The sequence below is a fragment of the Lepidochelys kempii genome, chromosome 4 (assembly GCF_965140265.1).
Source record: "Lepidochelys kempii isolate rLepKem1 chromosome 4, rLepKem1.hap2, whole genome shotgun sequence".
NCBI classification, from domain to species: domain Eukaryota; kingdom Metazoa; phylum Chordata; order Testudines; family Cheloniidae; genus Lepidochelys; species Lepidochelys kempii.
This window is the reverse complement of record NC_133259.1, coordinates 97,335,185-97,479,363: the sequence shown is the minus strand read 5'-3', so window position 1 is coordinate 97,479,363 and position 144,179 is coordinate 97,335,185. Positions and strand designations below refer to the sequence as shown.

Genomic DNA, 144,179 nt, shown 5'->3' with positions numbered 1-144,179 from the left:
ACACTTCTGGGAGATAAAGAAACACTGTCCCCATTTTACAGATGATGAAATGAGACACAGACTAAGTGATTTGCTTGACGTCACACAGGAAGTGTGTGGCCAAGTAAGGAATTAAGCACAGGTCTCTCTCAAGTCCCAGGCTAGTGCTCTAACCATGGGATCATCTTCCATCTCCTTTGGTATTTACCAGTGGTCGATATAAAATGCTTCAGAGAAAGGTACAAGAAGCTTGGTAATAGAATAATCTGCTTGTTTCAGAAGTTTCTTCCTAATCCCTATTTGTTAGTGATTGTCTTAAATCCTGAAATAAAGGGTTTTGCACCCATTATACAATTTTTATCCTGCCTAATGTAACTCAACATTCTCATTATCCATACAAATGTTTAATTCTTTTTTTTTTTTAAATCCTACTGATATCATTAATGCCAAGAGATCTTGTGGCAGTGAGTTCTACAAGTTAATTATAATTTTTAAAACATTTCCTTTTAGCAGTTTTAAATTTGTTGCTTTGGTTTGAAATTTATTGTATCATCATCACAGAACTCCAAAGGTCACCATTGTCTGTAGCCTTAATGTCATCCTTGACCTTGAAATCTCCTGCTCTTTTTCTGACTACCAGTCTGTTTATGATACCTCTGCAACATTTCCTTTCTCAAATCAAAGCAATCTAGACTCTGGTATGCACAGAACTCTGCTGTGCATATGTGCAAAGAAGCATAGATAAGAACATACACAAGTAAAGCCTGGGCACACCCCTGGACTAGCCAGCCACACCCTTTTGTGGCCATGCTATGTCCCCGCCTAGTACATCTGCACAGTTTTTAGTCAATGTTTTGCAATAAACTGAGGTCCCCAAAGAGACTAAGGCAATTAAGTGCCAAATCCACTATTGGGATTTTGTCCATTTTAGTAGGCAGTCTTTTGTTGTCCCTGATTAGCAGTGTGATAATGTCCACATACTCTAAAGTTCTCATTTCAGCCGTAGAAACTCTGGGTATGTCTTCACGAGCAATGTTGAAGTGCTGCCGCAGCTTTAACCTGGCTGTATTGTCACCAGCATGGCTCCCAGTGGCTCCATGGCTGCCACTTTACAGTGTCGAAACTTGCAGCGCTCGGGGGGGTATTTTTTCACCCCCTGAGCGAGAAAGTTGCAGCACTGTAAAGTGGCAGTGTGGACAAGGCCTCTATTCCTCATACTCAATCTTTCCTGTAAAGTTCTGTCTCATTGTCTTTATGGCTTCCATAGAAATCTGGTTCATGGTTCCTACACATGCCTATCTCAATAGTGGTATACTTCATCCAGTCAACTAAATGCACCAATAACAACTATGGGGTGAAACCAGATTATCTCTATACTCTTGAATGAACTCACAGAGAAAAAATGATAAAAGACAAAAACACCATATCACCTGTGGGTGAATACTTTAAAAAAAAATATTACTCTTATATCTGACCTCTCGGTCCTTGTCCTCACAGGAAATCTGCACAACATCTTCAAAAGACAGGCCTTGGAACTTAAAGTAATAACTTTGCTAGACACTAAAAATCATGGTTTTAATAAAGACACTGGATTTATGGCTTATTACAGCAATCTGTAAACCATTAACCCCCCTGTTTTCTCCTATTACTGCGAAGGTATCAGAAGGCCACTTCACCTTGAATGGTTTCTTCCAATATGTGTTAATTAGTTATACTAAACAATCTGTTCCACCTTGTACTTAGGCCACGTCTACACTAACACTTATGGCAGTAAAACTTTTGCCGCTCAAGGGTGTGGAAAAAAAAACACCTGAGCCATATACGTTTTGCCAGCGTATGTACTCGTGTGCACAGCACTGCCAGCGGAAGACACTTTCCTGGCAACATAGCTGGTCCAATAAAAGATAATCTCACCCACCTTGTCTCTATAACAGGACTCTGCATACACTCTAACCATGAGCTAAGCCAACTGTCACTCAAATCAATTTTTTAATGTCCAGCTGTCATGATGCAATACTTCTAGCACTCCTAGTGTTCACTCAGGTAGATGAGCTGCGTCTACACCAGTGGTTCTCACCCAGGGATATGCAAAGGTCCTCCAGGAGGTACATCAACTCATCTAGATATTTGCCTACTTTTACAGCAGGCTGCATAAAAAACATGAGTGAAGTCAGTACAATCTAAACTTTCATACAGACTATTATTAGTTTATAGTGCTCAATATACTATACACTAATATGTAAGTATTATATTTATATAATATATTTATATTCCAATTGATTTATTTTATAATTATATGATAAAAATGAGAAAGTAAGCAATTTTTCAGTAACAGTGTGGCTGTGACACTTTTGTATTATTTGATTTTTTGATTATCTGATTTTGTAAGCAAGTAGTTTTTAAGTGAGGTGAAACTTGGGGTATGCAAGACAAAGCAGACTCCTGAAAGGTGTACGGTACTCTGGAAAGGTTGAGAACAACTGGTCTACACTATGGGGTTATACTGGCATAGCTATGGTGCTGTAGCTATGCGGGTATATTCCCCATTATGTAGACATAGTATAACAACGAATGGCCAAAGTGGAAACGTGAGAACTGTCTACAAGCTGAAATTTGTTCCCATAAGATAGTCTATGAATATTTATTCATAATTAATCATTTGGTAGAAATCAGGATCAGTTGACAAATGATTTGCAAGCAGAAAAAAAAAGGTGTCTGAATTAATTAGATAATTTATTTGCATACAGGACATAATTCCAATTGCTCTCAAAACTACTAAACACATTTTCAAAAATTAAAAATAATAGAAAAAGGCCTAAAATCACATTGTAACATAAAAACCAAAACTGCAGCAGGGTATAGTGTCTCATATGGAATGGAAACACACATTAGGCGGGAATCTATATTTACAAACTGATTTGAGGGTGGTTGCACAAGAGAGGTTCAGTTTGCATCTCCCAGCACATTTTTATTTGACTGCGGTTTTCTCCCAGACATAAACCCTGCTACAGCTGGCTTTGAAGTCTTGTGCACACCTGTATAGATTACAAAAAAGGAAAGGCAAGTCCTTCCACACCCAAACACTAAATTCACAATGCAACATGACAAGTAAGATATGCCCTCTAGCACTCTGTTTTAAAGTCAGACTGATGACTGGCAATTTTCTGATTAACCCTTTCTCTGGAGTCAGTATCCAATTCCCAGACCTGTGACTTAAGAAAACAAATTTTTACTTAATAAATTGGCTGGGGTTTTTAAAATAAACTAACAATAGAAGTCTGATTCATCTGCGATTGAACTCAGTGTAAAGTCTCCCATTCACATCAATGGGATTTGGAATGGAACCTACTGCTCTTTCAGGAAGAGGAATTACACTGGGGCCCCAATCTGATCTGTGTGGACACACCTGTGGACCTGTGTGGAGCCCCATGGACTTCAAATTGCAGGACCAAAGCCTAAGGAACCTTTTAGCAGTTGATTTTGGTCCATGAGTGTCATTACCCTATAAGAGTCAGCTTTCATTTTTCCATTCCACCTCCTACCTGGAATGCCTCCCCAAGTCTGATAGGACGAGCCAATTATTCTCTTTTCATCCAAATCCCTCTATAAGACTTAGTTCTTCCACAATGCCCACAAGAAGCAAGTCATTTGTAACAACTGTTTTAAAAAATACTTTTCACAGAACCATCTACAAGTGCACATCCCTAAACTGAGCAACATCCATCTTACTGCTGTAACTCTCTTCCTTTCTCATGCCATTTCTTTCTTAATGGCTGTTATCCACCCTCTCAGTTAATATCATATCAGAAATGAGATTGTAATTGATTCCATTACAGTCTGGTGTAAATCAGCATAGTTCTATTGGAGCTGGCCCTATATCATATCATGACCTCCACATCTATGTTGAACAAAAGGTTTGCGAAGATGGAACTCATGTGGCACTCATGTAGTTTCCCTCAGGACAGAAGAGCAGCTGCCCAACACAACACTCTGGGAACTCTCCAAGGGGAGTGAATAAATCTTTAAGGAATCCTGTTCTCATCTGCCAGAACTCACAGTGAGGTCTCATCTCCTCGTGACCAGTAGTAACAATGGTCACCTATCCAACAGTATTTTCATGAAAGTCTGACCCACCTATCATCCAGGGAAGAGCATTTAACTGTTAGTGGTAGTAGTTTACTCATGTGAGTTAGGGAAGGTTATCTCAAGCATCAGAGAAAATCAACACTGGGAAAAAAACTAAGTATCTGGGCATTACAAACTTGTGATGAGAGAGCCTTAATGTGTGGTCAGATAAGTTTTGGACCCAACTGAACTTTTCAAATTTGGAGATTCCATGTATTTACTTTGGGGAAAAAAACTTAACCTGTTTTATTTTTACCTCTTTCTTTCAGTGTGGCCCCACCTCCTGGTGGCAATCACATGATGGAGGGGCTTGATTCTGTTTTACAGGAATTAGGGGCTAGCTGCTAAATAAAAAGTGCTCACCGCATCTGCATACAGTGGGACCTTGTCCAGCTAGCAGGAAGGAAAAGGGTTGTTGCCCCTTTAAGGGATCCCTTTGCAATCGGTAGCAGGGGGAAAGAAGTGGAAAATTTACTTGGATGGAGTGGGGAGGAGCAGGAAACAGCTAGAACAGCTCATAGGGGCACTGTCCTTCTACTTGACTGAAAGGGGTTGGTATTTATATCCCACACAGTCCCAGAGAAGGCCTGTCTCACTAGGGTCATGCTGAAGGGGCCAGGGCGATTGAGACTATTGGATGATGGCATTCAACTGCATACAGGACATACATGAGACCCCAGGTAAAGAATCAGAACTCATTTTCCTGTGCTTCCTATTTCAGAATCATGCAAATGGGCCAAGCGAACAGTGGTGGATTGGCGGGCACATTGTTGTACAGTATCCTGGGCACATAGCCGGGCTTCCAGAGCATCTGGAGGTTTACAGCTGGGCCTAGGTGGTGAGGCAGTTATAAGCTGGCATGGAAGGAGAGGCACGCTGTGCGACCAGCTGTTTCCCCTCGGACCCTCTTCAGCAGCCTGAGAGCAGGCAGATGCGATTATTGTTCACCTTGTTGAAAATGGTTTGGGAAAATGTAAGAGATTGACTTGATGACCAAAGCTAAGAGGGATTTAGGGCAGATCCAGAATTTTTCCCGGGGGTGATGATTATCTTGTCTGACATGTTGCAGCACAGGGTGTGGTGGGGAGCCACGAAGACTCCATGGGTTGATAAGACCAGGAGGTAAGTGAATAGGGAGATGGCTAAATTTATATGTAACCAAGGGGATTTGGTAATTCCTCATTGGGACATATATTATTGGGCACCCGAGTTATTCACAGAGGATGGGGAGCACATATATTTTTGTCCGGTATTAAGGAAGAAATCAGTATATATCTGGGAATGTGGTAGAGGATGCAGGGAGGCAGTCAAGCTAAATTGCTGGTGCCTCCCTGTGGCAGATGTCCAGTCCAGGTACTTGTTATAGAAGGAATACAGTTAACAAATAAAAAGGACTGGGACAAGATTTAAAGGAAATCATGCCTTACAGGAACTCAGGTGATTTCAGCCTCCTACAGCAGGGAACCAATCCCCTTCCTTTTCTAGCCCCCTTAATCCTCCTGTGAGGGGAAGGTGGTGCGATCCCAGCAATGGGATGACTGGAACCAGGTTGGGAAAGGGGCGGGGCCAGGTTGACATCAGCACTCCCAATTATGTGGAAATGATTAAGGAAATGATGATGACCTGCACTGTACAATTTATTGCTGGGTACTCCCAGATATTTTAAATGAATAAAGCGGTGGCCTAATTAAACCACGTCCGCTGCCTCCTGTCTTTCTTCTGGGCTAGCTGAGTACCTGATGAAAAATGAAGTCAAATCCATCTCTGAAATTAGGCCACTTATTTAGATGCCTAAATATGATTAAAGGTGATTAACTTAAGCACCCAAGTTAGAACATCTTGGAGTAGATTCTCTGTTGTCCCCAAAAGGGGAAAAATGCTCTGGAGAAGAGGAAAAAAAAGAGGAGGAAAGAAGAAAGAATGGACACCACATGGGGTATTTAAAAGAGGAAAAGACACAGAAAGAGGAGTTGACATTCATCTGCCACTGCAGATACAAAGGAGGAGAGAAACTGTACCATCCACCCAAACAATACTGGAGGGTGATAGCAAACCAAGCCTCTCCCCAGATAACAGATAAGGAAGAGGCAGAGTTTGCTGGTGGAAGACATAGGTGTATAAATGGGCATTGTAGTGTATGGTGGTGGCCTCATAACCATCTGGATTTCATAATGTTTATCGGTAGAGATCCCAGACTTTGGGTTCTGCTCATCACAGGTTTTATGTTTGCTACATGTATGTAGCAAAGCTGACTGTGGGGTTTTCAGGCTCTTGTTTGCTTTTGCATCGCTTCTAAGAGTCATCAAGCTTTAATGCACTAGAGAGAAGAGCTTTAGGGTTAAGTGGATTTTAAGTCTTCTAAAAGAGGGTGAATTTGTATGCACTGCCTCTCAATTATAACTAAGATAATTATATATAAATAATGTAAAATACACTAGAATGCACAATAAAGGTCCTCTGGCAGCTCAGACCCTCAGTTTATTTGAATTGTCTGTGGGAAATATTTTAAATGTTACTAATACCTGATTTTAAAATTCTTATTTTCTCTTTCCTTTTCTGCTTCCTTGTTCTCTCACCTTAACTTATCTCCTTGAACAAAACTTCAATAACATCCATTTTAAAATTTCCTGAGCAAAGGAATACAGTTACTGGTTGCTTATTGTATATTAGATATAATAAGTTCAACAGTAAAACAGCTGAATACACAGCTACTGATTTTGTTACCTTAAACAGTAGCACTGGGAGTGCCAACCCACTATAAAAAAAATTATTGCCTTTGTTTGAAAGGACAGGGTCGTTAATTCTCCTCTGAAAAGTGACTGTAAAAATGGCACCTTGGAGTGCCATGTTTATTGTCACTCAGTGACTCCATATCACATTAGCTCAGTTTGAAAGGACAGATAAACCCTTACATAGTGCAGGGGAATTTGAACTTTTGGCAGGAGGCACGATGAGCCCTCACCTGAGCTAACCTTTAAGGGCAAGGTGATTATACTGCAATAGAGATATGTCTCATTGATCCTGTGAAAGAGTGACATATAATTAGACTGAAGTGTAATTACTATGCCCTTGAAGCCTACTGCGAAAGCTGAGTTCCTCCTGCCAAAAAGTTCAAGTTCTCCTGCACTATGTCACAAACTGAATTGATCTAGGGTCATTGGGACATAACAAACAAGCAACTTTTATACAGTAATGTTTTCAAAGTAGAAGCACACTTTGATTACTCTGTGTTGATTGTCAGCCTTCAAATCCTCCCTTCACCACACTCTTGTCCAACTGCCAAACCCCAACTGCCTCAGAACCTTCCAGATCAAAAATATCATCCCCTCTGCTCTAACAACTGTTTTCATGTCATTGCTTTAAAACAGGATCTCACACGTCATTTCAGAGCACCTTTGAAAATGAATTCATTAATGCCCTCCTTTGCCCATTTATCCCACAAACATCTCTACAGCTATTTTTCATGCTGCACCTTGCCAAGCCACTAGTTGCTACTCATTCAAATCCCTCCTGGAAACTCACTTCTGCCAGGATTCCCTCAATGTTAGTATTCATTCTCATGTCTTTCCTTACTTTACATATATCACATTAATAGATCTTCCTTCCTGCTAGTATTAATGTCCTCTTATAAGCCTGTCTTATTGTAGTGCTGAAAAGTAGGTAGCAACTGTCTTGGGAGGCACTAATAGAGTTAATACTGTAGTTCTTACTATTTATTATTTTTATTCATCTATTTGTATTACGGGAGTGCTTAGAAGCCCCCACTGAGATCAGGACCCTATTGTACTAGGCTCTGTATACAGTAAAAGAGAGCTCCTGCCTTGTAAAGCTTAAACTCTACAGACCAGACAGACAAAGAAAGAATTATCATTCCCAATTTACAGATGGGAAAGAATTAAAGGGCCTAATCCTACAACCATTGAAATCAGTGGCAAAACTTCCATTGACATAAATGGCACAGGGCCAGGACCTCAATGAATTGCCCAAAGTCACACAGGAAGTCTATGACAGAGCTGGGAATGCTACTGTGATGCTGGCAGGTCAGGTGTCAGCTCATGCCGAGGTCCCCATGTCTCAATGGGACACCGATGGATGCATAGTTGGAATCTATCTGGTTCACTTGTGGGTTAATATTGATAGAATAGGTATTAGAATTATAAGAAAGTGTATAGTGTTTGGATGCTTGTGAATTGCTGCATGCATTAATCTTACTTGTAATATCTGTGTTCCAAAGTGTAATGTAATATTTGAGCAGTTGTATTGTAAGCTTCTGCAACTGTATATTATAAAAGGACTAAAGACTCTTAATGTTCTGCTCTCTGCCTCATGAAGATGAGTCAGGCAATTGGACTCCTCCCATCTGCTAAATTTGCAGCTCAGAGCATAGGCAGGAAGGGATTAAAAACCCCAAACCAAAGGAACTAAACATCTCTATGCTGCTCGTATTCATGCAGGGGGAGTGAGGGGAAGGGTGTTTCTAGGCATAAGCAAGAGATCCCCAGCTGCTCAGCCTGGGTTAGCCCTAAAGGTCAAATAGAGCTTGCTGATAAAAGAAGCCTATACTACCTTTTGAAACCTAAGACTGTAACTCATTCAGGTGTCTGGTTGCTTGCTTTAACCTTGCAAATAACTCTTTAATTTCCTTTTCCTATTTAATACATCTTCATATAGTTCACTATTGGATTGGCTGCAAGCATCTTTGGTGAAGACCTAAAGTACAATTGACATGGAGTAAGTAACTGATCCTTTAGGATCAGGCATAACATGAATATTGCTGTGATTCTTGGTGTAAGGGGCCATCTATCACAGAGATACACTTGCAAGACAAGACAGACTGGCATACCTAAGGGGACGGTCTGTGACTCCATGTTAAAGCTGTTAAAGTGCCTAGAGGTTTACACTTGGTGCGTTGGTTAGTGAAATCTAAGTTTAGAACTCACAACCAATTTGGGGTTTGTGCCCTGGTTTTTAACTGTCTGCCCTGAGGTTGGTACTCACGCTCTTGAACCACCATTGGGAGCATTACAAGAGCACACATGTCTCCTGAGCTCCAGTTCAGTGCCTTAATCAAAAGACCATTCTTCCTGTCTAGACACAAAAGTAGTGCTGACTCATCTTGGTCTCTCCCAGGTTATCAGTTACAAAGGACCTGATTTTCCTCTCACTAGTACAAGTGTAAATTCACCATCATCATCAAGGCAAATCCCAAAAGGATATAGCCTCCTTGCAGACAGGTGCCACCTGGATTGATCTCTAGCTAGGTCCTTAAAATGGTCTGGCTGAATGTCAGTATAGGTTCAGCATTAGCATCTTATCATGCCACTAGAACTTTTGGTGACTATACGATTGCTAGCCTTGTAGCAGCTTTTCTCAATGAATTTGCTTAGTAATTCGTTGGTCTTCCATCCTGATAGCATGTCTGTACTTAGAAAGCCGCCAAAACAAAACGAGTGCTGATGGAGACAATTGCTGGGTTTGGCTACAAATATCCTCATTGCTGATTTTATCCTGCCATTTAATATGGAGCAACTGATGACGACAAAGAGAACTGAAAATGTCAATCCACCATGCTTCAACATTCCTTGGCACCCATGCTGCACTGCTGTAAAGCTGGTCTACCAGTGGTTCTATAGATCACAGCTTTGTGGTAAATTCAATGTCACAGCATCTTCACAGAGGCTGCTGAAGGCCCTGGAACATGGCAGCAGAGCTGTTGCTATATGAGCAGCCTATGTAATTTAGGTGTAACTAAATTGAAGTCAATGGAATTACACTGGTGTAGGATTGGTGTAAATAAGAAGAGATTCAGGCTCAAACCATTTACCTCTGTTGCAACCACATGGCACCAATTGGGGCATTGGTGGTACCTCTGAGTCCCGCGGGGTGGATGCACATAGTATGCTGGAGAGCAGCTGCCCCTGAGGTCAAAGAGGATGCAAATTTTAAATTGCCAAATCAATAATATTATCCAGGTGTAATCACAGTAGCTAAACATGAATTAATTTAAGAAAATCTTAGAGCCTATGTTATGCAGGAGGTCAGACAGGTTATCACAGTGGTCCGTTCTGGCCTTACAATCTGGGAGTTTTCTACAGATGATTTAACCAGTGATTACCGGCAAATTATGATGCTCTTAATGATAGAGACAAAAATGACTGTAACAGCCACACCAGCAGCAGGGGAGTTGCCTCTGTACACTTTTCAAGTAACAAACAGATTGGTTGTTTCGTTTAAAGAACCTGGGCCTGTTGTCATTATTCAGAGGATTGTGCATGTTTATGCAAGTCCAACAATAAATAGATTAATCAGAAATGTAACACTAGTTACATAAAGCAGTTATATTGATAATGTATATAAATATACACACAGGCACACAGACTCATAAAATAGGGCTGGCTTTTGGTTACTCCATGCAGAGGCAGAAGAGGAAGAGACGCCACTCCCTAATTATTTGCATGTGGGACAGCCAGAATGCTGATGCTTGCATTCCCTGAATACAACAAGGAGAGGGGTGTGTATTAGCATCGCCAGAGGCACTCCACAGGAAGTACCTATGGGATACAGGTGTGGCTGGGGCCTTACCCCTCCTGCATACCAGCTGGCAGCTTCAGACTGGTACTGGAGGGAACACCTGCAGCACCTCTGAAAAGAGTTAAAAGCTGTATCCAAGCACACTCCTCCCGGTATCCCCTGAGAGATATTCTTCCTGCCTCAGCATTTCATAGGCAGAATGCTTCTGGCAGCTGCTGCATGTGAAGCGACCCCTGCCTGACTGACGGGGGGGGGGGGGGGGGGATGAGGGCAGCCGGCTTCAGCAGTGTTACTGAGCATGCTCAGTACAAGCCAAGGAGCAAATCTGGGGGGTGGGGGCAACCCTGTCTACCCCCCTCACTTTCGCGTCCCTACAAGGCTGCATCCATGACAGCCCCTCAAATCATTGTAACCCATGTACTGTTACTGGTGTGTCACAGAGAAACCTGGAAGAGAAACCTATGCCAGAAAACTAAGGAAATGAGCATTAGGCTGGAGAGGAACAGTTAAGGAACTATTATCACTTTACCCCTGGTGGAGTTCCCAGAGCAGGGCCGTCCTTAGGCGCACGCAGCTGCGTAGGGCACCATGAAATTTGGGGCACCAAATTGCCCCAAATTTCATGGTGCCCTAGGCAGCTGCGTGCTGCAGACGCGGCGGCGGGAGCAGCAGCAGCAGCAGCTGCGACAGCCAGCCCTGTCCCTCGGCCGGCCCCTCCGCGGGCTGCGCCCACGGCAAGGGGCAGGGCCGCCCCTAGGGGGGTGTGGGGCCGCCGGTCAACTCCCTGCGCCCTGCCTCTTACCCTCCGCCCTGCTCCGCCCCCGGCCCGCCCCCATCCCACCTCTTCCCGCAGCGACCCCGCACCCGCCGGCAGGGGTGGAAGCGGAGCAGCCCGGCCCCAGCCCGCTCGACTCTCCCAGCCGCGGCCGCTTCCCTGCCCGTGGCCGGTGAGTGCGGGGAGGTTGGGGAAAGGATCGGCAGGAAGCAGAGCAACGCGGCCCCAGCAGAGTCGCTCGGGAGGCTGGGGAAACGTTCCCCCCCGCCCCGAGCGACACTGCTGGGGCCAGTTTCCCCCCCGTCCCGGACTCACCGGCAGCGGTGGGAAGCGGAGCGCCGTGGCTGGGAGCTGGCGGAGTAGAGCTGGCTGGGGCCGGGCTGCTCCACTTTCCGCCGGTGCGGGGGGGATCCCTTCCACCAAACCCCCTCCCCCGAGCGACACGGCTGGGGCTGGGGCGAGGGAAGTGGAGCGGGCTGGTCCCGACCCCCCGCTAATCCCTCTGGCCACTCTGGGCCTATGGGGCTCCCAAAAGTGCCCCCCCCTCAGCTGCCTCCCAGACCCTGGAGGGGGGGCCTGGGGCTCCACACAGTCCCCCACGGGGGCTGTGTAGGGCACCCAAATCGCTAGGGACAGCCCTGTCCCGGAGCTCTATAAATTTCTGGAGATATCACAGATATTGCCACAATACCCGTGAAGAAAGGCAGAATCAAAAGGCAACTATATGTACTTTGCTTCTGCAGTGCAGTTACCAATCACAGTGCAATGAACAATGAGTTCAAGAGTTTAGCAGGCTTGGACATGGAGTGGCCATATATTTATAATAATGACAACATCTACTGTTCCATTACAGAGAATTTTTTAAAAAGTTTGGAAGAATATAAATTGTCATGCTTCATGGTATAAGAAAGCCTGTGAAGAAATTTGTTTTATGGGCAGGTTATCCTGTAATTGTCCACTTTGAAGATCTTGCACCTTTCTCTGAACCATTTGGTGCTGACTAATGTTGGAGAGAGAGGATAGTGAAGTAGATGAGCTCCTGCCTTGAGCCTGCGTGACAATTCCTATGTGCCACATTTTTGGCTGGGGATGGAGAATTAGAAATTAGGTATCTGATTCTGATTTCACTTACTAACATTTTATAAAGGCATAACTCTATTGACTTAAATGGCATTATTACTGATTTACACTATTGCACATGAGATCAGAATAAAGTCTTAGATGTCATAGGAACCAACTTTCCCCGGCACCAGTGGGTGCTCGCGCCTTCCCCACCCGCATTCCAACCCCTTCCTCAAAGTCCTCACCCCAAGTCCACCCCTCCCTGCCCCTATTGGACCCCTTCCCCAAATCCCCATCCCAGCCCCACCTCTTCCCTGAGTGTGCTGCATTCCCCCTCCCCTCCCTTCCCCTCCCTCCCAACACTTGCCATGCAAAACAGCTGTTTCGCGGTGGAAGCACTGGGAGCTAGGGGGAGAAGTGGAGCCTGGCACGCTCAGGGGAGGAGGTGGAGGAGGAGCAGAGGCAGAGGTGAGCTGGGGCGAGGCAGGGAGCTGCCAGTGGGTGCAGAGCACCCACCAATTTTTCCCCATGAGTGTTCCAGCCCCGGAGCACCCATGGAGTCGGTGCCTATGCTAGATGTGGTCCCCTACATGAAATGAGTTTGGTTATCTCAGGGCAGTTCCCAGTGAAGAAGTGTTTATTTCACAAATACCATTCCAACACGCTCGGCAATCGGCATTCATTGGCAACGTTGAAGGCAGTGTCAGCCAGGAGGCAAGGGTTTAAATGATCATTTAATATAACCTACTTTCTTTCCCTGCAAGTGGTCAACCAGGTCAGCACTGAGACACATTTGTGTGGCATCAGGGGGATGCTATCTATAATTCTGTGGCTAAACAAGATTTCAGCCTCTTGTCTGGCACCTTTCATTACCTTAAATTCACACATTTTTTTAAAGAACATGGTTGATGTAGGAAATCCAGCCAGGTCAGTATTAAATCCAGGTGCATTAATCTGTAAGGCCTTGTCTACACTGCAGAGTTTTGGTGACAAAAGTAATGTCGACACTCAAAAAGAGCTATAATAAAAATCAGTATTGCATGTTCACACTACCTCCTTCTATCAGCAGAGCACATCCACCCTTGGGGCCCTAGCATCGGCAGTGTGAGCAGTGCACTGTGGGTGGGTACCTATCCCACAGTCCAGCTCGACACCTTCTGCTGCTAGGTCTTCTGGGAAAGCTGAGCGGATTGTGCCACATCTTGGGACCAGGCTCAATGTCCCATGATGCATTGCTTTCTGTCCCAGCAGTCTACGGGCTTCCAGCTTTCTTTTGTGGCATTTTTCAATGGCCCTCATTTTCTGTACACCCCAGCATCTTTGTGAGAAGGGATGGATCCCGCACTGCTCTCCTATGCTCTGATAATTGTCAAGAAGACATCGCGGATGGCAGTGCAGTTAATCACAAAGTTCCTAACTGAAAAAGACTCCCCGTTGCCTAACATGCTGTATGATATGGATAGGAGCAACTTCAGATTGCTTTTGGCATTCACAGAACAGCTGCATAGGGTAGACCGTTGCTTCTGGGGTTGAGAAACAAGCACTGAATGGTGGGATCGTATCATCATGCAGGTATGGGATGTTGAAAAGTGGCTACAGAACTTTTGGATGTGGAAAGCCACCTTCCTGGAACTGTGTGCAGAGCTTGCCCCACCACTATGGTGCAAGGAGACCAGAATGAGAGCTGTCCTATCGGTAGAGAAGTGCGTGGCAAGTGCTTTGTGAAAGCTGGCAACTCCAGACTGCTACCATGATTCAATTTGGACTCGGAAAGTTGACCACTGGGGCTGCATTAATGCAAGTGTGCAGGGCAATTAATTGCATCCTGCTATGAAGGACTGTGACTCTGGGAAATGTGTGTGAAATAGTGGACAGCTTTGCAGAAATGGGTTTCCCTAACTGTGGAGGGGCAATAGATGGTACACATATTCCAATTTTGCCACCAGATCACCTTGCGACAGAGTACATCAATATGAAGGGGTATTTCTCCATGGTATTGATGGTGCTTGTAGATCACCATGGGTGTTTCTCTGATATCAACACAGGGTAGTCCGAGAAGGTGCATGACTTCAGGAACAGTGGACTGCATAGAAAGCTGCAAGCCAGGACTTTCTTTCCAGACCAGAAGATTACAGTGGGGGATGTTGAAATGCCTATAGTGATCCTGGGAAACCTGGCATATCCCTTACAGTCAAGGCTATTAAACCTTACACGGGAAACCTGGACAGCAGTAAGGAATGGTTCAACAACAGAATGAGTAGGTGCCGGATGTAGAATGTGCCTTTGGCAGATTAAAGGCACGCTGGTGATGCCTTTATGGCAGGTTAGACCTCAATGAGGATAATATTCCCATGGTCATAGCCGCATGTTGTACATTGCATAATCTTTGTGAAGCTAAGGGTGAAAGGTTTGCTCAGGGGTGGAGTGTTGAGGCAGACCATTTGGCTGCTGATTTTGAGCAGCCAGATATTAGAGCTATCAGAGGAGCCTGGAGGGGGGCAATTTGAATCAGGGAGGCTTTGAGGCAACACTTTGAAAATGAGAACCAGTAATGTATATCTCTGTGATTGGTGCTGCAATGTTACATTACATGTAGTTTTGTTAGGAAGCAATGGTGACAACTGGGGCCTTACATTCCAGTAAGCACATGATTAAACTGCCTGTGTATGTATTGGTAGTGCCGCTATCTGAATTTGTAGGAAACAAATAAAGATGAGTTACCATTCAAAAACTTTGTTTTTATTGCACAAGAAACAACACCTCCACACAACACACACAAACATGCTTGGTGGGAAAGGAGGTACCAGGGAAGTACAGACTTTCACAGCTGTGTATAGGTCCAGCTGTCATTTTGAAAGTTGTCCGAGGGGGTGTAGTAAAGGGGAAACCGAGAAGTCCTGGAAAGTGGAAAGGACTGTGTGGGAATGGAAAAGAGTTGGGAGGCCATGGAAAAGAGTTCTGAATGTGCTGCGGGGGGGGCGGGCACGCATCTGCTCAGTCTGCAGCATTATTAAGGACTTCAGCATCTGCGTTTGCTCCTCCATGACTTTAATCATCCTCTCAGTAGCATCCTTAACAAAGTCCTGATTTTCTTTTCTGTCCTGCCTTTTGGCTTCCCTCCACTCCTTGCATTCCCTTTTCTCTGCATTGGAGAAGTTCAGTACCTCCTGGAACACATCTTCTTTACTCTGTCTTTGGCACTTTCTTATCTGGCAGAGACGCTAGGCTGGTGTCCCTCAAGGCTAAATCTGCCGAAGCAGGAGGAACAATGCACAGAAGCATGATTGTTAAGTTCATGCACAGCGCTGAAACATTTCAGTAAAATACACCTCTGGTAACATAGCAATCACTTTCTCACTGACCCTTGGCAAGCACACATCTCAGTGAACACTCAAAGCATGGTGAGTGTTAGCTGGGGGGGAGGACCCTCTACACAGGGAAAAGAGCACTCACTCTGCAAGGGTTGCAGTACAGCCGACTAGGGAAAAAATTCTAAAATTCTCCCACACTTTTCCATAGGTGGGGGTTATTCTAGCAGATATCTCACTGCTAAGGGTAAACAGGGAAGCGAGGGTACATCTACTACACACTTGTGGCTTCCGCCCTGGTCCCTATGCTGTTTGCCTGTGTGACACTTTGGTCCCTGCACAAGTGATTGCCGAATGGCACAGGAAAGTTTCCTACAATGGGGGAAGAAATAAAGCAGCTCTGCCAAGGAACCTTCGGCAAAGGATTACCGAGTACCTCTGGGAAACTTTCCTGGAGATCTCTCTGGAGGATTCCCGTGAGATCTCGGTGTGCATCAACACCCTGTTCCGCTGTACTGATTAGCTACACAGGGAATGTCCAACACACAGAAATACAGCCAGCCTTGTACATTTCTATACCCTGAACCCACCTCCACACTACACAAACCACAGCCACTAACCAGGCATCTCCTCTCCTGCTTCTTGCTCACCGAAGCGCAACTGCTGAGACTGACTAGACACCTCCCAAGTGGTGAACAGTTCCTGGCTGCCTGCCCCACCAGGTGACCCTGCCAGGAGCTCCACATCGTCATCTAACTCCACCTCTTCATCAATGACTTCATCCTCTGGGTTAGGTCCTCTTTCCGCTTCCTCCAGGCCCACCAAAGTATCCATGGGGCTCTTGGCAATGGAGGTGGGGTCGCCACTGAGGATAGCATCCAGCTCCTTATAGAACCAGCAGGTCTCAGGTGCAGCACAGGGGCGATGGTTTGCCTCCCTCACCTTATGGTACGCCTGCTTTAGCTCCTTTATCTTCGCTCTGCACTGCAGTGTGTCTCAATCATAGCCCTTTTTGCACAAGCCTTGAGATATGTGCCTGTAAGTATCACAATTCCTATGGCTCAAGCACAGCTGGGACTGCACAGACTCCTCTCCCCATATACTGAACAGATCCAGCAGCTCCGCAGTTGTCCAAGTGAGAGAGCGTCTGCTGCGATAACCTGCTGTGGTCACCTGGGAAGATGCAATGAGACGTCTCCACGCTGAGCAAACAGGGCTTCTAATGGGGAGCAGTGGATTATTGTTTACCTGGCTGCAGGACAGGGGAGTTCAAACTGCTGACCAGATGAATATTGTGGGACACCACCTGGAGGCCAATTAAAGCAACAAAATCAAGCATGGTGTCTACACTGGCACTTTGTCAACAAAAATTTTGTGCAAAAAGCCTTATGTCTCTTGTTGGGGTGGTTTTATTTTGTTGCCAAAACGCCATTTTTGTCACCAAAAGTCGCATCACAGTGTGTGTGCATTCACTGTTTTGTCGACAAAAGCTGCCTTTTGCCAATAAAACTTTGTAGTGTAGACAAGGCCTAAACATTGCCTCCCTCAGTAGGAATAGTACAGAAGACAACTAGTCAATTGGGTAAATTTATTTAAAGGTCCACATCTCTCTCATTGATGTCCATGGGAGTTTCTCCATATCTGGGTACAGTATCAGACCCTATGTTATGGTTGGCTATAGAACATGCTTTACCAGAAGGTGGAGTCAGCCCTGCCTCCAACTTTCCCTCCAGCAAGAAATCCAACCTGGGATTAAATCATCCCTTCCTGTCAAACTCTGACGCTGGGCTGGAAGCCAAGGGTAGGTGTGGTATTAGTCAGATTTACATTTCCAAAAATATCATTTGTACAAAAAGAAAAGGAGGACTTGTGGCATCTTAGAGACTAACCAATTTATTTGAGCATAAGCTTTTGTGAGCTACAGCTTATGCTCAAATAAATTGGTTAGTCTCTAAGGTGCCACAAGTCCTCCTTTTCTTTTTGCGAATACAGACTAACACAGCTGTTACTCTGAAACCTGTCATTTGTACAAAGACTCCCGGGCACAGTTATAGATTTACATGAAATACAAATATCAAAAAGACATTTAATAAACAGAAATAGAACCTTTACATTTAGACCCAAATAACAAAAGCTAGTAACAGCTCAAAAAGTCTTGTAACAAAACATGTCACATGTTTTCACATCAGATTTACTTTAGTTCTTATTTTGTTATTTACCATTCCTTGTGATTTTCGTAACATTGACATTTTGGATTAAGTTACATTTTAAAAAAATTAACTGAGTAAAATTTCAACACGCAGGATGGGTGAGAAGGCAGGCCACTTCTTGACAAGTGCTGAGCACTTGTGTGGTGTTTAGATGTTGCTTGTAATTATTAGAATTGGGAGCATTGGCTGTTGGGGGTCTGAAAGGACAGGAAACAGGAAGGATGGGGGAGGAGTTGAGAGGCTGGGAGAAAGCTACAGAGGGTGCAGCAACAGCTTGGTAAAGAGGTTTCCACTTTGAAAATAAAGTCCTGTTGAAGCTTGTTAGTACTTTGCCTGGTTGATACAACATTTTGGCAATAAGGATGGGATCTTCTGCCTCTGAACCCACTTGCACCCTTTCTGCAAAGCCCAGATAAGCCTCCAATTGCTTTTACTACCTGGATCCATATGTTGGAGACTTATCTGCTTGCAATCAGTGCTACAGAGATTTCTGAAGTAAGAAAGCGTGCTCTGCTAATCCACTGCCTTGGAGCAGAAGGGCAGTGTATATTTTACACTTTTCCCCTTGCAGATGATCAATATGAGACGGCACTCACTGCATTAAAGAATTTTTTTGTGCCAAAAGTGAATGTAGTAGCTAATCACTATAGATTTTGCTGGCGTGAGCAGAAACCAGGGGAAACTATAATGCAGTATATTGCTTCCCTGAGGAGTCTGATTGTAACTTGTGACTTTGGGAATATGGCAGATGAGATTATTAGAGACCAGCTCATTGAGAAAACAACCATGCTTCATGTAAGAGAACGCTTACTTCTAGAACCACAATTTACACTAGAAAAAACAATAACCATTGCTACTCAGATTGAGTCAGCTACAGCTGAAGCCAAAATAATGAGCATGGATACAGGAGGCACAGTCCAGGCTGTGACTCCTTTGCAGAAAAGTTCACTACCGCTGCAGACACACAATTGCAAGAGGAAAACTAATGAAAAACCACCGAATCAGCAAATTCAAAATTCAGTAAAAGCATGTTTTTGCTGTGGATCCCCACAACACCTTGCAAGTTACACACGATGTCCAGCAAAAGTAGCTCAGTGCAATCATTGCAAAAAGATTGGGCATTTTGCTAATGTATGTCGCAGTAGCCAGTTCAATCAACAGGTGCATGCAGTTACAATATCAGATGTTACTGTGCTGAGCATGGACAAAATCACTACTGCACATATTCCAGAACAGATAAAGTGCACTGTAAATGTTTCCGCCATACCCTCAGGCAAACCACACTCTATTCAGCTAATGTTGGACACTGGCTCAGCAATATCTATACTACCTGATTCCATCTATCTGCATTACTTTAAAGATGTGTCTCTTACTGAACCCAAGCTTCACTTGGTGTGCTATTTCAAAAACCATATTCCAGTACATGGCTGCCTGCCAGTAACAGTTACTTTTGGTGATTGCTGTGTAACTGCAGAGTTCTACATTGTCCACAAAGACACTCCTATCCTTGGCAGAGATTTATTGGCTGCTTTAAATCTCAGGGTAGTTAATGGACAAATTGATCTTCCTCAGCAAAGCACTCTTACGGTACACACCCCAGTTTCAGCTGGGACCCAACACTAGGTTGAGGGAAAACTCGGCTGTGCTTATGGGTTTCTGCATAAAGTTAAAATGCGGAATAATGTGGTGCCTGTATGACAAAAATCACGTTGCTTACCATTTTCAGTCAGGGAAGCTGTTTCAGAGGAACTTAGAAAACTTGTTCAAAAGGACATTATTGAAGAGATGGACTCCTCGGAATGGGTTTCACCTATAGTAGTGACGCAGAAGAAGAGTGGAGGCATTCCCCTTTGTGTGGACGTAAGGGAGCCAAATAAAGCTATTGTGATTGACAGCCATCCTCTTCCTCACACAGAAGTATTTGCAGAACTCCATGGAGCAAAGATGTTTTCTACTCTTGATTTGCAGAGCGCATACCACCAGGTTATGTTGCATGAAGATAGCAGAGACCTCGCAGCATTTATTACACATGAGGGACTACTTTGTTTTAAACGTGTTCCATACGATCTTGCATCTGCCCCAAGTGCCTTTCAAAAAATGATGTTATTGATTCTGAAGAATCAACATGGAGTTCAGTGCTATCTGGATGATATTATCGTGTTTGGAAATACTGCTGAGGAGCATGACAATAACCTGCAGTCTGTACTAAACTGCATCAGCAAAACAGGCCTCCAGCTCAATAGGTCCAAATGCAAATTTAGACTAACTGAAATCTCCTTTCTGGGGCATACAATTTCACAGGCTGGACTAAAACCTGATCCAGATCATATCCTGGCAATTTCAAATGCTCCTCCTCCAACAGATTTGTAAACCTTACGTTCCTTCTTGGGTCTTACCTCCTGGTATTATGCTTCTGTCATTGAACCATTACGGGAATTACTACGGAGAAGTTCAACCTTAGTGTGGACAACGCACGCACAAGCTAGTTTCAAAACGGTGAAAGACTTGATTGTACATAGTCCAGTACTTGCACTATTCACTCCTGCATTGCCCACAATTGTAACTACTGATGCTTCTGATTATGGACTTGGGGCTGTTCTCACACAACTGCATGATGACAACACAGAGAGGACTGTTGCATTTGCTTCAAGGACACTAAGTAATGCTGAGAGAAAATATTCTACAATTGAAAAAGAAGCACTTGCTTGTGTCTGGGCTACTGAAAAATGGAGAACTTACCTGTGGGGCCGCACGTTCAAGTTGTGCACAGACCACAGCCCTTTGACGACATTGCTCACCACGAAAGGACTGGGAAGAGCAGGATATCTTATTGCTCGATGGTCTGCAAGACTACACTCTTTCAATTATGAACTGGAATATAAGCCTGAAAACCAAAACGTGGTCGCTGATTGCCTTTCTCGCCTGCCTTTGCCTTCAGCAGATGGTCCACCGGAGGATGAAGGTGTAGTGGTTGTGCTTATTACAAGAACTCTCATTGCAGTTACAAGAGAACAATTTCAAGCTGCTTGTTCAGCATGTCCAATTCAACAAAAACTATGGGAATTTCTGACAAAGAGATGGCCCAGTCACCCTAAAAACCTTGACCCAGTTTTGCTGCCTTATTTTAGAGTTCGGGATGAACTTTCTTTGTTTGATGGCTGTGTGCTACGAGGTACATACTGGCTCCTTGTGCCAGAAGAATTACAGTCAAAACTCATACACCTGGCACACAATACTTATCAAGGAATTGTCCGAACCAAACAACGACTACAGGATCTGTATTGGTGGCCAGGGATGGACTCTCAAACTGAAGCACTCATAAAATCCTGTGTCAGTTGGCAAATGCATGATAAGACAGCAGTGACATGTACCCCTCCATTACAGCCTGTTCCTCTTCCTGAATCTGCATGGGAAAAAGTGGTGATTGACATTGTAGGACCCTTTGATACTGCTCCAGTTGACTGCCGTTATGCCATCACTTCAATAGACTATTTCAGTAAATGGCCTGAGGTAGCGTTTACATTGCAAATCTCTTCTGCTACAGTAATTAAGCTCGTCTCTTCAGTTTTGAGCAGGGAAGGTAACCCCAAAGAACTGGTTTCAGATAATGGTAGTCAATTTACTTCCCTGGAGTTTGAAACTTTTCTAGCACAGAGGAGCATTTTACACAGAAGGTCATCCCTATATTACCCTCAAGCCAATGGGGAAATCGAATGGTTTAACAGAAGTTTGAAAGAGAGTTTGCAAATGGCTAAACTGGAAGGGTGATTGTGGATACCCTTCACTACTGATTTCTTGCAAGCATACTGGGCTACACGACATGCCACAATGCAAAGATCACCCGCAGAGTTACTGCATGGGAAACAGATGAATACTAAACTGAACATTGCTGGATTGTTAAAGGCACGACCTGATGCCCCAAACGAGGATGATGTGAGAAAAACAGTTGAACAGAACCAAGCAACGTCTAAGGCTTTCACAGACAAGCAGCAGGGTGCTAAGGAACCAAAGTTTGAGTGTGGTTCCTTTGTTAGAATACGAAAACCTGGAATTTTACGCAAAGGGGACCATAAATTCACAGCTCCTCTTAAAATCATAGAGAAGAAGGGACCTTACACCTATCGACTTTCTGATGGGCGGGTATGGAATGCTTCTTATCTTGCACCTGCCTATGCACCAAGAGGAGATTATGCCAACACCCAGTCTGCATTGTATGACTTCACCGTAGTACCAACAGAACAAGACATTGCCCTGGAACCGGTGCTCGAGAGATGGCCTGTCAGACCCAGACAACCACCTGTCTGGACTAGAGACTATGTTATGTAGTATCTACAGTGTTTTCAGTGTAATATTTCTGCCAACAATATAGTGTCTTGTTTCATATTTGTTCCTGTGGTTAGAACAATAATGTTTATTTTAATTGGGAGAGCTTCTTAAGAGAGGAGGGAATGTGGTTTTTAGATGTTGCTTGTAATTATTAGAATTGGGAGCACTGGCTGTTGGGAGTCTGAAAGGACAGGAAACAGGAAGGATGGGGGAGGAGTTGAGAGGCTGGGAGAAAGCTACAGAGGGTGCAGCAGCAGCTTGGTAAAGAGGTTTCCACTTTGAAAATAAAGTCCTGTTGAAGCTTGTTAGTACCTTGCGTGGTTGATACAACAACTTGCAATGCGCATTATGTTAAATGGGAGATCATAAGCCTCAATCCAGAAAAACAGGTAAGCACATGCTAAATTTTACACACGTGAGTAGTCCTATTGCCTTAGTGATAGCTCCTTTTAGGATTGATTCATAGGTGATTAGATGCTGCTGTCAACAGAGAGTATTTTATACAACTAGGGATGTCAGAGAGCAAGATTAAAGTCACAGAAACATTTGAAGGAAATTTCAATAGGATGCAACGGATTACAAGCAGTTGACACTCCAGTGAATCTTGTTGGAGATCTGACTTGAACTAATTAACAGCAAGAAACCAAGAGTACACTAGGACAAAATCACAAAATGATCTGAGAAGGAATGGAACCTTTCTATTATTTAGCCAACCCAAATACAAAAGTAATCAGGAAACTGAGGCGGATGGAATGCCGTCCTAAACTGCATCAGTTAATAGCATCAAAAGGGTGGAAAACTGTGGAAAGTAAAATCATAAAAGACAGGAGAGCTGAATTCAGAATTTTGTCAATTTTCAAAAGAGCCGTGCTCCTGTCCAGTCAGCTCAGCATCAGTCAAATGTGTTAGCAAATTTGGATTGGTTTGGCTATGTGGTGAAAAAGTAAATAACTTGGTCTTAATATATCAGCATCTGAGGACATAGACAGAAGAGTGCTAGGCCACTTGATGACTGTGTTCTTCTGGTTTACATACAGAATTGCAAGCTTTTCATGTTGGGCAATAAGTGTGTGACGCTTTATGTTGGCATATGTAAGACACTCACACAGTATGTGTTATGGGTTTATTGGGATGTTTTTTGGGGGGGGGCTTGCACATTTTATCAGTGTTTTTTCTTTGTGTTTTGTTTTTCAAGGCTGGCAAAAAGTTACAATGACATTGCTGGCTGTGCGTTTATCCCACCTGGCCACTTTGTGGTGTGTTGCCTCAGGGATTGAGGGCATTCAGTATCTCACAGAATCAGGCCCTAAGTGGAGCATTCAGTACATACACATGGGCTTACCTCAGTTTTCTTTTGAAGTTGGCCTTTATAGTCTGTACTACCGGTACCTAAACACTAAATGACTTAAAGAGAATATGTGGTACTTTTTGTGTCACAAGGATGAGAAGCCAGGATTTACTATTAATGCTAGAATTTGGCTAATATACAATTGCAGCCAGGATGTTGGGCCCCAATTTTGCAAGCTGCTCCACATGAGCTGAACTTGCATAGAAAATAAAGGTGAAATCATGGCCCCAGTGAAGCAATGGCAAAACTCCCATCGACTTAAAGGGGCCAGGATTTCATGCTAAGATTCCATTTGCGTGTAAGGACCTCTCTGCATGGAACAGTTTGCAGTGGCAAAACCTTAGTAGCTACATATGGCATCCTACCACGCTCCTCCTCACCTGCAATACCAATCTAGCCACCCCCTTTGCTTCCTTTTCCCACTCCCACCTCCATGTGCACCTATGCATGGCATATCCTCCTTAACACTGTCTTCCAGGCCCCAGATCACTAACAAAAATACCAGTTGAACAATCCAGATGTGTACATACCTTAAGCACACAATCATATGATTGTAACCCTTGTCCTATTTCATTACATTTATTTACTACCCTCACTTGTTTTCACATCTAATGTTCATCAGTATCCTCCTTGGACAGGAAAGACATCTCTCTACATGAAGCTGTGAAGGACCCAACATGATTTTGGTCACTCAGACAATAAATAAAGGAGAAAATTCTGCTGCTGAAGGAAACTGGAACTCTTGCATGTTCACTGATCTAGTTTTTCGCATGTGTTAAATTTAAGAAAAATCAAAACATCCTATCTACTTTTTCTTGAGATAGTCTAAGAAAACCATCATTTTGCCCAACAAGGTCTACAGGTAAAAAAAATTGTTTTGATTTATTTTATTTTGCATATGTGAAAATCCATTTACATAGATGGAAATGCATAACAGGATCCAAACGAAGATGGGAAACCGAGCCTCTAGAAGACATCACAAGTAACTGGGGAGGTTGGGGTGGGGGGCAGACTAGAATTATCATTCCCTATGGCAATAAATGGACTGCATTGTGATAAACAGGTTCTAAAACAATCCAGAAGAGGTTTGGGCAAACAAGTACAGAATGCCAGATTGTTTGGATGTGGTCAACAATCTCAAAAATAAATAACAGTTGCAATCTCAGGAGTAGTAGCAGCAACCATATATTCCTGGTCAACCAGAGTATCTATGAAAGTATTAACAGACTTGTATGAATTCAAACAAATCAGGAATAGAGGGGTTTTTAATAGTTATTTTATTTGTCAGCAATAGGCATTTTCAAGCAATGTTTGAGGTGCAGACTGACACAATTATTGGAGCAAAATCCTGGTTTAAAAATGGCATCATAGAACAATTATTATTTGACTATATAGAACATAGTGGTTCCATCCCAAAAGAGCAGAACAGGGGTAACTGGTCACAGAATGTGGTGTCATCTCTCTATTGCTGGGTGACTTAAAAGATTTTTCAGAGCTTCTTATTGCAAGTCGCATTGTACTTTACCATACCAAAAAATATCTACTACAGTTGCCATTTCATCCCATTGAACTTACTTTTTTCTTTTAAAGAGATACGAGTTTGTGAGCCCTGTATAGGATCAAAACACATCCCTCTCCTATTATTAATAAACAAATGAACAACAAGACAAAGTAAAGTCCAGCCCAAGTCTTTTCCCCATGCTTGGTTGTTCCTAGGGTTCCTACTTCCTAGCTCAGGCCTGCCCAGATCACCCCATAGATATTCTCTGCCTCAGATCCAATGTCCTTCCATCAGGCCAGCCCAACTCCAAAGCCTGTTATTTCTCTTTTCCTTCCCTTCAACCAAAGAGCCTTCCTTCCTTCCAAACTTGATTTTGCTGGCAGTTGCCATGGAATGGGGCCAGCTTTTTTCCCCATCTGTAGGAGAAAGTATTGAAAATATAGTTGCCTTGTATTCTTCACATCCTGTAAACACTTCATATGTCTATATATAGCACTGAACACAAAACTAATTACATAAGAGATCTTTATTACCTTTTCCACAAAGCAACTAAATATTTTCTTACTCCAGTTTCAGTTGGTTTAAAGAAGTTAACTATATTGTTAATTGAATCATAGAATCATAGAATATCAGGGTTGGAAGGGACCCCAGAAGGTCATCTAGTCCAACCCCCTGCTCGAAGCAGGACCAATTCCCAGTTAAATCATCCCAGCCAGGGCTTTGTCAAGCCTGACCTAAAAACCTCTAAGGAAGGAGATTCTACCACCTCCCTAGGTAACGCATTTCAGTGTTTCACCACCCTCATAGTGAAAAAGTTTTTCCTAATATCCAATCTAAACCTCCCCCACTGCAACTTGAGACCATTACTCCTCGTTCTGTCATCTGCTACCATTGAGAACAGTCTAGAGCCATCCTCTTTGGAACCCCCTTTCAGGTAGTTGAAAGCAGCTATCAAATCCCCCCTCATTCTTCTCTTCTGCAGACTAAACAATCCCAGCTCCCTCAGCCTCTCCTCATAACTCATGTGTTCTAGACCCCTAATCATTTTTGTTGCCCTTCGCTGGACTCTCTCCAATTTATCCACATCCTTTTTGTAGTGTGGGGCCCAAAACTGGACACAGTACTCCAGATGAGGCCTCACCAATGTCGAACAGAGGGGAACGATCACGTCCCTCGATCTGCTCGCTATGCCCCTACTCATACATCCCAAAATGCCATTGGCCTTCTTGGCAACAAGGGCACACTGCTGACTCATATCCAGCTTCTCGTCCACTGTCACCCCTAGGTCCTTTTCCGCAGAACTGCTGCCTAGCCATTCGGCCCCTAGTATGTAGCGGTGCATTGGATTCTTCCGTCCTAAGTGCAGGACCCTGCACTTATCCTTATTGAACCTCATCAGATTTCTTTTGGCCCAATCCTCCAATTTGTCTAGGTCCTGCTGTATCCTATCCCTCCCCTCCAGCGTATCTACCACTCCTCCCAGTTTAGTATCATCCGCAAATTTGCTGAGAGTGCAATCTACACCATCCTCCAGATCATTTATGAAGATATTGAACAAAACCGGCCCCAGGACCGACCCCTGGGGCACTCCACTTGACACCGGCTGCCAACTAGACATGGAGCCATTGATCACTACCCATTGAGCCCGACAATCTAGCCAGCTTTCTACCCACCTTATAGTGCATTCATCCAGCCCATACTTCCTTAACTTGCTGACAAGAATACTGTGGGAGACCGTGTCAAAATCTTTGCTAAAGTCAAGAAACAATACATCCACTGCTTTCCCTTCATCCACAGAACCAGTAATCTCATCATAAAAGGCGATTAGATTAGTCAGGCATGACCTTCCCTTGGTGAATCCATGCTGGCTGTTCCTGATCACTTTCCTCTCATGCAAGTGCTTCAGGATTGATTCTTTGAGGACCTGCTCCATGATTTTTCCAGGGACTGAGGTGAGGCTGACTGGCCTGTAGTTCCCAGGATCCTCCTTCTTCCCTTTTTTAAAGATTGGCACTACATTAGCCTTTTTCCAGTCATCCGGGACTTCCCCCGTTCACCACGAGTTTTCAAAGATAATGGCCAATGGCTCTGCAATCACAGCCGCCCATTTTATTAGTTCTTTGTGCTACCTGCCAACCTTTCACTTTTCTTATTTTGATCATTGATAAAAAAAACTCTCTCTTTTTTTATAGCTAGCATAGAAAAGTGTAACATGTAAGGCTGTTATCCTGAAAAGACTTACACATGTGCTTAACTTAACATACTGTGAGTAGTTCCACTGACTTCATTGGGACTACTCACAGGGCTCACAGTTTAGCACATGCTCAAGTCTTCGCAGGATTCATACTGCAAGTTCTCAGCACAGACAGAATAGATTAAAATATATGGTGCTTGTCAATAGATACAATATTTTTGTATGACTATAATATCTGCCCTGTATCTATATACAGTACTAATACAAAACATAACAAACCTGCATAGTTATGCCAGTTCTCAAAGCAATGGCTATTGCTGAAATGCATTTCTACTTCACTGAAGTATTTCCTATTGCATTATTATTCAATAGGATATTGGCAGCATTAAAGGTGTTTTGATGTCACACCTAGCAATCAGTTCAGGAGCTTAGTAGCTGAGCAACAACTCCATTTATATTATGGACACGATAAATATAAGTGAGAACTTTTCAAACAGAAATGTTTAGTTATTAAGGGAGTAAAAATTGTTACACTACAGTAGTTTGCTGCTCATTCTCCTCAGTTACTGTACCAAGGTCAGGCTTCCCCAGAATATGTAGAGTCAGACAACAATTCAGCAAAGCATTAAGGGCTCAATTCTGCTTACTGTGAGGTCAATGGCAAAAGTCCCACTGACTTTAATTGTGTAGGATCAGACTTTTTCAATGGGAGTGTGCTGAGGTGTCTGCCACACACAAGCCCTGGCGGGGTTAAGGTCGTTAGCTGGGTCAAGTAACTCCCCACGCTTCACCTGGAGGAGGAGCCAGGAAGCAGTGATTAATTAAACGAGGCTCAGTTGGACAGGAACAGAAGGAGCTAAGCCCCAGAGCAGACAGGAGGAGGCTACCCTAGCAACGAGTGGACCCTGTGACAGGGAGTTAGGTGCCTACATACCTTTGAGGATCTGGGCTTATGTACTTTGCTGAATCAGGGCCTAAAACTCCATGTTGCAAATGGAAGACCTGCATCGCTACAGTACATGCTTGCTCTTCTGGGAAGAAATAAACTGCCATAGCTCCATTAGCTACAACAATTTACACCAGCTGAGAGTCTGCCTCAAGGTTGCTCTTTGTTCAGTGATGCTTAGGACAGCCTTTCCTAGCTTCTAACACACATGCCTTTAATTTAAAAAAAATCCATCTTACTCACTGCACCTAGTCTTGTGGGATCCTGATGCATTAAAAATGGAAAGTTGCTTTATAGCCTGATCCAAAGGAAAGACCCCCCTTGCCTTCAATGGGAATTGGATCAGGACCCTACAGAGTAGTGGGTAGCGCAGTGCAGATGATTTACTTACATCTTTACAAGGAAAAAAAAACAAAGCTGTCAGGATTTTATTGGCATCTCTGCATGAAGAACCAAACACATCAGCTGGAGAGAGCCCCTTAATGATTTACTGCCTGTGAAGTCTTCAGAAAGAGCATTAACTTACAATGATTACTTGCTTACTGCCACCATGTGCTAACTACAGTTGCTGAATTTATGGGAGATACTTATCTTCGCTAGTAGAGAGCAAGTCAAGGAAGTAGCACAATTGCGACAAGACCTCTGGGATGTTGCATGGCTTTGAAATAGAATGGTGTAAAATGTTTTGGCAACAAAAATGGATAGCTTGTTTGACAGTGTAGGGAATCTGTCTATGTACAGTTTATGAACTCTGTTTGATATTGGGGACTCTTTATGTTTGTCTGTGTCAGACTGCAAACTCCATTTGGATTGCAAGTCTTGGCTTTGCCTTCCTGTTGCCTTTTTACTTTTATCTTGGACTAAAATTGTATGGTGGTGCAAGGCTAACCTTTAAGGTAATTAAACTTTGATAATTGTCCACTTAAATGAAGCACAAGGAAATGGCTACAACCAAGGGCTAGCCTGTTATTCATGTCTGAACGGTAGGGGAGTGGTAACAAGCAGCGGATCACTTGGTGGGCAACTTTGATCTCCTGTCAAGATTGATTGGGGGGGGTCACCTGACAAAGGGGGCTGGAGCTTACAAAAGAAAAAGGCTCTCACCAGCTAGGGAGAGGGAAACAAGTCTTCACTCTACTCAGTTCCATGTTCCAGAGGAGAAGCCATGGGCTGGGGGAGTGGAAGGATCGTGATTTCCTTAGAGGTTTCTTCCTTGAGCCCAAAGAATGCTAAAGAGTGATTAAGAAACTAAGGCAAGGTAATGTGTACAGGTGTGTCTATTATTTAGTCTAGATCTGTATATTTCCTGTGCTAGCTAAAGAAAAGAGTGATGGGGGGAACCCTTACAAAGCCTGTGTGTCTGTTTGCTTCCAGTGTCACATTTGAGTGAAAAAGGAATGGTAAATCTAGAGCATCCACGAGGTTAGCGATCTGGAAAAGGGTATGCTTACACTGCTAGGGGGTTGACATTGGTGGTGGGGGCCTAGGACAGCTGCCTTTCAACCCCCATTTCTGTGAAGGAATAACAGACAGAGCACTTGTGCCAGGGAAGCCAAGGAGAGACACAGTGCTGCTGCCTACTCAGACTAAGGGAAGCTTAAGAACATACTGGTCCAGCATGCAATGCCCAAATATAATAGTCTGGTGTTACGAATTATACCTGACAGGTCACGCACACAAACTGTTACGAATTATACCTGACAGGTCACGCACACAAACTGTTACGAATTATTCCTGACAGGTCACGCACACAAACTGTTACAAATTATACCCGATAGGTCACGCACAGGAACTGCTGCGAATTATACCAGATAGGTCACGCACAGTTCAAGTCTAGGCTGAGGCACACGAACAAAGTCCACAACTGCAGAGTTCCCAAAGATACTAAGTTTATTACGCTCGAGCGTGGTGCCCCCCCCTGCTAGTCAGGAGGGGACCCCGAATGCAGGTTATACAGAGATTATATACCTTTTAGCAAAGCACGTTGCCCTCGTGCATCGGAAACCTTAGCCAATAGACAAACCCTTCCCTTATCTACCACCTATCCCTGCTAGGTACATTCCCCTTGCTAAACCATTACTGCAACTACACAACATGGTCCTAAAGCAATGCACCAGTAGCCTTTCTTATCAGGATGGGAGGCTCACATCAAGTCCAGGAAGCAGGGAGTTAGGAACAGACAAATAACAGAAACCAGGAGTTGAGACAGGCTGGAAACAAGGGGGAGGGTTTTCACAGGAATGCAGTATCTAAGGAACACTCCTCCTGGTGCACGATGTGCTTGCTTTTAGACAGCCCCAAACCAAAATGGAGTCACATGTGCTAACTTTTCCTTAACACTGGTGAGTGTTCAGGCAGGGGAGCTCTACCAGTGCTACGTGTGACACATTAGAACAGAGAAATGCCTTGCATCGGCAGCACATATTCTAAAATTTGGAACGATACAGAGAAGATTAGCATGGCCCCTGCACAAGGATGACATGCAAATTCATGAAGCGTTCAATAACCGGCAGGTACAGCCAAGTGCATATTTTAAAACTCACAGCACTGGTTAAAAAGGCTCATACCAATCTCACACGCAAAAGCAAACACCAAACGCAAAATGTTTTACGGGTCCTTTCCAAATGATCAGTCATACAACAATAGGGAGGCATGTGGACAAAGTACTGGCAGCACCTTGCTTGAAACACAAAAGCAGTTCACTCCAGTTTAGTTTAGGATTTAGACTATTTTACTGTATCTTTAGAGATGGGCCTAATTGAAAACTTCAGATATAGATCTGAGCTTCCCCAAGCTACGTAGGTGTTTGGATTTGGGGTGTGGGCCTGTCGCTCCTGCCAAACATTCTGAATTGCAGCGCCATCAAGCATTTTCCTATCTCAGAGACTCTTCAGTGCTGCTGAAGCCACATGCACAGATCAAAGATGAAACTTTGGAGCTCAATCAGTTCTATTTAACTGACTGAAACGCAATAGAATGCAAGTGCCAAAATCTCATCCCTTCCTTATCTCAAAATCTCATGAGGTAATTAAAAAATTGGCCGTGTTATTCATCAAATTTTGAAAGCTATTATTTGGTATTCAAGAGAGTATCAAAAAGTTCTACTTGTCACATCTAGTTAAAACGTCATCTAATTAGCTGGACAACCCAATTACTACAAATCCAGTGTGTTTATCTGCTCCATTTTTATGAGCCAACAGAACATTTGTTCACTGTGTTTATTCTATTTGTGAACATATTTTATATTTGTGAACACATTTTATGCACATGAATCCAGATTGTGAACCTTCATTTGCATTGAATGGTGCCTTATTTTGTAAGTAGTCCCACTTATTTCAGTAGAAATACTTGCATAATAAGGTAAAATGCAAAAGACAGAAAAACACCAACCTCACATTTGCAATTTTCTGTTCCAGTCTCATAGCTACTTGGGGAAATATTTGTATCATCTGTGACAATATGAGGGGTTTGTAGATGAAGCCAATGGAATTGTTCCACTAAAATATCGTAGGTTGACAAATTTGCCAGCAAGAAGATATTTTTAGTTTCTATATTTCATATAGCAGCCACAGAAGAGAAATCTTTTCCTTAGCTGCTGCTGCATTGTTTTGGGGTTTTTGTTTTGTTTTGTTGTTGAAAGGCTGCTTGGCTTTAAAATCAAGTCCCAGAGCCATGTTGGGTAATAAAATCATTTGGGCATAATTAAAATTATGCCATGGGTTTAAAATTTGTGATAAAATTCCTTCTATGTCTTGCTAATCTTTGTAAAATCTGTATATAATTTTCCACCTAGCCACCCCAACAGGCTTTCCTATCTCAAATGTTATTCTGTCTTTTGGTCTTTGCCACCCATCCATCACTGGCTCTGAATCCAAGTTATCACCCCCAATTGTCAGAAGACACTGATTTTCATATCAGCAAACATCAGAACACATCACTTGCTGTTGCCTGACATATGAAAACCTACATAAGCTGATCCTCTTCAGCATCTCCATCTTTCCACTTTGCTTTCAGTTAGAGTCCTGAACATGGAGCCATTCTCAAAGACGCTGTTCTTTTGCTTTCATCTGGGAAGTTTGATACTGACAGGGCTGCTTTTGGAGGACACTACTGGTTGCTTCTCTCTTCTCTGCTGTATAGACTGTATCTCTGATATTCGTGTCCTTTGCCCTGGATATCTTTCACAAACCGTGTTTAATAATGTCTGATAAACACAAAGATGGTGAATACCCACCATGTGCATATCTTGCAAATGGCTCACTTAATAAATCATTCCTTTTGGCACTGGGAATGTTATTCTTTATTTACTGAGCAGACTGTGAAATACTTGCAGTAGGCCCAACCCTAAACATCTTATTTCTTACTTTGTATTATTTTTCTAATACATGAGGGTCAAGAGACCCAAAATGTAACCATTGTCTTTGCAAAATACTGACATGAAAAAATGTCAACATTCAGATGCAAGAAAAATTAGCTTTACTTCTGAGGGATGACTGGGAAATTATCAGAAAGTTACAGCATGGACTTTGTAAGTAGCCTGCTTCGGCTGGGTAATTGGTTACATATTATTATTATTTATATAGGGCCCTATCCTACAAGGAGTTCAGCCCACTCTGGGGGATGCTGACTTCCTCGGCTCCTACAGAAATCAGAATCTGACTTACAGTGCTGTAAATGAACATCATGATTTACAAGAATAACAAGACCAGGCCCCTGCCCCAAAGAGCTTACAAAGACAAACATCAAAACACCAGACAACACTTCTGACTGGCTATATCAGTGTTGAAAAGAATCAAGGATGAAAATGGACTTTAAAGGAAAGATGAGAGGGGAGTATTGTCCAGTGGTAGGGCATGAGCCTGGAAGTTGGGTTAAATTCTCTGCTTCATCACAGATGTTCTATATTATTGTAGGCAAGTCTTTTAGTCTCTGTGGGATAATACTTTTCTACCTCATAGGGGTTTTGTGAGGATTAGTACATTAAAGAGTGTGAGGCACTCAGTGCAGTAATGGGGACTGTATAAGCACCAGAGACAGAAGGGAGTGGTTTGGTGGAGAGGGAGTATTTGTGGCAGAGGAGAAATGGGAGCTGTTTCTAAATAAGCCTGAAGAGCAGCATGATACAAAGAATGGGAGAAGCAAAAGGGGCTTGCCAAGCCCAAGCACTTATAAATCAGCAGGTAGGCCCCAAAAATTTATGAGCTTGGCTTCCAAACCATGAGATTTCAAAAAAATATGCTTTTGGTTCTTTTTATTTGCCTCCTGGTTTGGGACTCTTTAGGGTTCATGTTCAAGCTTTCTTCCACAAGAGATGAAAACTTACTTTTGAAAAATGAAAATAACATAATCAAATCTCCAGGACCTAGGTCTGTAAGAAACACACCAAATATCTTGAGGCTAGCAATAAAATCATGAGAGTTGGCAACCTCCACAGCGATCAGAGAGTCTTGGAAGGAGGGTAGGGAGGAAAAGGAAGATTAGACAAAATCAGCAGCAGAAGTTGGAAGAGAAAACAGGGCAAAACTATACAGGGCTTTGAAGGTAAGAGTGAGAAGCTTTAACTTGAAGCAGGAAGACATGGCACAACTAAAGTGGTAACTTCAGCAATTTTTCCTGAGAGGAAATGCTACACTCATCAGTTTGCATTCTTCCCCAAAGGTATTGCTGCAATGCTTGAATCTATACTTTAGTTAGGAACTCAAAACTCTAATTTATAAGGAACATGGTATGGGTAAATGTTTAATTAAAATGACTTAACCAAAAGTTGTGTTTTATACCATATTTACCTAATGTTTTTACACAGTGATATGTTGATGAAACTGTAAGATATATTACAACTATAAAAGGAATAGAAAAGTAAAAATTGAATATTCAGATATAATAGAATTTGGGGTATCTACTCATCACTGAGGGTGCAATCAATAGAATAAACATAATTAAATTAATCACAGGGTTTCTGTTTAAACATGATATAATACAGATAAGGAAGTTCTAGGAGGAATGTGAATTGCTGAGTATATCATGTCCTCCCAGGAGATATTGCTATAAGAATGCTTTCTTATCTGTGCCATGTCATCGTGTCTCCAAGTTTAAGCTTCCCTGTCCCACCTGCAAGAAGGACCGGAGGGTTACTTAAATAAAGTACAGACTTGAGAATTTGTATAAATGTTAGAGATCAAAGTCCTGTAGAAGAATTACACTAAGCAAAAATAAAAGTGGCCATTCTTCAACAAAAAAATTTCAAAAACAGACTTCAGTGAGAAATTGCAGAGCTGGAATTAATTTGCAAACTTGACACCATCAAATTAGGCCTAAATAAAGACTGGGAGTGGATGGGTCACTACAAAAAGTAATTTTCCCTCTGTTGATATTCACACCTTCTTGTCAACTGCTGGGAATGGGCCACATCCACCCTGATTGAACTGGCCTCCTTAGCACTACAAAAAGTAATTTTCCCTGTTTTGATATTCACCCCTTCTTGTCAACTTTTGGGAATGGGCCACATCCACTCTGATTGAATTGGCCTCATTAGCACTGACCCCACACATGGTAAGGCAACTCCCATCTTGTCATGTGCTGTATATTTATACCTGCCTACTGTATTTTTCACTCCATGCATCTGATGAAGTGGGTTATAGCCCACGAAAGCTTATGCTCAAATAAATTTGTTAGTCTCTAAGGTGCCACAAGGACTCCTCATTGTTTTTGCTGATACAGACTAACACAGCTACCCCTCTGAAAAATAAAGGTGGTTCTCTTGTCAGTATTTACTAAGGTTAAAGGGGTGAGTTTATGATAGGATGTTAAACTTATCAGGCTAATAAATCAAATCACAACAAATCAGATCATCATAATGTGGAAAACTTTGTCTAATTCATGACTATTCTGGAGTGGTGATTTTGGTTCCCAGTATGGAACTGTGAAGTCCTTAATGAATGTCCTTATCAATTTGTCAAGCAAACATTATATAAATCAGGGGCTAGATCCACAAAGGAATTGGAGTGCCTAACTCCCACTTTAGACACCAAAGTCCAAAATTTAGATCTTCCAAATCCCTGTGCAGCGCCCTAGAAGTGCTTGAACTCTGTAGGTACCTAAGTTTCCACTGATAAAATCCCCAACGCACCTAAATTTCTGTGACTAGCCTTGCCTCAGTTCTGACACACAGGTGCCTGGCTCATGCCTAAGCTCCAGCATGGTCGTCAAACAACGTGTTGTTCGGCTTATCACATCGGCAGAGCCCATTCTGGTAGGCATTTTCAGAGGCTGCCTACTAGATCAGGCTGCACACAAAACAACAGTGCAAGAAGAGGTGATGTGCAGCCCAGACATAGACGACTCGTGCCTCCCCATATGGGGGAGGAGGTGCACAATCTAAAGAGGAGGAACGTGACTGCGCCTCTCCCCACCCCCTGCCTGTTCAACTCCTCGACAGCCATAATAGGGAAAGAGACCAAGCGAGCCAGAAACATGCCCTGGGGAAGAGGGTGCTCCCACTCGCTTGGCCTCTGTCCCTGACCGTTAGGGCAGCAGTGGCTGGGAAGCAGTGGTGGCCCGCTCTCCGCCTGGACCCTGCTGCCAGGGACAGGGGCTGAGCGACCCAGAGCCCCTCGCTCCCTCCACATGCTTGGCCCCTGTCCGCCGTAGCCGAGACCAGGTAGGTAGCGGGCCACCACTGCCTCCCAGCCAGACTCTCAGACAGAAGCGGCTCTGTCCCACTCCCTGTTTTGTTGCCAGGGAGAGCAGGGAACATCCCAGGGGGGAGGCGCAGGGAGAGAAAGATATAGTCCCTCTCCCTTCTTGCCCCAAGCAGGCCAATCTGGGGGGGCACTTGTCCCTCCATGCCCCCCCATGCATCACCTGCGCCAGGAGGTAAGGTAATCCCCTAGGATATGGGAGACCCAGGTTTGAATTCTGCCTGAAATACAGTAAGGCTTTACACTCGTGTCTCCTAACTCCCATCAAAATGCCCTAACCACTCGGGGGGGGCAGGGGGGCCTCTCAATCCTTCCCATTGAAGTTGTTCCCCTTCGTACAAATAGTACAACGGTCATTGGGCCCAAGAGACCGGATATATAGCCTGGCTGTTAGGGCACTCACCAGCAATGTAGGCAACCCACATTCAAGTCTCTGCTCCACTGGCTACTTAAGTAAGGGAGTGGAGAGAAAGTTAATATGGTGCTTATCTTTCATTAAGTCTTAGTTGTTACCAATAGAAGTTCTCCTCAATGATCATCCAATTCACCCAGCTCTCCATCTCTTCTCCATGTCTTTTCAGCCTATGGGAATTCTTGGCTTTGGGGTGCAATTCCCCCTCGTTACAGCTCCTTCTGGGATACACTCTGTGAAAATCAGTAGAGGACCCTTGTTTATGATGTCAGCGGCAACAAGTCCAAGGAGGTGACACTTGCATGTTATCTGGAATGTACATTTATTTTCATGTCAGCTCACGTTCTTTTCCCAACACTCATATCTCTGCCTGTGAGGAGTCTTTGCCATATTCACTAGTACCATTCTGTGCTGCAAATGCCAAGGGAGCAATGAGGGGAAAATGCACCCTCCCCGACCTTGGCCCCTGACTGGGGCTGGAAATTTGGCCCAGCCACCCCTCCATCATGGCAGAGGGATGATGGGGCCAAATTTGACAGGTGCGGCAACCCCATGAGCCTGCTTCCCCGGCCCCCTCCCCACCATGGCACTCCTTCCAGCACCCATGGGCACCAAACACCCCCAGCCCCTGTGGAGAAGCTGAATACAAGGCACTGGGACACAGCCAGAGGATGGGGTCTGGAGCTCCCAGAACTCTACTGGTGATCTTCAGTCTGACTGCCTCTCTGGGTAAGAGCTTGGGGCTGGGTGTGGGGCAGTGAGACTGCGGGGTGAGGATGGGATGGAGAGACCATGGGGCTGGCCTGGACTGGGTTTGGAGCAATGTGGGGGGAATACCAGCGGCTGAGTGTGGAATAGCAGGAGGGCAGTGTGTAGAGCTGGGTGAAGGGTGGGGAGCATGGGGCTGGGTTCAGAGGCACTGTGAGAGTGCTCAGGACTGGGTATGGAGGAACAGCTCGGGGAGAGATTGGGATTGGGTCCAGGGTCAGTGTATGGGGAGTGGGTGGGGGAGGGTGCAGGGAGAGAATGCTGAGGAGAGAGTTTGGGGCTGGATGCAGGGCAGGGGAGGGAGAGCTGTGGGGAAATTTTGGTTGCATCCTTGAAAAACATACAGATCTCTCATAACCAATGCTGTTTTCTGAGTGAATACAAACACAACATAGCTTTCCTTTGCAATGTGAAAAATCTGATGTTCCCTACAATTCTGCTTTGAATTGTACAAGAAATTTCAGGACCCACAGATCTGTCTCCACTTTGTTTAAATGATATGACGTTAGCAGCAGTTGTGGTGTTATCCTGGGCTTTCAGGTGGGTGGGGACTGGGAGGGGTTGGCTGGGTTGGGGTTTTGAGGTTGTTGGAGTTTTTTGCTTTTGCTTATAACTTGCCCGCTTGTTTACTTGTATTTCAACATCAGGAGAATCTATCAGTTATGTTGTTTGTGACAAAACTCATTGGCACCTTGCATTCTTATTTCTCTCCCTGCTTTCAGATTTCTTTGTTCTGTAAATCAATTATAAACAGGTTTGACATTTTTTTAAAATCACATATTTTATTCATTTAGCTTTATCCCTCCATTAAAAAAAGTGCCTATTATTTCCTCTAAGTACTCCTTAACAAATTTTAAATATACCGATGAATGAATTAAACAATGAATTAGACCCACTCCTGTAATCCTACAATCATTAATCATCAGATTCACAACAGCCAACAAAAAAAAGGCATAACAAAAACATATTTAGAAAGTTTGAAATCTCCTGTTCAAGCCATATGTTACCCTTGCAGCTAAAGAAAACCATTTGGCAATATTCCTTATTTTATTGTATATTGAATTAGATATTTTAATATTTTGTATGTCTTATTATTTAAGGACCTATGTCAATGTATTACCAATGTATTAGATAATATTTCAGTAGCTTAGATAGTTATTCTACATAGTATATCCATGATTTTATATTGTTTTACTATTAAGACATAACACCACTAAATTCTTTGATTAACCTTATTAATACCATAGCAAATATGCTAAGGGCTGTTATAAAGAGCAATTGTTGTCCATGTCCAGTGAAGATAGGACAAGAAGAAATGGGCTTAATCTGCAGCAAGCAAGATTTAGGTTAGATACTAGAAAGAACTTTCTAGCTATAAGATAGTTAAATACTTGCATAGATTACCAAGGGAGGTTGTGGAATCCCCACCCTTGGAGGTTTTAAGAACAGTTTAGACAAACACTTGTTATGGATCGTCTAGGCATTCTTGGTCCTGCCTCAGCATGAGGGGATGCACTAGAAACTAGATGACCTCTCAAGGCTCTTCCAGCCTTATATGTCTATGATTCTATGAATATTCATATTTTGGGGAGCTGCCTGCTGTGAAAAGTTGTATGATAGGTCTTAAAAGCCAGAGCACCTTGGAAGTATGAGTGGCATGATGAGTAAGCATTGTGCATGCCACTAGAATAAAGAGACATGCTAAGAAAACACAGAGTAATAACTAGACATGAGAATAACAAGGTGTGCCTGACTCAACCCAGCCGACTAAGGTGACACTTCAAGCCTTTGGATGTTTCTATGTTTTTATCATACCCCAAAGTGCCTTCTCCTGAAGGTGGAGCAGTACACCTGCAAAATTACATTATACAGTGGGCCAGTCCACAGGGGATTATTACTATTATTTGCCATGCCTGTAAGCACTACTGTTTTTAAAAGAAGGGTTGTTTCAAGAAATAACACTCAGAATGGAACCCAAGCTACTTCAGCAGACCTGTACGTTCAGCTTATGGAACTGACTCAGCATATCTCCAACAATAAAGGATAGAAAACCCCATAGCGGTGAAGACTGAGGAAAGCAGAGGCTAACAAGTCTAAGGTTTTGATCTCTCTAAGGATCAGAACCTCTGCTCATCAAACTACTCCTCATAACCAGATCAATACTAGCCTGAATTATCTGGTCTGTGTATACTAGACCCTTTGCTTGGGGGGGTCGTCTAACCTGTACTCATACTTCTTCATAAAGCTGTGCTAAATTTATAATTCACGAACAATCAGTCTTGGTTTATTTCTGCTAGTGCCACACCTTCTCTCTCCATTATTTTCCTGCTTATCCCATTCCCAGTCTTGCACTGGCTCTATGTCCTTTGTGTGCTATTTGGATGAATACTAGCTGAATGTAATTTACATAGAAGAGATTATATACACAATGTCTCCGTTACACAAAACTCAAGGTTACCTAGTGGTAGAGAATCAAAGGCCAAAGTGAGTTTTTTGTTTCTTTGACAGTAGTGTGGAGAAAATAGCTGCTAAGTGCCATTTTGGTGGAGGATGGGGTTCCATTTAATAAAAAGCCAAACCTCTCTTCTTTTTACATTCTCCATGTTACTATTATATACACAGTATCCTGTTGTTATGTAGCTACTGAAATATTGTTCAAACAGAACTAAAGTGGGGCCAGGTCTTACATAGCTGAGCTGTGGGAGGAGGTGCCTTCTCCAATCTTGTGCAGTTTGTGTAAAGGCTGGCTAGAATTGCAGCCTCTGTACTCAGAACTGCTATTGAGAAGGTCCCCACTGAGAACAAGTTGAACATAAGAAGTCAGGGAGTAGGAGGCAGAGATCCATAGATGTTTTAAGGCCAAAAGACATCATTATGTTCATCTTGTCTGACCTCCTGCATAACACAGCCCACAGCAGAGATGAACCATGCCTGCCAATGGGGGGTAGTGGGGGCAAAGTGAGGGCAGCCAATTTTAGCAGTGTCACTGAGCATGCTCAGTACAAGCCCAGCAGTAAATGTGTGTGTGTAATTGCAGTAATTATAGTCTTTCATAACATGGCTTTATTACAATAGTCATATACATGTGATGGACAGAATGTTTGTTCCCTTCTGAAATGCAGACTATTTATATGGGTAATACAAACAATAATACCATCATGGATTATAAACTATAATTGGTTTTCATACATTGAAAGAACATTGCCAGTGACTTGGACCCAAAACTTTACCTCTCTAAAGCCAGGCCTGTAGTATGAGGATTTGCCTTCCTTCAAGTCCCCATATACTATTCCTGAATGAGACTCAAATTTATTTACTGTAAAAAGATAATTAAAACACCATTATTTGTGTTCTCTTATAGATAAAACATTATTGGAGTTATTGGGGGTTTCCAGTTTCCTCTGGGAACCAAAGAAGTGGTGACAACCCAAATAAGCTTTAACTACTAAAGGTTTTGGGGTTTTTTTGCATAAAAATACATGAAAGGCATCTTCTGGGCATCTTTCTGAACATTTTTGAGTAGATTTCTTAATGTAATTTTTCTTCTCTCCAGAGCAAAGATAAAGTTGTCAGTCTAAGGAAAATAAAATATTTTCTGATTGGGATGGTAAAGTGAAAATATTCATTGCTGTCACTCAAATGTTTGTCACCTTTCTTCATTAAACGGTCTGCACTTACAGTCCAGTCCAACTCCCACAGAACTCAGTGGAAAGGCTCCCCCTGTCTTCAGTGGGAATTGGATCAGGCCGAACTGCTAAAAAAAATTCTGTCAAACCTGGTTTTAAGTGGAAAACTGGGTTGTTGACTAAATTAAAATTTTCCTGAAAAGTGTCTGCTTTGTGGAAAACATTGACTTTTTCCAAATAAATTAAGCTTCATATTTTCTGGCTTTCAGCCCAAAACTTTTTATGTTGTTGAGGAAAAGTCAACATTTTCCCACAGACAATTGCAATGAGGGTTTTTTTTCACTGAGATCTTCCACAGGAAAAAACATTTTATGACCATATCTACATATGTCCTTATTTATGAATGTGGAACCTTATTTGTATACAGCTCCCTCCCCAGCACATTATGTCACACAATGCCACAGTTTTAGGTACATATGTCCCTATCCCCCGAGTCCAGCTGGGAATCTAGCAACACATCAGATAAGATCTATGGCAGCCCATAGAGTGGAGACAACAATAGCTCAGTCTGATGGCAAATTGAGCCAGATTGCAGAGCATAATGCCAGGAGCATCTGAGTGCCATGTGAAGGGGAATTAAAAAGGAGCTGTAGCTAGGGGAGTTCAAAGGCAGTATCACACACTGAGTTGTAGGGGGTGCAACTTATTGGTCACAGCAGGAGTCTTTCCCACTGGTCAGAGCAGAACCAGAGGCATGGTAAGGAGACAAGCAAACAATTGAGCCAGGAGTCAGAACAGAACCAAAAGGCAGAGCCAGAGTCATGGTCAGGAGACAAGCCAGTGGTTGGAGCCAAGAGTTCAGAGGTAGGAAGGGACTAGGGCTGAAGCAGAGTAGGCAAGGGCTGGAGCAAGGCCAATGCAGGAAGCAGGTCTGGCACAGCTGCAAATATAGAATGCATTGAGCAGCTGTTGTGTTGCACTTGCGACAGGGCCAAAATGGTGATCTGTTGGCTCTTGTGACCAATCAGGGAGCACAGTCACTTAGTGATGGTTTATTGGGCCCAGCTGAGCTCATTGGGTTGCTAGGCAACTGAGCTGAGCGGCAGCTGTGTTCCTGAGAGGCAGAGCTACAGCAGAGAGTGCAGGGGGTAAATTGTGGTCTTCTAGAACTCCTGTCTCCCATTGTAGGCCCACAGCAACCCAAAGCTTCCTCTCCCCTTTTCCAAATAGGGAGATGCAGATTTCAGGAGGAACTTTCAGGTGGCTGAAATGGAAAGCCCTAGAGTCTTGGCTCTCCTTTCCCAAACAGCCAGCCCCAGTGAGAGATAAGGGTGTATAGGGTCAGCTGAGGCCCTTCAGAAACACTACCCTCTCCGGCAGTCCCAGACAAATTTACCTATAACGTTATTGGGAATCACCAGGTGGTGCAACTGCAGATTGTCTTGTTTGTTCTATGTACTTGAATGCATGGAACATGCATCTTATGGAATTCCTTTTGCTGCTGAAGAATTGGCACCCAGATATTTGTGCAGGGGTTTATGCATGTGTAGTTTGTTTGACTATAGTGTCTGAAGACATATTGCCATGTGTTCCTTGCAATGATCCTTCTTCTGTCCCAAGCTATCTTAGCAGCTAAACTGCATGATCAAGGGTATTTTCCTCTCTTTGTCTTAGACAGAAATTGAATTTACTTAAAACAGATCACAACTTTTTCTTTGAAAATTACACTTGTGTGACAATGTCCATTTTGAGTGGAGCACAAGTTGGAGATATACATATCTTAAATGAACTAAACTGTACCATAGAATCTCTATGTATAGTAATTCCATGTTCAAATAATAAGAATATAGCATTAGGGATATACTACTGACCACCTGACCAGGATGGTGATAGTGACTGTGAAATGCTCAGGGAGATTAGAATGGCTATAAAATTGAAAAACTCAATAATAATGGGGGATTTCAACAATCCCCTTATTGACTGGGTACATGTCACCTCTGGACAGGATGCACAGAGAAAGTTTCTTGACACCTTAAGTGACTGCTGCTTGGAGCAGCTGGTTCTGGAACCCACAAGAGGTGAGGCAATTCTTGATTTAGTCCTAAGTGGAGCACAGGATCTGGTCCAAGAGGTGAATATAGCTGGACCTCTTGGTAATAGTGACCATAATATAATTAAATTTAACATCCCTGTTGTGGGAAAAACACCACAGCATCCCAACACAGTAGTATTTAATTTCAGAAAGGGAACTACACAAAAATGAGGAAGTTAGTGAAACAGAAATTAAAAGGTACAGCGCCAAAAATGAAATCCCTGCAAGCTGCATGGAAACTTTTTTAGAGACACCATAATAGAAGTTCAACGCAAATGTGTACCCAAATTTAAAAACATAGTAAGAGAACCAAAAATGTGCTACCATGGCTAAACAACAAAGCAAAAGAAGCAGATTACCACCACTACCACCGCCTAGGGAGGTGGTAGAATCTCCTTCCTTAGAGGTTTTTAAGGTCAGGCTTGACAAAGCCCTGGCTGGGATGATTTAACTGGGAATTGGTCCTGCTTCGAGCAGGGGGTTGGACTAGATGACCTTCTGGGGTCCCTTCCAACCCTGATATTCTATGATTCTATGATTCTATGAAACTGGAATCATGCTTGCAGATAGAGGCAAAAAGGCATCCTTTAAAAAGTGGAAGTTAAATCCTAGTGAGGAAAATATAAAGGAGCATAAACTCTGGCAAGTGATTTGTAAAAATATAATTAGGAAGGCCAAAAAAGAATATGAAGTACAGCTAGCCAAAGACTCAAAAAGTAATAGCAAAATTTTTTTTTTAAGTACATCAGAAGCGGGAAGCCTGCTAAACAACCACTGAGGCCACTGGACAATAGAGATGCTAAAGGAGCACTCAAGGACAATAAGGCCATTATGGAGAAACTAAATGAATTATTTGCATCGATCTTCATGGCTGAGAATGTGAGGGAGATTCCCAAACCCGAGCCATTCTTTGTAGGTGACAAATCTGAGGAACAGTCCCAGATTGAGGGATCATTAGAGGAGGTTTTGAAATAATTTGATAAATTAAACAGTAATAAGTCACCAGGACCAGATGGTATTCACCCAACAGTTCTGAAGGAACTCAAACGTGAAACTGCAGAACTACTAACTGTGGTTTGTAACCTATCATTTAAATCAACTTCTGACCAAATGACTGGAGAATAGCAAATGTAACGTCAATTTTTAAAAAAGGCTCCAGAGGTGATCCCAGTAAATTACAGGCTGGTAAGCCTGACTTCATAGAATCATAGAACTGGAAGGGACCGCAAGAGTCATCTAGTCCAGTCCCCTGCACTCAAGGCAGGACTAAGTATTATCTAGACCATCCCTGACAGGTGTTTGTCCAACCTGCTCTTAAAAATCCCCAATGATGGAGATTCCACAACCTCCCTAGGCAATTTATTCCAGTGCTTAACCACTCTGACAGTTAGAAAGTGTTTCCTAATGTCCAGCCTAAACTGCCCTTGCTGCAATTTAAGCCCATTGCTTCTTGTCCTGTCCTCAGAGGTTAAGAAGAACAATTGTTCTCCCTCCTCCTTGTAACAACCTTTTATGTACTTGAAAACTGTTATCATGTCCCCTCTCAGTCGTCTCTTTTCCAGACTAAACAAACCCAGTTTTTTCAATATTCCCTCACAGGTCATGTTTTCTAGACCTTTAATCATTTTTTTGCTCTTCTCTGGACTTTCTCCAATTTGTCCACATCTCTCCTGAAATGTGGTGCCCAGAACTGGACACAATACTCCAGTTGAGGCCTAATCAACGTGGAGTAGAGCAGAATTACTTCTCGTGTCTTGCTTACAACACTCCTGCTAATACATCCCAGAACGATGTTTGCTTTTTTTGCAACAGCATTACACTGTTGACTCATATTTAGCTTGTGATCCACTATGACCCCCAGATCCCTTTCCACAGTACTCCTTCCTAGGCAGTAATTTCCCATTTTGTATGTGTGCAACTGATTGTTCCTTCCTAAGTGGAGTACTCTGCATTTGTCCTTATTGAATTTCATCCTATTTACTTCAGACCATTTCTCCAGTTTGTCCAGATCATTTTGAATTGTAATCCTATCCTCCAAAGCACTTGCAACCCCTCCCAGTTTGGTATTGTCTGCAAACTTTATAAGCGTACTCTCTACGCCATTATCTAAATCACTGATGAAGACATTGAACAGAACCGGACCCAGAACAGATCCCTGTGGGACCCCACTCGTTGTGCCCTTCCAGCATGACTGTGAAACACTGAAAAATACTCTGGGAACGATTTTCCAACCAGTTATGCACCCACCTTTTCGTAGCTCCATCTAGGTTGCATTTCCCTAGTTTGTTTATGAGAAGGTCATGCGAGACAGTATCAAAAGCTTTACTAAAGTCAAGTAAAGGCTTACTAAAGCCTTACCACATCTACCACTTCCTGCCATCCACAAGGCTTGCTACCCTGTCAAAGAAAGCTATCAGGTTGGTTTGACATGATTTGTTCTTAACAAATCCATGCTGACTGTTATTTATCACCTTATTATCTTCTAGGTGTTTGCAAATTGTTTGCTGAATCATAGAATCATAGAATATCAGGGTTGGAAGGGACCTCAGGAGGTGATCTAGTACAACCCCCTGCTCAAAGCAGGACCAATCCCCAACTAAATCATCCCAGCCAGGGCTCTGTCAAGCCTGACCTTAAAAATATCTAAGGAAGGAGATTCCACCACCTCCCTAGGTAACGCATTCCAGTGTTTCACCACCCTCCTAGTGAAAAAGTTTTTCCTAATATCCAACCTAAACCTCCCCCACTGCAACTTGAGACCATTACTCCTTGTTCTGTCATCAGCTACCACTGAGAACAGTCTAGATCCATCCTCTTTGGAACCCCCTTTCAGGTAGTTGAAAGCAGCTATCAAATCCCCCCTCATTTTTCTCTTCTGCAGACTAAACAATCCCAGTTCCCTCAGCCTCTCATCATAAGTCATGTGTTCCAGACCCCTAATCGTTTTTGTTGCCCTCCGCTGGACTCTTTCCAATTCAGGATACTGAGCTAGATGGACCTTTCGTCTGACCCAGTTTGGCTGTTCTTATGTTTACCGTTCTTAATGTCATGGGTGTCTAATTCCACATGTGACAATGTTTTAAAGTCAGCTTTGTGTACATTGAGGTGTCTATATAGCATTTTGAGTTAATGAACATAGCAGTGGTACCGTTTTTTGGTTGTTGTTGTTGTTTTTTTTTTTTTTTGCCAATTTGCTGCTTTATGCAATGCATTTTTTACAGATTACTATAACTAGGAAAAGCAGCAGACACAACTCAGGTGCAACTGGGGAGAGTTATCGGTACTTGTTATTTACTAAGCTCCATGCATGTACTTTGCACTCTACAGTATACAGTGCAAATGTGCTGAACAAACACATAAGATAGTTTGTGTTCTGAAGAACTCAGTCTAAGTACACAAGCTGCTATAATACAGAGAAACAAAAAAACCCTATCCCAAACAGGACAGAGTAGAGAGAGAAGTTTTTATACTGTTCTACTGTGAGCCAAATTAATTCAGCAGTGTCCTTATTTCAGTAGCTTCTATTGCACTTGACATCAAAAGTTCTCAAACCACTTTACTGTTGTTAACCATGAACCATCACAATGTTGTGGTGATGAAGAAAAGCATTATGGTGTTCATTTTACAGATGGGGAATTAGAGGTGAAAAGAAAGGCCTAGGGACTCTTCAGAGCAGAGACTATGTTTACTTAGTGTTGAGCTCAATAAGGTCCTGATCCTAACTGGGGCCTTTGCATGCTACCACAACATATAAATAATCAACTTTGATGGGCCAAATTCTAACCTCAGTTACACCTATGCAAATCCATAGTCTTCAATGGATTTAACTGACTTTTAACTGAGGGCACAATTTTTCCTAAGGACTTCTTGTGCATTTTTACAACTTTTAAATTCTCTTTTCTTTGGCTCTCCTCCATTGCTATGTTTCCTTTTTGTGCCTGTATGAGAGTTGCGGTATTTACCTCCATAAACTATCCTTTCTAATCTCTCTGTATAAAACATTTGTTTTCAAAAAGAACAAGGCCCTTTCTGCAGATGCAAATGAAACCCCGAGCAAATTACTCAGATTTGCATCCACAGTTCAACTGCAGGCACACATTGTATGACAGATTCTATATAAAAGCATGTCATACTCTATTTGTGTGTCTGTGGGCGGGTGGGGTGCTAATTCAACATTTTTGGAAGGACCCGAAACAACAGCAAAAAAGTAAGTTTAAAACCATTTATGTTAAGTGTCCCTCTTACTATTTCTGTGCCCATATTCAAACTTGAGTGCCTAAATCGAAAGACCTGTTTGGGCATCTAAATGGCCATTTTTGATATCTAATTGGGAATAGTTTTTTAGATCGCTAAATGCAGATTTAGGTACCTAACTTCAGGCACCCAAGTTTGATAACCAGCTCTATTTGGAAGACTCTAATCCTTCTCTTTTCTTCCCCCTGAGAAAACATTTTGTGAAAAAGGAGCAGGAAGGTATTTTAGATATGCAGTTTGGAAGTAAAAATGTAAGGAGGTCATCCTACTGCCCATCTTTCCTCTCTCTCCCACACTTCTCTGTACTCATTTGTATTATGGCAGCTAAGATATTTTCTATTGTTTCTATAGGCAGGAAAAAACAGTCTTAAAGAAATTTGCTCTGGTGAGCAAAGAACTAGCAGTCTGAAAGGTCACATGGTAAGGAAAACTTTCCTATGCAAATTAAGAAAGGTGTTTAAAATTAAATAATTATTTTTATAGTAATTACATTTATACAGCAGCTTTTATTCTAGAGGGTAGCAAAGCACTTAAAAAACCATGGGTTCAAATCTGTTGTTCGGCATAGCTCCACTGAAATCAATGCAGATGCCAGATCCTCAGCTAGTGTAAATCAGTGCTTCCTGTTCCAATACCTGTGAAGTTGATAGAGGGCAGCAGCTGTATGTCTGGTGGAGGGCCAAGCCCTCACTCGTAAAAAGGGTATGACACCTACAGACCAAACCCTCACTCATAAAAAGCAACTAGACACCTGCAGGGTGGCAGGGTCCCAGAGCTAGGGCTCCAGCCTGAGCCCAGAAGTCTATAAAGCAATGAAACAGCCCCACAGCCTGAGACCCATGAGCCCAAGTTGGCTGGCAAGGGCCAGCCGCAGGTTTTTCTTTGCTGTGTAGACGGACCCAAAGAGTACCAGGGGATCTCTAATGTCCTCTTAGGAAGCATCATGTTTGTTTCTATGGTCGCAAAACTGCATGAGTTGCCTTGTGATGCTGAAGGGCTGAGATTACCTTAAACTGCATTTGTAAGGCTTTTTTGCCACAGCCATATTGCTGACAAGGGCATCAGTTACATTGATAAGTCTGATAAGAGACTGTAAACACTTTAAAAGAGTACCATTCCTTTTACACAATTAATTCCTAATATGCCAAGTCAGCATTCTGAAGACAGCACTTCCTGTCAGTGACAATGCACACCCTAAGCCTTTATTTTCCTGCCATCAGAATCTGTCTCTCTCTTCTTCAAGGCTCTTCTTCAATTAGCTATTCTACTAGCACATCTTGTCAGGCATCGCTGAACGTTTGCTACTTTTTCTAATGCCATTTTCCTTGTAATTCACAAACTAAACAACCTGAAGATTTTCTATGACTGAGAGTACATCATCTTGCTAAAGCAGAAGTAAGCCATGCAGTATCCTATTAGCAATTGTATTTTTCAAGTGATATACTTCATTCTTGAATAAGTCAAAGTACTAACCCTGAGGCTAAAAATATCAGTTCACACTAGGGCATCCCAGCAATAACTGCTCATGTGAGTTGTTTGTTCTTCTAAATTGGCTTTTTGTTTGGTTTGTTTGTTTGTTTGTTTGTTTGTTTGTTTGTTTGTTTGTTTGTTTGTTTGCAGTTGATTTTAACGTGATGATTTCCAGTGGTAAAATATTCACCCAATATGATAGAAACATATACTGATACAGATTTAAAACTCCCACTGCAATGCTCCACCCATCTCATCCCTCTTTCAAAAAAGGCTCCAAACTGATACAGAGAGCCTAATCCTTAGGACGAAGACAGAAAGAGGAGATTCAGTTAAGGAAGTGTAGCCCTATGACAGGGGAAAGAAGAAGAAAACCCAAGAGTTGACTGCTTGAGACTCCATCCCCCCTCCCCAAATCAAACCCCAGTCCTCCCCAAAGCAACATTGGTTCTTGATAAATAATGCATCTTCAGCATTATATAGGAAGAACCAGAAATGGGTGTGGGCAGGATTAGGTATGTACCACATCTCCATAGCAGCAGCCACATCAACTAGTTTTATGGTTCATAGTTTCTTATCATATAAAAATACATAGCACATTGGTTAGTTTCAGTGTGTAATTTATGTGAAGAGTGGGTTAAATTGGTTAGTTACATTAGTTTCTTTACCTTAAGCTAACACTTTGGTTGCAGTCAATGGGGTTATACCAGAGATGAATTTGGCACACGATGCTTTGTTTATCTTTTCTTATCCTATAAAGCAGTGGTTCTCAACTGGGGTACGCATACTCCTGGGGGTACACAGAGGTCTTCTGTGGGTACATCAGCTCATCTATATATTTGCCTAGTTTTACAACAGGCTACATAAAACACACTAGTGAAGTCAATACGAACTAAAATTTCATACAATGACTTGTTTATACTGCTCTATATAGTATACACTGAAATGTAAGTACAATATTTATATTCCAATTGATTTATTTTATAATTATATGGTAAAAATGAGAAAGTAAGCAATTTTTCAGCAATAGTGTACTTTTTTGTATTTTTATGTCTGATTTTTTAAGCAAGTAGTTTTTAATTGAGGTTAAACCTGGGGGTACACAAGACAAATCAGACTCCTGAAAGGGGTATTATAGTCTGGAAAGGTTGAAAGCCACTGCTATAAAAAATCACATTACAACTAATTTATGATTGGGATTTTCATATCAGGGCAACAAGGAAGAGGTTCTTTATTTTTATATTATTAGTTCGTTCACTGATCAAATCATAATTGCTATTTATCATTAATTAATAAATAAGTGAACATGAATGTGCAAATTGGTGAGATTTTTTCCCCCAGTGATTGAATAAAAGGTATCCATGAGAGATGGTCAGACAATGGAATTTCCATCCCATGGCAATTTTGAAATTTATTTTTTTCCAAAATTGGGATGAAAAGTCATTCCTGAAATATTTTGCAGAACAAAATATTCCAAAATATTTTGCTTTGGAAACATCAAAACAGCTTTATCAAAATGAAATATTTTTATAATGTGAAAACATTATAATCTAATATAAAATATTGAATATACAAATAAACATAATGAAATTAATATTATAATGTGATATAAAAGTCAAAACAAAATGAAATGGAACAAGAAAGTGGAAATGAATAAGTCAGAACAATATGATAGGAGAAAGTCTAAATGAAATACACTGTTTTGATTTAGAATCATTTTGAAAATTTTCTGTCAACAATTTTCTCAAAATTAATATGTTCCCACAAAAATTTCAATTCTATGAAACATTATTTTCTGATTGAAAAAGTTAGCAGAACAGCTTTCAACCAGGTATAGTATCCACATTTCAAAATACAGTTCCAAGTGGTGCAATTGTTTTGAAAGGTAAGGTTTTCCTTCATCAATATTTCTTGAATTTTGCGAAACCAAGATTATTCTTTCCTTATGGTAAAACACTGAATTCTTCCAAATCATTACACATTTGTCTAGCATTTTAGAAAAAAGATCTGAGAATTTTACTGCTTCATTTCTTTCCTGACTATACATGTAAGCAGTTCCTACTCTATTTTTAATTTCAGCCCTTGTATATTCCTGTACAGTCCCCACGTTACCTTCCCCTTGCTTCCTAATTTAATTATTTGATGACTGCATAACATGCCTGATTATATGGAGCAAAGCATATCTATATTGATACTTCTATGGCCCTCATCACTGCAGTATCTGAGCACCTCCCAAATATTTAAAAACAGATACAATAGTATCTCTCACTCTTTTACCTTCTCACCATATGGGAGAAGCAGTTTGGTTAGTTTATAAGCCTCTATTTGGTTCACGGGGGTGGGGAGGGGAGGGGAGGAGGAAGAGGAAGAAACTTACTGAGGGAAAACTATGTCTAAGAAATTAGTTTTGCTGTTCCAGTGCTGCCCCTGGTACCAGCTATGATACGTCACTTTGAAGGACCAGCACTCTAAGCCCTGGTCTACACTAGGACTTTAGGTCGAATTTAGCAGCGTTAAATCGATGTAAACCTGCACCCGTCCACACAATGAAGCCCTTTATTTCGACTTAAAGGGCTCTTAAAATCGATTTCCTTACTCCACCCCTGACAAGTGGATTAGCGCTTAAATCGACGTTGCTGGCTCGAATTTGGGGTACTGTGGACACAATTCGATGGTATTGGCCTCCGGGAGCTATCCCAGAGTGCTCCATTGTGACCGCTCTGGACAGCACTCTCAACTCAGATGCACTGGCCAGGTAGACAGGAAAAGGCCCGCAAACTTTTGAATCTCATTTCCTGTTTGGCCAGCGTGGCAAGCTGCAGGTGACCATGCAGAGCTCATCAGCACAGGTGACCATGATGGAGTCCCAGAATCGCAAAAGAGCTCCAGCATGGACCGAACGGGAGGTACAGGATCTGATCGCTGTTTGGGGAGAGGAATCCTTGCTATCAGAACTCCGTTCCAGTTTTCGAAATGCCAAAACATTTGTGAAAATCTCCCAGGGCATGAAGGACAGAGGCCATAACAGGGACCCGAAGCAGTGCCGCGTGAAACTGAAGGAGCTGAGGCAAGCCTACCAGAAAACCAGAGAGGCGAACATCCGCTCTGGGTCAGAGCCCCAAACATGCCGCTTCTATGATGAGCTGCATGCCATTTTAGGGGGTTCAGCCACCACTACCCCAGCCGTGTTGTTTGACTCCTTCAATGGAGATGGAGGCAATACGGAAGCAGGTTTTGGGGACGAAGAAGATGATGATGATGATGAGGTTGTAGATAGCTCACAGCAAGCAAGCGGAGAAACCGGTTTTCCCGACAGCCAGGAACTGTTTCTCACCCTAGACCTGGAGCCAGTACCCCCCGAACCCACCCAAGGCTGCCTCCTGGACCCAGCAGGCGGAGAAGGGACCTCTGGTGAGTGTACCTTTTAAAATACTATACATGGTTTAAAAGCAAGCATGTGAAAGGATTACTTTGCCCTGGCATTTGCGGTTCTCCTAGATGTAGTCCTAAAGCCTTTGCAAAAGGTTTCTGGGGAGGGCAGCCTTATTGCGTCCTTCATGGTAGGACATTTTACCACTCCAGGCCAGTAACACGTACTCGGGAATCATTGTAGAACAAAGCATTGCAGTGTATGTTTGCTGGCATTCAAACAACATCCGTTCTTTATCTCTCTGTGTTATCCTCAGGAGAGTGAGATATAATTCATGGTCACCTGGTTGAAATAGAGTGCTTTTCTTCAGGGGATACTCAGAGGAGCCCATTCCTGCTGGGCTGTTTGCCTGTGGCTAAACAGAAATGTTCCCTGCTGTTAGCCACAGGGAGGGGGGAAGGTTGAGGGGGTAGTCACGCGGTGGGAGGAGGCAAAATGCGACCTTGTAACGAAAGCACATGTGCTATGTATGTAATGTTAACAGCAAGGTTTACCCTGAAAGAGTGTAGCCACTGTTTTATAAAATGTGTCTTTTTAAATACCGCTGTCCCTTTTTTTTTCTCCACCAGCTGCATGTGTTTCAATGATCACAGGATCTTCTCCTTCCCAGAGGCTAGTGAAGCTTAGAAAGAAAGAAAAACGCACTCGCGATGAAATGTTCTCCGAGCTCATGCTGTCCTCCCACACTGACAGAGCACAGACGAATGCGTGGAGGCAAATAATGTCAGAGTGCAGGAAAGCACAAAATGACCAGGAGGAGAGGTGGCGGGCTGAAGAGAGTAAGTGGCGGGCTGAAGAGAGTAAGTGGCGGGCTGAAGACAGGGCTGAAGCTCAAATGTGGCGGCAGCGTGATGAGAGGAGGCAGGATTCAATGCTGAGGCTGCTGCAGGACCAAACCAGTATGCTCCAGTGTATGGCTGAGCTGCAGCAAAGGCAGCTGGAGCACAGACTGCCACTGCAGCCCCTCTGTAACCAACCGCCCTCCTCCCCAAGTTCCATAGCCTCCACACCCAGACGCCCAAGAACGCGGTGGGGGGGCCTCCGGCCAACCAGCCACTCCACCACAAAGGATTGCCCCCAAAAAAGAAGGCTGTCATTCAATAAATTTTAAAGTTGTAAACTTTTAAAGTGCTGTGCTTAAAGTGCTGTGTGGCATTTTCCTTCCCTCCTCCACCACCCCTCCTGGGCTACCTTGGTAGTCATCCCCCTATTTGTATGATGAATGAATAAAGAATGCATGAATGTGAAGCAACAATGACTTTATTGCCTCTGCAAGCGGTGATTGAAGGGAGGAGGGGCGGGTGGTTAGCTTACAGGGAAGTAGAGTGAACCAAGGGGCGGGGGGTTTCATCAAGGAGAAACAAACAGAACTTTCACACCGTAGCCTGGCCAGTCATGAAACTGGTTTTCAAAGCTTCTCTGATGCGTACCGTGCCCTCCTGTGCTCTTCTAACCGCTCTGGTGTCTGGTTGCGCGTAACCAGCAGCCAGGCGATTTGCCTCAACCTCCCACCCCGCCATAAACGTCTCCCCCTTACTCTCACAGATATTGTGGAGCACACAGCAAGCAGTAATAACAGTGGGAATATTGGTTTCGCTGAGGTCTAAGCGAGTCAGTAAACTGCGCCAGCGCGCCTTTAAACGTCCAAATGCACATTCTACCACCATTCTGCACTTGCTCAGCCTGTAGTTGAACAGCTCCTGACTACTGTCCAGGCTGCCTGTGTACGGCTTCATGAGCCATGGCATTAAGGGGTAGGCTGGGTCCCCAAGGATACATATAGGCATTTCAACATCCTCAACAGTTATTTTCTGGTCTGGGAATAAAGTCCCTTCCTGCAGCTTTTGAAACAGACCAGAGTTTCTGAAGATGCGAACATCATGCACCTTTCCCGGCCATCCCACGTTGATGTTGGTGAAACGTCCCTTGTGATCCACCAGAGCTTGCAGCACTATCGAAAAGTACCCCTTGCGGTTTATGTACTCGGCAGCTTGGTGCTCCGGTGCCAAGATAGGGATATGGGTTCCGTCTATAGCCCCACCACAGTTAGGGAATCCCATTGCAGCAAAGCCATCCACTATGACCTGCACATTTCCCAGGGTCACTACCCTGGATATCAGCAGATCTTTGATTGCGTGGGCTACTTGCATCACAGCAGCCCCCACAGTAGATTTGCCCACTCCAAATTGATTCCCAACTGACCGGTAGCTGTCTGGCGTTGCAAGCTTCCACAGGGCTATCGCCACTCGCTTCTCAACTGTGAGGGCTGCTCTCATCTTGGTATTCATGCGCCTCAGGGCAGGGGAAAGCAAGTCACAAAGTTCCATGAAAGTGCCCTTACGCATGTGAAAGTTTCGCAGCCACTGGGAATCGTCCCAGACCTGCAACACTATGCGGTCCCACCAGTCTGTGCTTGTTTCCCGAGCCCAGAATCGGCGTTCCACAGCATGAACCTGCCCCATTAGCACCATGATGCATGCATTGGCAGGGCCCATGCTTTCAGAGAAATCTGTGTCCATGTCCTGATCACTCACGTGACCGCGCTGACGTCGCCTCCTCGCCCGGTATCGCTTTGCCAGGTTCTGGTGCCGCATATACTGCTGGATAATGCGTGTGGTGTTTAATGTGCTCCTAATTGCCAAAGTGAGCTGAGCGGCCTCCATGCTTGCCTTGGTATGGCGTCCGCACAGAAAAAAGGCGCGGAACGATTGTCTGCCGTTGCTCTGACGGAGGGAGGGGCGACTGACGACACGGCTTACAGGGTTGGCTTCAGGGAGCTAAAATCAACAAAGGGGGTGTCTGTACATCAAGGAGTATTTCAGGCAGGACTTCACGGAGGGTTCCAATAAGAAATGGTGCACCTAAGTTATCGTTCTTATTGGAACAAGGAGGTTATCCTGGCCTCTGATTGATACATGGCTAGATTTACCTCGCTGCACCTTCTCTGTGAGTGACTGCAGTGTGACCTAGAGGAATGAGTCCCCTAGACAGGGGAGGAGGCAAATGAGTACAAAACAAATCTGGTCTATTTCTTGTTTTGACCCACTCCATCTATCTTTTACATCTTTGGCTGGCAGCAGATGGTGCAGAAGGACTGCATGCCATCCACATCTCATGGCTGCTCGGCAGAAGATGGTACAGTACGACTGCTAGCCATCCTCATCTCTTGCCTGCCTGGCAGAAGATGGTACAATACGACTGCTAGCAGTCCGTATCGCCTGCCCGCTCACCATAAGACGGTTCAATAGGACTGACTGCAGGACTAAAGAGAATGACCTGGTCAAGTCACTCCAAATTTAGTCCCTGCGCCCATGTCTGCCCAGGCGCTCCCAGCCGACGTGGCCAGGAGCACCTCGGACACGACGAGGACGACTACCAGTCGTATTGCACCGTCTGCTGCCAGAAGGCAATGGGTTGCTGCTACTGTGCAGCAAAGCCGTACCGCGTCTGCCAGCACCCAGGAGACATAGGGTGACGGTTACCTGAGCGGGCTCCATGCTTGCCGTGGTATGGCGTCTGCACAGGTAACTCAGGAAAAAAGGCGCGAAATGATTGTCTGCCCTTGCTTTCACGGAGGGAGGGAGGGAACGGGGGCCTGACGATATGTACCCAGAACCACCCGCGACAATGTTTTAGCCCCATCAGGCATTGGGATCTCAACCCAGAATTCCAATGGGCAGCGAAGACTGCGGGAACTGTGGGATAGCTACCCACAGTGCAACGCTCCGGAAGTCGACTCTAGCCTCGGTACTGTGGAAGCGCTCCGCTGAGTTAATGCACTTAATGCACTTAGAGCATTTTCTGTGGGGACACACACACTCGAATATATAAAACCGATTTCTAAAAAACCGACTTCTATAAATTCGACCTTATTCCGTAGTGTAGACATACCCTAACAATGTTGCAAGGAACTTTGGTGCTTCAAAGTGATGTTAGTGTCAGAATTATGTTTTGTCCCATATGCCAGGTATATTTTGCAGCTTCCCTCTTCATTATAGTAGCAGTATTCATCCATAAAAGAGTTAAAATATTCTGGATATTCTCTACAAAAGGCAAATTCACCTTTCGCTTTGAATAAGACTGTTCAAACCAAAACAACCCCTTGTCCAGAGAAAGAAAACCACTGTTCCATCAGTTCAAACTCTTATATCTTCCACCATTTCTTGAGCTCGTCGTTCACTGCCAGAACACTGCATCCTCAATCTTTGCCTATCTTTGGTCTCTTTTTTGAAAGTTAATGAAAAAGTCATTTTCTGGTCTTGCCTTCATTTCCCAGTCATGGTTGCTATCGTCCTTCTAAGTCAGTTATGTCCCCAGTTGCTGTATCATTGTCACCAAGTTAGATGATACTCAGGGTATGTCTACACTATGAAATTAGGTTGAATTTATAGAAGTCTTTTTTTAGAAATCGTTTTTATATAGTCGATTGTGTGTCCCCACACAAAATGCTCTAAGTGCATTAACGCAGCGGAGTGCTTCACCAGTACCGAGGCTAGCGTCAACTTTCAGAATGTTGCACTGTGGGTAGCTATCCCACAGTTCCTGTAGTCTCCGCTGCCCATTGGAATTCTGGGTTTAGATCCCAATGCCTGATGGGGCAAAAAACATTGTCACAGGTGGTTCTGGGTACATGTCATCAGGCCCTCTGTGAAAGCAATGGCAGACAATCATTTCGTGCCTTTTTTCCTGAGTTACCTGTGCAGATGCCATACAACGGCAAGCATGGAGCCCGCTCAGCTCACTGTCACCGTATCTGTCCTGGGTGCCGGCAGATGTGGTACTGCATTGCTACACAACAGCAGCAACCCATTGCCTTGTGGCAGCAGATGGTGCAATAGGCCTGAAAACTATCCTCATCGTGTCCAAGGTGCTCCTGGCCGCCTCGGTAAGGTCGGTCGGGAGCACCTGGGCAGATATGGGCGCAGGGACTAAATTAGGAGTGACTCGACCAGGTCATTCTCTTTAGTCCTGCAGGCAGTCCTATTGTACCATCTTATGGTGAGCAGGCAGGAGATGAGGATGGCTAGCAATCCTACTGCACCGTCTGCTGACGGCCAAAGATGTAAAAGATAGATGGAATGGATCAAAACAAGAAATAGACCAGATTTGTTTTGTATTCATTTGCTCCCCCCTCCGTCCCTCTGTGAAATCAACGGCCGACAGTCATTTTGGTGAGGTCTGTCAGGGGCACCTTGAAAACTTTAATGGAGATTCAGTCCTGCATGAAGTACCAGAGGGAGGGATAGTTTAGTGGGTTGAGCATTGGCCTGCTAAACCCAGGGGTTTGACTTCAATCCTTGAGGGGGCCATTCTGTGTAACAGTTGTTTTTGTTTCTCCTTGATGTAAAGCCACCCCCTTTGTTGATTTTAATTCCCAGTAAGCCAATCCTGTAAGCCGTGTTGTCAGTCGCCCCTCCCTCCATCAGAGCAATGGCAGACAATCATTCCGCGCCTTTTTTCTGTGCAGACGCCATACCACGGCAAGCACGGAGCCTGCTCAGATCATAATTAGGAGCACATTAAACACCACACGCATTATCCAGCAGTATATGCAGCACCAGCATCTGGCAAAGCGAAACCGGGCGAGTAGGCGACGTCAGCACAGTGATGAGAGTGATGAGGACAGGGACACAGACTTCTCTCAAAGCACGGGCCCTGGCAATGCGGGCATCATGGTGCTAATGGGGCAGGTTCTTGCGGTGGAACGCCGATTCTGGGCCCAGGAAACAAGCACAGACTGGTGGGACCGCATTGTGTTGCAGGTCTGGGACTATTCCCAGTGGCTGCGAAACTTTCGCATGCATAAGGGCATTTTCATGGAACTTTGTGACTTGCTTTCCCCTGTCCTGAAGCCCATGAATACCAAGATGAGAGCAGCCCTCACAGTTGAGAAGCGAGTGGCAATAGCCCTGTGGAAGCTTGCAATGCCAGACAGCTACCGGTCAGTCAGAATCAATTTGGAGTGGGCAAATCTACTGTGGGGGCTGCTGTGATGCAAGTAGCCAGTGCAATCAAAGATCTGCTGTTATCAAGGGTAGTGACCCTGGGAAATATGCAGGTCATAGTGCCACTTTTATTACTGCTTGCTCTGTGCTCCACAATATCTGTGAGAGTAAGGGGGAGACGTTTATGGCGGGATGGGAGGTTGAGGCAAATCGCCTGGCTGCTGGTTACGCGCAGCCAGACACCAGGGTGGTTAGAAGAGCACAGGAGGGCGCAGTGCACATCAGAGAAGCTTTGAAAACCAGTTTCATGACTGGCCAGGCTACGGTGTGAAAGTTCTGTTTGTTTCTCCTTGATGAAACCCTCCACCCCTTGGTTCACTCTACTTCCCTGTAAGCTAACCACCCTCCCCTCCTCCCTTCGATCACCACTTGCAGAGGCAATAAAGTCATTGTTGCTTCACATTCATGCATTCTTTATTCATTCATCACACAAATAGGGGGATAACTGCCAAGGTAGCACGGGAGGGGTGGTGGAGGAGGGAAGGACAAGCCACACGGCACTTTAAAAGTTTAAAACTTTAAAAATTATTGAATGCCAGCCTTCTGTTGGTTGGACAATCCTCTGGGGTGGAGTGGCTGGGTGTCCGGAGGCCCCCCACCACCACGTTCTTGGGTGTCTGGGTGAGGAGGCTATGGAACTTGAGGAGGAGGGCGGTTGGTTACACAGGGGCTATAGCGGCGGTCTGTGCTCCAGGTGCCTTTCCTGCAGCTCAACCATATTCTGGAGCATATTAGTTTGATCCTCCAGCAGCCTCAGCATTGAATCCTGCCTCCTCTCATCATGCTGCTGCCACCTTTCAGCTTCTCTTTAGCCCGCCACTTACTCTTCTCAGCCCGCCACCTCTCCTCCCAGTCATTCTGTGCTTTCCTGCACTCTGACATTGTCTGCCTCCACGCATTCGTCTGTGCTCTATCAGTGTGGGAGGACAGCATGAGCTCAGAGAACATTTCATCGCAAGTGCGTTTTTTTCGCATTCTAATCTTCACTAGCCTCTGGGAAGGAGAAGATCCTGTGATCCTTGAAACACATGCAGCTGGTGGAGAAAAAAAAAGGGACAGCGGTATTGAAAAAGATACATTTTCTAGAACAATGGCTACACTCTTTCACGGTAAACCTTGCTGTTAACATTACATACACAGCACATGTGCTTTCGTTCCAAGGTCGCATTTTGCCTCCCCCCACCATGTGACTAGCCCCTCATCCCTCCCCGTGGCTAACAGTGGGGAACATTTCTGTTCAGCCACAGGCAAACAGCCCAGCAGGAATGGGCACCTCTGAATGTCCCCTTAAGAAAAGCACCCTATTTCAACCAGGTGACCATGAATGATATCACTCTCCTGAGGATAACACAGAGAGATAAAGAACAGATGTTGTTTGAATGCCAGCAAACATACACTGCAATGCTTTGTTCTACAATGATTCCCGAGTACGTGCTACTGGCCTGGTGTGGCAAAGTGTCCTACCATGGTGGACGGAATAAGGCTGCCCTCCCCAGAAACCTTTTGCAAAGGTTTTGGGCGTACATCCAGGAGAGCCGCAAATGCCAGGGCAAATTAATCATTAAACATGCTTGCTTTTTAACCATGTATACTATTTTAAAAGCTACACTCACCCGAGGTCCTTTCTCCGCCTGGCGGGTCCGGGAGGCAGTCTTGGGTGGGTTCGGGGGGGTACTGACTCCAGGTCCAGGGTGAGACACAGTTCCTGGCTGTTCGGAAAACCGGTTTCTCCGCTTGCTTGCTGTGAGCTATCTACAACTTCATCATCATCATCTTCCTCGTCCCCAAAACCTGTTTCCCTGTTGTCTCCATCTCCATTGAAGGATTCAAACAACACGGCTGGGGTAGTGGTGGCTGAACCCCCTAAAATGGCATGCAGCTCATCATAAAAGCGGCATGTTTGGGGCTCTGACCCGGAGCGGCCATTTGCCTCTCTGGTTTTCTGGTAGGCTTGCCTTAGCTCCTTAAGTTTCATGCAGCACTGCTTCGGGTCCCTGTTATGGTCTCTGTCCTTCATGCCCTGGGAGATTTTGACAAAGGTTTTGGCATTTCGAAAACTGGAACGGAGTTCTGATAGCATGGATTCCTCTCCCCATACAGCGATCAGATCCCATACCTCCCGTTCAGTCCATGCTGGAGCTTTTTTGCGATTCTGGGACTCCATCATGGTCACCTCTGCTGATGAGCTCTACACTCACCTGCAGCTTGCCACGCTGGCCAAACAGGAAATTGAAATTCAAAAGTTTGCGGGCCTTTTCCTGTCTACCTGGCCAGTGCATCTGAGTTGAGAGTGCTGTCCAGAGCGGTCACAATGGAGCACTCTGGGATAGCTCCTGGAGGCCAATACCGTCGAATTGTGTCCACAGTACCCCAAATTCGACCCGGCAAGGCTGATTTCAGCGCTAATCCCCTTGTCGGGGGTGGAGTAAGGAAATCGATTTTAAGAGCCTTTAAGTCGAAAAAAAGGGCTTTGTCATGTGGATGGGTGCAGGTTTAAATCGATTTAACACTGCTAAATTCAACCTCAACTCCTAGTGTAGACCAGGGCTCAGTGGGTTCTTTCCTGCAGTCCTTATGAGCCCTTCTATTGTATGCCACATTCCTGGTTCTCACTCCTGGAAAGCAATCATATCCTGTTTTTTGTCTTGGTGGCAGATTGCTGAGTCCATTTTTCTAATCATTCAGTGTCTGATCTGTGTATTCTCCATTGCTTCTTACTTTCTCAGGTGTTCCCTTCATATCTTCTCTCATAATTTCCACTTGCTTGACATCTGTCTTCTTTTAATCATTTTATCTTCAACAGAATTCATTTAAGGCAGAAGTATTTCATGTGTGCTTTCCCCATTCCTTTTCTTGTCACATAATATGGATTAAACATGTGTTACAAAGAATAGTTCAATCATTACATTTAAGTATTTTAACTAATATATATATACCCTATTCAAAAGTTATAACAGACAGTATTATGAAGGCATATATACATATTTACATTTATATATATATAGGAAATATTCCATATCACATTTTCAAAGGGTAGCATCTAATTTGAATTTATGAACCTAAACACTGCATGCCACAGGGGCATGCATGTGTAGATGGACATTTGCACACCTGTGTCTGCCCACACTAGTCAGATGCAGAAATAGACCCATGGGTTGGTTTGGGCAGAGAGTGAGGTTAATGGGATGTATATAATGTTTTGATGCAACCCCTAATACCTTTTGGTCCAAAGCAAAGTGTGTGTAACAGGGCAGAGGAACTAAATCCCCAACACCTAAACAGCCAAACTAATTGTGCAGCGTTTCAAGCCATTTGATTCACACAATGTACAAGCGCATTAACCATGCCCAAAAGGGGTTCCACAAATATAGTGAAGTGCCAATTCAGTAATGGCATTTAGAGATGGTACAACATGGGAACAGCCTTTGATATCCCCACTCCACTCCCTCCTCTATCTTCAGCAGAAGTGACATTTTAACACATAAAGGGTCAAAATGGGATGTTGCTTTCCTTTGGAGCTCTACTGTGGGATAGAGCTGTAGCAACCAAATGGAGTTATAATGAAGCATCGTGCCTGTCCAAGGCAGAGCCAAGCAGAATGCCTTGGGTAATGCTGGAAGCATGCACTGAATATTGCTTCCTACACATGCTGCAGAAAGCAGCAGTGTGAATTCCCCCCTTCAACCTACCACTGCTAGCAGAGCCCTTGAGGCTTCGGAAAGCCATTGCTGCTAGCTGGTCCCCATATTGTCAACCCTGAGTGTTCAAAAACCATGAATTCAGCCTCTCCCCACAAAAAAAGTCATGGGATGGGCTTAAAAATCATGAGATTTTTAAATATGAAGACTTAAGACAGAGCACCAAATATTGTGAGACTCATGATAAAATTGTGTGTGGTCAACACTGTCACAGCCGAGCACTTAAACTTACTCGTGCTGTTTAGTGCCTGGCTTCTGTAGGACTGTATCTGGGGCAGCAGTGTAGAAGTTCCCTCTTCCCCTGCTTGCACATTTGCACCAGGCAGCCAAAATTTGTCCCAAAGGTTTTTACAATGTTCAAGGTGAGAATGTGGGTCTTGATTTTCCCAAAGCTTTTTGGAATAAAAGGAGAGAATCCAAACTCTAGTATCCAAGCTTTGGGAGAATAAAGCTGCACTTTTTCAAAGGGACCCAAGGCAGGGTTGGGCAAACTTTTTGGCACAAGGGCCACATCAGTGTTGCAAAACTGTATGGAGAGCCGGGAAGGCTCCCAGGCCTATCCAACCCCCCCCTGCTCCCTGCCCCCTGACTTCCCCGACCCCTATCCACACCCCCGCCCCCAGAGACGCCCCCCGGGACTCCCACGCCTATCCAAACCCCCCCTGTTCCCTGTCCCTGACCCCCCCAGAACCTCCACCCCATCCAACTGCCCCCTGCTCCCTGTCCCCCAGAATCCTTTGCCCCTTGTCCAACCCCACCTTTACCATGCTGCTGCTCAGGGCAGCAAAGCCCCGCCGCCCAGCTAGAGCCAGCCATGACAGCGCCGCGCTGCCCCGCAGGAGCGGTGGGCCAGAGCGCTGGCAGCACGGCACGCTGAGGCTGCAGGGGAGGGAGGACAGCAGGGGAGGGGCCGGGGGCTAGCATCCCCAGCTGGGAGCACAGGGGCCGGGCAGGACAGTCCCGCGGGCCGGATGTGGCCCGTGGGCGGTAGTTTGCCCACCTCTGACCCAAGGATTAACATGCTTAAGTACCTGGCTGAATCAACCCCTAAATGGACTGCTGTGTAGATATTTTCCCCATCAGTAAAAACAAGCCCATTTCATTCTGAAATCCTATTGTATACATGGTAAGTACACATAAAATAAAGTCATTTCTTCATCTTCTTCCCCAGGCTCTTTGCATTGCTGCTTCCACTTTCTCTCCTCTCAACTCTGGCTCTGTCTAATCAGTATATTAAGCCAAAAGACAGTGATTTCTTCCAGTATTTTACTGCCTGAAGTTTCATCTGCAAGATGTCTTATCTCTGTGATTCAGACATTACTGTACTTCTTCAATGTGATGAGAGAGGGCTGAGTGGACAAGAGAGATCTCTCATTTTATTAATCATAATGCTTGATTGTACAAACATGACCTATTATCAGTGGATAAATCTTTTTTTTTCCCATGACTATTTTAATGTAATGTAGCGTCTCCTTTGAGAAGCTGCTATGGTTGAGTTAGTACTTGCATTATAAATAACATTGTAGGACTGTTTATAACCTGACTTTCTTAATTCACTTGAGGGTGAAATTGAGCATGCACAGTCTCAGCTAGGGAGCAATTTGTTTTTTTAAAGTTTGGCTGAACTCAGGTTGGCCAGTTTGTAAATCAGGAGACTCTTACAAAATACAGTTTTAGTGATTTTTTGGGAGGTACTCTCTTGGTTGGTAAGTTAACCTGAGCCATAATAAATTGGTTCCTTTTGACAGCCTCATAATTTTGTAGATAAATATCAACGGGAACTGTGTGGCTAAATTCCATGTAACTCTTTGAAAAGCATAGGGGTTAATTCCTCAGTGTAGACTGGTTTTTAATCTTGACAAATAAAAGTGTTTAAAGAGCTCCATAATTTAAAGTTGGAAAGTGGCTACTGTGCTTGCTGAGAAGTTAGTGCTCTTCACTTACTGAGTGGTGCACATCAAAACACTTTACTGGATAAGACCCCAAAGGTCAGGAGGATTAGAGTTTGATTTATAAATGCACATGGTGCAGGATCTAAAGCTTAGTCAAGCTTACCAAAATGTTTAGATGTCCCCTGGTTTCCCTTATCCTTCGTGCATTCTATTAGTCATCCTCCCTCCTCTCACCCATCCTTTCCCTTTCCTTAACCTTCAGCAGATCCGCATTGCTACTTCCAAGCTACCCCACACTCTCCACAATCCAGCAAGCCCCATCTATTCCCTGATGATATTACCATTGAAGAATCCCAATTTGACAGTCTCCCTTGGGTGGCCTGGGCCAGCTGTACTAGTCAGATCTCATGTTCTGGCAATGCATTCGAGGCACCTGTGACCCGAGGAAGCCTCAGAGCCCTACAACCTTTTTCCTGTTCTGCTAACAGCATTATCCCACCCGTTTGGTACTGAAATTTGATTTTTTAATAGAAAATTTAAATAATTTGTTCTTCACAATAGGTGGATAATCAGTTTAGTGAGAAATACTTAAATGGTGAACGGGTCAACTGAGCTGTACTTAGGATCTGATCCAGTTCCCATAAATATTAATGGGTGTCTTTCAATTGCATTCACTGGGTATTGGACCAGACCCTTAGTCCATAACTAAATCTGAAAAGAGGAGTGTTTTTAGTAGGTGGGTGTAAGGATTATCTATTGATGGCTATTCAAGTGCTAGGTATAGAAAAATCATACCTGCAGCTCAGGGGCCACACAGCTTAATGCTGAACATGTAGCTCAATTAATAGTGAACGTGACAAATCCAATGACTGATACGACAGGGTGACGCACCTAGTATCAATGTATAAAGAGCAAGCTTACAGATATCTGAAACTAGATGTGATACCTGTGCAGATTTCTGGCAGCAGGACTCAAAGGTAAATGATAATAATAATAAGTGCTAGGAAAGGGTTATAAATCCTAGAAATGAAATGCAACTTAAAGGGCCAGAACCAAAACAATAGATCAAATTTTGGATTTTTATAGATGTCAAACCAAAATCCCAGATAAATTCTCCCAGGGCTTTGGATCTGAATCCAAACTTTTCCATCTTTGGGGACTTTCTGAGGTGGTGTTCAGATTTGATGCAAACAGACATTTGATCCAAACTCCATCCAAACCTAGATACAGGGTTTTGGTTCAGGTTCATCTCTACAAAAAATATGTGAAAATTAGATACAGAGTCAACTTATACTGTTCAGATCCAAAAGTATCTTAAATGCCTGGGGCGTTCAATAATCAGGTTTTGGTTCAGCTCACTATACAGAAGTGAAGTTCATATCCAAGCTTCTGCAAAGTTTGGAAGGTTATTTTGGTTCACAACCATCTCTAGAGAAGATAGCTAAGGCTACAGAACCAACTCATAATAAAGTGGCTAGCAAGAAACTGTCTGGGTTAGTGACTATGAAATAGTTTAATTATAACGAGAGAGAGAAGCAGGAAAATTCAACTGTATAGACACTGATCAATTGACAAAGATTTTAATACTACTACTAATTAGGGCTGTCAATTAGTCGCAGTTAACTCACGCGATTAACTCAAAAAAATTAATTGTGATTAAAAAATTAATCACAATTAATCACATTATTAAATTTCAATTGGTATTCTATTGTTTATTAAATATTTTTCAATGTTTTTCTACATTTTCAAATATATCAATTTCAAGTGTACACTTTGTATTCCATGTTATATTGTTCACTTTATATTATTTTTATTACAAATATTTGCACTGTAAAAATGATAAACAAAATAAATAGTATTTTTCAATTCACCTCATTAAAGTACTGTAGTGCAATTTCTTTATAATGAAAGTGCAACTTATAAATGTAGGGTTTTTTGTTACATAACTCCACTCGAAAATAAAACAATGTAAAACTTTAGAACCTACAACTTCACCTACTTCTTGTTCAACCAATCGCTAAGAGAAACACATTTGTTTACATTTACGGGAGATAATGCTGCCCACTTCTTAATTACAATGGCACCTGAAAGTGAGAACAGGCATTCGCATAGCCCTGTTGTAGCTGGCATTGCAAGATATTTATGTGCCAGATGAGCTAAAGATTCATATGCCTCACATGCTTCGGCCATCATTCCAGAGGACATGCTTCCATGCTGAAGACGCTTGTTTAAAAAAAAAAAAAAATTTGTGACTGAACTCCTTGCGGGGAGAACTGTATGTGTCCTGCTCTGTTTTACCCACATTCTGCCATATATTTCATGTTATAGCAGTCTCGGATGATGATCCAGCACATGTTGTTCATTTTAAGAACACTTTCACTGCAAATTTGACAATATGCAAAGAAGGTACCAATGTGAAATTTCTAAAAATAGCTACAGCATTCAACCCAAAATTTAAGAATCTGAAATGACTTCCAAAATCTGAGAAGGACGAGGTGTTGAGCATGCGTTCAGAAGTCTTAAAAGAGCAACACTCCAATGCAGAAACTACAGAACCCAAACCACCAAAAAAGAAAATCAGCCTTGTGCTGGTGGCATCTGACTCAGATGATGAAAATGAACATGCATCCATCTGCACTGCTTTGGATTATCAAACAGAACCCGTCATCAGCATGGACGCATGTCCTCTGGAATGGTGTTTGAAACATGAAGGGATATATGAATCTTTAGCGCATTTGGCATGTAAATATCTTGTGATGCCAGCTACAACAGTGTCAAACGAACAGGTGACATTGTAAACAAGAAGCAGGCAGTATTACCTTCTGCAAATGTAAACAAACTTGTTTGTCTGAGCGATTGGCTGAACAAGAAGTAGGACTGATTGGACATGTAGGCTGTAAAGTTTTACATTGTTTTATTGAAATCAGGTTTTTTGGTACATAATTGTACATTTGTAAGTTCAACTTTCATGACAAAGAGATTGCACTACAGTATTTGTATTAGGTGAACTGAAAAATACAATATATTTTGTTTTTTACAATGCAAATATTTGTAATGTCACCTGAAAGTGACACTGTATACTTTGTATTCTGTGCTGTAATTGAAATCAATATATTTGAGAATGTAGAAAACATCAAAAAATATTTAAATAACTGGTATTCTATCATTGTATAACAGCACAATTAGTTTTTTAATAATTTGACAGCCCTACTACTAATGACTAACTACCTCTGCTATAGAGCTTTTCATCACTACATCTCAAAGCACTTTATAAAGGAGGTTAGTATTATTAGCCCCATTTTATGGATGGGAAATTGAGGCACAGGGAAGTGAAGTGACTTGACCAAGGTCACCCAGCAGACCAGTGGCAGAGTTGGGCATAGAACCCAGGTGTCCTGAATGCCAGTTTAGTGTTCCATCCATTAGGCCACACTGCCTCAGATCAGGATGAAAAAACACAGGTGTAGATTAAAAGAAATGTAGGTACAGGCCCTGCTTATTGGAAGGTGGCACTTGAGGTGAAAGAGACATTGAGAAGGGTGAAGGAAGTAAGTGGCACTGCACAGCCTTCCGTTTCTGAGTCTACACCCACTCTACAGCCAAAACAATGGACTCCTCGCTCCTACCCTACAGAGACCATTTCCGTAAATGGAGCTGCATGTGGGGCATTACTATTTCAGCTTTGTTATTCTCGCTAAAGCAGGAAACATAACAAATCTTTGCTTGCTAAATACCACATAAAGATGAAAAGTTAACCAACTGGCAATGGTAAATGACATCCTTGTTGTGCAAGCTCAGCTTCACTGGAATGTAAAAACTGGTAAGGGAGAAACCTGAGAAACTACCCCCCCCTTAGTGACACCAGACTCATAAACCTCCTCACACACAATACTTCCACAGTCAGCAAGATCCATGCTGCCTGTTGACCAGAGTGCCAGGTAAAAGGGTGTTTTTCCTCATCTCTCATGAGTGCTCATCCTCATTTAAATTTTAAAATAATTCTCCTTGGTTCTGAGCTGGAAGTGGACAAAAAGGGCCATTTTTCAAAATGTAGATGTACCCTCACAAAACATATATCCTGCACTCAGACTTACTGCACTTATGTACAAAAATCAGGTCAAAGCCAGGGCAAATTATCATTTATGAACTTCCCTCACCATTTGTATTTAACCACTTTGCATGTGCAAGTATGGAAATTGCATGCACAGTCACAGGTATAATTACTCACACATTATGTTTGCATACAAGCCTAGGCCTCAACTTTTTAAGTTTTTAGCCATAAGGAAAAAAACAACTCTCAAAGATGACAAAAAATGTAAATTAAAGAAGAAGAAAACCAATCAAGAAACATAGCTAAGCCTGAACATATGATGGTTTGTAATTGGAGTGAATATCAGCAGCAATCATTTGATATGTCATAAACATCTGCTTGCAGGAAAACGATTCACTGAGACATTTTAATTTTTGATAGAGACTAGGCAAGGATTTTCAAAGCCACCTAAAGAATCTGGACACCTAGTACACCATAAAGGGTCAGAAAGAAGGTTAAACATGGAATCAGGAAGAATGAATAGGCATGGAGATCAACTGAATCAGAACAAAAGGTGAGTTTGCTCTCTTGGAGAAAGCAAGAAATGGCCCATGTCTTTACTGTAAATTTAAACCATATTAGGGCTTCTATAAAGTTAAGAAAGCGTATCATCTTTTTTCAATATACCTTGCCTTTTCAAGTCCTCTGAAGTCATGGGTGGCTGGTGCCTGCTACATTCACTATGCTTGACACATATCTTTCATCAAAACCCAGTTAAACATTCAGACAACTTTCAGGGATTGGGGGGATGGCATTTTTTTTCAGTACTGCATACCTTGGTTTTGCAATATTATTATATTAATATTATAATTTCATTCCCTTTGAGATAATTATTGTTTTCAAATTTACAAAACCATTCCATATAATGTAGTAAAAAATAGCATTAATCTACCCCCTACAATCAGTCTATCTATGGTAATTATATGTCCCCTATTACTATAATATCTGAGTACTTCAGAATCTTAAATGTATATATCCTCACAATACCCATTTTACAGGTGAGGCAAAGACAGTTTAAGGTTGGAATGCCCAAAAGGGATCAAGCACCTACATTCCCTTGGAATCAGTGGAAAGCCTTATTCCTTTTGAGCATTCCACCCTTAGTGATTTTCCCAAGGTCATACAGGAAACCTATGGTAGGGCCAGGAAATGAACCCAGGTCTCCTGAGCACCAAGAAAGTGCCTTAACCATAGGGCCATTCTTCTTTTGCATTACTGCACTCCATGCTCCACATATGGTGACTGGTAGCTCCATGTTCCACTGTGGCTGTGATGTTCCTCCCCTAATGAATTCTGGAAAGTTTCTTTTGAGAGGAGCCATTAACCAGATTCTTTGGCAGACCTGAAAAGAAATGAAAGCTAAGTTGAAAGCCCGTCTTTCCTTTGCTCTTTGGGATGTTCAGCATGTGGGACCTGACCCTGTGATGTGTTACACGCTCTCAATTCCCATTTAGATTCAATGAGAATTGAAAGTGCTGGGCATCTCACAAGCCTGGGCTCATAACTCTGAAGATAGGCAATTTAAAAAAATAATTCCTGGTTGCCTTTAAAGGTCTAATGGTAGACTGCCTGAGCAGCCATAAAATAGGTAATAAATTATTATCAAAACTAAAGCCCCACACCTACTGCATAAGCACACAACTGAATGAGACCAAAGTACTGTGTTGCTGTAAATCTCTGACCGTGTGGATATCATGTTGTATGTCGTCTCCATTTCTGCTTCATGGGTCTACTTATAGAAAGAGGAAAGCGTTTCTGAGAAGTAAGCAACTTTGTTTAAGTATACACACTTCAAACAAATCATAAAATGGGGCAGGAAGTGCAGAAATGACTTCATTTATAAGCTTTGCTTCTAGAACTGCTCAGTAGAAATATTTACAGTTACATTTAATTTAAACAACCATATTTCCTATTGCCAGTTTAGGTCAAATCCTGCCTTTAGTGGGTGAAGGCACTTCACTTATTTAATTACTTGCTCCCTTAGGTTTTGACCATGTGGCTCTACATGGGCATAGGGGTCCAGCTGCACGGATGGGTTTTGTTTACTGCTTACCTGAGTAAGTGGAACGGTGCTGTCCAGACGTGTGGCACCAAAGCCATCCTGCCTGGCTCAGAGCAGCAGGGACTGGATAGGTTAATACACAAAAAAAGGGCACCCCTGACTAGCTCATTCTACAAACTGCAGCATAATTTTGAGCCATTGAGGCCTGGCCATGCTCTCTAGCATGAAGACATGCTCTTTAGCCTAGCAAGCAAACCAAGTCCCTCTGCTAATATCCTTCGCCCCCCATCCACTTCCTTCTCCTCATTCAGCTACCTCCTTGAGACCCACTTTGGTAAAGCCTACCAGACCCTCACCAGCTAATAAAGGACAGATTGAAGGTCAGCAGGTAAAGTTGCTCTTTACTTAGGTATTACATTTAAAAAGAAGAAGGTTCAGGTTTTCTGGAATCCATTCACTTTGCACCACTCAGGCAACATAAAGTGCATGGCTTCCAGCTGGAAGTAACCAGCAGAGCATTCCCGTTGTACCAGAGAGCGCCTCGCTGATGCAAAGCCTAGCACTGCAGCCCCTGTTCCACTGAACACACAAAGAACTCTTCAATCCATTATTCCCATAGGAACACTACACACCACCTTGTAAGACTCAAATCAGGATCCCCACTCTAGTTAACACACAGCACTTAGATGTATATAGTGAAATCCAGAATAAATTTATTATCAAAGAACAGAGATTCAAATGACAGAGAGTGAGAATATTGGAAACAAATGGTTATATAAAAAAATGAACATTTTCTGACAGGTTTCAGAAGGGTAGCCGTGTTAGTCTGTATCAGCAAAAACAACGCGGAGTCCTTGTGGCACCTTAGAGACTAACAAGTTTATTTGGGCATAAGCTTTCGTGGGCTATAACCCACTTCATCAGATGCATGGAGTGGAAAATACTGTAAGCAGGTATAAATATACAGCACATGAAAAGATGGGAGTTGCCTTACCATGTGTGGGGTCAGTGCTAAGGAGGCCAATTCAATTAGGGTGGAAGTGGCCCATTCCCAACAGTTGACAAGAAGGTGTGAATATCAAAGAGGGAAAATTACTTTTTGTAGTGCTAACAAGGCCAATTCAAAGTGGATGTGGCCCATTCCCAGCAGTTGACAAGAAGACGTAAGTATCAACAGAGGGATAATTATTTTTTGTAGTGCCAATGTTTTCTAGCACCTAAACTTAACCAAGAAGGCATTCTCCGCTCTCTCACGAGATAGCTTACCCCAAGACCTTTTCCCAGCATTTTCAACCAGTTTGGCTGAGATTTCCTTCTCATAAAACCAAGCTCTCTGGTGGCTTGTCCTCACAGATTGAAGGAATGAGGGTGTACCCCTTAGTTATACCCCGCAAAATTCATTGTTCTTACTTGTAAACAGGGCTCTCCCCTGCTGGTTTACTTCTTCCTGTAAATGTCCTCTCTTTGAAGATTTCACAATCTTTCATTAGCATTCATCTCAGACTGTAAATGGAGGACCATTATGAATCATACAATACTTAATTTACATATAAACAGACAGATAGATAAACATTTCTTGCCTGAAAGAAAACCTGCTTTTCACCTTTCTAGCATCCAGTCTTAGTCCAGTGTTTCTCAAATGTGGCCACCAAGGGCTTTTCTTGTGGCCACGGCCTCTTGGGTTGTGATTAGGAGGGGGAGGGCAAAGTAGCGCCCTGTCTCCTTCTCTACCTCCCCAAAACTATGCATGCCCATGTTAAAAAAGTGGGCAGGAATGGCTCCACTGCCCCCCCACCCCCAGTTCCAGCGCCCCTGCCTGTACTCCTATGTAGCTCTGTATCCTTTGCCAGTTGTCATCCAGGGGTTCTTGGGTCACAAGATCCTTTATAGAAATGCAAAAAGAAATAATAACTGTTTTTCATTTTATTTACAAGGTCTCTTAAAATAGATTTGTATTTATATACTTGTCACACAGAATTCTGCACACAGGGGCTGGGATTGTCAAAGTTATGTAAGAATTTCTGGCACCCAATTCCCCTGGACTTTCAGTGGGTGTTGGGTGCTTAAATCCTATAGGTACCTTTAAAAATACCAGCCAGTATTAAAAACTAATACTCTTTTTATAGTATCTCCCATACAAGGATCTACATGTTCAATATCAAAGAGATGGGGATACTGAAAATCAGATTAAGGGCTAGAGCCAAAGCCTATTGAATTCAACAGAAAGACTCACACTGACTTCAATGAGCTTTGGAACAAACCATAAGTGACTTCCTTAAGGTTTCCTAGGTTACCTGTGGTAGACCTGGAGAAAATGCTCTATATGTCCTGTATTTACTCTCAAGATCATCCTTCCTCTTCTAAAATCAAATATACTTTGAATTTGAAAGCTGGTGAGTTAATATTTTGTGCTGTTGCTTTATATCATGCCTTTCATCAAGCTATCTCAAATAGTGGTTTGTCCCACTTGAAAAGTTCGCTTCCTGTTATTGTTCAAATCACTGGGAATAACTAACAAAGCATGACAGCGGTAAGAAGCCAGAGTTCCTTTTGCACTCATCATTTATAATCAAATGCTACCAAAAAAAAAAAACTTGACTCAGGTTGAGGAAATAAAGCAGATTAGCAACCAGGGAATGACAGTTACTTTTCCCTCAAAGACATACAAACAATTTCATAACTGCCACCGTCCCCTACACATAGGTTGAAATGAAAGGAAAAATCGTTGGATATAAAAATATAACTTCTTAAGAACTGCCAGTAGTGAAAGGGAATGAATATATTATGTATACGTACATACCTGTACTATATTAATTTATCTCATATTATACAAACTATCATTTTTATGTCATCATAGATGTGCATGTAGGCACTAACGCATAACCAGACACACCCACCCACTCTATCTCATGGAAAAGATACCACTAATGTGACCACAAAATTGAAAAACCAAGCAGTCCGAAGTCAGGAAATGCAGAATTAAGATTAACTGCTCTCTTGTGTTTATGCCTTAAGAAATGGGTCAAGATTCTGCACCATGGAAGTGGATGGCAGTAATGCCATTTTCTTCAATAGCATCAGGATTATTAAGCCACCATTGCCCTACTCCCCCTCAGGTCCTTTGCCAAAAGCAAAGCATGGTATTCCAGATAATTTGGCCACATAACTTTAAAACGACTGAATTAATTTTCTTCAAATTTGTCTTAGATCTTTTTGAAATTCAAGCACTATCAAACAAGCCACGTTTGTTGAGGCTGCCTTATTGCTGAGTTATCCATGTTCAAAAGTGAGAGAGTGATACATATGGGGGAAAGAGTTTTAATGCATTCATAACTCAAATCTAACTGAACCAATTTTGTTTATGCTTTAAAAAAAACCCCAGTCTTTTGGGATGAGACCACCAAAAGGAGTTAAATTGACAAAGTTATTAGCAACTGAGATGGGGTTAGGAATCTAAACTGAAATTCCATTTTAATTATACTGCACAATTTCTGCACATATTTTACCTCAATAAAATGTCTATACTCTCATGAGAGATCATGGAAACTCTGAATGCATCCAAGCTTCTCTCCGCAGGTATGTATGTATTTCACAATAATAATAAATTAATGAACATTTTGGATTGTGTACTAAAGTATCACAAAATGCTTTACAAACACACTCATGTATTATGTCTCACAAGCTTCCTGTGTGTTACAGAAGTCTAATATTATTCCTACTTTGCAGAAGAGGAAACTGGGATTAAAAGAGAAGACTATTCTGCTTCTCTTTTTGCAAGTGAAGCCACTTTAAAAGTGCAAGGCCCACAAATACTCACATTTGCACTCAAAGCCAAGTAGAAATTCATATGACTGGGGGATTGACTTGTTGAGGAGTGCATGTCCCACGGTTCTATATGAACTTTTAAAAGCTTTAGATGAAATTCTCAGCTGCACCCAATAAACTTTAAGCGTAGCTGAGAGAAGGGGTGCACAAAAGAACAGTATGTGCCTCTGCCGTGGGGATGGCTGGGTCAAAGGAGCTGATAGTTGGCTCTGTGCAACTGAGGGATTCCTATAGTGCGGGGGAATCCTCAGCTGGCTGAGTCCATTGGGTTTACAACTCCTTTATGCCACCAAAGCAGCACACAGGACCGTAGTGCAGTGAAGAATCTGGCCCTTTATTTTCAGTTTTTAAAAGTAAACATTTAAAGACCAAAATAAAGAAATCTATAACTGTAGTTGTGGAGATGTCTGTATTGATGGCAGGGCTCTGCAAGTGAATCCTTTAGTGGCCTTCCTATCTTTAAACCCCTTAAGCCTAATTCTTTCTTACACTGAGGCCAGGTCTACACTATAGATCTATATCGGCATAAATACGTTGCTCAGGGTGTGAACAATCCACATCCCTGAGTGATGTAGTTATACCCAACCTAACCCCCCCGTGTAGACAGGAAGCTCTCCCGTTGGCGTAGTAGCATCTTCACTAAAGTGCAACAGCAGCACAGCTGCACCACAGTAGTGCTGTACGTGAAAACAAGCCCTACTGAGGACACTTTACATCACTCTGCCAGTGCAAAGGAGCCTTAAAGTGTAAGTAAATTTCCAGAGAAGTGTTAAGTGGCCTTCCTGTAAATGAGAGTCAGTTCTTTGGTCTGAGTTTTTAAGTACTGAGAGACTCTACAGGCCTCCGAATTGGAGGGTAGGATTTTCTCTCCCAGATGATGTAGGGACTAGACTGGAATCAGCCAGGAAGAACTGTTAAAGGAGCCACATCCCAAAGTTGTTGTTGGCCTCCTCCCTTTCCTTGGCTAACAATTGGGTAACTGAAGTCAGAGTGGGGAGTGAAATACCCCAAACATTTACCTCCATGTTATTATTATTGATGGGGAAGTAGAAGCAAATTGCTGACATAGACTATTTGGATTTCTCTGGTAATCTGCCAAATGGCAGGCCAGTCATCCAGAGACAAGGGTTAAAATCCTTCTGAGTTGCTAAAAATAGTTACCAAGAGTTCAAAGTCTTGCCATAGATGACAGGAGCTTACCGAGCACTCCCAACTCACTTTATAATTTTAAATGGAGAACCAGCAGAGAATGTACTGTGTTGCTGAGCCCTGGCCCTGTTTGCTGGTTGTACCACAGAACTCTGAAGTGCTCTGTGGCCAGTGGTGCAGGTTTAAACTTCAAAGATTTGGATGCTGTGGGTCTCTACATGAGCTCTTTATTTCATTGTGGACCCTGCAGCTCTCCAAAGCATGGCTCTTTGTTTCCGCTCTGCACTGAGCTTCCACAGAAGGTCATCCTTTTTGAGGAAAAGAGCAGTCCAGTATTGCCAACCCCAAACATTCAAAAATCACGAGTCAGGCTTATCAAAAATCATCAGATTGGCTTTCAAATCATGAGATTATTTAAAAATAATAGATTTGGTGTTCTTTGTATTTGCCTTCTCTTTTGAGCCTTTAGGGAGCACTGGAGATCACATTCTGAAGCTTTTGCCACAGCAACGAGGGCTAGAAACTGACTTTTTCTTTAAGAATGAAGGCTGAAATCATCATATATCCTCTTGATTCCAGTAGCTGGGGCTTTAAGGAAAACAATAGTTATCATGAGACTCATGACAAAATCATGAAAGTGGGCAACACTGTCCCACAGAGCCAGGATCTGTGACTTTCTAACCCATCTGCAACCTTGGTCTGGACAGTTGTGGATATTGCATACTGAAGGGAAGCCTTGCCTTACCTAAAGGAATTTCCTCCTATTCCTTCTTCTTCGGTCTCATTAAGCTTTCTCTGACATAGCTGACACTAGTGCTGACAAAGAGATCAGCTGGCTAAGGAGGCTGTATTAGTAACGTGGCTGGCATTTTGCTTCGTGCATCTGAGATCGCTTCTGAGCACTGACTCTGCTTGGTCTGCTTGGTGTGAGGGCCTTACATTCTTGCCTTAGATTGAGCTTCCCAATGCTTTAGTGGATTTACCGTTGTGCTGTTGGGTTCGTTTTTCTACAGATTTATGCTAATATCTATGCTTTTCATATTTTTCTCACTGTCTTCAGTCTCTAGACAGACACTGGAATTGTTGAAATACTGCGCATCTGTATCTTAATACACTTCTAAATCTCCTGTTGACCCTGTAACTCATTCGTCACAATTTATGATTCCTCTGAGTTGATATGTATTTGCTGAATTATTATTTTATTGAAAGCATGTCTAAAGTGTATTAGAATGTGTGGATCTAAAAGTTCCTTTGTGAAAATTCTTCCCTCTCATTCGCCCAAACCCTTTGCTTCAGTCAGAGACGCGAATCCTAAATTTTATTTTCCCTTTATAGTGTATGGAAAATCCTGAATTTTAAAATGTTAACAAATGATAATGATACTCAGCAGTTAGTGCTTTAGGTCTCTTTTATAATCGATAAATAATTAATCCTCATTTCTCTAAGGTAGGTAAATCAATTTTGTTAGCCCCATTTTATGGGCAGGTAAATGGAAGCACAGAGAGGTTATGTGAGTTACCCAAGGACAAAGTGAGAACCAAGGTCAAAGCCATACCAAGAACTCAAGAGTTCCTAGCTCCCAGACCTGTGCTCAGATTGTTAGATCACACCTCTTTCAACAAATGACTTTTTTTGTTGTTGTCAACAAAGATCTTAATGGCACATTTATACTTGTTATTAATTGATGGCAGTGCTTTATCCTTTACTAGCAATCAAAAAGAGGCAGCATCTTGAGAGTTCGTTGGAGCTGGAGCACCCACACCTGTGAACAAACTAATGCCATTAGGCCAAATCTTATCCATGTAGACAAGCCAAAGAGATGGGCTATGTGCAGGGTGCGGTGGATCTGAGAGGAGACAGACTCCTCTCCCAGCCAGTCTATGGAGCTACACAGACACTCTGCAACTGGCCACTACAACCCTAAGCCTTAGCTTTCACAGCTGCTGCATGAGATATGGCCAGTGGATCTGCAATTCCACTGGTTAGATTTCCTTTTTCCCCAAAATTTTCTGCATGCCATGAGGAATGGAATCCCCAGAGAGCGCAGCTTCATGGTAAACTCCCACATCCAGCCACTTGCTCCAGTATTACTCCAGTTCTAAAACCTATTGGATCTCCTGTGCTCCTAGAAGATCTGGGAATAGGATTTGACCCATCATGTAGGCTGAGCAGTAGAGCTGAGTGAATTTTTTTAGTGAAATAGTAAATCTGCTGAAAGTTGTAGTTTTGAGGTGACCAAAACTATTCATGAATTCAGGTCAAATTCAGAGAATAGTTTCAGCTGAATAAAAATGAGGGATTTTGTTTTCCAAAAAATCAAAATGATGTTTTGTTTTGAAATATAATTTCAAAATGTCATTTGAAACATTTTGTTTGATCCAAACAACATTTTGGGACCCAAACATTTTGGTAAGAAAAATAAAACATAAAAAAATCAGTTCAGGTATGAAATGAACCAAATTTTTTTTCAGATTTTTTTTTATTTCGCCACTGAACTGAAAAATCAATTAGTCTCTCAGCTATACCGATTAATAAAGTTGGTGATGTCATAGCACTCAGTTCCTTATGATATTCTCAACCTACTATACACTTAAATGTTACTTGCTGAAGGGATGAAAATTGGAGTTGTGCCCTTTTTTATTTCTTTACAAGTCACAAAGACGGCTTGAAATGGTGTTTGTTTGCTTCTTTTTAAATACGCTCCAGTGGTATAATACTATAGTAATTATTCTTTATAGACTAGAGTACAGGTACACCTCCCTCTGAAAGATTGGCTGTAGACCACTATCCAAGGCAGGATACCAGACTACATGCCTTGTTCCCAACTATCTCAATTTTATCCCAAGTCTTGCAATATTTGATGTTCTTCTCAAAGCCCCATCTTCTGGAGTCAAGTGATTAAGCGAGTTCAGCTTTCATTTTTAAATGAAAGTCATCATGGCTGCAGGGGGAAATTGAAGATATGATGAGAATGTACCCAAAGGCTCAAAGCCAGAAAGCAAACCAAAGGAACCCAATATATATATAATTATTTTTAAATCTCATGCTTTTTAAGGCCACTCTTATGATTTTTGGTACCTGACTCATGATATTTGAATGCTTGGAGTTAGAAATACTGTACATAGTCCACTGGAAATTCCTATGATCCTAGAAATCTTCTGCTTTATGGAGTCAAATCCAGTCTCCTGTGCACAGCCTGAGTAAGCAGACAATCCACCAACGAGATCAGCGAGGGCAGGGAGGGAGAGCCAGGGTGAATGGCTACTGGTTCCATGTCATTTTGGAGTCTCTGGGCACCCATCTGCTCTGCCTCTAGCCCACTGTGTTCCTAACCTTCCCATCAGCAGGAGAGGATATACTCTCTGGCATGCAGGGGGTGCATGGTTTCCTGGAACCATGCTCCCCTGGAACCATTCTCCCCTGCAGAACTATGCCAGAGTCACAGGAGTAAGGGTAGGATTTAATTTATGTGAACAATCTTGTAAACAAAAATAGAAAAAGTCTCAACAGCTTTGTAACTGATGTGTGATTTGCGTGAAGGAATAAATATAACCCATTGACATTTTGCCACTATACAGCAAAAAGGAAAGAACCCAAAATCTGATATTTTAAGTCCAAACTGTAAATAGTATGTGCTGCCCTTCACATCCCATGCTGTATGCTTCGGAAAAGCAGTGCGGTGCCAGAGAGAGGAGTTCTTTTACAAAGAACAAAAGAAAAATTGCAGAAACTGGAAACCTACACAATTTACTGCACGTAAATCTCTTTCATATGGTAACGAATGGCCTAGATTGCAAACTGTGAACTTAAAGACACCTTAATGGTCCAGGAAGTTGAGAGTTATTTGAGTTAAATATTGTGCAATGCAGGTGCAGGCTGCAGATGGGAGGTTTGGGTGTCAGAGCATGCCAAGTGCATAACAAAACTCAATTGAAGGAAGCCAATTTTAAGACCACAGTCTGAATTAGTTGAATATAAATGACAAGAATTCCATAGATACCCTGTGGGAGACGTTTTCAAGATTCTTCAGTGTGAGTTTGCCTAAAGAATCACTGATACAGTATAAAGGCACATTATCTTTTTTATATAATTAAAGTTATCATTTTTCATGCCAAAGTATATTCCCTCTAAAATATACAAGCTAAATTCTCTGTTGATGTAACTCGATTGGAGGCAGCAGAGAGTTTAGCTCACAATACATCCATGTTCACTGAATTTGTAGGTGTGCGCAATTTAGACTTACACGGATGTAAATCAGGAGTAACTCTATTGTTCAGTTAACCAGTGTAACCAAGATCAGAATCCTGCCTTGTATCAGCAGTGATAAAGATTTTCAAATCAATATTGAAACTTTAGGCAGACTCCCTATCATACAGGAGATAAGAATTGGGATTCTTAGATTTAAAAGCCACCGAACATTCAAGACTATAGATAGGCAGCCTCCAACATTTAAAAACTAATATATATTTTAATTTTAAATATCCCACTTTGATTCATTTTAGCCTTTAATAATTTCAACCTTTAGGAAAACATTTACATTAAAATGATCATTTAAAATTTACTTTAGACTTAAGAACTGGAGTTTTTACTCAAACCACAGAGCACAGTGCTGTTATTTCAATCCTTTCCACTGTGTTTCCTCCACCTTTTATTCCTACACATCTCCACACCCAACCCAGGACTTGCCTAATGTTCTTAAGGTCAAAAGGAATCCTATTTTGGTATGCGTCCTACCTTTAAATTTCATCTATCCTCATATGTGTTCATACATAAAAACAGAAGCTGTAGCTTGTCTAACCTGTAAAATTTAAAGTAACCAATCAGATTACAGAAGAAACAAAAAAATATGAACAAATATTCCTAAAAAAGGAGAAATGAGGTCAAACTGCAAAGTCTGCATGGTAGTCTGCATGCAAACTTCACCAAAATTCAGAGAAGAGGGAGTTCACATCTCCATTTTGATTTTTGCCAATCTGTACTAGGTAGCAACGATAGTTCATGTTTTAGAGGGGGAAAAAATGTCATGAAGAAAATACAAAAACTGTGTAACGTGTCCGTAAAACAAATGTTCTTTGCTTGGCTAAATGACAATGTTTAATAAATGCCTACCACAAGCAACATTTAAAGAAAAAAAAAAAAAGAATGGCAACTGGCCAGAAAAAATCCACCCTGCATAATATGTTCCAGTAAATAGCCTTTTGGTGAACCTGCTGGCTCACTCTTTCCTTGAACAGGATCTTTAAAGAACAAAAGAAAAACTGATGGACATTTTCCTTTTTGTTAGTTTCCCCAAGTTGCACTCAATGGCATTGTTTAGTATGAGTTTGAAATGAGAAAGCTGCACTTCTACATTGCCTTGTAACCATATTAGTATATTGCCATGCTCTCTGTTGACTGGTTTCTTTGGTTTTGGTATTCTAACTTAGTATTGGTATTGGCATTCTAACATAGTATTGGTTTCAGACCAGCAGCCATGTTAGTGAGCTGTAGCTCACGAAAGTTTATGCTCAAATAAATTTGTTAGTCTCTAAGGTGCCACAAGTACTCCTTTTCTTTTAACGTAGTATTGGTATTCTAACTTAGCTAATATGATGCACATTTTATAAAGAAAAAGGCAGAAAACCTTTGGCTTACTTCCCCCATTATTCAGTTTCACATCTGTAAAATGAGAATTATACATATATATATCCCTGCTTTACAAGTATTAGGAATTAGGGCCTGCAGCAAAGCGAGTCTCCAGGCAACCTAGCAAGTGCAGCTGCCTGTAGTAGGCTGCCTGATTGGCTACCCTGCCTGACTGGTGGGAAGAGTCAGCAGACCAGTGCTTAAGCCAGCTGCAGTTTGGCAATTGCTCAAAGCATTTGCCCATGGCTGCAATAGCTCTTGTGCCTACTTGTTCCTAGCTCCACTCTTGCCTCAGACCCAGCCCCACTCCTGCTTTGGTCCCTGCCTTGCCTCACTCCAGCTTACCCAACTCTGACCCATGGCTCTGATTCCTGACTTTTGACTCCGGCTCTGACCCCTGGCTCTGGCATCTGGCCTCCAACTCTGGGCTCCTATTCTGGCTACCAAATCCTGCTCTAACCACTAGGCCTGGCTTCTGCTCCAATCACTGGGCGTGACTGCTCACATCCCAATCTCTGACAACAAGTCTGTCATGTGGAACAGTTAACAAATGGGCTTCATTCTGCAACACTCAGGCCTTGTCTACACTACAAAGTTTTGTTGGCAAAAGCTGCCTTTTGCCAGCAAAACAGGGGAGGTGTACAAACTACAAAGCTACTTTTGGTGGCAAAACTGTGCTGTTTTGCTGATATAACATAATCACCTGCATGAGAGGCATAAAGCTTTTTGTGGCAAAGTGAAAGCGACAAAGCGTCAGTGTAAACACTGCTGTTTCTTTTGTCGACATAACTGGCTTCCACCATATCCCACAATGCCTGCCGTGACCACTCTGCTCACTGTTTTGATCTCTGCTGCCCTGAAGGCATGCGCTTCTCCCCTTTCAAAGCTCCAGGAAGTATCTGACAGCTGAGCTTGCTGCTCCTTTTGGGGAACAAAGAACAAATCATTAGCATGGAATGCTCTTGTTCTGCCCTGCATTAGGAACACAGGCAGGCAGACTGCTGCTGCAGGGGAAGGGGGAGAGGTGGGAACTGACATGCTCCTTTGACATTCCTCAGCACGGAGAGCTCACAGAGCTGTTCAGGATGCCACTCCTGGCAGCAGAGGAGGCTGTGGGAGAACTTGGAGGTAGGGTGAGCAGGTGTCCTGGTGGCTCCGGTAAGCAACGCTGATGGGGCCATTGACTGTCTAGTTGGCGGCACCATGCAGCAGGGCTGGCAGGCTCCCTGCTAGCCTCCGCGCCACGCAGCTCCTGGGAAGCAGCCAGCATGTCTCCCCTCCGGCTCCTCCCAGCCAATGGGAGCTGCAGGGGCTGTGCCTGTGGATGGGACAGCGCACAGAACCACCTAGCCGAGCCTCAGCATAGGAGCTGGAGAGGTGACATGCCACTGCTTCTGGGAGCTGCTTGAGGTAAGCGCCACCCAGAGCCTGCACCCCTGACCTCCTCCCGGGCCTCAACCCCCTGCCCCAGCCCCAGCCCTGATCCCTCTCCCACCCTCTGAACCCCTCAATCCCAGCCCAGAGCACCCTCCTGCACCCCAAATTCCTCATCCCCAACCCCACATCAGAGCCTGCACCCCCAGCTGGAGCCCACAACCCCCCAGGACTCCAAACCCCTACCCCAGTCTGGAACCCCCTCCCACACCCTGAGCCCCTCATTTCTGGCCCCACCCTGGAACCCATACCCCCAGCCCAGAGCCCGTACCTCCTCCCACACCCCAACCCCCTGACTCAGCCTGGAGCCCCTTCCCATACTCCGAACCCTCGATTACACCCCCCAACCCAGAGCCCCCTCCTGCACCCCAAACCCCTCATCCCTGGCCCCACTCCAGAGCCTGTATCCTCAGCTGGAGCCCTCATCCCCTCCCGCACCCCAGCCCCCTGAGCCGTCCGGTGAAAATGAGCAAGTGAGTGATGGTGGGGAGAGCGAGCGACAGAGGGAGGGGGGGATAGAGTGAGTGTGGGTGGGGCATGGAGGCAGGGCAAGGGTGTTCAATTTTGTGTGAGAAGAAAGTTGGCAACCCTCAGTCAGAGGGAATCACAGAACCATTCGCAGGCAAGCAGAGCTGGCTGCTGCAGGAGAGACTGCTGTGCTATTCTATGGGGTTACATGTGGAGGGGGGATGTCCCCCTCCCCCTGTTTCAGGATAGGTCCGTCAGCCTCCTGTCTCCCCCGCCCCAGACACACTACTCTCCTCTCCCTTCCCTACACACTTCAGTTGAAAAATGACTGACAGTCTACTAGGATGCCTCTGAAAGGATGGGATTGAGAAACCTGTATCATGTGACGCTCTGCCTGCCCCATGAGGCATTGCAAACCCTTTCCAAAGCACCGTGCAGCCAATTGCACAGTGGGATAGCCACCACAGTGCACTGCTTTCAGTGTTCATGCAAGAGCTGTTAGTGTGGATGCACTTTGCAGAAACAAGGAGCTAGCATGCAACAGTGGTTTTAATTAAAGCACTTTAATTAAAGTGGCATAACTTTTGCGGACAAAACGTTGTAGTGTAGACAAGGCCTTAATCTTCCACACGGCCCCCCCTAACTTCATTGAAAGTATTTGCATTACTAAGGTTTGTTGGATCAGGCTCATTGTTTTTGACTTTCTTTGACTATATAAGTGCTAAGTACTGCAGTGATGTTGCATACATGGCGGGCGGGTGGGGGGAAGGAGGTTTTGTGATGCACTCTTCTTGGGGTTTTTTTTGTATACCTTCAGTTGCCAAGTCGTACACAGACAAGGTGTCTTGGGGTACTTCTGATGGAAATCTCACACATAGGTTAGTCTTTGCAGGATCGAAGCCATACTTGTTAATTCACAAAAGGTGAAATGCAGCCTTCTGAAGAGAAACAGCATAATGACTATTGGGAATTAGTGGGAATTAAGTGGAGCACAGGCCTTTTGTGCGCCCTTTGCATGGGGATGAATTTCAACCAATGGGTTTCCACGTGTATGTTGATTTTCCACTTATTGCAATTTTTGAACTTCCCAGCAGTCCATTAGTACATGGCAAAAGCACTAATTTTTATTTTGCCTTTTGTGCACTTGTCACCATAATTTGCTGCATTTGTGCTCAGAATATTCTACATTAAAATCCTTTTTCCAATTAGCCTTTACTTTCTTCAATTCAACCCTCATGCTTGCTAAGAAGAAATGAATACAGATTGGTGATGTTTTTATTAACTGCTTCTACTTCTAAGAGCTGATTTGTTAACTGACTAAATCCTGTTTCATGGAGTGTTCTGGAAATAAAATGTTTCTCTGAGAAAATGTCTAAGTTGAGGGTGTCTGTATAAATATAAGTAACTCTAGCCTCCTTGAATGTTATAAATATTTGGTCTTCCTGTGAGTACAATAACACCAACCTCTTTCCAAACCAAAAGTGATTCCTTCTGAGAACTTCCAGCTTACAAGGGTTGTGTATCAAAGGTCAGTGTGTGATATTCTTTGGGAAGATTTGCAGTGTTTAAAGACTTTATGCTCAACAGTAAATTCTATAGGAAATGCCCAGCCTGTAGTAAGGAAAAATCTTCTTCATTTTTAAATTATTTCACTATTTTCCCCAAAGCGATAAAATCATATAGTTTTTAAATACATAAACTATCTAACCTGAATCTCATTAGTTTTTTTAAAATGAATATTTCCTTAAAACTTTCTGCTTACATTGAGCCAGCTTTTATTGTGCATTTTACAGCTTAAATAAAAATAGCTGAAATACATTTTTATTATAAATCAGTAAAATCCCATTAGTAAATCTGATTATTGGTTGGCCCTTCTTTGAATTTACTTTCCTGGAATATTGTAGGCCCATCAAATTTTAAAAGAGACAACTAATTTTGCACCAGACCCTAACCTTCCAACTGAATCATGATTTCCAAAACAATATACCCAAATAGAGCAAAACATAATGAGATAAATCCCAATATGAACTACTGTCTCTCTTCTTTTATTTTTAATCATTAATTTTCACCAAAGGTGTGAACTTTGCTACCGCAGATATTCCATGTTAGGCATCATCAAAGAAAATAATGCCACAAATTGATTGGACATGCTCAAAGCCCAAGTACTCTGCATTTTCACTGCCATGCGGTATATTGCTGTAGCTCACGAAAGCTTATGCTCAAATAAATTTGTTAGTCTCTAAGGTGCCACAAGTACTCCTTTTCTTTTTATTATTTGAACCGTATGTCTTCTACTGGTATAGTCATTTAGTTAGAAGTATACCTAATATTTGTGTCCCTCCTTGATTTTCTTTGTTGAGCTGTTGATAACAGGGAAAGATTGTAATGGGCACAAGATGGACCATGGCCAGAGGAACAGGGTGGACAGGTTAATATCATTTATTGGACCAACCTCTGTTAGTAAAAGAGACAAGCTTTTGAACTACACAGAGCTCTTCTTCAGCACTGGGTAACGTACTCAGAGTGTCACAGCTAAATACAAGGTGGAACAGATTGTTTAGCGTAAGTAGTTAACACATATTCATATTGTAAGGTGAAGTGGCCTGTTAACATCTCTGCAGTAATAGGATAAAAGGGGGGTGGGGGGGTTTAGTGGCAGTGGTTACCGTCTTTGCCGCCCCAAGCAGCGTGCCAAATTGCCACCACCGCGAGCGGCTGAAGAGATAGAAGCTGCCGCTGAATTGCCGCCTCCGCAAGCAGCTGGAGAGATGGGAGCTGTCGCCAAATTGCCGCCGCCACGGGTGGCTGAAGATAGACGCTGCCTCTGATTTGCCGCCATGGGCGACTGAAGATAGAGGCTGCCGCTGAATTGCTGCCGCCGCGGAAACACCCTAACGGCACACGGGCTGCCGCCCCTTGCAGATTGCCGTCCCAAGTACCTGCTTGGAACGCTCGTGCCTGGAGCCGGCCCTGGTTAGTAGATTACAGATTGTTGTAATAAACCATACATCCAATGTCTTTATTAAAACCATGATTTTTAGTGTGTAACAAAGCTATGAATTTAAGCTCACTGGCTGGTCTTTTGAAGACGTTTTGCAGGTTTCTGTTGGAGGACCAGGGATGAGAGGTCAGATACAGAGTGATCATTTTGTGAAAAGTGTCCACCTACAAGTGATCTGGTATTTTTGTCTCATCATTTTTCTGTGTGAGTTCATTTGAGAGCATAGTATTTGTCTGGTTTCACCCACATAGTTGTTACTGAGGCAGTTAATGCACTGGATGAGCTATATCACATGTTGTGATAGGCATGTGTAGGACCCATAAGTCTTGAAAGGTGTGTTGTGAGGGGTATTGATAATTGCAGCAGATCATTGCTGCAGGTTTTGTCTCTTGTTATGGCAGGATTTGGTGCCGCTTTGAGTTGGTGGGTCCTGGTCTGTGGACAGCTTGCTTCTGGTGATGAGCTTGGTGTGATGGGACGGTGGGTTTGTTTTGAAGGCCAAAAGAGGGGATTTGGGAAAGATTTCTTTCAGAATGTGGTCCCCACTGAGTATGTAATTGCTGTAATTGCTTAATGATACCCTGTATGGGTTCCAGTGTGGGGTGGTAGGTGATAACTAGGGGTGTGTGATCAGAAAGCTGGGGTTTTTTTCCATATTGAAGTAGTTCTCTTAGGATATTCGGGTGACCTGTTCCATAATGTGATCTATTTCTCTGATGGAGTGTCCTTGTTTGGCGAAGGTGACTTTTAAGTGTGCTATGGTGTACATTCTGGACTTTCTCCTCAGAGTATATTCCGTGGTATCTGAGTGCATGGCTATAGATAACAGATTTCTTGGTATGTCTGGGGATCTGTGAAGGTACGTGTGGTGAACTGTGGGTTTCTTGTAGATAGTTGTCAGTAGCGTTCGATTGCTGAAGCTGATCATGGTGTCCACAAAGTTGATGTTGGTGCAAGAGTTTTCTAGAGAGAGTTTGATGGCTGGGTGGTGGTTGTTGAAGTTGTGGTGGAAATTTATGAAGGAGTTTAAGTCATCTGTCCAAAGGATGACAGTATCATCAATTTATCTCAGGTATATCACTGGTTTCATAGTGTATTTGTCTAGAAATACTTCCTCAAGTTTGCCTGTGAAGAAGCTGGCATATTGGGGAGCCATCCTAGTACCCATGGCTGTTCCCATGGTTTAGACAAAGTGTTTGTTGTTGAATGTAAAATTCTTATGGGTGAGGATGAAATGGATGAGTTTGACGATGTGTTTGGAGTGGGGATCTGAGTGTTGTCCATTATCTTATAGATCTTTGAGGCAGGCAGCAATTCTGACATTGTGAAGGATATTGGAACATTTTCAATATCAATATACTGATGAGATGACAGTGCAGATGGGAAGCCTACAGATGGAAAAGTAGCACAAATGCCCCTTTAAAGTACATGCATGAGGTGTAGTATGAAGAAATGCAAAAAAGACCCATCTTGATCCTCAGGAGTGAATAATGGCACATTTGCAAATATGCTAAAGTGGATCTTGCTATTGCTATAGTGGATTTTCAATGTGAGTATCTAAACTGTTTACAAAGGATGGGATTTTCAAATATGCTCATTGCTGGCCCAACTCTGCTCCGATTTCAGTAGTAGCAGAATTAGGCCAATGCTGAGCACTACTGAAATTCCCACCCACCCAGAGATTCTGAAAAGGGAGTTCCTCCAGTAGGTGAGCAGAATGGGGACAGCTTTGCCATTGATAAAGGCATGTATAAAATAGTACAATATAAGGAACATGTATTTCATATGCATATTGACAGGTATTTATGAGTATTGAGATAAAGTATTTATTGTTGAACACGTCAGCAAATGCATAGATTACATATGCATTTATCACCAATAGTGTTTGAAAGGAGGCACTGAATGGAAAACAAAAGCTGCACAATAAAATGGATGGGGGTTGATTTGTGATACTGGGCAAGAAACTGGAGGTGGTGGGGGGCCAAAAAGGGAAGCAATGGGGAAAGTGAGTGCATAACAGCCACACTTCCCTGCACTCGTGCTGGATTATAATATCCAAAGTGAAAAGAGGCAAGCAGTTGGTCACTAAAGGTAAAGAACTGTAAATTCCAGCCAACAATTATTTTGTAGCAAGGGCTTGCTTTATACACTCACAAGGAGTGGGGAGGGAGTTTGTCAGCCATTTAAAAGACCTCTTGAACCAGTATGCAAAGGTCAATGCACTCATTGTCTTTATTAGTATGGGTTGATTTCCACAGGAGCAGTCGATCAAATGTTAGATGCTGGACGACAGCCTCATGAGCTGCAGTATTTGATATGCCACCTGCTTTGTGAGTAAGGTATAGCATCGGAAAAGAATGGTCTTTTGGTTAAAACTCTGGACTAAGACTTGGCTGCTCTTGGCTCAGACCTTGGCTGGTCCACAGTTTTCCTCAGTTACTCATGTGTAAAATCTAATTCACATGGCTGTGCTGAGGATAAAACCATTAATGTTTGTGAAGTGCATAGATACTACAGTGATTCAGGTCACATGATTACCTAAACAGATGGTTTGACACTGAAAAAGAAATTAAAACTATAACTATCAGCCCCAGAGAGACAGCACATTAAGGGTCCTCCAAGAATGACTATTACAGAATAGCAGCACCATTAAACCACTGGAGCAATACAAATTCCACAATAGTTGAATAGACTGAAATCAACCTTTATACCAGATGACTGGGAGGTGGCTAATATAATGCTGACTTTTGAAAGGGCTCCAGAGGAGAGCCTGGTAATTTCAGGCCGGTAAAGCCTAACTTCAGAAATGGGCAAACTGGTAGAAACTATAGGAAAGAACAGAATTATCAGACACAAACACAATTTGTTCAGGAAGAGTCAACATGGCTTTTGTAAAAGGAATTCATGCCTCACCAATCTATTAGAATTCTTCGAGGGAGACAAGAAGCATGTTGATAAGGGTGATTCAGTCAATATAGTGCACTCGAATTTTCAGAAAGCCTTTGACAAGGTCCCTCATCAAAGGCTCTTAAGGAAACTAAGTAACCATAGGATAGGAGAGAAGGGCCTTCATGGATCAGTACCTGCTTGAAAGAGTAGGAATAAATGGTCATTTTTCACAATGGAGAGAGGTGCCCCAAGGATCGGTATTGGGACCTGTGCTACAAGAGATTCATTAATGATCTGGAAAAGGGGGTGAACAGCAAAGTGGCAAAGTTTGCAAACTATACAAATTTACTCAAGATAGTTAAGTCCAAAGCAGATTGCAATGAGTTACAAAGGGATCTCACAAAACCAGGTGATTGAGCAACAAAATGGCAGAAGAAATTCACTGTTGATAAATCCAAAGGAATGCACATTGGAAAAAATAATCCCAATGATACATATACAATAATGAGTTATAAATCAGCTGTTACCACCCAAGAAAGGGATCTTGGAGTCACCATGGATAGTTCTATGAAAACTTCTGCTCAATGTGCAACACAGGTCAAAATGGCTAACAGCATGTTAGGAACTGTTAGGAAAAGGGATAGAAAATAAGGCAGAAAATATCATAATGCCATAATATAAATCTATGGTGCACCAATACCTTGAATACTGTGTCCAGTTAAGTCTCCCTACCTCAAAAAGATATAGTTGACTGGAAAAGGTTCAGAGAAGGGGACAACAAAGATGATCAAGGTTATGGAATGGCTTCCATATAAGGAAAGACTAAAAAGATTAGGGCTGTTCAGATTAGAAAAAGGTCAGCTAAGGGAGGATATGATAGCAGTCCATAAAATCATGAACGGTATGGAAAAAGTGAATAGAGCAGTGTTATTTACCCTTTCACACAATACAAAAATCAGGGGTCATGCAATGAAATGAACAGGCAGCAGGTTTAATATGAACAAGGAAGACATAAGCAGTATTCAGCTGGTGTGTCGGCCATGTGCTTATCTTCTGCAGAGGGGTGAGTTTCACCCTGAGAGAGCTAGGAGTAATGCTGTAGAGAAGATATAGTGCTGGGTGTCATTTGTGTACTGCTGGGATGTCAGCCTGTGTTGTCACATCAGTTCTCCCCATGGCTTCATGTAGAAGTTAAATAATATAGTGGTGAAGATAGAGCTTGTGGGACTCTGCAGAGGAGGACTTTGGAAGTGATGGATCAGTTGCCCATCCAATCCAAGAGGAAGGAACACAGGCCATTTCTAGGTATTTCTGGTCACCCATGAAGCTTCTTCGAGATGGGACAGGAACAATTTGGGGATCTGTAGTATCAAATGCCACAGAGAAGTCCAGCAGAATGAGTGTGGATACATTTCCTTTTTCTATAGACAGAGAGAAGTCACCAACAAGATCAACAGGTACTGTCTGCATTAAATCCTGGCCTCAAGTGTGACCTAGAAGAATTCACTGATTAGTGAGCAACAGGTAGTACTGGAGATTTCTTTCCCTAACTTCTCAATTAGTTTGTTTAGAAAGGGGAGTTTACAGACTGGGCTGTAGTTTATGAGGTCTCTAACTTCAAGCAATTGTTTATTTTGTAGTGACCAGATGGTTCTTTAGGGAGAGTGGAAGACTGCCTTCATCAAAGGAAGAATTGATGATCTCTGGTAGTACGGGTCCAAGGAATCCTCTGCTCTCTTTCACCACCCTGGAACGACAGAGGTGAGAATTGCAAATAATGGCCCTGGTTGCCATCAATAGTTCTATAACATCTTCATGGGTGAACAGGGCAAATACTTGGGAGGATGGTGGTGTGCTTCTAGCTCTGCTCTAGACTTCTGTCAAGGTTCCTTCCCCACTCTGAACCACCTCTGAAAGGGTACAGATGTGGGGACCTGCATGAAAACCTCCTTTTACCAGCTTAGGTTAAAACTTCCCCAAGGTATAAACTATTTTACCCTTTGCCCTTGGACTTCCACTGCCACCACCAAACGTTTATCTGGGTTTATTGGGAAAACGTTGTTTGGAAACGTCTTTCCCCCCCAAAATCCTCCCAACCCTTGCACCCCACTTCCTGGGGAAGGTTTGGTAAAAATCCTCACCAATTTGCATAGGTGACCACAGACCCAAACCCTTGGATCTTAGAACAATGAAAAAAAGCATTCAGTTCTTGAAAAGAAACATTTTAATAGAAGAAACAGTAAAAAGAATCACCTCTGTAAAATCAGGATGGTAAATACCTTACAGGGTAATTAGATTCAAAACATAGAGAAGCCCTCTAGGCAAAACCTTAAATTACAAAAAGACACACAGACAGGAATATTCATTCTATTCAGCACAACTTAATTTCTCAGCCATTTAAAGAAATCATAATCTAACGCATATCTAGCTAGATTACTTACTAAATTCTAAGACTCCATTCCTGTTCTGTCCCCGGCAAAAGCATCACACAGACAGACCCTTTGTTTTTTCCCCCAGCTTTTGAAAGTATCTTGTCTCCTCATTGGTCATTTTGGTCAGGTGCCAACGAGGTTATCCTAGCTTCTTAACCCTTTACAGGTGAGAGGATTTTTCCTCTGGCCAGGAGGGATTTTAAAGGGGTTTACCCTTCCCTTTATATTTATGACAACTTCCTATTCTTGGTGTCCTATGAGGTTACCACAGATGCAGAGATGATCATCTCTGTGAAATAAGATGAGAATTCCTTGTAGCAGGAGATGTTATTTTCAGGGGTTGAGTTGGGGCTGTCTGGGTTTGCAGAGTGATTTGTGGGTGAGATTCTGTTCTGCGCCTCTGAGATTCAGCACAGAACGCTAAGGGGACTATGTTGGCTTAAAGCCACCTTTGCACCCTCTTGATCCTGGGCTGCTTTGATATCTGGAGGGTCTCCAACTTAATTTAGACACCCCTGACAACCTACCTGGGCTGCCTTATTGCTGGCAGCATGTCTCAGAATCACCAAAGCACTGCATATTGCAGCCATGCCCCTAACATGCCCCCTCTTTCTCCAAGCCCCACCCGCACCAAACCCCTTTGCCAGGGCTTGCAAGGAGATCCTTAGAAGGCAGCTTTACAGCTGTCTTCCACAGTATCTGTGCAGGAGAATCCTCCCCTAGCCAGAACTGAACTTCTGTATTCCCTCTGTGCTGTTCTAGCCCTTTTACGTATTGTAAAGGGGATGGAACAGGGGTGAGGACTTCACCCATGGTCCAAAAGTGTCCTACAAGACATGACTTTCCTGTCTCTCTGGCAGAGGAGAGGTAAACTGATTTCTGAACAGTTTTCAGTTACTTTTTCCTGGTTTTGGAATTCTGTTTTATTTCTGTCTAAATGTAACTATCACAGATTGTGGAATTCACCTGCATGAAGTTATATAACCGAAACTTGCATAGATGGAGGCAAGGATAGTGACACTACTGCTAAAATGACACATGCACCCAGCAGATTCATGATGGCATGTGCAGAAAGAGATGTACCTCAGCCCCTCTCCAGGCTGGGGTATTCTACATTGCTTCCCTCAACCCCATAAGGGATAAGAGGATTCAACATGTCTGAAGCATCTGAGAATGACTGTGCGAAAAGCTTCTGTAAACTTGTCATAGGACATTTAGTAAAACCTTTAAGAGTAGGAGGTATTGTGAGATGGCAAATGGCACAAACAGACTTCGGGCATTCTCAGAGAAGGCTGGTGGTGAACACAGGTTTATTGGCACTGGTGCAGCAGATATGGAGTAAAACTTTCAGAAGCACATACGTGACTTAGGACTCTATGTCTGTGACCCAAGGAGCTCTTGGTGCCAATTAGCAGAGGACACAGGGGTGCATAGGTGTTACAGGGATTCCCTGGGTCTGGTATTTACATACTAGTTCACCAAAGAGTGTCATGTGAGGACTCAGCTGAAACCTTGTGTCACGCTGATCATCATAACCTTTGTGAAATGTGTGTGCAGATAGTATGTAAGGAGGTATGTATATATATTGAAAACTATGTTCTTAAAGTCTTGAAGTTAAAGACAGGTCACCCAGAGGTAAAATGCCTTAAGACAGGTTCCACAAAACAGGCGGTAGAATATACTTATCTCCCTGGCTGACCATTGTGTATTGTGTATCTTACAATGGAAGTCTATTGGCATTCTGAATCAAATGCTAATGAAGAGATTGCAGGGACTTCAGGAGAAGAAATTAACAGGAAGAGATGAACTGCAGAAGGACCCTGCTTACAGGTAAAAACAAAGGTCTTGTCTAATATATCTAGGGGTGCAGAGAGACGCCCTGACATCCTTCATCTGGGTAGACAAGTCAGTGGGCTTGGACTTAATAAAGGAGGGTATCAGCTATCCAGGCTGAAAAATGTTATGAGAAGGACTTTGGGTAAACAGTACCTTATTAGACAAAAGGGCATCATGTTAGTTATGTTTAGGCTCTGGAATGCGTGTTATGATTTTATTTTATATGAAACCTTTTGTTTCCGTTAATCGTACCTGCTTATTTGCAAATCTCTACTCTGTTAAATAAACTTATTCTTGTTCTCACTATAAACATATCTCAGTGCTGTGTGTTAAACAGAGCAGTAATCCTGAGGTAAAACTAATAAGCTGGTGTGCACTATTCCTTTGGGAACAGGGGCTGGACACTCCAGGGGGATGCTCAAAGGACTTGGGGGTTGGAACGTAACTATCACTAACCTGCAAAGGGATGGCTGAGCCTGAGTAGGCTGAGAGGAGAGTACTTGGGTTGCCTGTGTCTCTTGAAATCAGGAAACTGACCTCTGGCAGGCACAGACTAGGCTTCTTCACGCAAAGGGCAGGTGGTAGTAAGGTCCCTCACAACCCTGGGTACCCCTGAGGAAGTGTCACAGTGTCCCAATGACTTTATATGACACTTGGGCTCCTAAGTGCATAAAGTTCATTTTGAAAATGGGATTTAGACTGATAGGTCATTTAGGTGCTTTTGAAAGTTTTACACATAATCTCTACACTCTGCCTCAGTTTTCCATGTTTAAAATGGTGAAAATACTTTCCTACCTCATAGGGGTATTATGAGAACAAAATCCCCTACTGACTGTGAGGTGTACAGATAGAGGTCATATAGAGAGATGTACAAATTGTAATTTTGCCACAGGCCAAATATATAAAGAGCCAGATGCTATGCTGATTAAACTAGGGTCCGTGGGAGTTTTGTCTCTGTAATGACTGGTGGATCAGATCCATAGTGCCATTACAGACTTTAGACTGCAACCCACCACTAAAAATACTTCCCCTTCTTCAGTAAAACAAGGCAAGTGTTTAACAGGGCATAGGAAAGCATGAAGCCACTTAGAACAGGAAGTGAATAACACTCAATTAAAATTTCAAGGGAACGTACATAGGCAGAGCACAATTAATTACATCAAATGGAATTTGGTTAGGACACTGGAGCTAACATTCATTTGAAAAGCACCATTGGATATTTACTGACAATTTTATCTGAAAGACAGGATTATGTACCTTAGGACCATGCTGGGCATGGTATTCTGTGCAGACACAACAAAGAGTGCCACAGACTGATTCACCAATACTACCTCCTGTAGTACCAGGAAATTCATGGAGGTATCCCATCCAGATTCCAACCCCGACTAATACTCCTTATCTTGTGACTGCTGGCAGTCAAGCAGAACAGCCTTTCCGCAAACCAGAGGCTGCCTGATGGTTGACCTCAGTTTTTTCCAAACTATGTGCCTCCTCTGCCAATTTTATTTGATCACACCTCTTCAAACATCAATTATACTGAGATATTTGCAAGGGGAGGTTAATCCATCTCTGTGCAGTTTCATCCATCAAACAGTGGAATATTTGAACATTTTTCAATAGTCACATACTGGTAATCAACATTTATTGTACTGTCTTTGAAATGCAGGATTGAAAAGGGGCCCAATTTTGATCTGACTGAACAGATTTTATCTCAGTGTACAATAACTTCATTTAAGTTAATGGATTTACTCCTGATTTATACCAGTGTAGTCTGATCAGAAGCAAGCCAATTAAACTTACATACTAAAAATTAAAATAAAAGAAGAAATGACCCAAACTGATTGTCCAACTATGTGGAGAGGTGGCTGGAGTGCTGGCAGTGCATAGATATTTACACATACACACATCTTCTCTTTTCCTCCCACTCCTCTTTCTTCAGTCACCAGGAATGAGGATTTGAAAAGTGACTAGTGAATTTTTGGGTGCCCAACTCGAGATACATTGAAGGGGCCTAATTTCTAGAACATACTGAACACCCACTTGCTGAAAATGAGACCTCTTTAAGATGTCTCAAGCTAAGCACCCAAAATTTGAGGGATCATAAATCACTAGTTCTTTATGAAAATTTAGGCCAGAGCTAGCTGTTGTAGGATGGATGGGCAAGACCAAGAAGGACTAAAATGCTGAATCATGTTTATGTTTTTAAGTTTAGCTAGAAAACTATTTCATTTGATGTTGCTTTTAATTTTGTTTTATTATGTGATATTTGTATGACGTGTACTGTACAAACACATTTCATATTGTATTGAAAAAAATGGTAATACAATTAGAAAAGATGCAGATATTGTGAGACCATAAAACATCTTTGTTTCTATTTCATTTTAAGAGCACTGAATATTTGTTAAAAGTTAGCACATTTCTCAGATAATCTGAGGAGTCGTAAATTAACAACTTGCATTTCAGACAGGGCACAGAAACAACACCTCATCTCATCAGTTCAGACAGACAGAAGATGCCCCTTCAGCATGCTGCTAGCTGGCCAGAGGAGTGCCCCAAGGTTCTGGTTAATCTCTGGTGTAAGAACTGTAGGGACTATGATTTTGGAAGAAGCATCAGAAATGTGAATTTACATGAAAAGCTCTCCAAGAGCCTGGGAGCAGTGGGGATCAACTGGACTGCTGTCCACTGCAGGGAGCATATTAAAGACCTCCAGTCTGCTTACTGCAAGGCAAAGAATGAAAATTGCAAGTCCAGCATCTCTCTGGCTACCTGCCACCGCTATGAAGACTTCTTCAACCAGGTGTTCGCCACCACCCCTGGCACAGAACTCACAGTCCTCTATGACTATCTCCCGAGTGGGGAAGGTATGCTTTTCAGAGTAGAGGCAGAGGGGTCAGGGACAGCACTACAGGTGAGCCTGGTGGAAGAGTCAGAGGAGCAGAACCTGGAACAAACCACAGTGCTGGAACTGGCCTTGGATCAGGCTACACAGCAGGATGGGCTAGGGAACATCTTGGTGCCATATTCCAAAGATCTGTTTTGGGGATGGGCCTGGGGAGGAGTCTGAAGAAGAAGTAGCACCAGGGCAGGACCTGAAGCCAGAGACTGGTAATTAGTGTCAGCCACCTTTATTACATTGAGAATTGCTGCATAAGTAGGCGGAGTTGATATGGAGGAATTACATGCAGGGGGTTAGATTTAGCTTCTGTTGAGGGCAGAATTCAAAACAGCCTTGACAAATAGGTAAATTGATCTGAAATCAACACAACAAAATTCCAGAATGACAAGTGCCAGGTACTTCACTTAGGGAGAAAAAAATCAAATGCACAACTACAAAATGGGGAATAACTGTCTAGGAGGTAGTACTGCTGAAAAGGATCTGAGGGTTAGAATGAATCACCAGTTGAATCTGAGTCCACTGTGTGATGCAGTTGTGAAAAGGATAATATCATTCTAGGATGTATTAATAGGAGTGTCATATGTAAGACAAAGGAGCTAATTGTTCTGTTCTGTTAAGCACCCATAAGGCCATGGGTGGTGTGTGAACTGCCAGCTGGGGGAGGCTAGCCCCCAACCCCGCCCCTTTTGCCTAAGGCCCCGCCCCATTCACACCCCCTGCTGGAGGCCAAAAGCCCTCACATCGCAGCCTCTGGCCCCTGCCCCAGGCTAGTACCCCCAGACCGCCGGGAAGGTGACCAACACCCCTTCCCCCCAGAGCAACGGGAGGGCGGGCAGCATGGCCGCAGCCCCCCGCCAGCTCTGGAGCGATGGGAGCGTGGGTGGTGTGGCCCTAGCCTCCCCATCCCTGGAGCACCGGGAGGGCGGGTGGCACAGGCACGGCACAAGTGGGGGCCACAGAGACTAGTGGAACTATGCTGAGCGGGAAGCAGAACTTGGGGCAGAGTGTAGGTGGGGCCACACTTGACTGTTTGGGGGGGCACAACCTCCCCCAGTTAGGATTGCCAGCCAGAGTGTCCTGAAATCTCCAGAAATTAAAGATGAATCTTTAAGTAAAGACTATGTCATGTGATGAAACCTCCAGGAATATGTCCAACCAAAATTGGCAACCCTACCCCCAGCTTATGATACCCGCCACCCATGCATGAGGCCTCAGCTGGAGTACTGTGTCCAGTTCTGAGCACCACACTTTAGGATAGACGTCGATAAATTGGAGAGCAACAAAAATCATAAAAGGTTTAGAAAACCTGATCTATGAGAAAAGGTTAACAAAATAATTGAGCAAGTTTAGTCTTGAGAAAAGAAGACCTAATAGGGAGCCGATAACAGTCTTTAAATACTGTATGTTATGGGCTGTTATAAAGAGAATGTCATCAACTGTTCTCCATGTCCTCTGAAGGCAGGACAAAAAGTAATGAGCTTAATCTGCAGCAAGGAAGATTTAGGTTAGATAGTAGGAAAAAATTTCTAATTATAAGGGTGGTTAAGTTCTGGAATAGGCTTCCAAGGAAAGTTGTGGAATCACATCACTGGAAGTTTTTAAGAACAGACAAATATCTGTCAGGGATGGTCTAGGTTTACTTGGTCCTACCTCAGCACAGGTAACTTGACTTATGACTTCTCTAGGTCCCTTCCAGCCCTACATTTCTGTGAAAGCCATCCCATTTCCCTGGCACCCCCTTCACTCCCCCTCAATCCCCACTAGTTATTCTAACAAGGATCAAGCAGTTATTTTTTTAGTAATTTATATGCTCAGAAAAAAGAATCTGGGTTATAGGCTTAGCATGCATGTCATAAATATAAAGGGAAGGGTAACCACCTTTCTGTATACAGTGCTATAAAATACCTTCTGGCCAGAGGCAAAGTCCTTTTACCTGTAAAGGGTTAAGAAGCTCAAGTAACCTGGCTGGCACCTGACCCAAAATGACCAATGACGGGACAAGATACTTTTAAATCTGGAGCGGGGGAAAAGGCTTTTGTCTTTCTGTGTGATACCTTTGCCGGGAACAGATCAAGGATGCAAACCCTCCAACTCCTATAAAGTTATTAAATAATCTAGCTAGAAAATGCGTTAAATTTTCTTTGTTTTGGCTTGTGAAATTTGCTGTGCTGGAGGAAATGTGTATTCCTGTTTTTGTGTCTTTTTGTAACTTAAGGTTTTGCCTAGAGGGATTCTCTGTGTTTTGAATCTGACTGCCTGTAAGGTTATCTTCCATTCTGATCTTACAGAGTTGTTCTCTTATTTTTTTTTTTTTGCTCTTCTAATAAAGTTCTGTTTTTTAAGAATCTGATTGGGGTTTTTTGGGGTCTTAAAAATCCAAGGCTGGTTTGTGCTCATCTTGTTTATTCTCAAGCCTCCCCAGGAAAGGGGGTGTAAGTGCTTGGGGGGATATTTTGGGGAAATAGGAACTCCAAGTGGTCCTTTCCCTGATTGTTTATTAAATCACTTGGTGGTGGCAGTGTTTACTTAATCCAAGGGCAAAGACTTTGTGCCTTGGGGAATTTTTAACCTAAGCTGGTAGAAATTAGCTTAGGGGGTCTTTCATGCAGGTCCCCACATCTGTACCCTAGAGTTCTGAGTGGGGAAGGAACCCTGACATGGTGGGAGCAGTGGGATATTTGGGCATATACGCCTCTCTTTGTAATTCTGTTCCATTGATAAACTGTTAGAGAGTTAGACCACTGCTAGCATGGCAGCAGTGTCCAAGACTGTCTGGAGTATAAGTCCCAGTGGCTGTAGCAAGCAGCAAAGGCTCACTGGGGACAGGTATTTGGGGATGGTGGCCCCCCTGTTCATTCATAGCATGTTGTCTGGACTGGAGAGAGGGATCAAAGGTGGGGCGGGAGGGTAGTTTTGCTACTAGCAAGCCTCTGCATCCTAGCTCAACATTTTGCGAAATGTGTGCCTGAATTTTCCCTCACTTCTGGCTGGTGATGCTTGAAAATTTTTCATGCAGGAGAAACTCTACTCTCCATTCATGCATCAGATGCCAAAAAATCTCCTTCACACAGATAGATGGAATACCTCTACAGACCTGGAAACATAGTTCTCCTTTCCACTCTGGTATTTCTAAGAGATTAACATCTTCCAAGATTTTCCTGACCTGAAATAATGTTAAAACCAACATGGGTACCGTGAACCTTATTGAGATGTCCTTCCAATCCTCCCAAACCAGGCCCCAATTTTGTTTTTTAATGAATTTAATATGTAATTCTTATACATTGTGTCTGTGGACTGGCATCATTGATAGCAGGAGCTTCTGAGCAGGCCACAGGTGGCAGCCTTGGCTGTAAACCACCCCCTTGCCCTGAGAGCCTCTGCCACTGATTTCAAATGGGCAAAAACTGCTGCTGAAATGTTCACCACTATCTCACAGACTCTCCATCTGTGACCGGCAATAACAGTGCAGCTGTGAGCAGGAAAAGCTCTTCCATCAGTTCTGGATCCAGGGCTTAGCTCTGGCTGGAATGGACAAAAGCAAGCAACGTGCAGAGCTTCACATGCCATGGCTAGATGTGTTGGTGGGCCAAGAAAACTTCCACAGAGGGGCTTGGGAATGACAGACAAGTTCTCCCACTATACAGCATGAACCAAATCCTAGAGTAGCTTCAGGTAGCAAGATACTAAGAACCCTGGGATACAGGACCTGGATGGCTCCAAAGATATATTCAACTGGAAATACAACATACATTTTTAACAGTGAGGGTAATTAATCATTGGAACAATTTACCCAGGGTCATGGTGGATAGTCCATCACTTGCAATTTATAAATCGATTGGATATGCTCTTGGAATTATTTGTGGAAAGTTCTATGGCCTGTGTTATACAAGAAGTTAAATTACAGGATCACAATGGTCCCTTCTGGCTTTGGAATCTATGAATTCAACCCCAGAAATCCTAGTCCCAAACATGTGCCAATGCAGTGCCAGATAGGGGGTATGTGTGATTCTGCTGTGTGGACACTTGCAGGCAGGCTAGGCAAGCATGAATTAGTATGAACAGAAGCCCAGACTCAGGTACATTCCGCAGTGTAGACATACCCTTGGTATGATACAGGTCAGTGTCCCCTGTCTGTTAGAAACAACCCCACAGGAGAATGTCAAGACAGTTTAACTAATCTTACGTCTTCAATATGGTTCCGAACCAAGATAACCTATATAAAGAAATGCTAGTGCGATCTTACTGCTTGCTGAATCTGTAAATTGATAATTATTCAGCTGATTTATTAAAGTAACACCACACCCTGCTAGGATGAAAAACCAGACCTACAAGATAATCCTCATCTCATGTTTCCGCTGGCTGTAGAGTCTTTAAGTATTTGCTCATATTCTAATAATGAAATTATATATATGCTTTGTACTACAGCTGCAAATGTGAGGGTGAGGTACTCAAGCTAATGATAATCTAATAGGTATATTCCCTCTCTGAATTCTGTGATTCTGGGACCCAGACCTGCAGACATAAAGATGTGTACTCCTCTGAACAGATTTTATTGATGATTATTTCATCCTACCGTTTATTTCATTAGTAAGGTTTTCATGCACATATGAGAGAACGTCAATATTGCTGTTACTGTGTGTGTGCACAAATGGGAGAGCGAAACATCAACTAAGCAGACTGCATTTTCCATGATGATTAATATCACAAGTGGAACAAGCCTGTGTATTCACACCTTGCACGGTTCAAAATAAAAGAAGAGATAGTATTTTTAAAAACTATCTGGAAACATGAAAATGGAAACAAAAAATGAGAAATGAGACATTGATCTTTTATAAGAAAAATATTTATGAAACAATGTGCAGCTATAACTATTTCCCCAATGTATTTTTACATCATACAATTTTGAATTTTCAATAAGGAACTCCACCAGATGAGAAAAAAAAGTATTTAAAAAAATAAATAGGGCTACTCTACGTAGAGGGGAAGGACTGTCCAGTGGGTAGGGTGCTAACCAAGGGTATGTCTACACTGCATACTCCTTATTGTGGTGTGTAGGGTACATACAATGCACGCTCCCCTAGCACAGGTAATAGCAGTGCTATGGTGAGGCACTGCTTAGGCAAGTAAAGACATGCCAAACTTTTAGAGCTCTCTTACACAGCTCTTTACAAGCCCAAGCAATGCCTCTCCCATCTACACTGCTATTTTTAGCAGTGTAATGTCCCACTGCCTCCCCACTGGTGGAGCCTTTCCTTGCGTCCCCAAAAGACTTTGGCAGCAGGGAAAGGCTCTGGCAGGGGGAGTCAGACCCACCGCCACATCCTTTCACTGCTGCGAGGAGCTATACAGTATGGATGCAGCCTGCTTTTCACTGCAGCTTGCAGCTTCATGTGTAGTGTTTGTATCCTACACAGACACTGCTGCTGATGTAGACAAGTATAGAACTGGGCAGATGCTCATTCAGTTCCCTGCTGTGCCACAGACCTTTCTGTGACCTTGGGCAAGTCAGTTAGTCTCGCTGTGCCTCAGTTCCCTATCTATATAATGCAACTAATAGCTCTACCACACAGGGGTATTGTGAGGGTAAATACAATAAAGATTGTGAGATTCTCATATACAGTATTATGGCAATGGTGGGGAGGGAGGGCTTATAAGTACCCAGCACAGCTAGATACTCATAAAGGCATGTTTATAACATATTAATCTATCTTAGGGCTTTATACTGCTGCCCATCACTATAATATCTGAGAACCGTCCACATAAAACTGTCCACATAAAAGCACCAGAAACCTACTGACCACTGTTCCTACCTACATGCCTCCAGCTTTCATCCAGACCACATCACACAATCCATTGTCTACAACCAAGCTCTAAGATACAACTGCATTTGTTCCAATCCCTCAGACAGAGACAAACACCTACAGGATCTCTATCAAGCATTCTTAAAACTACAGTACCCACCTGGTGAAGTGAAGGAACAGATTGACAGAGCCAGAAGGGTACCCAGAAGTCACCTACTACAGGACAGGCCCAAAAAAGAAAGTAACAGAACGCCACTAGCCGTCACCTACTGTCCCCAACTAAAACCTCTCCGGCGCATCGTCAAGGATCTACAATCTATCCTGAAGGACGATCCCACACTCCCACAGACCTTGGGAGACAGGCCAGTCCTTGCTTACAGACAGCCTCCCAACCTGAAGCAAATACTCACCAGCAACTACACACCACACAACAAAATCACTAACCCAGGAACCAATCCCTGCAACAAACCCCGTTGCCAACTCTGTCCACATATCTATTCAAGGGACACCATCAAAGGACCACATCAGTCACACCATCAGGGGCTCTGATGGTGCACCTGCACATCTACCAATATGATATATGCCATCATGTACCAGCAATGCCCCTCTGCCATGTACATTGGCCAAACTGGACAGTCTCTACTCAAAAGAATTAATGGACATAAATCAGACATCAAGAATTGTAACATTCAAAAACCAGTAGGAGAGCACTTCAATCTCCCTGAACTTCACTCAATAACAGACTTCAAAGTGGCAATTCTTCAACAAAAAAAGCTTCAAAAACAGACTTCAACGAGAAACTGCAAAACTGGAATTAATTTGCAAACTAGACACCATCAAATTCGGCCTGAATAAAGACTGGGAGTGGATGGGTCACTACAAAAAGTAATTTTCCCTCTGCTGATACTCACACCTTGTCAACTGTTGAGAATAGGCCACTTCCACCTTAATTGAATTGGCCTCGTTAGCACTGATCCCCCACTTGGTAAGGCAACTCCCATCTTTTCATGTGCTGTGATATATATACTGCTTACTGTATTTTTCACTGCATGCATCTGATGAAGTGGGTTTTAGCCCATGAAAGCTTATGCCCAAATAAATGTGTTAGTCTCTAAGGTGCCACAAGGACTCCTCGTTGTTTTTGATAAAAGCACTAGTTATAGCAAAGTCCCTAGCAGACTTCACGGAGTCTCTGGATCTTCCTTTTCAGGGTCAAAACTGTGTTCAGGGTAAGTTGCAGGGGAGAGGGCTGGTAGGGGTTTAGGAATAGATGGGTATTTGAATTGTGATTTTATAGCACTTATAAAAATCTTTCATGTAAGACCCTCACAAAATTAAAGGCAATAAGTCCTATTCAGAAAACTTTTCTGGTAAGAATTTAAAAAATCAGATGTGTTTGAATCTAGCTAAAACACGTCTCTTAAAATAGACCCTGACTACTCCATTTATAGTTCAGCATTGTAGTGATATAAAAATTGCTGGCAATACCTGCTGGTGAAAATGTAGAACTGAATAACTCTTGGTAATGCATACAATACTACATAATGGTAGGAGAGATAAAAGGAACCGGTGGTTATTACTTTACTGTTTCGATTATTATGTGAAGTTAAGGTGACTGTAAATATGAGTTTCGTGTTCAGATTTGTTTTTATTTATGTTCCATCTTGGATAACTATACTAATTTAAAATTAGAAATGGAGCCTTCCAAGGCCAGGCCTGTTTTGAACCGGATACATTTATCGCCCTCTTTAAACGGGCTCTTAATGTACTGCTATGGATCAGATTATTTTGCCAATGTGCTTTCAGATGTCATAGTCTCTGCTGAAAATTAGTTACCGAAACACAGGAGGAACTGGAATGTGATGGTGGTTTGAATGTACCAACGGTTAACTCCAGTCAGAAGTTAAACAGATTCTGCATGGTTATTTCAAACAGAAAGAAGACATTGACCTGTATCATGCTGAGTTCATAACACCTGCTGATATGGAAGAATTGATTCTGTCTGAAATGAAATTTGTTATTTAGGACTTCACAAAGTAGCTGAGCAATTTGCTCACTTTTAATAAATATTCAATGATATTAAAATGAAATAGAATCAAACTTATGGTCTTACAACAGCTGCAGCTTTTCACATTGTATTTACAGATTTTCATGAAAATCCAGATTTTGGGATACACACAACGTTGTCACTTCAAATTGAATGCCTTTAGATGCTCTTTTTGAATATTGGGCATTATGAGTCATTCATCAATGTGGAAATTCCACTAAAATCAATAGAGTTATGTCAGACCTGAATTTGACTGAGTTTCTGATGGCCCCTTCTAATCTATACATAGAAGTAAACTCACCCTATATATAAAAATGTTAATTATGTGCAAAAAGTAATTTCCTCCAATAAAAATACAGACTAGGAACAGAAAAAAAAAGTCACCCAATCTATACCCAAAAATGCTCCCCCAAGAACAGAAAACCCAAATCCCTTCCCTGCCCCCAACACACTATGCCCTCCTGGTACTAGGATACATACTAAATATAACAGATTGTAATTTTTGGATGCCCCACGCCCAAGGTTTCTGTGGTGCTCACATCTATATAGTTCAAAAGAAAATTATGATAAACAGAAGCCATGTGCCAATAAAAATGCCTAAAGCTCTGGAAATGGGAAAAAAATCAACCCAAAGCAGATCTTAAAAAGAAACAAAAAGATCTTGATTTGAGCCTAACCTAAGTATTTTAGCACTAAGTCAAGACAAATAACTACCAGCTAGCACTGCAAATACAGTAGTTTAGGCTAATTACCAGAAGCTAGATCCAGGATATCATTGCCTGTAAGAAGGAACTCAGCTTTGCAAGCATTGAACTGCTTGACTGAGCAAAATCAAAGCAGCCTCTATGAGATGGAGCAGATCCTCAGCAGTTGTAAATTGGCATAGCTTCATTGAAGTCAATGTAGCTATGCCAAATTACAACTTCTGAGATTCTAGCCCTTTATGTCTAAATGGACCATAACACAGAAAGATATTTAGACCATAGTTGGTAGAACTGGATCTTGAAGGAAGAATTTGTGAGGGTAGCAGCAGAGATAGTGAGGTTTCTTTGAATGCAGCATATGTCACATCAATGAGCACAGTATCATTCATTCAGGACTTTTGTAGCTCATTTCAGGGAGCAGGACAAAGAAGGACCCAGCATTTATTCAGTAGGAGTCATCAGCAACATAAAGAAGATTTCAGAAGACTGGTTTACATAACTATGCTACAAAAAATCTGAGCTCAAAGGAGTGTTCCACCTCTTCTGAACTGCTTATCCACTTTGCTTCCAGTCAGCTTCTCTGGGAGTGGTATAGTAGATAGAGATCAGGGATCTGTAGTCAACAGGACTCTATTTCCCAACTCTGAGTCCATATGCCTATTTATATAACTCACATCATCTTTCTGTGCCTCATTTTGCCCAATGGGTAGGAATTTCAGCACCACTGTGTACCAAAATCTAAAGTAGTTGCTGTGGACCTCAAGTAATGAAATTCAAGCCCAGCCAGCAGAAGTAAGAAATCAAGCAGCTGCACACTGGCTCTCAAAAGAACACATGGCCGGATGGAGATCTTAGTTATGTCAATATAGATGGAATTACTCTGGATTTACACCACTGTAACTGAGATCAGAATCAGGTCTCTGGTGTCTAGAGTAGTTACACATGAATCTCTACTATTTGCTATTGAGATTGGTGCTGCACTTTAGAATATGAAAATTTTAGGTGTCCCTGGATCAAATCTATGTTATAAATAATAACAATGGTCCCTGTGGACCTTCAGTAATGAAATTCAAGCCCAGCAGGCAGTACCAATTACAAGTGCAGCAGAAACATGTTGGCTCCCAAAAGCGCACAGACACAGGCATACACAGACGCTAAGCTCTGGCCTGAGCCTTTTCAATATATTTTTGATTGCTGCTGCTGCTGTGAGTTAGATTTCTTATAATAATAAATAATAATAATAATAATAATAATAAAAATAATGATAAATAACAAATAATAATAAATTAATTAATAAAGTGCTAGGAAAGTAATGATGGTGGTAGCAGGTTTAAGGCTTGGGCTGACAAAGAGCAGCCAGCCAGCACCATACTGACTAATTGCAATGGTGACAACCCCACGTTGTGTTGGTTGAAATCTGCTCCTACCTAAATGTCTCTAATTGTTTCCTCCCCCTTGCACCTGCACTACAGACACAGACAGTCTGGAGCTCTACCTTGCTACTTCTCACCCCCACCCTTCCTCCACCTAAACAATAGGGGCCCAATTATGCAAACAATTATGCAGGTCGACTTAAACAGGACCACTCATATGCATAAAGTTACTCGTGTGCGTTTGCAGGATCAGGGCTTGACTTTTTAATAGGGGAAGTTTTCATTTGTTATTAATAAAGTGTTTCCTGACTGTAGAGCTTCTACAACAGGCCATACAAGAGGCTTTCACTGCAAGCAGCAAATTGATTCCAGCCCCAGCCAGCATCCAGAACTGAGTGAGAAATGATTGTGGAACAATAGGGCTGAGTCAAACAGGGCAGTCACCTGGGAGGTGCAAGACCTACACGCCAGGCTCTGCTTTATATGAGGTAGAAGCGGAATTTTGAACCTGGGTCTCCTACTTCCTGCTTGAGTGCTCTGACCACCAGGCTATCACAGGCTTCTCCTTGGGTTTTTGTGAAAGACAACTAACCTGGCTTGAGAGCTTATCTCCAATGGCTGTGAATCCTCAGTAGAGACAGATGCTTCCTTCCAGCCCCAAGTTAGACAGCCAAATCCTTTTAAGGGACAGGGCTGAGGCCTCACCCCTTGCCTGAGCATTTTGTGAATTCCTTTTTTAGATGTCTAACTCTCCCCATTCCTCATATAGGCAGCCTGGTAACCTAACTTGGGGCTGTGAATTCCAGTAGGCAGCAGGGCACCAAAAGATTAGTGAAATGATTAAAAATATTATAGCAGCCTCTAAAGCTTGTGGCAGCAGAGTTCTCAGCTCTGGATTCTATGACTTTTCATTTAAATTAATTTTGTCTTAGAAGCAAAATTTAAAAAGTAGCTTACTTTTAATACACATAATTTTATAGGTACTTTGGGCCAAATTCATCCTTGTAATTCAACTGACTTCCGCAGGGATAAATTTCACCAGGGAGAATTAGGTCCTCTACCATGAATTTGGACTGGCCCATTAAGCATTTTAACTAGGGGTCCACTTCATTGCTGCTGTAGTCTGAGCTCATTGCGCACCACAGGAGCTCCTTGAATCCTTCTATGCACCCCTTCTGTCACTAGCTCCCTTCCACACCTCTCTATTTCAGTGACTTCTTGCAACTCTCTCACCTTCCCACCCAGTGATGCCCCTCATTCCACCTCCCCCTATGTCAGAGTCCCATATGTTCTCCTCTCCTATGCCAGAGGTTCTGTGTGTCACCCATTTTCTCCTTTGTGTGAACCTATTTCCCCTCCCCCACAGTATGGTCCTCCATTCTCCCCTACATTTTAAACTCTAGTAGAAGGATGGACAGAGATAGAGAGTATTAATGACTGCTATAGACCAGTTATTTGATCTAGAGACAGATTCAGATCTGGTTGAAGCTAATGTGTGTGCTAACCAGGTGCCAAGGGCTTTGCATGTCTTTCATTTCCCCTTTCCAGTTTTTCCATTTTCACCCAAATCCATAAGGTTGTGCCCATTGATGCCTAGAACACGCTGTGAAATTTTGAAATTGATAGGTTGCAGCATTCAAAAGTTACTGCATTACAAACAGATAAATGTCATCGAGTCGAGTGTAGGGCCATCCTTCACTCAGCCAAAAATGACTCACAGTTCTGATTTGCCTCTCACTTGCGTTGCTGTAAATCCAGAGTAGCTCCACTGAAGTCAACAGAGTTACACTGGTGGAACAGAATCAGACTATAACAGGCAAAACTCCCTTTGAATCAGGGTGGGGGACAGCAGAGGGACCCAGTGGATATATGTTAGATGTTTTTATACTTCCAACAATTTACACTGTGATTGAGTCAATTCTATTCTAGATTTCACACATTTAATTACCGATGCAGCCAATGTAACTCCACCTGAATAAATTACAGGTTTCAGAGTAGCAGCCATGTTAGTCTGTATTCGCAAAAAGAACAGGAGTACTTGTGGCACCTTAGGGACGAATAAATTTCCCCATGTTAAGTATCCTCACACCTTCTTGTCAACTGTCTGAAATTGGCCATCTTGATTATCACTACAAAAGTTTTTTTTCTCCTGCTGATAATAGCTCATCTTAATTAATTAACCTCTTAGAGTTGGTATGGCAACTTCCATCTTTTCATGTTCTCTGTTTGTGTATATATATATCTTCTTACTATATGTTCCATTCTATGCATCTGATGAAGTGGGCTGCAGCCTACAAAAGCTTATGTTCAAATAAATTTGTTAGTCTCTAAGGTGCAACAAGTACTCCTGTTCTATTTTGCTGAATAAATTAAGGTAGAATTGGGACATAATTAGTAGTATTACTTTTCTCTTACCTTATACTTGAGCATGTAAGAGCATTGCAGCAGCTCCTCTTCATTACACTGAGATGCACTGTGACCATTTGGTGTGTACTGACACAATAAGTGTGTGTTTATTTTTGATATATTTTATACAACATAAAATTCCACATTTTAAGAGTTGCATGATAATATTTCAACAATACTGCATAGTGACATGATGTATCATAATCACTCAGCAGGAGAGATTTCAATTTATTGTTGTGTCAGTGTAATATTCTTCAGGGTTTCAGACTGGTGCCTAGTTCAGTTTTTAAAATATCATATTTGCCTAGAGAATGTGCTAAGATGAGCCAAAGAATACATTAAAATATCCTTGAACTTAAAAAGCATAGATTGTAATGTGTCTGTAAACAAAGCAAACAGTAGATTGCTTAAACAACTAGGCTTTTTTGCCTTTAGGTCTTTGTGTTGCTTTTATAATATTATTATAAAAAAATCAAAGGGAATGGAATACATTACAATCAACCTTCTGAAAAACAGATGCCTAAAGTCCTTATTTAGGTACTGAAATACATGGTCTGATTTTCAAAAGTACTGAGTACCCAGCAACTCTCATTGACTTACAAAATAAGGCCCTGATCTTGCAATGAGAAAACTACACATAGAACCACTGTATTCACAGAATGCTCCGATGCTCATCTGTCCACACAGCTCTTTCTGCAGCATCAGAGCCTTTGTAAAGGCAGGATTTGTCTCTTGCCTGGTCTTATTTTTAGGTATTATAGGTGTCTCAGGGGAATGCATGATTTCACACACCATACTGAAAGAGTTACAATTCCTAGCCATAATGTGTCAACTCAATGGCAGAATCATAATCTAAACCATGAAGCTGGGAACTTTAGTCCAATATTTTCGAAAAGGGGCTCCTAAAGTTAGGCTCTAAAATCCATATTTGGGCATCTAAACAAGTGACCTGATTTTCAAAAGTCCTGAGCACTCAGCAGATTCCACTGAGACTTCTGTCCTAAGTAAATGCAGATAAATTGAAGACATGGGGCAAATACCACTTTCACGCTGTGGTTGCGTGTGTGAGAGAGCAAAATTTGTCCCATTATTTACGTTACTCTAAAATTTGAATATCCTTGGACGTTCAACTTGTATATCACTTTTGGATTGTACTGTATTTGATTGTAATCTCCTTGGGGCAAGGACAGTATCCTCTTCTATAGTCTGAACTGTGCTGAGCCCACCAGTGTTACTAAGGGCCAGATTCTGACACCCTTATTAAGGCTGGGTAGCACGTGAGGCCACACATTGTTCCACTGACCTTAATGGGACTGTTTGTGGCGTAAGAGTTTCAGAACTTGGCCCTAAATAAATAACAATAACAGTCTTGTTGTTAAAGGACGGTACTAGAAGTCAGGAGATGTGAGTTTTATTTCTCACAGTTTCCCACTTAAGGGTCAGAGTATATGCTGACAGCAGTCTAAATCCAGAGTCACTCCTTTGACTTTAAGATTTACATTGGTGTGCCCAAGAGCATAATTCAGGACTTCTTGTGTTGCCTTGACCTGGTCACTTTGACCAAACCCATTAAGTACCTAAAGTTAGACACTTATAAGAAGTTGGCTCAGTTGTTGAGCACATAACGCTGGTGTATCAGAGAGCAGAACTCAGCCCCAATGGTATTTGAAGGAACTGTTTTCAGAACTCAGCCCCAATGGTATTTGAAGGAACTGTTTTCAGAACTCAGCCCCAATGGTATTTGAAGGAACTGTTTTCTTTGTTTCCCCTTTTTATTTAATAGCAATGAGTCTACACTTCGTGTCTGTTTCATGCATGCGATGCCCCTGTCCTCTAACTCGGAGCCACAGAGGAGCAGTCCTAAAAACAGCCCCACACAGGGCCTGTGGGTGCACCCACGTTACATGGAATATGAGTCCCCAAGCCAATGGCAGCTAAGGGAAGGGTCCGCCCCCAGGCAGCAGCACAAGCAGCCCGGCCAGAGGAGCCCTGCCCCACGCCGGCTGCCGCTCCGCCACCCGTGCCCCAGCCGACCGGTCCCGTGCCCTGCCGCAGCGCCAGGCGCCTTGCAAAGGGCGGCAGAGTCGGGGTCCGTGGGCGGCTGGGTGCCGGTCCCTTTGCCCAGCCCGTGTTTGTGAAGCCAGCTCCGCGGCAGCCCGCCCCTGAGCGCCTCCCTTCCTGCTGCCCCGGGGGCGCTGCGCCGCGCGGTTGTTTGGCTGCTGCCGCAGCTTTGCTGCTCGGGCGGCCAGGGGGTGTAGTTGGCGCCGGGTGCCAGGCGCACGCCTCTGCCTGACACGCAGCGAGGGAGAGGCGGAGGAGCAGCTGGAAGGGCCGGTCGGGCGGCGGCTCCGCGGTGGTGCTGGGGATAATTAGTGTCTGTGAGTCTGTCTGCCTCCGGGGGGCAGGGCGGGGGAGGCAGTGCGTGCCTGGCTGGGTGTGTGCGAGCCGGTGACTCGTCCCGGCCCCTCCAGCGCAGCCTCCACCCAGCGGGCTGGGAGCCGCCCTGGCCGCGCTCCCCTCCCTGACCCTCCCCTTACCCCGCCGGCCAAGGGAGCCTGGCAGAGCGAGCGGCGCCGGCGTCATGTGACAGCGGAGACTAGTGCCAGGAGCCCGGGCGAGCCGAGCGAGCGCCCTCCCCTCGCCCAGAGACGCACGGCCACCGCGGAGCGCACAGCCTCAGCCGCAGGGAGCCGGGAGGCGGGCCGGGTGCTTTGCTCTGTTTCACAGCCCCCATCGCAGGGCTTCGGGCGGCGGCGGAGGCCCCCTGCTTGCTGAGGGTGAGCGCGGGGAGCGGAGTGGGGTTATTCCTCGCGTCTGACTGCAACGTGCCAAAGTTTCCAGCTGCTGGAAGAAGTCCGGGGGGGGGGGGGATTCAGCGTTGGGGTGACCTGGGGGCATGCAAAGCTGCGAGCCCGCTGAGGCTCCGGAGGGAGCGGGCTGCTCTGGGGGCCAGGGCTGCGCCCGCGGACTGTCCCGGCGGCCTGATGCGCCCTAACTTCTGCGAAAGTTGTTCGGGGGAGAACGTATGTTTCTATCTCCAACTCCTGTGGCGCTTTATTATGCGTTTCTGCACAGGGCGGAAGGAGGGGTTACCAACTCCGATGATACTTTGTCTCTTTCTGGGAAGAGGGGACAGAAGGTCACGTGTGTGTGTGCAGGGGGGCGAGTAGGGTTGTTTTCTGCAGATGTTTCCATCCCCAGCTTCTGTGATTGCTGCAAAGCTTGCAAGAGAGGGTGGGACAAAATAGAGGGGTCTGCTCTGGTGTGTGTGCTTTCCTCTGTCTTACTGGCTTTTACAGAGATTGGGTAAGAAAAATCACACACCTGGTGTGGCCTTGGCTCGGCTCTCTGGGTGCTGATCCCAAGGCGTGTATGTTTGCTCCATTGTCTCAATAGGAAAGGGAGTCCCTTTCTTTCCGGCTCTTGACTGGGGCAATATGAGAAGTTCTCTTGGGCTCCTACTACTCAGTAGCAGTTGTTTCACCCGCAGAGCATCTTTTGGCAGATGGGGGACTGCAGTACAATAGACAAGTCTACAATTTAAAATGTCAGCAGAGCTTGCTAATGCTATTAAAGTACAAAATTGAGTTGGACAGTGTAATGGGTTCATTCACTTCTGTTGGATTATAAACGTTTGTCTTCTGTTGGGAGTAAAAACAGTGAAGAGGTTTGGGGTTTTTTGTTTGGGTTTTTTAAATAGTACGCTATCACTAGTACATTATGGTTAGGGTCATAGCACTGTGGAATAGTTTAATGGCCAAATTTAACCCTGGTATAACTCGACTGATTGTGGTGGAGTTACACCAGGGATAAAATTAGTCCTCAAATGTTTTTTTTAAAAAATTAACATATCTAGTCTTATTTAACACTTTTCTAGGAAAGAGTTAAAATCTCTAATATTTATGATAGCTCTGACACTTAAAATATAAAGTAACTTTTATAGGGAATTGGGATTGACATCCATAATTGACTCCCTGCCTATATGAATGTTGTTTTTACTACACTTAAATGGGAATAGGAATATTTATCTTCAATCTTTGTCAGATGTAAGATTTCAAACAGAAGTGTTATAGCGGGTGGGAGAGTGAAGAGGAGGGGAAGGCGAGGGGATGGACTAGAGAAAGAAGTTCTTTAAGACCCCATGTTGAAATCCTACAAAAGTAGCACAAAATCAGGAGTACTGTAATAACCAGTTTAGAATTGTTCAAGTTGTCATTCTTTTTAACTCAGAAATTCTTTGATGAAATCAATTTCTTTATCCATCCTGATTCAGTTTTACTGTACCTGCATTGTTTGCTTGTGCTCTGCCTCTATATAGTGGCCCTTTGAAAACTCAGGAAGTGTCACAATTCACAGGGCTCATCTTTGAATGAGGGACTTTGTGGTTTTGGTTTTATTGAAATTTATGTCCATAAATGTTCTTTAATCTGTATTGAAAACAAAGAATACAGTTGCTGCTCACGCATGTATTTTTTCCATAGAATAGTTTTAAGATGTGCTCTCTTGGTTGTTGTATAAGGAACTTCTTTTATGAGAGGAACCACATCTGGATTTGATAATCCTGTCTGACCCTGGGGACACTTACTTCAAACTAACTTTATCCCTTGTGCTTTAAAATGTATGATTTAGTTTGATAGCACTAATATTTTCAAATACAAGAGTCTGCAGCAGAGTTTAGTTGAGTGGCATACTTTCCTTTTATCCAAGCAGGTAAATATGTTTTGCCTACAGTGGTTAATGTATAATAGTAGGTAAAGCCTGGAGTTGGGAGGTGGGTGGAGAAAGAAGATATAAAATGGTCCTTTCCTTTTATGAGGAAACTGTAATGTTGTCAGGATATAACAGTTATGAGAGTGCCCTTCAATATTAAGAAAATACACTACATCTACACAACAGCTATAGTATCAGTCAAAACCACAAGTGAGACAAGGTGGGTGAGAACCATATTACCCACCTTGCCTCTAATATCCTGAGACCAACATGACTACAGCACTACAAAACAAAAGTGTTCAGGTAAGTAAAGTTGTAAAAGTGAATTAAGTCAGTTGAAAGTGCTCAGATACTACAGTGATGAGGGGCTAAGCAAGTACCTAGATATTTTCTTCATATTTAACATTTGGAAAAGTAAGTATAAAAAGTAAGAAACTGGTAATATAACTATAGAATGTACAACCATACACTGTTGTGTAGATTCTTCTGTAACTAGTTGTAATCTCATGTACTTCTGAAACTGCAGTTACTAAAATGAAATGTACAGTGGTTGCTGTCATTACTAGGATGCTAATCCACATAACTTGCAGTAACACATTCCCATGTCTGATAATATCTGGTACAGCAGCTGTCCGACCCACCGTGCGGAACTAGTTCAAAGCATGTTGTAAAAGGAAGAATAGTGAAGTAGTTGTTTTGAATGAAACCAAGTATAAACTTATTCTGATACATTTCATGAAGATGAGGTATGCTTTCTCACCTGCATAGCTCATTCTCAGTATGTTTTCTTCTTTAAACAGCTTGATGGTTTTAGTGTGATGTGTATTAGTGATTTGTCAAAAATAAAAAAAAAAATTGTGGTTAACTGGTTCTACAGTTAAAATCTCATTCTATAAGTGTAACCAAAGCCAAAGTACAGAAAAGTGAAAATTAGTGTGGTTTGTTATTAGTATGTGTTTTAGTAGAGTGAGTCTTTAATAACTCTTGAAATTTAAGTTCTGTCATCAGTGCACTAAGAAGAGCTCTGTGTACACTTGAAAGCTTGTCTATCTCACCAACAGAAGTTGGTCCAATAAAAGATAGTACCTCACACATCTTGTCTCTCTAATATCCTGGGACCAACAGATACAGCAACACTGCATGCATTAAATTATGTCAGTCTTCAGCTGTCAAACCATCCTGAATTTTTGCAGTGGGAAAATAGCTAATTTTTAAAATAGGCTGTACTTCAAAAATTAATTCTTGTAACAACTCGATCACTCAGTTTTTCTCTTTGAAGAAGATAATTTTAGGCTAAGAGTTAGCTGTATGGTGTTATATAAAATTCAGCCTGTAGTTAAACATTAGCAGTTTAGAGGCAAAAAGAAATCCAAGGGAAGGCTGAGGTTAATTATCATGACCTGTGGTGTCTAAAATCACATGTCTTCCTCCGTTAAGTGTAGATATTTGCTTGTTTGTAGGGCAGGTCTCCTGTATAAAGACAGTGTTTGTATTCACACCCAATGAACAAACACCTCCACCCACTGTTGTTGTTTAAAAAACTCCAGCTGCTCATGAATATAGGGTCAGAGAGGGCCGTCTAAATGTTTCTCTGTGATTTCTCTCCAGCACAGCCAGCAGAGCTGTTTCCTGTTCTTTGTTTCAAGGCTGGGGTTTGCGTCATACATTCCAAGTGGCATATGTGTGCTCTTTCCTGTTGCAGGCTGTTTTTTTAGTAGACCAGTAGCCCGGTCCAGGCCCCTTGTCACTGCCCTGCAACTCCCAGTCCCCACCCAGTGAGTTATCATGTCTCTACACACTCGTGATTGCTTAAGATGCCTGTGTTATGTCAGCATGAGAAGTCTGAGTTAACCTTTTAACACACACCCTCTACTCCAGTATATTTACATGGGTGAATAATGAGTTTCATTCCCTTTTCTAAAAACCTATGTTTGACTCTCAAAAAAATTGAGTCTGATTTCTCCTCTCACCTGTGCCAATGTAAGTCTGGAATAATTCCATTAAACTCAATGGAGTTGCTGCAAGTGAGAAGAGAATCCAGCCCTATATATTAATTTCTGTGAAAACCTATTGGCTTCTTTCCATATCTGTTCTGAAGATACCACCGTGATCATTTTCTGTTCCAGTTTTGATCAAGATTAGAATTGTACCATTTTCCTGAAGGGAGGAAATATCGTACTATTACCTGAATTCAAGGATCCATACTCTTCCAGATTTAATGCAGGAAAATGAGACACTAACAACTTTCTTTGGATTAAATGGGTATGGCAGTCCTATATTTTGCTAAACTCTGAGCACTTTTTGAAGGAGTAAAGTACATGGTTTTTTTTCTACTTTGATATCAGATTTTTTTTTCTTTTGTCTGCTGTGGACCGACAGAGAGAAACATCAAGAGGAAATTCAAAAAGAGGACATAAGAAATCTTTCTGTTACTCTCCATCTGACTGTAGAAGAACTAAGGACCTGAGCCAAAGCTCATTGAAATTGATAGAAAGATTCCCATTGACTTCAAAGGGCTTTGGATCAGGCCCTAAATGAATGAGAAATTACATGAAAATAGGAGATGGACAGTCTTTCTCTCTCACTTATGTTTGAAAAAATACACGTTTTCTTGCACGCACACAGAAATGTTTCCATCTTTAAATATGTCCTTTTTATTTAATTTGTTTTTCAAATTTTTCTTCTGCTGCTGCTGGCTTTTAGATGTTAAACTTTAAAAGGGGGGAAGTTTATATTGAACACACTTGCAATATTTTTTTCAAAAAGCATAATAGGACTTAGAGACACTTGCAGTGAACACGGATAACTAAATTTTAACTATATCTAAATTATAAGTAGCAACACGCTGAAATGCACATATACTATATATGGATACTTACATTATTTTGCTTTTTGTCTCTTCAGAAATACAAATTGTAAGAAAAGTATTTCAGGTGAACACATAAGCTAATAATTTTGGTAAGTTGTATTTTTAATTTTATTTCCTCTATTTCAGGGATTTTTACTTTTGTTCTTTTACTGCTATTAGAAAATTATGTACAGTATGTTGTCATTGCACAGTGAATAAATATTGTAATTTAGCTACTAGTTAAACTGTACAGGATTTGAGCCTCTGTCATATTTCATCTTTTCTCCCTGGATCAGCAAAAGGTGCTGAACTAGTAGTTTAGTGCTGGGAACCAGTGTGTAAGTATAGTAAATTTTGCTAGTCACAACTTTCTGTAGTCAAGTTTCTATAAAATCTGAAACTGAGCTTCATATTACAACAACATTCTGCATTTTGTAGAACAAGTTTTTTAAATTAACTGACACAGCTAGCAGGAGGTCCTTTCAAAAATAAAACTCTTCTATGCAGCCAGTGTTGAAGCTTTGTGTTTTCATTCCAAGGCTAGTTGCCTCCAATCCACAATGTGAAGTTTGGCAGAGCTAGTTTAGGAACAGATTTAACCCTTCACTTTTAACGTTTTATCTAATGCCAAGGTTTCCTTTTAGGGGTTTAATAGCCATTGTTGATCTGTCCCAAGGGAAACTAGTATAAGTGTGTGTTAGCTAAATAGAAAGATAAAGCTCTAACAGATTTAAAATACTAAAGTAAGCCATCATGGAAAGAGATGGGGGGGTGGAGAGGTTGCTAACAAACTTTGGTACACGAAAGACTGACAAAACCTCCACACTTAGAGTCCAAGTTTATTTAGGTTTCAGAGTAGCAGCCGTGTTAGTCTGTATTCGCAAAAAGAAAAGGAGTACTTGTGGCACCTTAGAGATTAACACATGCGTCCGATGAAGTGAGCTGTAGCTCACGAAAGCTTATGCTCAAATAAATTTGTTAGTCTCTAAGGTGCCACAAGTCCTCCTTTTCTCTTTGCAAGTTTATTTAATCATTCTTCCATTGCCACCATCCACTTTCTCTCTCTTCATTTCCCTAGATACACACACACACATGCTCATGGACATTTCTTTCCTATTTTCAAATCTTCATTGAAATTAAGAGTATAAACTATTATTTGTTAATGTACTTTTCATCACTTAATAGTTAGAGATTTTTAGCTCTGCCCCATGTGGTCAAAGGTGTAAAAATCTGTCTGGAATATGTTTGAGAAAGTAACAGAGCAGACTTGTACCTTAATATTTGAGGATGATATTTTGTATCCTGATGTTGACTTTATTTTTTTTTTTTAGACACTCAGCCTGATTTTCAGGTCCTGATTTCTATGCATGTAAAATTAGCTTTGAGGTCTGTCACGCTCTTTCTGTCTCTCTCTTTCCCAGCCAGTCTTCCCGAATAGAACAAAGGCTACTTTTAGTCTTCCTTTCAAATTCTCTTTAAAATTAACTTTTTATTTTTATTTTTTAAAAAAGGTTCAGTTTGGAAGGGAAAAATTGTCATACCATTCTGCATACTTCACTTGTTTTCAGAGGCCTGATCTGTTCTCTTTACTAAACTATTTCTCCTTGTAAGCAGTAGCTTGAGACAGGAAACCAGACAGCAGTCTGCCCTGATAAGGGAGAGTATTGTATGCAGTATTGTCTAAGGTGGTGGCTAAAGATCTTTTCTGTATCTTTCTTCTTTAGGGCCAATAGATATAAAATAGGAATTGCATAAAGTTGTATGGATGCAAAGTTTGTTTTCCTCAGTGGAAACTTCAAACTCAAAAAACAAATACCTTTTATGAATACCCTTAGAAACTGTTTTCTAAGATTTCTTTTTTAATATGGGGAAAATGTGTTTTTCACCCATACTGCTGTGGAGTGTGCATAACAGCATAGCTGTATATTTCAGTGAAATACGGACTAGTCTGCTACATGTGGAGTGACCAGATGTCCCAATTTTATAGGGACAGTCCTGATTTTTGGGTCTTTTTCTTAAATCGGCTCCTATTACCCTCCACCTCCTGTCCCGATTTTTCACACTTGCTGTCTGGTCACCCTAGCTACATAGCTTCTGACAAATTAATATGTTAAAGTAAAAAGAAAAGGAGGACTTGTGGCACCTTAGAGACTAACCAATTTATTAGAGCATAAGCTTTCGTGAGCTACAGCTCTTGCTCTAATAAATTGGTTAGTCTCTAAGGTGCCACAAGTCCTCCTTTTCTTTTTGCGAATACAGACTAACACGGCTGTTACTCTGAAACCTATGTTAAAGTAGTTCTAGATCAAACAAAGTGATTTCTAATAATGGGAAGGTTGTGTTGTGCATTTTCTGTATCTCAGTACTGTACTAGCATGTTTCAGGAGTTATTCCAATTCCCATTAGAAATCCACTGGGTTTTTTATTTTTTTTTAAAAAAAGGCTACCCATTAGCAGAAATTCTCTTGTTGCACAGCCAATTCCTTATAACTTTCCCCAGCATGGCTCTTTGTGGGCCAAACTCCTTTAATCCTTTCCCCAGCAGTGCTGTCTCTGGATCTCAGTCTCCACTTAAAAGTTTGGTTGACATAGCTACATAAGTCAGGGATGTGAAAAAACCACACCCATGACCGACATAGGTATGCTGACTTAAACCCCATTGTAGACACAGCTGTGTTGATGGAAGAATGCTTCCATTGATGTAGCCACCATCGTTGGGGGTGGGGATGATGTTCCCACACTGGCTGAAAAACCCCTTCCATCCATGTAGGCTGTATCTATGCTACGGGTTTACACAGACATAGCTATGGACATGTAGCTACGCCAGTATAGCCTCTGTAGTGCAGACACACCCTGGATTTTCACTCTTCTCACTCTTATTCTCTCTGACTGAGTCTAATGGCTAATCTAAATTTGAGATTTTCTGTGGCTGGTGCTATTTTGGAGCTTGATGAGGGAAAGCATTTAAAGCACATGCTTACTTCCCATGGATGTCCGAGTACGTTCTTGTGTATTTTGCTGATCCAAGGCCTTGAGGAGCAACTACTACTACTATGAGTACAAAGAAATCTTGGTGCCAGCTGTGGAGGGGATTTCCTTTACCCCTTCCAAGAAATCCTGTAAGTTCAACAGAGGAGAACCAGTTTCTGCTATCTTTTAAGGCTCCATTGAAGATTATTTCTCATTCGGTCTCAGAAAGCTTCCCTGGCCTTTGGATATCATCAGTATAGTTCTTTCAATATTATCACTTCTCCTTAATATTGGAGGGGAAGTTTAGCGTGAGATTCATGAAAGAAGAGAGAGTTTCAGATCATGAGAATTGGTTCTAAAGAGGCATGACTGCAAAACCGTGGGCACTTGATTCAAGTTGCCTTGTAGATACATTACTGCAAAAGCTGCAGTGGTGGGCACTAATGCAGTGTTGATTTCGTGGCAATCATTAAGTTACTTTGTAATTATACCAATAATACTTAGCAGTTTCTAAACAATTATTGATCCTCACACAGCAATAGGATGGCATCTACTGTTGCCCCCTGACACAAAAACTGAAAAAACAAGCTTTGTGCGGGGTACTGTGCAGAGGATGGGAGGGGCAGAATCTGTTCTCACCACCCCTAGCCATTGTGCGGATCAGATCATTGATCACCACTATTCCAGATATTTAACTAGAACATAGGGCCAAAGCCCTTGTGCATCTCTCTTGGGGGTTTGTAACTGCTGGATCTGTGTGGCTAAGACCAGCCCCCAACCCAAAACCACCTCCCCTCACAGAAAGCTATATGGTGCTTGTGGACCAATGTGTGGGTATGCAGAGCCCCTCTGTGTTTTGTGGCTGCCCTCCACCTCCACTTGTGTTCAAGTGGTATAATGCTGTGGCTGCTATGCCCATGGGCGAATCTCATCCAGAGTAAACAGTCTGTACAAATCCTTATTGCTGGAACACATGTTAAGTACTCTTATTCGCATTAAACCATACATGTCAAGAAGTTAAAACGGAGAAGTCTCTGATGTTGACAAGAAAATTAACTATTTTGATCATAAAAATTTCTTTCAGAAGAGATGGAGCACTGAATATTGGATAGGATTTAAACATAGTGTTTTCCTTTAGCAAAGGGCAGGGGGTTGTCTTTTTCTTACCTGCTGTCTTTTCGCTTGGCTTTAGCTGTGAAATTGTTGAGGGACTTTGCTTGGACTTTATCTTTGCACCTGTCCTTATTTACATACAAAAATGAATTGCTTGGCTTGTCTTTTAGAAATACAGGGTGTGAGCAGAATCTTATCAAAAGCCATGTCCTGTTTGGACAAGTTGGACTGCCTTGGCAAAGATCCATAGGGTGGAGTGAATGGGAGGAGGCAGGAAAGTAAAACTGGGTGGCTTGTTAGCAAAGAGAGAGAGAGAGGGTGGAATGTTTGCCTACTGCATTGCAGTTAATTATTTAGTTTCAGATTACATACAGCATAAATTCTTTTACCCACATAAAAGCACTTCAATGCAAAATAGCTCATCTAATTTGAGAAAGATAAAGACTACTCTTCTGATTTTTATTTATTTATTTATTTTTAATATGGTTTGTGTGAATTTTATGCTTTCTCCTTGCTTTGCTGTCTGGAGGGTGCCGCAGGTACTTGAGAGGATACTTTAGTTTTCTATAAATTATTCTTATTTACTAAACAAGCTGTGGGCTGTGAAACAAGTATGTTATGAAATCAGTGTGTAGGCAGATCCCTACTATTCTTCACACCTTATGTTTGAAACAAATAAGGCAGTCTCCCACTGCTTCTCAAACATTTAATAGCAGGGGAGTATAGTGAGATCTCATATACCTACATATGTATGATTTTTACAAGTATACTACAAAAACTTTACTATAAAATATTATCATAAATAACAAAATCCAATTTTTTTGTTTACTTGAAATAAATTCAGGCTTTGCAACCAGTGTGTCTTTCTTCCATTCAAGCATTGTTCTTTTAAATACAAAGACCATTGTTCCATGCGTTTATTTTCACCCTTAGAGTTTATCCCAGAATGACAATTTCATAAGTGTCAGACCTTCAGCTGGAGTAAACTGATTCCAGTGGAGATACACCATATTACACCAGCTGAAAATACAGACATATAACGCAGCCTTGCAGGACCAAAAGATCATGCATAATGTATTGCCCTCTGTCCAAAATCAGCCTCTCTTACTATTTAGGTAGAAATAGTACAGTAAAAGAACAGTATAACACATTAAAGGGACACTCAACTTATATACTATGATACAGCAATAAAAGTAAAAATTTTAACTACTACTTTAGATGACTATGAAAGACAAAATTTTTTACTTTTACTCTCTGCAAGACACTTTCTATTGTCACTTTCATTGTAACCTTTGTACAGTCAGTTAGCCCCTAATTCTGCAAATACATGTATGTAACTTTTACATATGTAAATTTAGGTGTATGCTAAGTGTTTACAGGATATGGGTCTTAGTCACTTTCTGTGATTTTCTGTGTGGATCTCTCATATAGCAGCAGTAGAGAAAAAAACAAACCTTAAAAATAGAAAAATGTGATTTTCAAAACTACAAAAAATGGCAGAGGGAACAGGTTGGGGGGCAAGGGAAGGTGTATTTATCTGAGACTACTAAGCTTTTTTTCCCCTTCAAGTGACTAGATTACAGGTTGATGGTGTCACTTCACCAAAACACATTTAAATTAAAAAATGGAAACCTGAAAGTCAATATTTACTAATTCTCTTACATATAAAGACTGGGATGCAGTGTAGGCTTCGGTTGTTTTTGCATTGTGGGATATCCTTTATCCATTCATGTATTGTTAAATGCATATATCTGTGTCTTTGGGAAGTCATGTATAGACAATGTTTCTTCACATGAAAGTGACTAGGAAAATGTAAATTGTCAGAAAATTATATGAAATGCTTAAAATCAGAAAAATATCTAATTTAAGTAATTCCCTGAAGTTGCAGGAAACATTGCATAATTGTTTTTTCAACTTTCTCACAGGCATTATTGACAAATGTACATAGACACATCCAAATTATAAAATTTCCTATCTTTCAAAGCTATTACTTCTAATTTAGACACAATTGGCAGTTTCTTTGAACTACTGTATCTGTTTCTCTTTTTCTCAACTTGGTTTAATCAGGCCCTTCCCATTTATCAGGATGATTATATTCATGTTTATATTCAGTGATGCTTTAGTTTGTTCTTTAGAAATCAAGCTTTGTTCATTTCAAGTACTTAGAAAGTATACTGTTGTAGTATTTTCCATAAATTGCTAAGCTTTGCCCTTGATTTATAAAATAAATCCCTGGTAGGCTTGAAACAATTCATTCTCTTTCTTTCTCTCACGTATCTCAGATTGTTTTCTCCAATGCGTACACGCTGACTATTGCATGATTGCTCATTAATGTAGAAGTGTTGGAATTGGTCTAATTTGGGGCATATATATTCTTGTGTCCCATTTAAACTGTTTGATTCATAAGAAAAAAATTCCAGACACAATTAAACCTTTTAATATATTAGTAAGCTTATACCCAGTGGAATTGTCTTGATGGAGGAGAGTAGCATTTTATTTGTTACAGATTTCTAGTGCCACCTACTGGATGTAGTTGAATTTGTTTAGTACTTAACATCAGTCTTTATATATACGGTGCAGAGACAAGGTGAGTGAGGTAATATCTTTTATTGGACCACCTTCTGTTGGTGAGAGAGACACTTTTGAGCTTACACAGAGCTCTTGAAGAGCTTGAAAGCTTGTCTCTCTCACCAACAGAAGTTGGTCCAATAAAAGATATTACCTCACCCACCTTGCCTCTCTTTTTTTTTTATTGTGGGACCAATACAGCTACAACACTGCATATACTATTATCACTACAAAAGGGTTGTTTTTTTGTTTATTTGTTTGTTTCTCTCCTGCTGGTAATAGCTCAGCTTACTTGATCACTCTTGTTACAGTGTGTATGGTAACACCCATTGTTTCATGTTCTCTGTGTATATAAAATTGCCCCACTGTATTTTCCACTGCATGTATCCGATGAAGTGAGCTGTAGCTCACTAAAGCTTATGCTCAGATAAATTTGTTAGTTTCTAAGGTGCCACAAGTACTCCTTTTTGCGAATACAGACTAACACGGCTGCTACTCTGAAAACTGCATATACTGTACAGGACATACAACTTCACCATCCCAGACCAATTGTATCCCATACTCTCCTTGTTAACTGGAATACTCTGTCAGTCCTCCAGGCTGTACTCTGGAAGTGGCTCTGCCTTCTCATATAGGATATGTGCATTCTCAAAAATGATATTAAATGTTTTTTATAAAAACTTGTCAACTGGAACTTTTTAATATCTTTGAGTATTAACTTCCTTCACGTGTCTAAAATATTTGGCTCTACCGTGTATCCTCTCTAGTATTTCTCTGTCTCGCTCCAAAGGCTCCTGGTCCTCCCTGAAATCTTCCCATCCTTCCTCCACAATTGTCATCCTTGGTAAATGTGTAAATATGGTTATTACATGCGATAGTTAAGTTACTATAAATGAGATAGACTTGAAAATAGGCTTGAACAAGCTAACAAAGTAGATGGCTCCCTTTTTAAAGCAATCTGGGATACACAGAACACAATCTAAATTCTGAAATCTTGTTTTTAATAAGGAAACTCTTGGAAATGTACAGTTGTTTCAAAATAGTGGTTGAGTTGTCATAGTTCCTTTTGGTGAAATAGTCGAATTATCAGTTGTGATGTCTGATTGGGAGTCTGTCTATTGTACCTCTCCAAATTAGCTTTGTTTTTAATTTCTTCCTTGTGTGGAAGTAGGTGTCAAAGCACCAGAGTGTTACCAATATTGTCATCAGGCTTACTGACTGGAGACTAGCAAGTATTGGGCTGCCATCCTTCCTGAATCCGATTCAGATCCGTTCGTGTTCACTGTCTCTTCGGCTAAACAAAAAATTAATCTAGGTTTGCCAGGTGTCCGGTTTTTGACTGGAACGCCCAGTTGAAAAGGGACCCTGGCGGCTCCAGTTGGCACTGCCGACCGGGCTGTTAAAAGTCCAGTTGGCAGTGCAACAGGGGCCCATGGCTAAGGTAGGCTCCCTGCCTGCCCTAGCTCGGCGTGGCTCCCAGAAGTGGTCACCAGGTTCCTGCAGCCCTTAGACACATGGGTGGCCATGGAGGTTTCACACACTGCCCCTGCCCCGTGGGGCGGCTCCGCAGCTCCAATTGGCTGGGAACCGCGACTAATGGGAGCTGCTGGGGAAGTCTCTGTGGGTGTAAGGGCAGTGCACAGAGCCTCCCTGGCCACCCATGTGACTAGGGGCTGTAGGGACCCGGTGGCTGCTTCCCAGGAGCTGTGGTAAGCATCACTGGGACCCCATACCCCCCCTGCACCCCAACCCCCTGCTCCAGCCTAGAGTCCCCTCCCAGAGCCCACACCACCCTCAACACCTGAACCCCCCTGCCCCATCCTCGAGCCCCCTCATCTCTAGCCCCACCCCAGAGCCTGCACCCCCAGCCGTAGTCCTGCACCCCCAGCCGTAGTCCTCAGCCCAACCCCTGTTTGATACTTTTTGATCGATCATCCACTGGACTATGTCTAAATATATTCTGATCACAGGGTTTTACTGAAATTACAAAGTAACTTTTATATGCTACCACAAAACAGTTTTATTGTAATAGAATATTTGAAAACATAAAGCTTATCTCTAGATTTGGAAGAACTAAATCAAATACATCTAATCTTATGGACTAATGAGTTAAAAAAAATTTCAGAAATTTGATTCTAGCCATTCCTACAATTTAACTTGGTGGGTTTTTTTCCCCTCCCTGTAACGCAGGACTACACAGACATCAGAAAATTTCACTGAAAAGATGCTAATGTTTGACCCAGTCCCTATCAAGCAAGAAGCCATGGAACCTATTTCAGTGGTAAGTCTTCAAACATGTTATCACCCTGATTGCCATGTAGGGATTGCTTCTGCTGCCAATGAAATCAGTAGCAAAACTCCTGTGAACTTCACAGAGCCATGGCCTCCTCGGAGAACTGCTGTGAAATGGAATACCTGAGTAACAGCAATAGCTAAATTTGCACATTAGTAGCATCATTTTCTCTTTCTGGAGACAGTGCCATTAGTGTTGCTTACATTGGTCAGGATGCCAATGCCATGTTTACTTTTCATGGTGATATTTGAGACTTATCATGAGAGCTATGCAGAGGGAGGGAGGGGAAAAGAATAAACACCTTGCAGGGACATCTGGGCCCTAGGCAAGGAACTAAGGTTCGGCTAGGCTGTTTTGGGTGAGTCTGGTGCCATAGGCCTCTGCTTCCGTGTACTTGGAAAATAGTTGCAAAGGGAAAAATTTGGACTGTGTATTTTATGTGAAAGCTGGTAATGAGAAGCTTATAAAATTAGATCATCTCTGTTTTGGCTGTTGCTGTTCCTGCCAACAGTGGTTATACAAGACTTAAGGGTCAGTTTGAGGCCCTAGAAACAAAGTTGTCATGGATATTGTTGTTTGTAATATTTGGTAGAAAGCCTTTGAAAAGCAGCTTTCAGCGAAAAGTTTGCTGCCTTTACCAATTAAAAAATGTAAAAGGGACACTATCAATTTAAATCCAATTTTAAATACATTTATTTATGTTAGTTCCTAAAATACCTTTAGATTATTTAAACTACTTGAATTTTAGAAACACAATTTACTTTTTTGCTGTGTTGTTTACATTGCAGTCTTCTGAGCAGAGGCAGGGAAATGCCTGTTCGAACAGTGAGGAATAGGGAGTTAGTCAACAGACAAATACTATGGGCTGGTCTACACTACACAGTTAGGTCAAGGAAGCTTATGTTGCCCTAATTATGCCCATGTCAACACTACAGCCTTCCTCCCGCCGATGCAAGTACCCTACTACACCAACATAATAACTTCACCTCCACAAGAGATGTAAGGCTTATGTTGGTGTCATTAGGGCAACGCAGTGTCTATGTAGACACTGCGTTCCTGCCAGGCAGATAGAGCCCATCTGCCACCCGCTTCTGGGTTGGGGTGGAGAATGGACCCCACTCCTGGCTGGGAGCCAGGGGGAGAAGCCCTGGTGGCGTGAGCCTGAAATTGACATGGCTGCCTGGCTCCCGGTGTGGGGATGGTGGTGGGGGAAGAGGGGAGACTGGGTTCTCAGCTCCCCAAACTGCCTTTCTTAGGTTGGTGGAAGCACTCCTGGTGAGGGCGCGTACCACTGACCCAATGAGGGTGGTGTGGACATGCACCACCACAGTGGCTGTAAGTCAATCTAATAGGTCCACATACATTTCTAGTGTAGACATACCCTTTGAGTGTTTCTTTAGTTAAGTAATCCAGCCCAAGAGTGGGATGTTGCTCTTCCATGTGCCATTTGAAGATAAATTGTACTTTCCCTGTGCTGGGACTTCAAACTGTCCTGCAGATTACTTTCTGCCACCATTCTGGCCACCCATCACAGAGCTATTTTATTAAATATGCATGTTGTCCTTTTACTTACTGCATTAAATGAGTGTAGCTAGGAAAAGGAAATAATGTTGGGCCTGATTGTAGGTTCTCTCATAAGAAGGTACAAAGGAGGAATGAAAATTCAGTGAAGTTCCCCTCTCAGAGATTCCTCAGTTCCTCCTCAGGAGAGTAGAAATTTTTGAGTCTACCTCTATGGGCAAACTGGCAATTTAGTCCCCCAAACCCTTGAGAGCCTGGTCTTCCCAGCTGTCCCTGGTAGTGCAGCTCCCGTGGAGCTAGGCCATCAGGAACTACTTAGGCCTGGCCTACACTTAAAATATAGGTCAACATAGCTGCAGTGCTTGGGGATGTTAAAAATCCATATCCCTGAGTACCATCACTATGCTAACCTAGCCTCCAGAGTCGACATAGCTAGGTTGATGGAATAATGCAACAATTGCTCAGTGACGGAAAAACCCTTTCCATCTCTGTAGTCTGCATTTACACTGCAGGGTTACAGCAGCATAGCTACAGTTCCATAACTATGCTGAAGTGTAGACATGGCCTTAACAGACAGCTGGCTTGTAGCCCCCTTTAAAGAGCGTGGGGATCTCAATGTGAAGAGAGCATGGCAAGAAAAGTAGCATAGTGGCTAAGGGACTGTCTATCCTCCAGCTGTGTTGCTGTAGCATAGATGCTTCCTACATCAACAGAAGAGGGTTTTCCATCTATGTAGTTCATCCACCTCTCCAAGAGACAGTAGCTAGATTGATGGAAGAATTCTTTCATTGACCTAGCTATATCTACAACAGGGGTTAGGTCAAGTTTAACTACTGCACTCAGGGCCTAGCCCTGTAGCTAGGTTGATCTAATTTTTAAGTGTAGACCAGGCCTAAGCAAGCTAACTTTCTTAACCATCTCCCATGGGATTGGTAGCGGAAGAGCTATTGTCCATATTCTCAGAGGAGATGAGCATTCCATTAACTTCACTGGGAGCCAATAGTGCTCAGAGCCTTTAAAATCAGGCCTTATATGTGTTGTATCTGCTGCTTTGATAGCATTGTAAGAAATCAAACAAAATGAAACTATTAAAAATCATCAGTTATTTTAATAGCAAAACCAGATTAAAATATGTCAGAATGCACCATGTATTGTATATGCAAAATTATGTCAAAAACACCACTAGCTTATGACATTATGACAAGTTTGGGGTGGGGGAAGGAAACAAATTACAAAGTTTTAACACCAAAGCTTGTTTCAAGGTATGTGGTTTAAAGAATTAGCTACACTTCTCAGATGGTTAAAGCACGCACCCAAAGTATTTTGTCATCCTACTATTGGCCCATACGCTCAGTGGCATTGAATTATTGTGCACATTTTATTATATGAAGAAAACATTTAAATGATGGTATATAATAGATCTAGTTACAGTGTTATCTCAGTTCCACCTAAAATAAAGTGAATATTTGTTACAAGCATTTGTTAAATGCTTGGGCAAAGACAGTGACAATTTACTTGCCAAGTTGCTTTTTTTTCTGCGGTGCCTACTTTCTTCTGGAATTGAAGTGAACAACCTTTGTGTCCCAAAGCAGTCTCCAAAACTATTTGGTTTGCAACTTTTTAAGATAAAGTGCCCTAGCTGCATGATACCTTGAGGTATTTTGTAATTAGTGCACTTGTAAATAAATCTCATCTTGTAAGCATGAATAATAAAAATGTTTTGGGGGAAATTATATAGTATTTCAGGTTAAATCCTGGTCACCCTTCTCATGTGACTTCAACTGGACAACTAACCCTGTCAAGTAGTCGAGTTGTTTCACCACAAACTTTTTTTATGAAATGTAGCAATTAATATTTAATCTTCTGTGGTGATATAGTATCCTGTAGTATTTCAGCAATCTACAATTGACTCTAAATTGGAGTTAATTATATTCTGAGGTATTTTGCGTTATTCTCTTACTTGTAAAATGTTCCTTGCATATTGGCAGGAGATCCTCTATTTTTAGCATTACAAAACAGAAAACATTTTTATATTGTCACTGTAAAGTTAAGGGGTGTGTGTTTGATGGGTATGCAGTATTGTTGTAGCCGTGTCAGTCCAAGGACATTAGAGAGACAAGGTGGGTGAGGTAATATATTTTGTTGGACCAACTTCTGTTGGTGAGAGAGACAGGATTTCAGCCACACAGAGCTCTTCTTCAGGTCTAAGAAAGGTACTCCCAGTATCACAGCTAAATGCAAGGTGGAACGCATTTTTTAGTATAAATAGTTAGCAGATAGTGTAAGGGACCAATCAGGGTATAGTGGCCCATTACCACCTCTGCAGTCACAGGACAATGGTGGGATTCTTTAACAACCCTCAGTTCAGTACAGATCTTAACCCCATGCTTAACTCTGAGCATGTGAGTAGTGCTATTGGCTTCAGTGGAAGGCTCACCATGTTATTAAGTTGTTTGCTGATTTGGAGCCATCTTTAGGTACATCTTTCACACAAACCATCACTGTTAACTGAGTTCCTACATAGAAGAACGGGATCTACCAGTAGGAAAAGATCTCTTATGGGAGACCTTTCTTCACCCCCTGAAACTGCAGGCTTCAGGGACACTGGCTGCTGTGACTGGAGGTTCTGGAAGGCCAGGTAGTCACTCCTAGTGGGGAGCAAGATCACAGACCACTTCTCTTGATTACTGTTGGGAGTTCTTGTAGTAAGAGATTCTTCTTTACTGCTCAGATATGCTATTTGAGTCTGTTTGATTGACAGAATACTCTTACTTTACATTGATCTGTAATGTCATAGCCTGCCCTTTTGTTTCAGTTTTTTATGTGCTTAATATAATGTAGAAAATGGTTGACTACGTTTTGGATGATTTTTATATGTATAATCTGAACTGAGAAGTTTGTTAAACTTTTTTCTGTTTTCTTTATACCTGCATTGACTTCTAAGGTTTTCTATACCTAGCATTTCTTCTTTTACTTTTTAAGATTACAAAACTAAGTAGGAAAAAATTCTGTAAGGAAAAACATTGTCTCCTACTTTTTTTTATCACTAATGTTTTCTGCAGTTCAAATAGGAACATGGCAAGTAAAATCTCAGAGTGAAGGAAAGCTTAGAAAAATGAGACAACCTCTCCAGTCTGGCACAAAAGAATAGCTGACTTAAGTCAAATATGTGCCAGTTTAGTTACAACAATGAAAACCTTTCATTCAAAGCAATTCAAGAGCAGGTTTGAATCCCCAACAAATCAAGTGTTTTAAAAATATAATTGTCGTCATGATAATTTTTGAAGTCTTTATTACTTTGAATTTAAGCTCTAACTTTTCCAAACTAATACTAAGAAGTTCCCCAAACAGCTCAGAATCATTGCAGTATTTTTCTGCACTACTGTTTTAATAGATTGGCATTTTTCCAATGTGTTTCATTTGACCTGGAGTCTTGAAAGAAAGAAAAATGTTTTAATGAACTAGGTTATAGCCCAAAGGTGTTTCATTCTTCTGCAGATTCCTACTTTACTGAAAAAATTCTCTCCTCTAAACTAAGATTTTAATTGGATAGTCTTTCTTCATTTTGCCTTTCCAGTACTCTGTTACAATCCTCCTAGGCCTTCTCAATACAGCATGGTTTTAAAAACAGAAAGACTTGTTAGGCCCCAGTTCTGCAGAAACTTTTGCAGACTCTGACACAATGGGCCTACTCTTGTGTATGAAGGCAGTCACATTCACAAATGTCTGTAGGTTCAAGACCTTATATTGGCTGAATATAAGATTACTTTACTTGAATGAAAAATATTCTAGGAATTCTACTATTGTTCACTGATGTTGGAACGCAGTTCAAAAAATTAATGTACACATAGTGATGTTGTGATAATTCTTCCAGGGTTCCACTGATGTCTAGCTGTACCACTAAATGTTTCTACAGCATAGTGAAGTCAAGTGGACTTTGTACTGTAGGCCAATAACATAAGTTTTAACACAAGCACTTAATACAGCTTACATATTAAGTGTTTGAATTTCTATCTACATCCACGCCTTAATCAGATTCAGCAGATGCTAAATACTGTTAAATATTAAACTCCATCAGTAGTCTGTGGCCTTGATCACTCAGAATTCTAATAAATATAATTATTTCCTTATCTAACAGTGCTCTGTGAGTTCTGTATATATCTTGCTCTGAGATGCACACATGCTAAAATAGTTAAGATTTAAAACATTAATTCCTGTGAACTTTATTATCAAAAACAGATACTAATATGTTAGCTAAATTATTAATTTACTATAGGTATAAGCATAAGTTCTATTTTATATGAAAAATAATCCTTTAAGATCAATTGAATATAATTGCTACAAAGATTCTTACATTTAATCCATTATATACTTTTAAGTAAGTTCTAGAAATGAAAAATGTTGTTATCAACCACATAGGTGGCAGTTCTCTTCAAATTTACCTATGTGTATGTAACTTTTTTTAAAAAGTTAATGCTAGTTATGTGTATGCATAGAGTACAGAATAAGCTACTCAGCTTTGTTGCTGTATCTACCTACAATCTTAGGAGTGCTGCAGAAGAACTTCCCATTTTCTAAAGTGTCATAGAATTGTTTCTTGCAATAATCAAAACAAAGGCAATAACTCCAAAACATTTTACAGTAATGTTTTTGGCTAAGCTTCAAATGAATAACAGTTAAAATATACCTGGGAGGAGGAGGAGAATACAGATGTAAGAGCAAGGCAAGACCTAGCTAGAATTTTTAGCCCTAACAAAATGCATTTAAAAATACTGTGGGAGTGATTGTATACTAGAGTCCATTAGCTTTATGCTCATAAATTATCTCTATCCTTACCATTTTTAAAAATTTACACCACACACCCTTTCTGGTCCAATGTGCTTCCAAAAATCTAAACTGTGTTTTATTCCTGTCAGGAAACAGCATAGCTACAGAGTGAGGATTGACTTATCCAAGAACCACAAGTGGAAATTCAGTTAATAAAACTGCTGATATCAAAAATTAGTAGAATGGATAGTCTACACTTTGTATAGTTCATATTTTGGCACATCTCATCAGTTCATATAACTAGTTATCTTCATTAAAAATAACATTGTTTTAAACACTTTTAATACGAGAAACTGTTCAGTAGAGTATCTCAGTGGTGATACATATTATGCAATGCTATGGTGATTCTCAGTGTTTTACTGGAAAATGTTATTGCTTAGGTATGAAAGGGTCAGTTATGGGCCTAATCTTGAATGGGCATAAGCATCATCAACTTGCTTTCCTTGACTTACAGGAAATTCTGACTCAGCACCTCAGATAATCAGACTTGGCCCCCCCTTCCGGATAGCTGTTTTCCAAGTTTAAAACAGCTAAGTTAGCTGCATTCTCCCCAACCCCCTTCCAAAAAAAAAACACTGAAAAAATGGTTTAGAATGTACTCATTTCCCAATTTGCTTTTTCATATTTACTGTCTGTGATACTGTTTGCAGAGCTCAGTTGCATACGTTTTGGTTTGGGAGGGGGGGGTTGTGTTTAGATTTCTGTTTTAATGAAGATTGAGGCACAGTGTTTTCCAGTTATTAGAACAGTCGGGAGATTTAGGATGCCTGGGTTCTATTTCCAGCTTCACCACTGTCTTGCTTAGTCTTCATAGTGCCTGAGTTTATCCATCTCTAAATGGGGATAGTACCTAATGTGCCTACCATGAAGGATGGACATGAAGCTTAATAAATGTTTGTAAAGCACTTTGAATATGTCTTGAGTTGTCTGGTTATTTTCTCTGTTTCATCATGTATTGTGTATTGCTTCCAAATGATTAGTGAATCAGGAATTAAATAATTTCCCCTGTGAGAAATCTTGTACATTCTCTCAGAGAAAGGAGTACATGAAAATGTCATGTCTGCATCTTTTTTGTTTTCCTTCACTTGATCAGTCATTAGTAACTTAGCACTAGATTTTTATTTTTTCCCCTGTTATGGCTTCTGTATCAATTCTCATCTTCTTTTTTTTTTTTTTTCCCTCTCACAGTCATACCAGTCCAATTACATGGACCAAATGAAGCCAAACAAATACAGTGTCATTTATCCTACCCCAAATATGTTGCACAATAAATTCTATCCAACCCCAGAAGGACTAGCTAATGGAATCCAAATGGAGCCAGTTGACCTTACAGTGAATAAACGAAGCTCACCATGTTCAGCTGGAAGTTCTCCTTCTCCTCTGAAATTTCAGACTGTACATAGAAGAGCCTCACCTGGATTAACTTTGTCCTCTCCCAGCCCGCCTATGAAAAAATTCACCCCACCACCTCCCCCAGGAGTTCAGCCTTTTTCCATGCCATTAACAATCCCTCCAGTAATGGCTGCTCTTTCACGCCCTGGACTTAGGAGCCCTGGAATACTTCCAGTTATACAGCCACTTGTGGTCCAGCCTGTTCCTTTTATGTATGCTCCACATCTCCATCAACCTATAATGGTGTCCACTGTTCTTGCAGAAGAGTTGGAAAATCCAAGTAGCATGCCAGGTGGGTGCTGTTGTGCTACGTTTCTCTTTTATGCGGGACCAGTGCTCTTTTACGCAGCACAGTTGCCCTGGGCACCAACTTCCAGGGGCTTGCTGTACTGCTGTGCCATTCAATGGTTTGGGGTTGTTTTTATTTTGGGGAGGAGAGGAGGTGTTCCTCCACTCCATTCAGCTGGCTATAAGGGGAGGAGGAGTTTTGTTTTTTTAGTTTGCTTTGGTGTGGTTTGGTTTTTTTGTTTTGCTCTGTTGCTGTGGAAAAGGGGCATGACACATTTTCTTCCCTGGCCAGCAAAACAATTAGTGCCACTACTCCTTTTTTGCTAGTCAAATCTGGAAAAATAACTGTGTATCCCTGAGTTTTTTAGGGTAAGTCAGAATATTTTGAAGGGAAATGAAAAAGAGAGACAAATATTCTTTTGTTTTCTTCTAAAACATACAATACCTAGACTTTACTGTGTGAATATTTTCCCCTAGTTTTACTCAATCAAATTCTGCTCTATTGATACCCATATAAATCTATTGATATCAATAACTCACATAACTCTTTATAACTCTTTATATATTTGATTCTTTTATATATATATATATGATTTTTTTTCCTCTAGTGCCTGTAATTGAATCTTATGAGAAGCCCACATTAAAGAAAACGATCAAAGTAGAACCAGGAATCGAACCACCAAGAACCGAGTTCTATCCTGAACAAATGTCTCCTCCAATGATGACCTCCTTGTCTCCTCAGCAAGTAATGTTGCAAGAGTAAGTAATTAGTCCTAAAGTATCTATCTTCAGTTGAACAATGAAGCATACTGCCTGCTATACATTGGGTTCCATATACGGGGGCAACAAAAGTTCTTTGAGGGGAAAGCTACTGTGCTTTGAAGCATGTAGTAAAATATCATAAATAAGGGTTGCAGACTGTAAATGAATTGGAGTTTGTGCTTAGTTTTTTCCCCCTCTTCCCTTCAGCCTCAGCAGTGTAATGGTTAGTATGAATGCTATGTACATGTGAACTGCATAGATCTTCTATAATTGTATAATGTGTTCCTAACGTGATATAGGGCCCAGTCCTGCAAACCACTACAAATGGAGCTTCCAGTACAGTCAATAGTAGTTCTTCCTGTAATAGTCTCGCAGAATCAGGCCCATATTTAAACAGCTATTAAATTGTGGTAACCTGGAAAAATGTTACATTGGGGATGGGGTGAATTTTTGTGACCTTTTCTTAGAGAAGCAGCAACACGTCCTGGTGGTAGCAGGCCTTTGATATTTCCAGGGAGAAACTCCTCAGGCTACAGAAATACCGTTTTTGTCCCATGTAACTCCATTCAGATCTACCTCAGTTGTAGTGTTAAAAATCACCATTTCCTCAGGGAAATTCTGGCAGCCGCCACAGTCACTGAACGTTCTAGAGAGCCTGGCCCATGCTTCTGCCAAAGCAGACGACACTATGCTGGGAATGCCTGGGAATGCCAGATCAGTTATAGCAGTAGTTGGGGAGAGCTGGGCTGGGCTTCCCCCAAGAATCCCTCCATCCTCGACAGCCTGGCACATGGCCCCAAAGTCTCATCCCTACCAGAAGCATCATATGGGACAGGAGTCCCCTACCTCCCAGGGGTGCAGGGAGAGAACGCCAAGCAATAAACCCCTGGATCTAGTAGTCTAGGGTGGAGCAGAGAGAATGAGCTGGGCTGGACTCCCCTGGATCACCCCCTGGACCCAGCATAGGGCACCAGCAGCCCTTCCTCCACTCTGGAATGTCAGCCTTCTCCTACTGCCATGTAGTGTTGTTAGTCCTGTAATGGTTGCAATCTGAGCTGTAGTGTTGAAGGCTCATGGTTCAGATCCTACTATTGATGCATGATAGGGAGGTCATTTGTGCATAATAGTTTTTAACTTTGTCCTTTCAAAAAACCCTAGGACATCATATACAAAATATTGCACTAAACTAACATTATTTTAGTCGCAAAATCAAGCACTTGAAAGTTAGTCAGATTTTGAGTTTCGCATGCAACCTTAATTTGGTCCGCTTCTGAACGTGCATTATTATATTTATATAATAACATGCTATTTTTCTACAGGACCCTTGCCTTTTCAGTGCATGGGATGTACATATAAGGGGACTGAATGAAGGTGGCACAAGCAACCATAAATCTGGCATTTTCTAACTCTTGAGTGCTTGAATTTGCTATCTAAATATTGAAAGGGGAGGGGGGTTGTATGTAAAATATATAAAAGCCATTGACGTCTTACAATGAGCATTGGTGGGTTGTACAGTCTAGCTATCTTAACCCAAAGTCAATATCTGTTGTGTAGGAATTAAAGAAATATCCGAGTTCTCCCTTTAAATCAAAGTTCATGTATTGTTCTCAGACTATTGCCATACACAGACATGGATGAAACGTAATATGAAGCCTTAATTTTGTGTTTTCTTGTTTGTGTGAAATCAAAGTTTGACTCATGCTACCCTCATCACGTGGGCTGTGGGTGTGGGGACAAGGCCGTGCTTAAATAAACGGTCATAACATGATTTTTGGAAGACATTGTTAGCTGTTTGAGAAAAACACCCACATGCGCAAGGCTCAAATGAATTCAGATATGCTTGTGTAAGCAGAGACAAGACCTTATGGAATTACAGATGATCTTTTATTTCAGCAGTTATTTAATAATGTTGGCCCTTCTTCGGATACCATTGTCTCATTTCTTAAACCAGTGTCCCACTCTGGAAATCACTTGCAGAATTTTGTAGTATTGCAGGTTGGCTTCCCAATGGAAGAGAAATAAGAAAAAGAGAGTCTGCGTGTACTCTAAGTGTAACTTGCTTTATTTATACACCTATACCAGTCTGGAACAAAGGCCATCACAAACTGCATGCAGGCAACCTCCTCTTCCACCAATGTCAGCTTGCACACCAATGCCTACTTCTCAAGAAGCTGGTGTCTAAGGAATTGCCTCCAAATACAGAGAATAAAGCAGAGAATTTACTCTCTTCTGTCTGCCACAACATCTGTCAAAGGACTACTGCATAACAAAACTAACAATAATAGAACATTTCTTCTAAGATTAAAATCTTGCTCACATTCTAGGAACATGTAGGACTGTATAACAGCATTATCTGGTGAGCCCATCATAATATTTTAACTACAATTAATATGATGTTGAACAACAAATCTTTCCATCGCTGGATATGCTTTTTTGAGTTACTCATGGCACCTTAGGCTCACAAAGAAGTCACCAAGTGACTCAGGACTCATAGCTGTGGTGAGCAACCTGCGGGCCGCATGTGGCCCATCAGGGTAATCTGCTGGCGGGCCGCGAGACAGTTTGTTTACACTGACTGTCCTTAGGCACGGCCGCCCCCAGCTCCCAGTGGCTGCGGTTTGCTGTTCCTGGCCAATGTGAGCTGTGGAAAGTGGCATATTAAGTTTCACTTAAAAGCTAGAAAATATATAAGACTCTGTAATATGTATTCATTAATCAGTTGAAAAATGTGTCCGGTGAAGCTGTGTGATTTAAAAGGCCTATCTGTTTAAAAATATATATTTTGCTCTTTTCCTTCCTCTAACATTGGCATAGAAGGCAGGTTCATGACTGTCCCAGTGATTTTATATATGCAGCTGATAATATCCTTAGAAAGGTGTGTTTATTCAATATACACATAATTGTGTGTGTGTGTGTGTGTGTGTGTATATATATATATATATATATATATATAAATATATATAAATATGTATATGTCTTACCTGAATAGTACCTGTGGGGTTAAAGGCAAGAAAATCATGTTTATGAAGGTGGAGTGCCAATTTCAGACATCCTGTGGGTGTGACATGCAGTCTAAACTCTACTTTTAGGAATTGACGTCAGTCGTAAAGGGAGGCCGCACCCTTCTGCCAGCACCAAACAGGAAATTCTTAATTACTCTCTAAAGGAGTGGCTGGAACAATAAAAACTCTGAGTTCTGCTTTAAGACTAAAGATATGATGTCTTTAATAATATGGAAAAGCTGTTTTAAATTAAAAACAAATTAGCTGACTTCTAAGGAAGAATAAAAAATGTAAACAAAAGCAATGAAAGTTAACTGGAAACTCAGTGAGAGAGTTTGGAAATCCTGAGCATACTTGCCTGAGAAACAAGAGTCTGACTTTCATTTCTTTATAAGTAAAAATAAATTAAAATCCAAGCATGCTGAGAAGAATATCTTTGGTTTTGCTCATGCCACAAAGTGAATGAACTCAAAAGAGGAAAGAATCAAAATATTATTGCTAAAATCTATGAAATTTGCTAAGTCGTCTTAAATTCTTTTACGTACATGTAATGTAGTTCACACTGCCAAGAGACAGAGTGGTAGTGAATAAAGGGGCTTTATTGTGGATCACTGAATGAGGTTTACTTTGTCAAATACTTTTCATCAGTCATAACCTATATCTTCACTTTCATAGGAATCACCCTTCAGTTATAGTTCAGCCAGGAAAGAGACCTTTACCTGTGGAATCTCCAGACACACAAAGGAAACGCAGAATACACAGATGTGATTATGAAGGTTGCAATAAGGTCTATACTAAAAGCTCCCACCTAAAAGCTCACAGAAGAACGCATACAGGTATGAGTCTTGGTACACTTTCCTTTCATCCATATTGGTCTGGATCAGTCCAGGCCAGACTTCTGGTTTCTGCAGAAGACCAGCTCTAGATATCTAACAGGTGCTTCAGGCTTTTTCAAACTAAAGGAAATATATGGGCTAACATAAATTTATCTGAGTTCTGTTTAAAGTACAGACCACCAAGACAACATTTTAAAGAAAGAAGGGGTAAATCAATCTAACCGTATCTCCTTCTGCCAGCTCACTGAGTCCTAGTCACATGTCCCAGGAAGTCCCATTGTGTAGTGGTAAAATCTTCCCTTTAGTCCGGGTTGGCTATGGAAACCCAAGATTAAAATTCAGTGGTAATGGTAGGTTACATGTCAGGTATAAATGGTGAAGTCAGGCAGGCTAGACAGGTTTGACATTCATTTGGGTTTGCAAAATGAGCGACAGGGAATGGATCACTTGATGATTATCTGTTCATTCCCTCTGGGGCACCTGGCATTGGCCACTGTCGGAAGACAGGATACTGGGCTAGATGGACCTTTGGTCTGACCCGGCATGGTCGTTCTTATGTTAAAATGTGTGTAACATGGGGTATGTCTACAATTGGAGCTAGGGGTGTGAAAGCTCAAGGAGAAATATTCACACTAGCTCTGATTGAACTAGCACACTGCAAACAGAGTGTAGCCACAATGACATGAGCAGTGTAGCCACCCCGCGTGCCTGCCTGTGGTCTCAGTTGGGTACGTACTCTAGGCATCCCCTCCTGCCTGCTGTGCTGCTCCGGCAACAATCTGTTCTTAGCACTCTAGGTCAGTCAGAGCTAGTGTATATCTCCTTGAGCTGGGAATAACCCCCCTCACTCCAAGCTTAAATATGCCCTTACAGGCAATGGAGTAGAAGGGGGATGGAGCAGGAAAAGCAGCTAGCAGGAGGCTGTAAGTCAAAGTAAGCTCCTCCTAGTATCTCTTATATGCTCATGTCGGTTGCTTTTTTCTTTTCTTTCTGCTATACCCACTTCTGCCCACATGGCATGCAAGGTACTCATTTGCACACCCACCAAATGCCATTCACTGCACTACCTCACAACTTACATCACTGCTACATTTGGCTTTGAGAATTCCATAGGAGTAGCACTCATTTACACAGGCCTGAACTGGGTGCCAAATGTAAAGTGTCTGTTAAGGTTTCGGCATTGCATCCAGCCACTCTTAAATACTGGTCAGGTTCCTTCTGAATGCTCTTTTCTAAGAGCTCCTTTCAAATAAAGATGTCCCCATACCTATTCTCAATCACCATGTTCCAGGCATGCCTTGACACATTGTTTGGACATACACTGGAAGCTTGTGACAGTAAGACCTGTTCAGAGAAGATACAAGGCCTGATTCCTAGTTACACTATGGCCATTTACTTCCCAGCAATGTAATGGAGCTTAGTGGAAATGAGAATCAGGCTCATAGAAAGGAAATTAGTTAAGCGGATCCACCTTTAACTATACCTCTTATGACAACATCATTATTTACATTACAGTAACTCATAGCGACTGCAACCAAATTGGGACCCTGTAGTGTTAGATGCTGTACAAACATGTAGGGGTAAGAAAGGAAGAGATGTGTTGACAGAGCAATACAAACAAGATGTAACACACAACCCTTCTTGACCTAGTCACTTCATGCACATTTAGAAATTCATAAGCAAACCAAGAACTTCACAAACTATGCTAGCTAGATAGGTCAGTTTGGGTGAGTAGAAGAGAATTAGCTGGGAGAGAGAGGATGAATCATATGGTATAAAGCAGTTCACATGTTTGTGTGTTAACATTCAGAAACACCCTGGAGAAGCCCCACCCTTTTTTCCCCACTTTAAATCCCTCATTTTCTGTTCCCTTTCCCAGGTGAAAAGCCATACAAGTGCACCTGGGAGGGATGCACGTGGAAGTTTGCTCGTTCTGATGAACTAACACGACATTTCCGTAAACATACCGGAATCAAACCCTTCCAGTGCCCGGACTGTGACCGTAGTTTCTCACGCTCGGACCATCTTGCTCTCCACAGGAAACGCCATATGCTAGTCTGAATGTCTCTTGTCCCTCAACTCCCATCACACTTTCTTTTTTACATGTGCATTTTAATTTGAATTCAGCTGGTCTGAATCTCTGATCTTACACAATTAAAAGCTTCCATATGGTCAGTAATAGATGTTATCTAACCCTGCTATGTCCTTGCCACGGGTCAGACCTAAAGAATGTGAACATTTTTTTTTTCCGAGGGATGCTAAGCAAACCCTTCCTGCAGACAGTATATGTTATGTATTCCTTTGTGAATAAGGGAATTTGTAAACTAGCAACTTTGTTGGTTTTGCCATATAATATAGCCAGCATATATTGATCAACTAGTAAATGTTATTGAATATCCAGTCCTTGCCAGAGACTTTATTTATGAGCCCTGCAAAGGATACGCTCTCCTTTTATGCTCAACAGTGCAATGAATGGACTTTCCAACATTGCTGGTTACAGCAGCGTGTTTAAAGCAACACTTTTAGAAAGACACTTCTCACTGTAGAAATCCCCTCTGCCAAGACAGTGAATGACACTGTAATAGCTAACCTAAGCAAAGTACTCTCTTTACATCATGAAAAATTAAGTGATAACTGATTTGGGCTAAATTAATAATATTATTTGAAGAATCATCAGCAGAAATTGATGTGTACACATGATTGTGCCTCTAAACCAACGTCACCTATCTTTTGTATTATACTGCAGTACGTGAGCTTGTGTTTATTGCATGATGCTTTGGTAGATTCCTTAAGTGTGTGATTCCTGTGTGACACTATCTCTGTTTTGTGTGCAGCCATATAGATGGAACACACACGGTACTCCTATGACATGACATGAAATGACATTCATAGAGACCTACCATACCTCATTTCAGGGGTAAAGATGTATCCCTTGATAATCACTCCCCTGTGTTTCCTGTTCTTTTAAAAACTTCATCGTACCTCAAAAGCAGCAATTGTCATATCAGAATGCTCCAACCTGTACCATTGATGGAAGTGAGTGCCAATTTGATACACTACAGTATTTAAATTTTAGTTCACAAGATTTTTTTGATGGCAAAAAGCTAAATGGCATCCAATAGGAAGCACTTCCTGTGAGAAATTGAGTTGTGTAAATGTCTCAAATGACGAGAGTAGGCTTGATAAGCCATTTAATGACTCTGTGATTTGATTTGTGGCTCTGTTGGTTTCTTGATGCTAGGTGGACCAAGAGATCCCATGGATGTGCTTGTTGTATTAACAAATTGAGTCAGAAAGGTTCAACTCCCAGTTTCAGTTAACAAAATAAAATAAATAACCTAAAGTTTGGTGCTAAATATGTTCCAGAACTTTGGAGATGTTAACTGCATTAAAAGGGAGGTTCCTGCATTTATTAGTTGGCTGCTTTTGTGGCACCGCATGGAAACAAGATGTATTTGTCTAGACTGTTATGCACCACAACGTTTTTTGTTCAGTTCATTATGCAAATCAGGCGTAGTTCCTGCAATATGAGAATGTCAGTCAAATTTTCACTTCGTGGAAAAACCCACTGGAAAAGAAAATATCTGCATGCTGCCCTCTATGCGAAAGAATTTGAGACCCGGTGGCGCAGGAAGTGTTCATGACCCTAAACACTGTGGACACCTGGAAAATCCTGCAGATCCAAGAGTTGTGCCAGTTTACTCTCTTGGCAGTGTGGTTCACATTTACCTGACATCGACAGCTGCTCCCCTCTGTCAGCAAAACTGGCAGGAAGGTGCGCGTCTCCAATAGTATAAATATAGGCCAATGTATAGATGTTTGGGAGGGTAAAGAATAAAATGATACCTTACAGCTATCTGAACTTTAATGCTGAGTGTCAGAGTAATTAGGGATATTTTCACTTATTGTACAGAAAAGTGCAAAGGGTGCTTCTGACGTAAAATATGAAATATTTCCCCTGCTCTAAAATTAACATATACTAAAGTATGGAACTGGACATCCATTTATCTAAGGCAGCAGTTCTCAACCAGGGGCCTGGGGCCCCCTGGGGGGCCGTGAGCAGGTTTCAGGGGTTCCACCAAGCAGGGCATTAGACTCGCTGGGGCCCAAGTCAGAAAGCTGAAGCCCCACCACATGGGGCTGAAGGCAGAGGCCTTGAGCCCCACCACCCAGGGCTGAAGCCAAAGGTCCCAGGCAATTGCCCTGCTTGCTACCCCCTAATGCAGGCCCTGGCTTTTATATGCAGAAAACTAGTTGTTGTGCCACAGGTGGGCTGTGGAGTTTTTATAGCATGTTGGTGGGGCCTCAGAAAGAAAGAAAAGTTGAGAGCCTCTGATCTAAGGAATCTCTTACCCTTTTGCAGTGCTGTGGTGTTACACAGTCAAAACATACAGTGAGGAATGAGAATTTTCATACCATATCTCCCAGCACTTGGAAGTTTTGTGTGAATGCTGGTGTAAGGGATCTGAGCCACATTCTGCTCTCCTGCACCACTGTAAGTCTGGAGTAACTTTCCTGGAACCTATGGAATCCTGGAATTGAAGCTATGCCAGATTTATAGTTGTGTAACTGGATAGAAATGTAATTACCAGGTAAATTCTCTCAGCCTTCTGTTGATACGTGGCTCTGTCACGTACGAAAAAACTTCCTGGAAAGAGAACTAGCGTAGACTAGACCAATTTTTTTTTTCAAGTGCCTGTAACATCACAGAATCAAAATTGATATCAAAATTAAGCTGTAGTTATTTACAGCTAGCTGTTCCATACCTGAAGAACTCTATTGACTTTAATAGGGGCTCCACACAATGAGCTGCTACAGGCTCAATTCCTGAATTTGAACTTTTAAACATATCACAGGAGGATAGGTGTTTGGCATGCTGTGGATGAAAACAACTCAATTAAAACCTGGAAACAAGCAGATAGGATCCTATAAAGAAAGGCAGGTGTCAGACATTCTAATTCCATTTCTATTTTTAACTAATTTATTCACATCAAATTTGGTATTTTTTGTGACATTAAATTTCCTGTGCTGCTAATTTTTTTTTTTTATTTTTTTTTTTTGGTCTTCCATAGAACAGTTTTAAGTGTTTGCATCTTTTGCTCACTATAATCTGGGGCTGCGTGGTCTTCTGGCATAACTCCACTGAAGTTAATGAAGTTACTCCAGCAGAGCATTAAATCCCTGACATGTAGGCTATTAAATCAGCTGTTAACCTGTTTGCCTCTGTTAACGATATTTATAATGAGTTGTAGGGAGAAATACTGTTAAGATGCAATATAATTATAAAATGCCCTTGGCCATATGCTTTATGATATAGGACATTGACAGCAGGTTTAAATTTAAACATTAAATAGAATCTTAATTACTGGTAACTAAATAAGATAGTTTCATGTAAATGTTTTGTTATAGGATTTTTCACTTTATATATGTGGCGTCATATCTTCTGGGAAGTCAGAAAAGTGATTACAAAGTAAATTTTATCTTTTTAGTTCAAAATGTGAATCTGCATTTTAAATGGGGCATTAACTCTAACTTTAGTTTGGGGAGTGCATCCAAAAAAAAAATATAACTAAGGAAATACTAAACAAGTATCAGCTCCAGTCTAGAGAGCTCACTCCTCCTCTTGTTGACCTGAATGGAAGCAGGACTGGGTCTAAAGACACACACACAACTCTGCTGCAGGATTTGCTTTGTGTATTTAAAAGAAAAACCTGTGCACTAGCAGTATTGCACTGTACAGTATGTAACTTGGAATACCATTATACTGATATTGTACCTGTATGTACCATTCAACATTAAAATGGATTACATATTTCCGAGACAATCCTTCGGAGTTAAACAGGTATGACAGTAATATGGTTTTATTTAAATATACACTGTAGTTCTGTAGTGATCTAACGCCACAAGCTTGTCTGAATATGTTGTCTGTGTTTTGTCTCTGTCAAGGTTAGCAAACTGTAAATGAATGCAAATCGTTTCTTAAACAAAACAAAAAACATTTTACATGTATTAAGAGGGTTACAAAAATGTTCATTGTCTTACAGATATTAGCACTTTTCTGCTATTTATGTACTTTAAATGTTAGAGGGTCAAAATAATCTTTCTGCTTAGCATTTCTTAAAACATTACCTGCAAATGTAGCAGGGATATTACATTTACTTTAATACTTGTATAAACTATACAGAAATTTTTTTAATAAAATGTAATATATTTTATAAGCTAATAAGACTGGGTAATTAAAGGTTTCTAGCATGCATTACTATAACTTGCAAATACTGAAACATTTTGGTAATCTTTCTTACTAAAGATGTGAATGTTTAATGTACTTTCACTGTTTCTACTTTGGTAGTCCAATGGGAATTCAGTAATGACATTTTGTCATGTCAAACTGTGAACATAAATTTGTACTGTACAGTCCTCATACTATATACAGTATACAATATGTATTATACTTGTTAATAAAACCATCAGAATATTAAATGTGATCATGTAGTTATATACCATACAACAGAGTATACTTACATATGAACCAGGAAGTTCAGAAAAGAATCTTTCAAAATATGTAAAATCAGCACTTGTTAAAATGCAAAACAAAAAAATCCAGAAGCTCAATTTCCCATTTCTGAAGAGTTTTTTAGGATTCAGAAGTCAGATTGCTGGAATATCTAAAGCACCACACATATTTTAATGCAAAATACTTTTATATCTATTAAAGAGTATGCTGATCTATGAATCATATAGAGAGTCAAGGTAGATTCACTACAGTCCATGCACCACATTTCTTATGGATACATCTGAATAAAGAGGGTAAAGCAAAACAAAAAAACATAGTGCAAACAGTTCACTGGATTTTGATTCTATCTACTCTTACCTCTTTATTATTTGCTGTTCCCTAGCAACCAAACTTTTTTATACTAACATTTTCAAAAAGTTAATTTCAATTTCACAGTCAAGATTAGTTGAATGAATGAATAAATAATGTTTGAGGCAGATGTTTATTATAAGGTATAGGTCATCCAATCACGGAATAGAAACAAGACTATATGACATTGGGATGTATGAATTCCAGTTACTGAATCACTGACTCAATAATTGCTCTGAACTGTTTGTGAGAAATCCAAGCTCAGATAAATTGGTAAAAACAATTAACCCCAAATTCTAGTTTCACAACCAAGTCTTGATGAAAGATTTTGCACAGCTCATAAAGCAGATATCCCTTTCTCATATGGCATAGTTATAACATTCAAGCCAACTCTGTCTTTACAGCCGCCCCTGTTTTTTTGTGTGGCCCCAATGCCAAATGGCAAAAGCAACCAGCTTTTCCTCCCTGAGTTCCTTTCCCATTCTAATCCTGCTCTCATTTCATGGTCTGGCCTATATTTGTTTTCTTCCCAAAAAATTTTGCTGTGGACTCAACTG

At 42.1% G+C, this 144,179-nt stretch overlaps 3 protein-coding genes and 1 non-coding gene across 6 annotated transcripts; all 4 read left to right on the top strand.

The window, feature by feature from the left end:
* Window positions 1–30,711: 30,711 nt before the first annotated feature.
* On the top strand, window positions 30,712–30,815 carry LOC140911010 (U6 spliceosomal RNA). The gene has a single exon (XR_012158805.1). It is a non-coding gene; the product is annotated as a U6 spliceosomal RNA (small nuclear RNA).
* A 20,789-nt stretch (window positions 30,816–51,604) lies between these two features.
* LOC140910987 (uncharacterized) lies at window positions 51,605–76,483 on the top strand. Its single transcript, XM_073343199.1, has 3 exons — window positions 51,605–52,035; window positions 52,624–53,022; window positions 76,425–76,483. The coding sequence occupies exons 1-3, from the start codon at window positions 51,630–51,632 to the stop codon at window positions 76,481–76,483; spliced, it is 864 nt and encodes a 287-aa protein (XP_073199300.1). The 5' UTR covers window positions 51,605–51,629.
* An 8,632-nt stretch (window positions 76,484–85,115) lies between these two features.
* LOC140910014 (uncharacterized) lies at window positions 85,116–97,552 on the top strand. Its single transcript, XM_073340115.1, has 3 exons — window positions 85,116–85,215; window positions 89,773–89,893; window positions 94,864–97,552. The coding sequence occupies exons 2-3, from the start codon at window positions 89,829–89,831 to the stop codon at window positions 95,465–95,467; spliced, it is 669 nt and encodes a 222-aa protein (XP_073196216.1). The 5' UTR covers window positions 85,116–85,215; window positions 89,773–89,828; the 3' UTR covers window positions 95,468–97,552.
* Window positions 97,553–110,040: 12,488 nt separating this feature from the next.
* On the top strand, window positions 110,041–143,240 carry KLF3 (KLF transcription factor 3). 3 transcript variants are annotated; one of them, XM_073342286.1, is made up of 8 exons: window positions 110,041–110,407; window positions 115,245–115,298; window positions 122,607–122,683; window positions 124,030–124,120; window positions 131,669–132,164; window positions 132,769–132,919; window positions 136,600–136,760; window positions 138,640–143,240. In XM_073342286.1, exons 4-8 carry the CDS (start codon window positions 124,064–124,066, stop codon window positions 138,819–138,821), a joined length of 1,047 nt encoding a protein of 348 aa, XP_073198387.1. In that variant the 5' UTR covers window positions 110,041–110,407; window positions 115,245–115,298; window positions 122,607–122,683; window positions 124,030–124,063; the 3' UTR covers window positions 138,822–143,240. The 3 variants fall into 3 exon arrangements, with proteins under 3 accessions (XP_073198387.1, XP_073198388.1, XP_073198386.1); XM_073342285.1 differs by lacking the exon at window positions 122,607–122,683 and having other exon boundaries at window positions 110,043–110,407; XM_073342287.1 differs by lacking the exons at window positions 115,245–115,298; window positions 122,607–122,683 and having other exon boundaries at window positions 110,042–110,407.
* Window positions 143,241–144,179: the final 939 nt, after the last annotated feature.

Excerpts from the sequence above, each read along its gene's own strand:
- LOC140910987 (XM_073343199.1), top strand. The coding sequence starts at position 51,630 with ATGAAGGACAGAGGCCATAACAGGGACCCGAAGCAGTGCCGCGTGAAA. Across the intron at positions 52,036-52,623 it reads AGGCGGAGAAGGGACCTCTG|CTGCATGTGTTTCAATGATC; the intron begins GTGAGTGTACCT and ends TTTCTCCACCAG. Across the intron at positions 53,023-76,424 it reads ACTGCCACTGCAGCCCCTCT|CAATCAAAAAGAGGCAGCAT; the intron begins GTAACCAACCGC and ends ATCCTTTACTAG.
- LOC140910014 (XM_073340115.1), top strand. The coding sequence starts at position 89,829 with ATGATCTCTGGTAGTACGGGTCCAAGGAATCCTCTGCTCTCTTTCACC. Across the intron at positions 89,894-94,863 it reads ACCACCCTGGAACGACAGAG|ACAGGGCACAGAAACAACAC; the intron begins GTGAGAATTGCA and ends CTTGCATTTCAG.
- KLF3 (XM_073342286.1), top strand. The coding sequence starts at position 124,064 with ATGCTAATGTTTGACCCAGTCCCTATCAAGCAAGAAGCCATGGAACCT. Across the intron at positions 124,121-131,668 it reads CCATGGAACCTATTTCAGTG|TCATACCAGTCCAATTACAT; the intron begins GTAAGTCTTCAA and ends TCCCTCTCACAG. Across the intron at positions 132,165-132,768 it reads AAATCCAAGTAGCATGCCAG|TGCCTGTAATTGAATCTTAT; the intron begins GTGGGTGCTGTT and ends TTTTTCCTCTAG.